General features: G+C 57.9%; 1 protein-coding gene across 3 annotated transcripts; it reads right to left on the bottom strand.

Moving 5' to 3' along the window:
• Positions 1-4,218: 4,218 nt before the first annotated feature.
• Positions 4,219-73,157, bottom strand: ELFN1 (extracellular leucine rich repeat and fibronectin type III domain containing 1). 3 transcript variants are annotated; one of them, XM_059155004.1, is made up of 3 exons: positions 72,940-73,157; positions 33,853-33,990; positions 4,219-8,106 (listed from the first exon to the last, which is right to left on the bottom strand). In XM_059155004.1, exon 3 carries the CDS (start codon positions 7,837-7,839, stop codon positions 5,365-5,367), a length of 2,475 nt encoding a protein of 824 aa, XP_059010987.1. In that variant the 5' UTR covers positions 7,840-8,106; positions 33,853-33,990; positions 72,940-73,157; the 3' UTR covers positions 4,219-5,364. The 3 variants fall into 3 exon arrangements, with proteins under 3 accessions (XP_059010987.1, XP_059010990.1, XP_059010988.1); XM_059155007.1 differs by lacking the exon at positions 72,940-73,157 and adding an exon at positions 72,497-72,787; XM_059155005.1 differs by lacking the exon at positions 72,940-73,157 and adding an exon at positions 68,829-68,937.
• Positions 73,158-121,896: the final 48,739 nt, after the last annotated feature.

Below are 121,896 nucleotides of genomic sequence, written 5' to 3'. Positions count from 1 at the left end.
CGTTTACACAAAGCCGTATACCCCGGACACATCTGCAGACCACACACACACGTGAGTGCATGTGAAGGCTGGTGAATGCTGGGTAAGATCTGTAGCTTGGTGAACACAGTTGTACCCACAGACTAAACACCTTCCTGCTTTCAGTGCTGTACTACAGTTAGATCTTCGCATCGGGGAGAGGGGGAGCTCGGAGACTATGTACTCTTTCTGATGGCCCTATGATTATTTCATATTGAAAAAACTGAAACACAAAAAACCTCCCGGAAAGAACAAAAAGGCCATGCAGTGGAGTGAGACAAGGTGCCGTGGGTGTGCGGTGACCGAAGGAGACTCCCTCGAGACCGCATGTTTACCCCTGCCCCCGCGTTAATTCCTGGTACCACCCAGTCTGCCCGGCAGGTGGGTGAGCTGTCCATGGTGCTAGTGGAGACCAGCCATTCCATGAAGCAATAAGCCTCATTCCTTCTTCCTCAACCACTAGCGGCAATCCCCCCCCCCCCCAACACACACACATCATCAGTGCCTTTACTAGATCCTGCAAACATCCTGGTGTGGCTCCCGTCTCTATGTGCCACACCCTTCACCCGCTCAAGGAGAACGGAGGCTCCAGAGGGAGGTACGCAGTACAGAAAGCAAGAACACGTTCCTTGGCACAGTCGGTGGTAGATAGTATGTAAACCCCAAGCCTGCTGCATTTGTAGAGAAGAGGAACTAGAAAGACACGCACCAAAATGTGACCCATGGCTTATCTTGGGGTGGTGAGACAGTGACTGCTCTTTTCTTCTTTATGGTTAACTCTCTTCCAAAGTTTATGTAGTAAAAGGATTACTTTTGAGATAAGAAAAAATCAATAGAGGTGGTTGTTCTAGAAATTGCCATCGTGGGGCCCCTATAGCCTGACTCTCATCTCTTTATGCTTGCAAGGCGGGCCATCCCAGCCTGGGGGTCCCAGCAGCCCTGGCCCCACACTGCCCCAGACGCTGACCTCCCACTGGGTACTACCTGCCCCTTGGGGCAGGGTGGGTCCCATGCTCGTCTCCCAGAGCCTGTTTGTCCTTTGGGGTCTTGGCCTCCCCAAGAAGTCTCCCCCAGTACGAGGCACTGACAGTCTCCTCCTCTATGTCCCGCTGGCACTCCGTCACTGCTGCTGGGCTGGCAGGTCAGCAGCTGCCTCTCCCATTCGCCCCCTCCCTTCCCTACGTCCTTCTCTGCTGCCTCCTTGACTGATAAGTATGGATCTCATCCCTGGGCTCTCTGAGTCCTGGGGTTCTGGCTGTTCAGCCAAGGGGAGCCCTGCCAGGGAAGGGAGAAGCATGGGGCGGGGACACATGGGCCCCTGCTCCCTCCTTGGAGTCAGCTCAGGCTGGTGGTCCTCTGCTGGAGGCCCCTCTCCAGGGCACTGGCGGGTCTCTGACAACGGTTCGTCCCGTGACTTCTCCCTTATCCCGATGGGCCACCATGAGCTGCCCACATGGCTGTTGCTATCCTGCATGGGTCCCCTATCCCCTCTCTCCGGAAAGCGTCCCTTTGTAGGCATCCCCCCTTGAATTACTGTGCGATGTGTTATCACCTTTTTCCTGTGGGCGCCGTGACTGAGTCACTCTCAAAGGAGCAGACGGGTGTCGTTGACGTCTCCAGCATCCCGGTACACAGTAGGCGATCAGTAATCGCAGTTTGAATGAGAGAAATGTGTGAAACCTAAGGAATACCCGTCTTGGATTTGCTGCTCCCTGTGCTCTGAGGTCTCCCCGCATTTGGCATCTGTGCGCAGATAGACCTAACTCTTCAGCCCTCCCTGCGTCTGTGTCTCCTGCGTCTGTGTCAGCTGCCTCCCAAAAATTTTCCCCACCAGCCGCCCCAAGGACACAGACAGTCTGAGTGAGAGCCAGAGCGCCGACTCTCCGGGGGTGTGAGCAATAATGCATTGGGGTTGTTTGCAATGCAGTGTTATCGTGTCTGTGGATACCTGGTGAATAACCAGTCTGGTCCCATGTGCCATTCGGCCACCACCGTGACCCCGAGTGGTGGAGGAGGGGCAGGCGTCTCAGCAGCGTCTGCCATGGTCCTGAGTGGCAGAACCTTGGTTTGGGCGTCTGCTTTTGGCCTTCGAATGCTGTCACCTGACAGACCAAGAGCTGCCCTTTGGGCACCTTGGCGAGCTGCCCACTCGGCACCTTGAGGACACAGAGTGCCGATCCCGGACAAGGGCAGGGTGTACCTTATAGGTCTTCAGCCTGCACTCAGAGCTCAGTCCTGAGCCCACAGGACGCCAACCTCTCCTGATGTTGTAGCCTCCAACCCCCTCCTCACTACGATTCCCTTATCCGGACCAAACACCACCCCTTCCAGGAAGCCTTCCAGGTTCTTCCTTTGTTGGGCTTCCCCACTTTCATTGGCCTCCTAGGTCTCGCGCCACCCTGAGCTGGGTCACCTGCTTCTGCCTTAGGTGCCCTGATGGCCGTGAGCTCCTCAAGGGTAGGGGCAGGGCCCAACAGTGCCCCTCATGGAGCTCTGCACACATTAGGTGCTTAATAAGTGTTTGTCTCTCCCATCCCATGCTGTTGCTTCTTGTTGATGTCACTACCTCTTTCAAATAAGGGCACGGTGACATACACATCTGTGTCTCAGAATGGGCCTGGCGTTGGGCATCCAGCTGCCTTTCTAGGGCCCTAGCTGTTCCCGGGAGGGTCTGTGCTTCTGGAACGGGCTTCTTGGCTGCTCCAGAGACACCACACCTGCCTCCCCCTTTCTGCATGTCCCTCCCCCAAGGCCCCTGCCCCAGGATAGTGCTCCTGGTGGTGACGTGTCCCTCTTACACACCTGGTCTGTCTGGCCAGCCGCCCTGCCTGCCCAGGGCACGCACCTCTCTTCTGTGCCCGTTGTTCTCCAAGCCCCTATAAATAGCCAATTTTATCTCCTCGGTGACAGCAAGCAGCTGGCTGAGAGGCCTGGCCCCACTTCTGTCCCCTGGCCAGGACTGTCCCACGTCACTCTATGACCTTGGGCCAGGCAGTCCTCTCTCTGGGTCTCCCCCACCCCATTCCTGCCCCTGCTTCCCTGGGCCCTCTTGCCCATCACCAGGCTCCCTGCACTGTCCTCCCAGGGCCCCATGGCAGAGACTGAGGATCCGCCCGGGGCTGGGGAGGCCTGGGCCTATCGGGGCAAGCAGGGAGCAGGAGGCGTACCTAGTCCTCGGAGATGACCCGTTCTGGAGGGGCTCTGGTCATGGGGACCAGTCAGGGTCATGTGTTCCACACAAGCCTCATACACAGGCCCTCAACGGGGTCGGCTGACATAGAGGTCAGGAGCAGGTGGGGGGCGGACTGGGCCTGTCCACAGTGCTGCGTGGCCACTAGGGCTGGGGGTGGGGTGGGAGCTGGGCCCTGTGGGAAGCCACTGGTTTCCCCTCAGTCCCAGGGAGGGACCTAAAGCTGCAAGGAGCTTACAAGAGGGGTGAGCTCCCTGTCCCTGGAGGTATACAAGCAGAGGCTGCTGATCTTAGAGCTGTTTCCAGTCCTGACTCCTTTCCTACTGACCTGCCAGATTCTGAAAACCCGCTTGCACCCCTCTGCTCCCCGCCCCAACATCTCCCAGGGTCCCTGTTGCCTCTGGGATCCAGCACCTTCTCCCGCCAATACCCAATCGGGTCTTCCTCGGTTGAGTCTGCGTTTGCCCTTGGCAGAGAGGGTGAGGCCTTAGGAAGGAACAGGGAGGGCCTGGGGTGGCCAGGCCAGCAGCGCTGGGGAGATGGGGTGAGGCTGGTGGGCCAGCCGAAGAAGGGAGGGAGTCCCCGCAGGGCCCTGGCCACCCACTCCCTGAGGGAAGGTGGCTCTGCTGGACCCAGGACTGGGGCCAGGGATGAGGGAGACTGTGGCCTCCGTAGCAAAGACCACTGGCACTGGCCATGGACGGGGGCTTTGCTTTGGAGTTTGGACGGTCTAGAGTGGTTCATACATTCCCAACTGCTTACTAACTCCAGATCTGGGGCCACATTGGGGAGGGCGAGGTGCCCGTGCAGTGAGCTGTCTGTGGGTCTGGCCAAGGGGCTTAGGCTGGCCCACCCCCGACTCTGACTCACCTACCAGTCCTCTCCAGCTCACCCCCACTCAACGGCAAAGCCGCATCAGTCACCCATCACCTCTGGCCACCCACTCACACCCACGCGTCACAGACACATAGCCCTAGCTCCTTCCTGCCCTGTCCACACTGCCTCTGCCCCCTCTCCAACCTGGCGTGGGCTCTCGTGTCTCCCCTGCTCTGGGTCTCCAGGGGTGACTCCTATTCTCCTGGGAGGAGGGCTTAGTGGTAACCCTGCTTGTAACCCCAGAGCCCCAGCCCAAGGCCTAAATCAATAAAACCCCCACTAAACAGCACATAAAACAAACCCAAATCATTCCCTAAATCCCCAGAGTAAAAACCCAGTACAAGCATTTGGGTTTTTCCCTTTGCAGATTTTTTTTTTTTTAGTAGACATAGTCTCTTTCTCGTTTTACAGCAAACATTGCAAATATAGAAATATTTTTCTGTACAACGGGAGGACGACAGCGTACAGTGGGGACGAAGACAGAGCACATACGCCCAGCCCGCGCCCCTTCCAGCCACACCCCAGGCACAGCCCTCCCCGTGCCCCTCGTGCCCCACAGGGCTCTGGGCAGGTCCTGGAGGCCACCCGGCTGCCTCGCTTGCTCTGTGCCTCTTTGGTGGCCTCTGGAGTTGGCAGCAAAGAAATGGACCGGGGAAGGGACCCACAGGGATCCACAGCAAACCTGGGCGAGGCAGTCGTGGGAGGAGCCGGGTGGCTACTCTGTGTCTAGCGTTTTATGTCTTTAAGAGAACTTGACTTTTATTTTTTGTTTAAAAAAGGAAGAAAATAAAGACAGAGAGTAAGATCAAGAAGGCAGAGAAGAATCCAAGAGGAAAGAGAATGAAAAAAGTCCCCTCCCCCACCCCCATCCCCAGACACAGTTTTCTCAAGTCCCTTGTGTGTGTGTGTGTGCGCGCACGTGTGTGTGGGTGTGTGGAGGCCACGGCTCATTCTCTGTTGGGACTGGCAGCGCCCCCTCCCTGCGCTCTCTGGGGGCCCCAGACTTCCACCCTGGCTGCGAGTGTGTCTGTGTGTGAGCGTGTCTGTGTGCACGTCTGTGTACACATGTGCACATCTGTGTGAGCGTGTCTGTGTGCACGCATGCGCGTGTCTCCCTGTGTGAGCGTGTCTGTGTGCACGTGTCTCTGTGCGTGTCTACGCGTGTGTACGTGTGTGGCGCGTTGCGTGGGAGTCTCTGGGTTACGATAGCTGCAGTGGGTCTTGTGTCCTTTTTGGTCCCGTGGGCGTCACGAGTCCCGGGGAAGGTGCGGGCCGTGGGCTCAGGACTTGTGCTGGGCCGACACGCCCTTCCAGTAGTCCAGGATGTCGTGCAGGTCCTCGTCTTTGGCGAACTGAACCTTCTTGCGCAGGGCATGGCCGGCCGCCATGAACTCCTCGTGGTCCTTGTGGCGCCGGCGGCTCAGTCTGAGGCGCTCCCAGATGCTCTGGGAGGCCCTGCAGGCATACTCGGGGCTGGAGGAGTAGCTCAGGTTGTGGTACTGCGGGGACAGCGGTGAGTAGGCCAGCTCGCGAGGCCGCGGCCGGGTCAGCGGCTCCAGGATGGACGCCTTGCGGCCGCCCAGGCTCTCATGGGGCGGGGGCGCGGGGGGCGCGGGGGGCTCGGCCGGGTGGGAGCCGGGGTATGAGTGCCGGTGCTCGCCATAGTGGCGGCCTTTCTCGGCCTCGGCCCGCAGCACGGCGGCCGCGGGTGTCACAGTGAGGATGGCGTCGGTGGCGGGGGAGCTCTTCTCAATGTACTTGGCCTCGGCAGCTGCAGCCTTGTGGGCGCTGGTGGCCTCGGCGCGGAAGGCTCGCGGGCTGCGTGCGGAGCCGCTGGACGAGGAGCTGGCACGCGGCGGGCCGGTGGCCGCCTCCACGCTGTGGTGCCGCTGCAGACCGTGGCCAAAGGCGTCCTTGTAGACGGGCGCCAGGAAGCCGTGCTTGCCGGCCAGCGGCTCCGACAGCAGCACCAGCTGTGGCTCAGCCGCGGACACGGCCCCGGTGCCGGCCTTGCCGCCCTGGAAGGAGGTGGCCTCAGACTTGAGCGCGTCGATGCAATTGTTGATGATCTGGTTGACCTTGTCCACCTCCTTGGCGATGGTGGAGATCTCGGCCACCGAGCTCTGGCTGTCGGGGCCGGGCCGGCCCAGCTCACAGTCCCTGCGCTCTGCAGGCTCGCCCGTGCGCACCTCCATGTAGCTGCCCTTGCTGGCCTTGGGTGTCTCGCCGCTCTCTGCCAGCTTGTACGGCTCCATCTCGCCGGCTGCCAGGTATGGGATGCGGGTGGTGGCCTCGGGGCCCAGCAGCGGGCCCTGGGACAGCGGGGCCAGGCCGGGGGCCTCCAGCTCGGGCCCGTACTTGAGCTCGATGATGGTCTTCTTGAGGCTGCCGGCCGCGGCCGCCTTCTTGTGCTTTTCCTCCTGGCGCCTCCGCCGGCGCAGGCAGTAGTAGACGGCGCCCAGCACCAGCACCATGCCGAAGAGGCAGCCCAGGATGGTCATGATGTAGTGCGTGGCCGTGGACGGGCTGGGCACGGGACCGGGCGGGCCGGGTGGCTTGGGCAGGCCGATGGTGAGGCAGGTGTGGTTGTGGTGCAGGCCAGAGCTGGTGGACACCACACAGTAGGTGTAGTTGGTGAGCGTGTATAGGTTGGTCAGGCGGATCTCCTCCTGCGGCTTGGTCAGCCGGGACACGGTGGATGAGCGGCTGTTGTTGAAATGCTCCAGCGTGTACATGCGCGTGAACGGGCTGGGCAGCTGCACCGTGATAGTGGCCGAGTTCTGTGTCAGCTGCTTGACCTTGAGGAGGGGCCGTGCCTCAGCCTGGGGGGCCAGCGTGGGCAGCGCCACCAGTGGCGTGGTGCCGTCACCGGAGAAGCAGTCCTCATCGGCACAGGGGGGCTCGCTGGGCTCGGGGGGCGGCGGGGGTGGGGGTGGTGGGGGCGCACGGCCCGGGGGCAGGCGTCCCGGCACAGGGGGTGGCTCAGCCACGTAGGCGCCGTCGGTGCACACGGACTGCAGCTTGGCGAGGATGCTGCGCTGGCCGTGGCGGCCCTGGCCCAGCAGGAAGTAGCCGGCGTAGAGTGGTGGCGACTCACACTGCACGCGGTCGTGGGCGTGCGTGGCGTTGGCGAAGGCAGCCAGCCAGCGCAGGAAGCCCAGGAGCTCGCAGGAGCAGTAGAAGGGGTTGCTGTAGAGCTCGCACACGGACAGCCGGGCCAGGCCGGCGAAGGTGGTGCCGTGCAGCCGCTGGATGCGGTTCATGGACAGGTCGACGTTGATGACGTTGGGGCACTCCCAGAAGGCGCCAGGCGTGACCACCTCGATGAGGTTGGCCTGCAGGTACAGGTACTCGAGCTTGGCCAGCCCGCGCAGCACGCCCTCCGTCAGGTTCCGCAGCCGGTTGTAGCCCAGCTGCAGCACCTGCAGGTTGAACTGGCCAGAGAAGGCGCCGTCCTCAATGTAGCCGATCTCGTTCTTGGTGAGGTTGAGGTACGTGAGGTTGCCGAAGCGGCTCAGCGAGGCGTAGTGCACGCTGCGGATCCGGTTCTCGTTCAGCCGTAGGTCCACGATGGTGCTGTTGATCTGCTGCGGGATGGCCTCGTAGGGCGGCTGGTTCTGGCTGCAGATGGCCAGCCACACGAAACCCTTGTCGCCCTCGATCAGCCAGCAGTCTCCGCGGGCCAGGCCGCCCGCGTGCAGCAGGATGGCGGCCGCCACGCACGCCCATAGCGCGCCCCAGAGGCACCCAGCCATGGGGACGGCCTCCGTGGGACAGCCCGCACCGCCTGCCCAGGGGGACCGGCCGGGAGACCCTGGAGGAACCAAAGGGGCCGGCGCTCGCGCTCAGGGGTGTCCTGTCCCAGGCCGCATGCTGGCGTCGTGTGGGCACTGGGAGCCGGCTGCCACCCTCAGTGCCGCAGGCCTCCGGTCATGCGCTTATGTCCTGCCGAGGCCGTGGTCGCCTCCCCCATCGGCCCGGGCGTCTGGACAGCTCCACCCTGCACCTCCAGCTCCACGGTCCTGTGGCAAGACAGAAGAGGGGAGAGCATCAGTAGGGGCTGGGGTTCTGGCAGGCCCCACCGCGGAGGAGCAAGGCCCTGTCGGGCTGCCCGGTCAAACTAGAAGGCATGTTGGGGGAGCCCATGGTCCTACGGGACGATGTTGGGTACCAGAAGGGCACAGTACAGGTTGTGCCTCGAGGGAGGGAGTGAAGGGAAGCCCCCATCCCAAGCCCTCCCCGGCCCCCAGACGCGACAAAACCCCACCTGCTGGGCTGGGCCCTGGAGATTCAAGGACTATGGGTCTGGCACAGGCAGGGCCACTTGTGGGACAGTTGGGGATCAGGGACGTCCTCTCCCAGGAGGGCCCGGCCAGACTCACAGCCACCTGCAGAGGGTGCTTGGAGCCCTGGCCTAAGGGTCCTCAGCCCCAGCACATAAATTCCTCCAGGGCCTAGGGCGCCTCTGGCTCCCCTCCAGGGAGGCACAGGGAGGCAGCCGGCCCCAGGGACGGCCAGGTTCGGGGCCTGAGCCCTCCCGCACTGGGTCAAGGCACACATCACACTCCTCTGACCCTAAGTTTCCCCAAATTAGACTACTGGATGGTCTCAGGAGAAAGGAGGCTGCCACTACCCCCTCGTGGGTGGATCCCAGTAGAAAGGCTGGGAAGAGAGGAGTGACTCTGCCAAGAAGCCCCCGTGCCCACCCACACCCCCACCCGGGGCCTAGGAAAGGCCCCATCTCTCCCAGCTCTGCCAGCCAGCTCCTGAGACAAGTGTGAGGGGATGGCCACCGGCCCCTGCACAGACCCAGGATGGGACCGTCCCTCCTGGGTCAGACTGGGGAGCCTGCGCACAGGGAGATGGGGCTGGACACAGCAGCTCCCGCCAACGGGAGGACCTCTGGTCTGGGGGACCCGCCCTCTGCCCCCCACCCCAGGTCTCCTGCGGGACAGAAGAGCAGGCATGCCTTTCCTCGTTAACATCTGGATTTATAGCCGGCCTCTGTCACCGCTCTGTGGCCTGGCCGGCAGCCAGCTGAGTGTATTTCACGGATATTGACGTTTGCAACTAGTCTGCACTGAGGCAGCTTAAATTAGGGAACAAAATATAATGATGTGAAATGGATTTTCTTCCCCTTCGGAAACTTCACAGAGCACTGTTTTGATCTGGCTCCTGGGGAGGAGAGTGACTGGCAGATGGGGGCCAGATGGGACGGGGAGGGACCCGGGGCGAGGTCCTCCTGGCCAGCCTGTGGCTGTGTGACTTCCTGCAAAGCACGGGGCCTCCCCTGGCTGGTGGGACAGGGAGGGAGTCTGTCGGGGGGACGGTGGGGTCCCTGCATGGTGTCCCTGGGGAGGACGGAGGGCATCTCAGTACCTGCCCCTGCCCCTCCACCAGGGGCCCCCCCGGCGCGGGTAAGGCAGGTGGGGGCAACAGGGTCAGGCCGGCTCCCGCTGCTGAAAGCAGGTGCGTAGAGCCTGTCTAGGAAGTGTGGCGTCTCAGCAATGCTGATTGTAATCACCTTTAATCTCTTGCTCAAAATAACCCAAAGTCAAGTTAAGGAGGATTACAGGGGCCTGAAGAAGCCTTATCACAGGCAGACTCCAGTGGAGGAGGGACGGCCTCCAGGCTACCGCCCTCTCCCTGCTCCCCACCCCCCAGCCAGGGCCGCTGGGTCCCTTGGCGGCTCTGGGAGCAGCACGCACACGTGGGTCTGTGTGCGGCGAGGGAGGTGGTGGGGGACGGGGGGCTCACCCCACAGGCAGGCTCCCACACGTGGGAGCTGGGGTCTGCATGTGCGAGGGGGAGGCTGTACCAACACACATGTTGGGACCTATGTTAGCACCCGTGCACGCAGACAGGGGTGCCTTCGGGAGAACACGGCTCCATGGAAGCCTGCCCACGTGGTGGGTGTGAGCCCCCCGCCCAGCCCCACCCTCCCCAGGGCCCACGTCCAGGAACGCAGCATCTTGGGACAGGCACATGATTCTGGGGACCCGTCTTGTCTCCCCTGTGAACCGCCCCCTCCCCCGGAGCTGCCTCCACCAGGCCAGCCATGTGATGAGGGAGGCAGGGCTGGCCCCCCTGCCCTGAGGACAGGGTACGTCCCCCCGCCTCTGGCGCTCCCTCTGGCCCGGCAGGTGTCTTGTTCTCACCTTCGTGGGCCATGCCTGCCCCCAGAGCCTGGGCTCTGGGGGGATGGGCGGCCTCAGGGGGAGGGACATGCTAGGAGTCTGGGTGTGACCCTGCTGGCTGGTCCCCTCTGCCCTCTTATAGCCCCTAAGACCTGGCCTCAGAGGGACGCCAGGATTTTCCTTCTACAGCTCACTGTGCAGATGGGAAATGGGAGACCTGTCTGAGGTCCCAGTGCGAGTGGCCCCGTCCTCCTGTTAGGACTAGGCGTCCACACCTGCAGGCACCTAGTCCCTCCAGGAGGCCCTCGGCTGCAGGGACTGGGCATCCTGAGCGGAAACGGATGCCCAGGGAAACGGCCTGATCGGCTGGGAGGGCTCTGCTCAGGTGGCGTGCTGTCCCTTGGCCTGCCCCCTCCTCCTGGACTCGCTCGCTCACCGCCATCGTCGGTAACGGGCGCCAGCGCCAGCCCCACCCCCGTCTCTCTCTCTCACTCACACACACACACACACACACACACACACACACGTCCTCCATGCCTGACTGGTCACTCATGAAACAGACGTACCCATAGATGTGGGAGGCACAGGCCTGTGTCACAGCAGCCCCCACCTGTGTCACAGCAGCCTGTGTCACAGCAGCCCCCACCTAACCCTGCCGCCTGCACCCCTGCAGGCCGGGGGTCCCTCTGCCAGCACCTCTCCCTCCACACCATCCGTGCAGACTCGTGGTGCCCCATGTGGCCGCTGGCCGCTCGAGCTGTACTGTAGTCCTGGACAGCGTAGTTCTACATTCCACAGAAGCACCTTGACCAGAACCCCCTCCAGCCCATCCAGGCAGTGTCCACCCCGAATGGTCACCAGCGACCCATCTCGCCAGCCCTGGGGGCACACTGTTTCCACAGCAGCCTCTTCCTGGAGCACCTTCTGCTCCAGGTCTGGGAGCAGCCGCTCCTCCCGACCGGTCCCCTCCACAGCCCCTGAGGCCAGACTCCGGCCTCAGCTGTCACTGCCTCTGCTCACTTCCCCGAGGGGATCTCAGCGCCCCTGAGGCTCACGGACAGCTCACCCGTGAGCTCGTGCCCCACCCCCCCATTCCTCAAACCCCACACCAGTGCGCCATCCTCGAGCACGCTCTCCCCTCTCCCCACATGCAGCCCAGAAGCAAAAGCATCCCCCCCACCTCCCTGGGTCTCTGGGGTCGTCTCCTGGCCTCTGCCACCGAGGCCGCGCTGGTCCAAGCCACGGCCCCCTCTGGCTGGGCTCCCACCTCGTCTCCTGCTGCCCACAATCCACCCTCCCCACCGCAGCCACAGGAACCGGGGGGACCTTGGAGCGCGGTCATGGGATCCTGCCACTCCGCCATCCCCGCCCACAACCCGGGATGACATCCGTTCTTCCAGGAGGGAGCAGAGGAAAACCCAGGCTCCACCGGGACCTACCAGGCCTCGCCTGCTGGGGCCCCATCCATCCGCCGCCTCCCCCCCCACCGCGTGTGCACCACCCCCATCCTTCTGGCTGCAGGGCCTGGTCCCTCCCCGCCAAGCAAGAGCTTCGGATCCTAGAGCCGACAGCTCCCCCATCAGAATAGCACCCCTTCCGAGTCCCTGCCCAGTACTTGCTTATTTACTTGGATCACTGCTGGCTCCCTCCCTGCCCCCTGGGGTCACAAGCCCCAGTGCACAGACCCCACGTCCCACCGGCTGGGACGCCCCCTGCCCAGAGTGTCAGCTGACAGGCAGGAGTTGCATGGGGTCAGGCATCAGCCGTCAGCTCTATTTTCTCATCTGTGAAATGGGAGCCAAACATGCCGCCTTCCCCAGGACCCGTGGGAGGGAGCTGTTCCCACCCCTGCCCTGCAGGGATCCAGACCACCCCTCGTCACTGTGGGCCACATCACCCCGAGCCACCTCTGACCTGCGGGTTCAGACACATCCAGCGGGATGAGAAACACACGTCGGCCTCACGTCCTCACTTGGCAAAAACACCCCAGTGCCCCCCGCAGTGTTTCTCCATGCACACCTCGCCTGATGGACAGAGAACCCTGAGCACGTTCCCTCAGCCCCAGGAATCCTGCTGGACTCCTGCCCCCTCCCTTCACGGACGCCTCACGCTGGCCCCTGCAAGGCCGTGTGACAGAGACCCCACACCTCGGAAGGACAGACGGGCCAGGTGCAGCCTGGCACGTCCCAATGGGACGGGGCATGAGTTCTGGCCCTGACCAGAATAGCCTCGGGGCCAGTCCCTGCTCACCTCGCTTCTGCCCTCAGTCAATGGGCGTAGAGCCTGGGGCCCCCTCATGTCCCAGCAGAGACCAGAAGCGCCCCAGCCCCAGGTGGTGCCCTGCACAGTGGCGGATCACGTACACACGACAGCCAGCCTTCTGTGTGTCTGCACATGTGTATAGGAACCTGTGTGCCAAACTGTATCCGCGGCCCCAGGCCTGTCTGCACATCCATGTTCACATGTGCCTGGGGGATCTGACAGTGGTCACTGAAGTGGACTGTCCTGAGGTCATCAGATACCAGTGGGGAGGGGCAGGAGAGACAGTAGGGCCTGGAAAGGGGCTCCCCTCCCGTCATCACCATGACCATCGGGACAAGTCCCAGAGCCATCACCTCATTAAGCCTCATCACTGCCCTCCACAGGGACAGGGGACAGCCACAGTGCCCTCTGTGGCCCAGGAGAAAGGACCAGCCAGGGAGCCTCAGCTAGTCAGGCAGGACTCAGGCCACCCAAGCTGCTCCACTGACCCCACAGCTCCCCGTGGAGGGTCCCCCTGGAAAGGGGGCAGATGGAGCCCCTGGCTGCCCAGGGGGTGTCTGGCCCCACCCAGGCCTGCAGGGATGGGGCGGTGCTCACGGGGCCACCCAGGGTTGGTGGGGGCGATGCAGATGGCAGGGGTGACCAGCGTTCCCCAGCCCCGGGGCGTGCAGAGCTGGGGGCTTGGACGGAACCCCAAGAATGCAGAGGGGGAGGGTGGATTCCCTATAAATGTGCTCGGCTATTGTTAGAGGGGCACTCTAGGGGACCCCAGGGTGGATGCCTGGTGCAAAGCCCTGTCTGGGAGCCACGGGCGGTGTAAGCCCCCCAGCAGGTGTATTCATCCGGGAGGGGAGCTGGCCGGCTGAGGGCAGGGGCCTGTCCTGGAGGGTGATGCAGCATCTGGCCATTGGAAGGGAAGCGGGGAGAGCACGAGCTTGGAGAGGACCCTCAGAAAGAAAGAAGTTGGACTTTCCTAAAGAAGCATCACATCTGGACGGCGCCGGGGCGGGGGGTTGGGGTTGGCAGGGAGGGACGAGTCTTCCTGCCACTCAGAGTGAGGCCCAGCCTGACTGCAGAAAATACCAGAAGTGTGACGGTCCCGCACACACACACACCCACGTCCGGTCCAGCCCCTGCCAGGAGGGCCCTGGCGTTCGTTCGCATCCTCGTCCACAGCAGGGACACGCACCAGGCAGCGGATATTTAGGAACAGGTCCCTGAGGCACGGATGGGGCACTGGGGGAACAGCAGGGAACGAGAGGGAGGCCTGCTCAGTACCAGGAAGATGCTGGAAAACTGTAGGCAATCAGGGAAGGCCTCCTCTAGGAGATGCCATGTGAAGGGTTCTAGTAGGTGAGTAGGAATTTGTTAGGCAAAGAGGGGTTACCGGGCATCCCAGGTGAGAAGGAGAAGGCAGAAGGCATGTGTGATGAGAGCACAGCCCCCACGCAGGGTGTGCAGGGTGCCCAGGAATGGGGCAGGGGTCTCGGAACCAGAGTGGAAGGGCGTGGTGGCAGGAGAGGAACCCAGACTCCCTGTTCCCGAGAGCCTGAGGCACGATGGTGGCACTGGGCTGGCAGGCGGGACCCCCTCCTCCCTCTCAATCCTGGGGTTGTGGGGAAAATTGGTGACAGTGGGGGAGGACAGGGACCTGCCCCAGCCTGGCCTGCGCCCAGCCTCAGTTTCCCCACCTATAACATTAAAGAAAGGGTTGAGCTAGGTGCCTCCAAGCGGAGGTGCCCCAAGTCCCACGTGGAGGCTCCTAACCACCCCCCACCTGGCGCTTGCACACACTGCCCCCTCCACCCGCTGCCTGGGGGGACGCCGGCGCTCAGGAGGCTGGTCCCACCTCTGTTCCCTCATGTCAACCCTGCCGACATGTTGCCGCTAATGAAATAAAGAAATATGGTGGTTCCAGGCTTTTAAACTTGTCATGGCCAGATTTGCATAATCACCTGCCTAAAAATACCATTGCTCTGCTCCATCTCAGTGCCCAGACTGGGGGCCAGCGCTGGCCCGGGGATTCTGCACAAGGCCCGACTCTCACATCCCGAGGGAAACGGGCTGAGCGCCAGGCACACGGGGAGGCGGGGAGATGGGCGGGAAGTTAGAGATCGATAACTTTTTACCACTCCAATGTTTGGCCGATAGATCATGTTTACTGCGAACGTTTGTCTGCCGCTGCAGCCGGGCTCTGCCGCAGAGGCCCCGGGGCCGCGACGGGCACAGTGGGAAGTGCCATTGTGGGGCAGATGCCAGGGCCTTGGGCCAGCAGAGCCCGGGGTGGGGTGGTGGTGGTGGTGGAAGGGGGGGCCGGGCCCGCCCACCTGAATGGGGCACACCACCGGCTGGGGCTCCAGGCCCCCAGGCCGGGCCACGAATGTTGGTTCCTCCACGCTCTGGCTGTGTGACCTTGGGCAAGTCACTGGCCTTCTCTGGGCCTGTTTCCTCCTCTGGCAGATGGAGATCACGGGGGCTTATCCCTCACAGCCTCACGGCGAGGGTAACATGACCTTACCCTCCGTACCTTCCTGCATGTACGCGCGCTCTATAAATATTCATTTCCTCCTAGGGCAGCCCCTTGGTCTCAGGAGGGCAGGGGAGGGAATGCACTGTTCCAGGCCGTGTGGGTGGACTGAGCAGGCCAGCAGGACAGGCCTTGGGGGTTTTTTGACTTCAGGAGCTACCCAGCACTGGGGCCGAGCGGGCGCCGTCCCCAGCCTCATCACCCACCTTGAGCCTGCCCTCCCTGCTCCTGCTCCGTATTCACCCACGGAGGCTGGCCCGGGCTCCTGCAGCCGGCCGGCCCGCAATGCTGACTCAGCCGGGCTCCAACCTCAGGACTTGGCCACAGGGTCGGCCTGGCAAGCCCCCGACCTCAGCTGGCCCTGCCCTCGTCCTCTGGGAGGCAGGCTGGGAGGCCCACGGTGGAGAGACCGTCCCTTGTCCCTTGCCCTCCACCCCACAAGGGTACATGCAGAGGGAGCCGGGAAAGGTGACGGGATGGGGCCCAGGGAGAACAGGGAGGACATACCTCACCCACCCGGTGACCTTGGGCGTCCCCCGGAGCCCGGAGCCTCAGCCTGCCTGGCTAGAGTCCGGGATGGGCAGCAAGCATGCAAACAGCAGTGGTCTCCGGTTTCCTATAGGACCCCACGTGCAGCGAGTGTCTCCTGTGTGGGAGCACCCCCAGGAAGACGGAGAGGAGGGAAAGCCAGCAAGCCCAGGCTTTCCCCCCGAGCAAGGGCAAGGGAACATGGCATCAGAATCCACCACTTCGCTTGGTAATACCAGCCCTACCCCGGGGTTTCCAGGGGAAACCCTGCAGCTGGAACCCAAGCTGCAGCCCAGGGCGGGGCTGGGCCAGGGTTCCTGGAGGGGCAGACACAGCAGCAAAGGCCCCAGGCAAGGCTGGGGGCTGGAGTCTGGCCCCCACAACGCCGGGCTCCCTCCGTCCCTGTCCTGCCAGGCCCCGCAGCTCCCGGCTGCTCTGAGTTAATTAGGGATCCAAACATTTAATGGTCTGTTATGCTTCCACTGGGCATCTTTTTAAATTAAAAAAACATGATGTACGGCACTGTTGGAGGGAGAAATCACTTTGCGATGGTTTCCTGCTCAGGCACTGGCAGGGACCGGGAGAGGGTGGCTGGCTGGCCTCCAGGGAGGCCGGACGGCGACACGTGACCCTCTCCAGGAACACCGCCCCCACCCCCCACCGTCGGGAAGCATGTTGCAGACTCCAGGCAAGGGTCTGGGTGTCCAAGGGATACCTGGCACTCTTCCCCATCACACCCTCCTAACCCTGGCAGCCAGGAAGTTCTATCTTTAGTCTGACCTGAATCTCTCCAGTTGTTTTGAGGGATGGCCAGCCTGAGACCGCACTTGGAGATGCGCTGGTTCTGCTCTTCCCAGTCGAACCTAAACCCCCAGGAACCCTGAACTCTGGGAGCCCTTTCTGGGCATGGGGATTCTGTCCCTCTTCGCATCTCCGGCAAAGGGCAACGCAGACCACTGGGAGGACCTCGGGGGACACTGGCCCCCGTCCCCAAGCTCCCCAGCTGGGGCCACGCACCCAGACACCGGGACTGTTGCCCACCCTGCTCACCCATCAGGTCCTGCCTCGAGTCCCCGCTGCTGTGATGATTCTCTCTGAGCACAGTTTCCGGCCACTACGAGTTGCACTAAAGATCTGGGGCATGGTTTTCAAGCAGAGGTTGTAAGACAGCAGTCAGCTCCTCAAACATCACATGAAGGAGGGAAACCAGGTCCGAAGCAAAGTCCCACCTAAAGCAGCATCGGTGACCCCACCCGGGCCAGGGACAGAGCCGAGACACACTCTGTCCCTGGGCTAACCAGGCCCCCGGCTATGTGTCGGCGTCACCGGCCATGCTGGGATGGCGTCTTCACTCTGGTGAGGGGTCCTGGGGAGAGTCCAAGATTGGGGAAGAACAGCCAGTAGGGTCCCTTGGCAAGCAGGGGGTCTCCACGTCGGAAATGGGGCTCTCTCCCCACATAACCAGACCAACATGGGGCTTCCGACCAAACAGCCTGCCCAGCGCCCCCTCGGCCACAGCCAGGACCACCCCCCCCCCCACAGGCCCTCTCCCTCCAGAAGCCACCCCTCCCTCGAGGGCCCCTCATGGACACCTGTCAGGAGGCTGCTGCAGCTCCCAGGGGCAAGGATCCTTCCCAGGCTCCTCTTTCAAGGCCACAAGACCCCCTTTCTCTGCAGCCCCTGTGCCCCAGGGACCTCAGGCTCCTGTCCCAGGAAAGAGGCTTCTGGAGGGGAATCCAGCACCATGGGCAGGCCTGGGCCCAGACTCTTGTTCTTAATTTGTCACTGAATCCAAACACACACACACATGCACGGGGTCTGCTGCCTGGCGGCCTGGGGAGCCCCGAGCCATCCTAAGAGCAGACATCACCTCTGTCTGCTCACATCTCTATGGTCCCACCTAGAAAGCATTTCACTGGGATGAAGGGGTAAAATCGGTCCCCCCAACCCCATATCAACAGGCAATGAAACGTCCAACACCATATAGTGAATCATCTGTTCCCTCGGCTGATCTGTGATGCCCCACAGGGTGAGTCAGGTCGAGCCTGCCCTCCCCCCTGTAACCCCGCATGGCTCTCCAGTGCCCTCAAGAGAGATCATGTCCCCGCCTATCTACCTCTCTCTGCCCCCACCTTGCCCTGTAAGACAATGGTCAACCTGCTTCTCTTGCATTTTCTCTAAGCTGCTGTTTCCCAGCCTGGGACACATCCCCCAGCCACCACTGTAGTCTCTGCTTGGACTCCCGAGAGGGGCTGGGGTCTCCCCTCATAAGCATGAAGTGGCCCAGCTGTGCCCCCGTGCGTCCTGCCCTGTCAGCCAGACTGGGGGCTGCAGGCACGGGTGGCTGGCTCTTCCGCGTCCCTCCCAGGCGCAGGGTAGGCAGTGGACGGGGACTGAGCCTGTGGAGGTGCTCAGTCCGTCACCTGGAAGGGAGGGTAGCTCCATGTCTTGATTCTCCCTGGACGGTCTCCACACACCTGCTGTTCGGTGGCACTATGCGTGGAGCCCCCCCACCCCAGTCACACACCCTGCCAGGTGGCTCACGGTTGCACTGGTATGGACACCTCTGCTGGGGACCGCGCCATTGTTATCAGTGGCCCCTCGCCCCTCTTGTGACGCCTAAACGGCCCTGTTTACGTCCCTGGGACATAAACTCTGTAATGAGCTTGCCCACAGAGGATGATAGACACCCTTTCATGCTTCTCCGTTTCCAGAACCTTGGCTCAGCGTCCCTCTCCCAGGTGACTGGGCACAGCTCTTCCAAACACGCAGCCAAGACGCAGGTGGGACCCCACGGAGCCTCACAAATTAACTTCGGAAGAACCTTCAGGATTGTAATATTTCGGCACGGCTTGTCCCGTGATGCCCGCTGTCTCTCTGGTCTCCCAGGAAGACTCCGCAGAGTTCCGCACGATGATCTCAAAGTTTTCTCATAACTGCATTCGTGGGAATCCCACGGGGTGTGTGTGTTGTTGCCACTGTGCGCGGGGACCGCTGATCTCATTATGTTTTCCGACCAGCTGTTGCGGGTACAGATGAGAATGACCGACTTGTGTGTGTCTGTTCAATATCCAGCCCGCTACTTTCGCCAAGTTCTCCAGTGACCACTTCAGTGGCTTCTTGGTTTCCTCAGGCCTCCGATCAGGCCGCCGGCAAATGATTACAATTCTTTCCCAGAGACAGCGCATTTAATTCTATTTCATGTCTTATTGCTATGTCCAGGATTTCTGGACAATGATAAAGGGCTCTGTTGGTGGTGGCTGTTTGTTTTTTTTTTTTTTTTAATAAAAGTTTTTGAACTCCCAGGAATTTGAAAAATCTCATCATTTAGCATGGTCCTGGCTGTGAAGTTCGGACACAGTTTCTTTACCGGGATGAGAAACCATCCCCGGTTCCATTTTTAGCAGTTCCTTTAAGATCGGAAAACCAGAGCTAGGTTTTGTCAGATGCTTCTTGTCATTTCTCAACAGGGTCCCGCGGCCAACCTATTGAGGTTGTTATGTATTATATTAACAAGTTTCCCCACTATTAAGCCATCTCTGAATTCTTCTGATAAATCCTACCTAATCACAGCGGATGACCTAACGTTCTGGGAAGCGGGATCTGTGTGTATCTCACCGAGGATTTCTGATGCCATCCTCGGGGCGAGATCTGGGTGAGGTCTCGTTTCTGTACAGTGTTCACAGTCTGGGGCCGTTCTCACCCTCTCTCACCGGGGTGACTTCCTGCAGACAGCAGCTTCCCGCTCTGGTGAGATTCCCGGGTCTCTGAGCTTGGGGCCCCTCCCCGGCGAACGTGTTCCCAAAGCCATGTGGGCAAACACCACAGACCACTCCGTCAAGGGACTGTCACCCTGCTTTCATTGTTAGTACGTTCCAGATTTTCATGATTCGGGGTTAGCTCCAGGCCAGTTACACGGCAGGGAAATGTGCTGGGAAAGTGGACACCAGCCTGGGGGAAGTCAGGACTGTGACACCACCCGCCGAGAGGACCCTGCAGGGCCTCCTGGTCTGTGTTCCTTGTCACCCACAGGCAGACGGATGGACGTCACATCGGGCATCAGGGGCACGGAAAACACAAAATGAGGGAAGGCCCGGACCCTCTCAGAATGGCCCCTCTGAGGAGAACCCCCGCAGAAGTGAGGGGCTTGGCAGGAAGGACACCCCTGAAAGATGGTACCATCTCACTGTCCGCCTGCCACGCTGGGACCCGGACCTACCCCTGCACAGGATGTCTGTCTCTGCATCCCTTGAATCCGGTGGTCCTGACCACACTGGCCACCAGCGCTGCCAGAAGTGAGACCTATCTGTCCTGGGCATGGCCCTCGGCCGCTGACACACAGACGCAGCCGCCGCCACCAAAAGCGACAAGCTTCGGCGTGGTTTGTTACATGGCAACATGACACAATGCCGCGTGTCAGAGCAGGACAGTGACAGGGAGCGGGAGAGCCCCGCGCCCCCCCCACCCCGTCCATCACAGGGAGCTCCTCACCCTCACAGTCCAGGAGGGGGCGCCTGCCAGGTCGGGCGGGTGGGGGGGTGTTGCGGGGGCGGGGCCTGCGGTGTGTGGGTCAAGGAAGGCCGGTCCATGCCCACGCCCCTGGGCAGTGGCCTGGACAACAGGGTTTTTGACCCGCGAGAGACTCAGGCCCTGTTGCTCTCCAGGCCAGCAGGTTTATGCAGATGCCTTCACTTTGGAGGCTCAGTTTACCTCCCTGACCAACGGGGCCATGGGCCCCTGCTTACAGGTAAACGCAGCCACTTCTGGGAACAGCCAGGACCCAGTGTGGCAGGTGTCCCCGGAAGCAGAGGCTCATGGGGTGCAAACCATCTGCCCCCAGACCCCTTGGACTTTCTCAGCTGCATCTTGTCTCCTCTGGGAAGTGGGAACAGTGCACGGAGCCCGCAGGTTCACCAAGGGGTCTGGGCAAGACACGCGTGTTTGTGCACCATGCCACACCCGACGGGGCCGCGTGAGGTTCTGGCTGCTGCCAGGATGTGGGGACAGGGCTGAAGAAGAGCTGATGCAAAGTCCAGGGGGCGCAGGCAGGCCTGGGCAGCTGGAGGGTTGGGTTCCCCTTTCCCAGGGGGTGGGCTGCAGTCGGCCCACAGCTGTCCCTCTGAGGGCCCGCCAGCTCTCAGAGTCCATAAAAAATCAATCTAATGACACAGCAAACATTAATTATAGCCGTGAGACCAGGAATGGGATTGATCTGGAAGGGGCCGCTCTGCTGTTAGTCATCGAGACGCTCTGCGGGGGTGGGGAGGGGCCGGGGCTCGGGGGCAGGGGCCATGGAGCCGACCAGAGCCTGCCCCCCAACATCGGGCTGACAGCAGGGGAGTGGAGGCTGCTGGGGGGCCCAGCTGGGGGTCAGGGTCCTGGGAGCTTGGTCTGGCCCTGCTTCCCACTGGTTTTCTGGCCCAAAGGGACACTGCAAAGGGGCGGGGCTCCCTCCAGAAAGCTCCCGGTGGGGAAGGACCAAGCCGGACCCCTCAGCTCTCCCTGCTGTGCGAACAGCAGAGCTTCCAAGTGCAAGGAGCTGAGCATGAACCCTCAGGGGCACGGCCAGAGCCCCCTGCCAGACGGCCCTGGGGAAGGGCCTGCAGTTAGCCAGCTGGACGAGGACATGAACGGAAGTTCCGGTGGGGACTGGGCAGCCAGCGGCACAGCCTCTGACCCACGGAGGGACACAGACATGTCTTAAGAACATACAGAACATGTCCCGTGTCTCCTGGGGAGGGGGCACCTGGCAGCCCCCCGCCCCTCCTCTAGGTGGGGAACACAGGCTCCATTCTCCCTAATGCTATCCCCCGAGCAGCACACTGGTCTGTGTTCTGGGGGGCGGGGGGCCGTTGGGAGAAGAGGTGCTCAGGGACCCTTCCCAGGTGAGTGACCGCAGACGCCCTCGGATGGCGGGCTCCCCTCTCCCACAGTCCCACCCATGTCCCTGAGGTCCAGGGGTGCTGGGGACCACCATGTGGGGCCAGGGACTGCTCCGGCCAGGCCTCCCTCTGCGTGTGTGGCTGGGGAGGGAGACCGGAGCACCGTCTGGCTGTGCCATGCCTCCCAGCATATGTCTGAGCAAGAAATCCAGCGAGGTCCATATGCCGCTGTTCTAAATAGAGCCTCTCTGGAGCCTTCAAAGGGCCAGGGTCAGTGAAACTGGAAGCCGGGAAGCATGGTGGGCAGGGGGCTGGGCTGAGATGGCGACCTGGGTCCCCCTCCCGGGGCAGCTTCGAGGTGAGGGTCGGGGAGGCCTGTATCGAGCGCCCCTGAGACCCGCAGGGAGGAAGTGTCTGTGGCGACCTCACATGTGTGTCCCCAGAGTGCGACCCGGCAGCCCTGGGCCCTCTGCCTGTCCCCGCCACACCTCACGCGCACACACCCGCACGCACACACAGGCGTCTAATTATTGTCTCGCGGCGGGCAGGAGTCCGACCGCCGGAGCAGCTGGAGGACATTCAATTCTCGGCGTAATTGACAGTGCTGGAAAGCACCCAAGTGGGGTGTGAGGACGCGCTCCCCTCCGCGACTCGATCCTTCATCGCCGAGCACATTACTGCCTCGGTTCACACTGCCTCCACCCCCTCACCGCCTGCCCTCCTGGCTCTGGGCCTCCGTCTGTCGGCCGGCCGTCTGTCCGTCTGTCGCCAGAGATACCACCGGCCACCGGCCTCACCTCTGTGCGTGGAGGGAGCTGCTTTCCCCCCTGGCCGCCCGCACCCTACCCCCCACCCCCAGTGTCAGGCCCCGGTGACGGCTATGGGGAGGGACTTCAGGGAAGGACTCTGGGACATAGCGTTGGGACTCCAGGGGTCACCACCCCAGTCCCTGGGCTGCCCGGCAGGTGCTAGGAGGCCAGGGGCACCTGCCCCCACTCGCTCCTCCCCAAAGGCTCCTAGAGGACAGTGTGACATTCTTGGGGACCGAGCCTCCCACAGGGGATAGGGCCAGTTAGCAGGCATGCACAAGACAGGGCAGTTGCCTGGGTGGCAGAGTGACCGCGCACCCAGAGTGACCGCAGAGTCGGGGGAGGTGCAGAACACATCCAGGGGCTGGGGGGCACCCACAGGGCTATCTGGGGAGGTCTCTGGGTTCTGTCCTCATCCGTGTGAGCAGCAGCCTTGATGAACTCTGAGAACCTGTAGGAAGGGGACGGAGGCTGAAGGCCAGGACCGGGAGCCAAGCACTCCCTCCAGCTCGACGAATATCTCAGGGCAAAAAGCACGCCAGAAAGGGGTCAGCATGGCTCTACATCACCCGTGGGGAAAAGAATGAAGCGAGAGCCGGTTGGACAGGTCAATGTGGCCACCTGAGAAGGTAAATGGCTGACTTAATAGAGATATAGCAGGGAGAACAGAGAAGGTGATGACCCGGCTCTAGGCAGCACGGCTCAGCCTGTGCTCAGAGCATCTGGCTCCAGACTCCAAGGAACATGACCAGAGCCCACACTCCTAGAGCACCTTCTAGGAGCTAAACTCTCGTCTATCAAACTATTCAGAACTGGGCCAGTCCTGTGAAGCAGGAAGTAGTATTACGCACCTAACTGAAGAGGCACGAAGTTGTTAATGAACTTGGCTGAGTTTCCACAGCTGCTTAGTCATGGGGCAGGATTGAAACCCAGGCACCTTGGCCCCAGAGCCCCAGTGCCTACCCACACGTGATGCAGCCAACAGACCCAGGAAGGCGCGTCTGAAAGCGACGGAGCTGGCGGAGCACAGACGCGAAGGTGGGAGGGACAGCGTGGGGGTGTCTGGCTGAGAGGCCGCCTGCAGAGCAGGACCCCAGGCCCTGGGGTGGACCTTTTCACCCTCCCAGAGAACTCCCTGAGTCTGCTCACCAAGGTTTAACACACACGGCCTCCCTGGGAAACACCTAGGTGGCATCGCACAAAGATCAAGATGCACGGAGCCCATGAGCCCAATTCTGGTGTATTTTACCACAATGGAAAGTTCAGAAAGAAAGGTGGCGGGTGGCGGTGGTCTGAGAGGGGCACACAGAGGCCCCGGCAGGGGTGGGGGGGCGGGGACTGACACTCAGCTGGACAGTGTTCGGGTTCTCAGGGTATCACTCTTCACACCTTTAGCTGTATTAAATATTTCATAATTAGTGAAATATTTGAGATTTCTTAAATCTTTGAGAAGTCTGCAATACTTTATAATACATTTTTAAATGTTTTGGAAAGGAATGGGCTGCTGTGTGCGACTGAGCTCCCCGTCGTCAGAGGTGTGCAAGGAGAGGCTGGATGTCAGAGAGGGCACTTCCCCCAGCAGGGGGGGTGCCTAGAACCAGGAAAACGGTCAGCATCACTCGTGAGCCTTTACGAAACAGAGACTTCCGGGACCCATCTCTACTCCTGATTCAACAGGTCCCAGTGTAGGGCCTGGGTGTCTGCGTTTGTGCCACGGGCCATGTGTCCTCTGTCCTGGCTGGGACACAGATTCTGGCTCATGCTTTGTTTTCTCTGGCCTTAAGGACCAGGCCCAAGCTCCTCGGCCCCCCGTCAGGCTAAACACAAGGTGGGGGTACCAGCCCCAGGAGCTGCAGGCGTGGGGCCTTCGGCGAGGTGTGCACGGCCCCCCCTTGCAGAGACAGGAGCACTGAGGACCAGAGAGGGGAAGAAAGAGCCTGAGGGTCACAGGAGAGGAGAGAGGGGAGACAGATCTCCTTTCTGTTCCAGGGCTGCCCCGGTCACGGGTGTCCCCCGTCCTGGTCGTCAGAGAACTAATGTTGACCCGTGGTGTCTGGAGACAGTCCCTCCCTCACAAGGCCCTCCTCAAACCTGACCCCCTCCTGCATCTGACCACACGCAGAGGAAAGGTTTGATGGATGGAGCTTGGCAGGTGTGTAGCTTGGCGCCCAACAAACAGGCAAGCTGACCGACGGCCTTGAGCTCTGGCCTTTACTCGTCTGATGGTGTTGAAAGCGGCTGTGTGCCTGGCCCAGGCCAGGGCTGGGCAGCGGCAGACAGGGGTGGCCACGAAGCCGGGTGCCTGAGGAACCACATCGAGAGAACCTCCCGACATTGGCCTCAGCCTTGTGAGGGTGTGCACTCAGGCCTCAAGAAGGAAAAGCATTTTCCCTGGATCACACAGAAGATTGTAGCACAACCAGGACGAAGGCTTTGCTCTCCTGAGCTCTCTCCAGCCCTCCTGCAGCTCCAGGGCGTTGGGGCTGTGCCGTAGCCCAGGGCAGGGATTGGGGGGGGGGGAGGCTGCCCCCACCTGCCTGCCGCTCCAGTACCCATGGGGGCCTTGGAGCAGCGGGGTCGAGTGCCCAGGCTGGCAGACAGAGATGCCACCTGGCTGGTGACAGCCTCGTGGGAGGCCTGCAGCGGCCCCGCAGGGCTGGGAACCTGTCACAGGAACGGCGGCTTCCCGCCACGGAGGTCTGACTTTACCAGCGCCGTCGCACATTTCTGTAAACGTTAGCACACGCGCAGCACCGCGAAGGAGCGGAGAAGCGTGCACCGTCCTCGCTCTGCTGAGGAGGAAACAGGTGGAGGCTGGGGGGAGGCCAGGCGGGGACCGGGCCCGAGAGTGGATGGGACAGTGGGACAGCCCCGGGGGCCACCGGAGAAAGCGCGGCTGAGCGCACTCGGTATTTAGCTGCGGTTGATTCCCGTAATAACGAAGCAACGTTCGCACTGTAGGATCAAGATAACCATACCAACCCATCCCACGAAGAGAGACCCAAGTACGAAGACAGGAAGGAGGCTCAGGGGAGGAGGAGCCAGTCCCCGGAAGGGAGAGGTGGTCTCAAGGGCCCGTGGGGACCTGGAGCAGGAAGGGGATTTGAGGATCTCGGGGCCAGAGCCCCGCGCTGCCATTCCTGCCACACAAAGGCTGGGACAAAGGGCCATGTGGTCTACCCCCTGCCCCCACCCCCAGGTTGGGCTGGGCTGCTGACGATGGCCCAGTACCCCTTCTGGAGGCTAGACAGGCCTCCCTCCCCACCCGGCCCCCTGCACGGACAGGGGCTTGACATAATCCACAAGGCCTCTGGGGAAATGAAAAGCAGCAGGAGGAAGCTCACGGACCAGGCTAGAGAATTCGCACCCCACCCCCTTGGTTCTGCCTTCTTCTTCTCAAAAGAGGTAATGGGTAGAGGCTTTGTCCAGACCGGGGGGGGGGGGGGGGGGGGGTTCAGGGATGCGGGCTTCCTCCTGAGGAGGACAGCAGGTGTGCTGTGGGGTTGAAAAGGAGAGGTGTCCGGCCAGGCTGGGCTCACAAGGGAAAGCATGCTGGGATGCTGTGGACTGGGCTGGGGCTGGGACAGAGGTGGGGGTGGCCAGAGCCCACCAGGGCCAGGCTGCAGGAGCCATGGGCCTCCCCAGGGATGTCCTCCTTGCTGGACCACAGTGCCCATCCCTCCACGGTCCGAGGCCAGCCCTCTGGGCCCTGCTATGTCCTTGGCTCTCAAGACAGCTCTGTATTCGTGCCAGCTGCCTTGGGAAGAACACGTCCCCACAGGCTCCGTGTCGGCGGTCCCTCGTTCTGCGGACCGGCTGGGTGACTGACCACGCCACTCTGGAGCTCCCCGATCGTGCACCCACACCATGGGGGCTGCAGCTCTGCCCTGCCCATCCAGAGTCCACACCTGGCAAGCGAGTCCCTGCCACGTGCCAGAGGCAGGGCTAATGGGCTGCAGAGGGACGCCCAAGTTTCAACCAGTACGTGGGTCAGCCGGGGACGCAGCCTGGTCTTGTGGGCCCAGGAGGGCTCCCCCAGAGAGCTGACATTTCTGCAGAGACTTGAACAGTGAAAGACCAACCCTACAAAGGCAGTGGGGGAGACAGGGCAGGGGAAGGGGCCAAGGAGGCCGGAAGAGCCAGGAGGGTGGGGGTGAAAAGACCCGAGAGGCTGCTGGGAGCCTTGATCTCACCCCGGCGCCCCTGCCAGAGACCGGATGTGATCTCAGGGGCAATAGGGAGCCACTGAAGGTTTGGCGCAGACGACGTATGACGACTCTGGCTGTTGATGGAAAAGGGACTGTTGCAGAACAACCGTGGATGTGCAGGGAATCGAGCAGAAGCATCTGCAGTCCGCGGGAGAGGGGGCAGGAGCCCGGTCAGTGAGGGGCAAGGGAGGGACGTGGGCAGAGCCGAGAGGCAGAGATACGCCCGACAGAGCGCATGGGAACCTGTGCGGAGTCCAGGGTGTACACAGCAGCCGTACTCGGATAGCCCCAAACTGGACATTACCCAAACGCTCGTCCACAGGCAGACAGACAGCTCCCAGCGGTGCAGCCATGACAGAAAGCTGTCACGCGGCCACAGAGACGCAAAAGCCGTCCCGACGCAGTGACATGGAGAAGCCCTACCCTGGAGGGTGTGCAGACCGCCCCAGGGAGCCACTGATGCCCGGCCGTTGGTCTGGGAGCTGGGGACATAAGAACTTATGAGAGAGTTATAAGAACTTCAGAGAGCCATGCTGGTCTGGGGTTCCTCTGTCCCCATGGCCCGCACTGGGCAGAGAACCAGCGCGGTCTGCATGAGGACGTAGCTGACCCCAGACCCCAGGGCAGGACAACGGATGCAGCAAGAGAAGGGGCAGGCACTTTGGGGGCACCAACTTCTAAGGGGGCACATGAGAGGAAGCATGTCAAGGCAGGAGAAGTGCGGATGCCAGGAGCAGAGAAGGGGCTGTTGCGAGGTAGAAGGTGTGGTCTGTGACCCTGAACCGTGAGTCTGCAGAGACCCTGCGGAATAACCGGGAGCTGTCAGGGCTGTGGCCCATCCCACATGTGGGCCGGCATCATGATGCATTCTCATGGATAGCAGGTGCCTGTCCATTGTGCTGACACCAGCCACCAACATACAGTCCGACTATGAAGGGCTCCAACAGCACGCACACGGGACAGGTGCAGGGGGACCTGTCCTGGCCACACACGGAGGGGGGACTGTGGACAGGACCAGGGCAGGCGGGACTGGGGAAGGGAGCTATCTCTGAGCCACAGACATCCGCCAGGACACGTGTGTCCACACCAGACCCTGGATGCGGAAAGGGGCACTAGAGGGGGTCAGGGCAACCTGACAGGATACTACTGGTGGGGAGCTCACCTCCAGGGCGTGGTGAGGAGGGACGGGTGGCACTCAGCTCGCTGACATTGTGCAGGTGGTCAGGACCCTGGACACCTCAGGCCTGCCTAGATGCTCCCGGAGGCAAAAATGGGGAAGGCCAACCCTGCCGGCCTCAGAAGACCTCAAACCCAGACTCAGAAAGGCAGAGATGCTCAGGAGAAGACATGACAGACTTCCCGAGGCCCTGCTGTCAGGGGGTGGGGGCTGTGTCTCAGGCCCCACCTGGAACAGTGGAGATACGGGAAGCATCTCTTGTCCCAAGCCCAGTGTGCATTCATGGTCCTGTCTTGGGGCGGGAGGGTCGGCACCCCCCTGAGCCGTATCCCCAGCCAGAACTAGGCTTGTGGGAGCACACAGTAGGACAGCAGCACAGGCCCTGCCCCCACCTGCCTTCCCCAGGAGACTCAGAGCAGCTGCTGGCAAGCCCAGAAGAGCCACCGGCTGATGTACACACCGCATTTCAGGGCCCAGTGCCAAGCGGCCAGGCTGGGGACGTCCGTGTGCCAGGGCGAGGGCCAGCCTGGAGTAGAGTCCCTGCAGGCAGCCCTGTGTACCCTCCTCCCCATCAGAGAGCCCAGATACTTCCACAAGGTGGGCGCATGTCAGACCCCCCAGGCACATGCCTTGGGCAGGACTCACGACCTCCCTCTACCTGCAGACCTTGGGGCAGTTGTTCAGGGCCCCTGGACCGGAAGGCCCAGTACTGGAGGTGGTGCAGAGTCTTCTGGACTAGGATGGAAAGCCTGTGCAGAGTAGGTGCTCAGGAAGGGAGACCTCCCCCAGCCCGCTGCGCCCTCCCCCTCATCCTGGCAGAGAAGCCTTGCCAGAGCTCTGGGCCACGTCCCTCCGTATCAGATCATGACTGTGAGAAACAGCCCTGTCTGCTGGTTTCCTCTGGGCTGCTCCAAGCCTCTCTCCCCCCACCAGCTCCCCTCCTCTCCCATCAACCCCATGGCCGCACCAGGCCTCCCTGCCAGACCCTCCCCCTCTCCGCAGACCCCCTGACCCACTTCCAATGCCGGATTCAGGGTCCACAGGCTGGGGCGCCAGGCCGCTGTGAGTCCCTGGCGTTGACCACGTGGAGCCGGGGGACAGGGCAGGATGGCTACAGGCACCGCAGCCCCCAGCCCCCCAGGGCCATGGGGACACCTACGCAGAGATGCTTACACATGTGTGCAGCGTGTGGACATCCACAAAGCCGGAGTTGGTGGGAGAGGACAGGAGAGGCACAGGCGGGGCGCCTCTCGTTCACTTTATCAGAGATCTGAGGAAAATCTGCTGTGGTCCCCGTCACACAAAGAACACAGAGAGGCTAAGTGGCTTGCCCCTGACTGCACAGCTGGTTAGCAATGGGGTCTGCAGTGGGATCCCCTGCACTGGTGGCAAAAATAGGAGTCAAAGGCCAGAGGCAGGAATAAAATCTATGACGGGAGGAGGCGAGAAGCAGCTCAGGCCGAAAAGCAAAGCTTGTGGCAAGGAGGGGCCGAGCCAGGAGCCCTGCGCCGATAGAGAAGGGGTCCCCAGGGCCTGCAAGCCAGAGAGAGGCCAGAGGCGGGAGGCACCCCGAGGCCCGCCCACTCCTCCTGCTCATTAGAGCCAGGAACCCAGGATACGCATTCCACAGGGAAATGAGAAAACAAATTAAGACCTATAGCAGCAGAAATGCAGCCCTGCGGCCTGCTGGGCTGCCAGCTGAGAGACCAAATTCTCTGAAGGGGCTTCAGGGAGGCTGGAGAGGGAGAACGGGGAACCAGGACCCCGAGAGAGCTCTGGGGGAGGGGGAGGGGGAGGGAGGGGCTGCTCCTTTCCCAGGGCAGCCCAGAGGTGGGCAGCTTGAGCCCGGACCCTCTCCAGCAACACCCCCCACCTCGCCCCACAGGTGGTGAGGACAGGGAAGGGTAGTGGGGACAGCACAGGGTCCAGCCTGAGCTGGGCCCACTGTGGGCAGCAGAAGCCAGGTGTGGGGGAAGGGGAGGCCTCAGGAGGGTGTCCTGGGATGGGTCGTGACTCTTTCCACAGATGCCAGCATGTGACCTCACGGCCGGGGTCTACTGCCTGGAAAATGACAGACAGCACATCAATATAGAGCCAACAGGCAAACTCTTCAGTGAGAATGTCCGTGAGGCAACAGTGGACCATGGTGGGTGAGAGCACAGGCTCCAGTGCCCACCATGATCTTCCTGATAACAAGGAACCGACTCAGCCAGCACACTCCTTTCTCTTCACCACTGCTTTTCCTGCCTGGAATGCAGACATGATGGCTGGAGAAGCCGCCGCCATCTCGAGACCATGAGGACAAATGCTAAGAATGTCTAAAAAGAAGTCTATGTGGGGTGATGACTGACAGCTTCCTTGGGCTGTGGACCAACACTACAGCCATCCTATATTTCCATGAGAAAGGAAAACCCCTATGCAGGGCTCAATCATAAGACAGGGTCTCCGTTTCATGCAGCCAAACCAAATCCCTGGCTGATGCAACAGAAAATAATGCTGAATTCTTTTATGAAGAAAGTTACCTTCAATGTAATTCTTTTCAGGGCTTCTAACTACATCAAAAAGAAAGTCTCGGTTTGGGGCTGGTAAGTGTTGAACACCTCTGCACACTTCCTGTTCTCCCTTTTTAATAAAGCAACAGCAGGCCTTGGGCTCCAAGCCTCCCCTGGGCTACAGCATCCAACTAGAATTTAATAACGTTGTTTTGTTTCCACTGAATTTATTTTTATGATTATGAATTCTATTTATGGCAAAGGAGGCTTGTTTTCCATTTGTAGTAGTGCTATAAAACTTCCCTTTTAAATAAATGTATTTATTTAAGTTTTTTAAAAGTGAATTTACTTAAAGAAAAACAGTCAGAACACAGAGGGAATGTGGGGGCACATGGGCGGCTACTGCCCAGCCCCACACTTCCACCGCTGGGGACAGTCTGCCCCTGGGCTCTGTGGGGGAGGCCCACGCTCCAACATGGGTTGGGGACACAGTGTCTGTGGACTGTCCAGCCTGGGGCAGGGGGCAGACGGCTGGACCCCTGGTGCTGGGAATCTCTAGGCGAACGAAGCCTAGAGTCGTGGGCTGGGCAGTCAGGCGATGAGCCGTGGCCAGGGGTTTGAAGCTGTCCTGGTAACCAAGCCACTAACTCAAAGTCCCAGGTTCCTTCCAGCCCGACTTGTGAGGCCTGACTTCAGAAGCGGGGCTCGAGCAGCTGGAGTGACCTTTTGCTAATTAGCTCGGGCTGTTTGCTCTGCAACCGCCAGCTGATCTCCGACAGCAGCTCTAACTCCAGCCACTGCCTCCTGTCACCGTCAGGCAGATAAATAACTCTGCTCTGGGAAGGGGGGAGGGAAGAGGGGCTGTCGGAAGGCTGGGGGAGGGGCAGGACGTGCAACGGAGAAGGTGGGTGGCCTTGGGCAAGTCCCCCGTGTGTCATGCCAGCCTATGCTAGGGAAAGCATCACCCCCACTTCCCAGAGAAGAAGACTGAGGGCTGGGGGCAGGGGTCTTAACAGTGGAGGCTGGGCTCTGCCTCTGCTGACCCCCAGCCCCCAGACTCCATTTCCCAGCATGCCTTCTACGGCACCCAGGGGCCCAGGGTGGGGCTGGCCGTGGCTCTGTCCCTGGTGCTGAACACAGGGCCAGGGCCAGGGCTGGGTTGGGGCCAGCAGGTCACCTGGGGTCATCAGAACACACAGAAGCCTCCTTCTGGCCTCTTAGTCATTGCTTCAGTAAAGCAACTTCCAGGGACGAGGCCTCAGGACCAGGAGGGAGGGAGGCAGGAATAGAACTGAGAAAGTGCAACTCGCCGCATGATAAAACGTTGTGTCTGTGCAGGATCTCGGGAACAGTGCGCCCCGCACCCACCTTCCTGAACCGCCGTGTGGTGTCCGTATGCCTCTGCCGGACCCTGCAGGAGCCTCAGGCCATCTGGTCTCTCACCTGCCTCCTAGGTGGGCCAGGCTGGGAAACACCCTTCCATTCATTCGGCGCGCACTCGCTCAGCAACTGCCACCTGCCAGGCTCAGGAGGGGCAGAACACGAGGCCCTGAGGTGAGGGAGAGGACAGAGACGCAAGGGTCTGGGGCTGATGGGGGGATTGAGCCCCGCCGGGCTCCCCCTGGGCTCCAGGGACCTGGGACCAACTCAGGGAAGCCTGAGCGTGGGCTTCGAAGAAGGCAGAGAATAAACATTGCTCGGACATGACGTCCTGAGACTCTGCTGTCTTGTGCTCAGAAAGGGGGGCATAACCACCAGAATTTCTTAACTGCCTACTGTATACCGAGCAACTTGCACGTCCTGCTGAATGCTCACCTTCTGGGAGAGGTTATTACTCCACTTTACAGATAAGAAACAGGAGGTCAGAAGTAGTAGGTGACTTTCAAAACTCTACATGCAAAAGTCATCAGAATAGGGTCTATGGGACACCCATACCACCCCAAGGACAGGCAGAGTGGGGAGACAGGGTGCTCTATGCAAATGCACAGAGGTGGGAAAGCACAGGGCTATCGTCAGGAGTCTTGGCCAAAATCCTGCTCTGGCTGGCCCATGCCCGGGGGTCAGCACCGTCAAGTCCGCCCAGCCTAGACCCAACTGCCCCAGCACCTCTGAGGGGTGCTGTCAGCCTGTGGTGGCCTGCCTGCCCCACTGCTGCATGAGTCTCTGTGTCCTGGCATGGTCAGAGCTGACCCTGACCCCAGACCACACACACTGCCCTCTCAGCATCTCTTAGCCTCAGGGGACATCCTTCAGGATGGTCCTTGGGGATACCATCATGTTTCAGACAGAGAAACTGAGGCCTGTGGAGGGGTAGGTGCTGTTCACTGTCCCATGAAATGAGAGGCAGGGATGGGGTCAGACCCCAGCCCCTCACCCCAGGCTTTCCTGATGTCCGCTGAAGGGTCGCAGCCGTCACATGGAATGAACCATATGACCTCACACCCCTTCCCTCGTTCTAGACTCGGCGCTCCTAGAGGGATGTGTGTCTCTAGCTCCACAGTGTCTGGCAGATGGCAGGCACTCCGTGGACATCTGGAGGAACCTGACCAGGCAGCTTCACCCGCCCTGTGACCTAGCCCCTGTCCGCCCTGCAACCCCGTGGCTCCCACACCCACAGGTTCCAGCGAGCCTGGTCTCCCTGTGAACCTTACACATACTAAGCTTGTCCCGCCTCAGCTCTGTTTCCCCAGCCAGTCCCTCTGCCCAAAACGCCCCGCTTTTCTTCTCATGGGGGGCTCTCCTCCCCACTCGGCACTCCCCTCCTGGAAATCTCCTGCTAAAGCCACGGAGAAGGCTGGGGAGCCTGCTAAAGACACCAACAGAAGAAGGCATGCCCTTGGAAGTTCTAGGAGTCTCTGCTCCTCCCTGCTACCAAGGACAGAGCCCTGTATTCCCAAATGCTCCCTCTCTTCTCTTGGTGCATCAGAATTAGAAGAGCCTGAGTATCACGATTGCAGTGGCCGGATGCAGCAGGCAAGCAACATGTCGCAAAACTCCAAACCCTAAAACACACATTTCAAGGTATTGAGTCACTCACCCCCTTCTGGTCACGCGAGCCAGGACAACCCAGCTCCAACAGACGGGCCACCTCCCGGGTAGGAGCACCTGCGCCAGAACTGGGTTTGCAAACAAAAGTCAGTCCCAGCCCTGCAGGAAGGGCCCCCAACGGCGGAGTCCAATGCACAGGGGGCAAGAGGGGTTCTGTGACCTGGGACAGTGCTGAGGAAGCTAACTCCGGGCATGCCCAGCACCCCAGGCCGCGAGGACACCCACTGTGTCACCTGAAGGCTGCCCGATTCCCCTTCCTGAGGCGCTCAAGTTGGCATTCTGGGTCACTTTTTCCATAGGAGACCCTGTTTTTCAAATACACGGGCTGAGTCCCTATTAATACACGGCGCGTCGTACACTTGGCCTTCAACATGTAACGGAAGCACACAGCACGGCGCCCAGCACCGTGAGGTGGTAGAGGATGAAACCCACACGGCACCCCAACTCACCAGGGGGGACGGTGGAGCCCCAACCCCACTGTGCACACATTGAAGTGGCCCGTTCCTCGGCCCGAATGCCCCGTCGGCTGGGCAGCAGCTCAATGTGGGGACCTCTGTTTCCGTGGACCAGCTGAGCCTGACCCTGAGCCTGGCTCCCCCAACGCCTGCACGGTGACCCCAGCACACAGGTCTTCAAGACCGGCCTCCCCCCAACCCCCAACACGCTGAGCGCATCGGATGGGCCAGAGCGCCCCTTACCTTCCGGTTAGGGCCCGGCGGCGACACGGCACACCGGGGCAGTATAGGCTGGCGGGCTCCTCCCTGCGGGGGTCATGCACGTCTTCTCCACCTTCCAGGACCCAGAGGAACAACACATGGACACCCAGGCAGCTGCCACTGCAGGGAGACAGAATAGGACGCTGGTGAGAAGGGTACTGGGAGCCATCGCAGCTTGAGCAAGATCCCATCTGCAGGAGCCACGGGGGCATCCATCCTGTTGGCCCCATGCAAGGAGAGTCGGCCTCCACGTGCACACCAACACCACGGAGGCCCACGGCCCAAGGGCAGAGGGCAGGGAGAGGAACACGGCCTGAGGCAAGATTTTGGCAGGTCAGACGGGTTGGGAGGGAGGCGGGGGGGGGGGGAGTGGGTGGAGGGGCCTTGGTCACAGCTGCTGTTTCCCACTTGATGGGTCCCCCAACTGCTGCAGCCCAGGTGTGTGTGGGGGACCAGCTCTGATTCCCTGACCCCCTCACCCCCCAAGGAGGTGGGCTACACAAAGACCCAGGGCAAGGCCTCTCCCTGCAGGCCCCACCTCCACGCCACAAGCGAGTGCTTGCTGGGAGCAGAGGGCAAGGACTCCAGACCAGGTCCCCGACGACATGGGAGGGCACCAGCCAGGAAGCCGAGGCTCGCGCTGGCCCAGTGAGTCCGCCCACCACTGGTTCCCCCACCTGCCCATGAGGCTGCATCCCTCCCTGCTCCCTTCCTTCCCTGGAGCAGGCCTGGCAGCCGCGCACAGGCTCACTGTGGACCTGGATACATGCCCCGCTCAGCCACACTCCTGCACACTGGGTCCCCATTCTGCAGACAGGGAAGCGGAGGCTGGGAATGGTGTCCACGCCCCAGGCCACAGCACAAAAGTGCAGTGTCAGACCAAACCCGGAGGCACAATGCCGACGACTCGCGTGGCAGCATGGGATGAGGGGGCAGGTGGCACCTTCGGGACAAGGGGACTCCCTTGAGGCCCTGCAGGCCAGGTGGTGACCCTCAGGAGGGCCTGGACAGGAGCCAGAGGGGCCCCTTGCCCCAGCTGTGCAAACCACCCCTGCCAAGAACCCCCAGGCTCCTGGGCCAGGAGCAGGAATTGGAAGGCAAGAAAGAACCCATGGTGTGAGGAAGAGCTGGTGGGTGCGTGCGTGTGTGTGTGTGTGTGTGTGTGTGTGTGCGCACGCGCAAACGTCTGAGTGAGTGGCACGTAATTACCTGAAATTGTGGTTTAGAAGCAGATGTAAATAACCAAAAAATATGTGGGGAGGTGGGGGAATGCTCATCAATTAGAGCTAATTACCTAACAGCTAATTGAAATAATAATGGACTGCGTTTGAATATGCTAATAAGGGCAAACCTGTCTTGGAAAAGGTGCTTGGGACAGAATGAGCGTGCTCTCCGCATGCAGGGCCCCAGAGGAGGCCCCCAGGCTGAGGCCCAGGGCCCAGGCATCTGGACGCCTCTTCCTTCCTGCCCCCCGGGCCTTTGCCCGCATGGGTCACCTGCCGGGATGGCCCTCTCCCTGCTGCCCACCCGGCCAGGGCCTGCTCTCCTCTCCTGGGCCTGGGAGCCTGAAAATGGCCTCCCCGGCCGCTCCATGAGTGAAGCAGGCGGGGAACAGGGATGCAAGCTTCTGGAGTGCTCACGGGATGCCCAGCCCCACTCTGCCAAGAATCCCAGGTTTTACACAAGGAAACTGCTTTGGAACCACAAGGCGTGGCTGCAGCCTGGGCGGGCCATGGGAAGGGCTGGGATGCGGGCTCCTGGCCACCCTCAGACCTCAGGGCAAAGCTGGGAAGGTGGAACATGAGCCGGGGCACCGCGCGTGTGAGTGGAAACCAGTTGAGCGCGGAGGTGCCTTGTGGCCTGCAAGTGGGCTGTGTTCTCAGAACCGAGGACTAGGTGCCTGGGCTAGAGAACTCACTGTCCACGAGCACCCCCTGGGATCCCACGTGCTTGTTCACACATGTGTACGCACGCCTGTGCACGCACACACACCCTCCACTTTCCTCACGGGCACATTGGACCCCAGGCCTCCCACATGCCGGCTCTAGGCTGGATCCAGGTGGTAGCCCACCACCCACGCCCCGCCACCACCGGCACGCGGCCTGGAGGGGCTGAGTCCAGAGAGTGTGGCCGGGCTGGCAGGTCGCGCGTGGGCCGCCCCGACCCACCGGCCCCTGGATCACACCCACTCTCACCTTCATCGGCCCAACCCAGGGCATCTCTCGGTGCCATCCCTGGCACAAGCCCTGAGCCCCGGCGACCCGCAGGGCCTGGCAGGAAGCCTCGCTCCTCTCTGGGGCTGAGCTCCTCCTGGAACCGAGTCGGTCCGAGAGCTTTTAAGACCTCACTCGGCAATGCAGCTGGAAACGTAGGGGTCCCAGCACCTTGTCGATAATGTGGGATCTGCGGCGGGTGGGGTTCGGGTGAAGCTGGTGATCTGACACAGGGGGCCTCCCTGGCCCTGGGCTGCGAGGTGCAGGCAGATCGAGGAGAGGGTTTCCAGGGGGAGCGGCTTGCTGAGGCCACAAAGGAGGAGCCGGCCCTCAGGCCTCATGGTGCAGGGAGCCGCCAGAAAGGAACCACGCACTAGACAGAGCTGGCATCCGACCATGCTCATGAGGGAGACCACCACAAACCCCGGCAGGCCATGCCTCAGATTTTCCTGTTGAATGGGGATGATGGTGGGTACCTCCCACTGGGTCACACAAGCCCAGGCTTGTCAGAACCCACTGGCCTGGAAGCCCTGAAACCTCAGGGAGCACCCGGGCTGGAGGAGCCACAGGCAGGGACCCACCCTGGAAAACACACACACACATCTTTTGCATGCTATCTGGGGGTGCACCCGTCCAGGAGCCCTATGTCTCCACGTGACAGCTGGGAACACATCCGTGCAGGATTTTACAGATGGGAAACTGAGGCCCAAACCCATCGATAGAATTACTCCTGAGCCAGAGAGCACGGCGATCAGACACACCTCAGTGGGAGGCTGGGGGGGGCCCATTACACAGACAGGTAAACCGAGGTTCCCAGAGGCCAAGTATAACTGGCCCCTGATCACACAGCAAGGAGGGGAGGGGAGGGGAATGGGAGGTCTCCCTTCTAAGGCCTCCCCCAACCCCTACACACCACTGAGTGGGATGCCTGGGTGTCCCTCAGGCTGCAGAGGGAGCTGCTGTCGCTGTCGGGGGAGCAGTCGCCTCCGAGGAGAAGGAGGAAGAGGCAGGAGGGGGGGCCCCAAATCCTGCTTCCAGGGCTGAACAGTAGACTTGCAAACGTCAGGGTGAGGGGTGGGGAAAATGAATGCGCCCAAACTTGACATTTGCATTTCAAACACTTATATCAGCAAAACAAATAACAGTAATTATACCATTTGCATATTTTGTGCAATGATTGTTTGGCGAGGTAAGGAGGAGGGGCTCCTGCTGATGCCAGCAGCTTGGGCTCCCCACAGCTGTGCCTGCCCCACCCACGGGGTCCCCTGAGTCTCCAGCCCGCCCCCCACCACCCACCAAGGCTGGGCAAGGGAGGAACCCCAGCGAGCAGAAAGATGCCCATCCCAGGTCGGGTCGGACTCTCCCCACTACCTGGCTCGGCCTCCCCTCTGAGGAGCCAGGCCCCCACCTGGGAAATGAGGGTGCTGCTGGGTGCCCTGGGGCTCTCCTAGGGGCCCCACCCCACCTACCAACCTCAGGTTGTACCATTCACTCCTCTAGGCTCTGTCCTTCCGCCACTCCTCTGCCTTTCTGTTTCTCCAACACATCCCTCCTCCTCCCCCAGCATGTGGCCACCTCAGGACCTTTGCATAGGTACCCCCTAGCCTGGAAGGCTTCCTCCCAGATCTACCCACAGCTGGATCCCTATCATTTGGGGCCCAAGTCCAATGTTCCCTCCCCAACGCCCTGATGGGACAGGTAGGGCTGCCCTCACTGGGGCCAAGAACTCCAGCAGGCCTAAGGGGACCTGGAGCCTTGGAGGGCCAGCAGAGCCCACAGCCTGGGACACACAGGCCCTCAGCAATCGTGATACACCCACTCAAGTCCCCTGCCTGCCATTCAGAAGCATTAGTGAGGCCCCTACTGTGCGCTGGGGACTTGCACTGATACCTGGAGGTGGAATGCTGGGGGGAGAGGGCGGGGGGGGGGGATCCTCCCACTTAGAGGGGAGCCATGGAGCAAGTGGGAAGGCTGGGCAGGCAAGCCTAGCTGTCTAGGGTCTTCTTGGGTCTTCCTCAGAATTCCAAGCAGACCCCTATGGTGCTGCTATGGTGAAAGAGCCAGTCCTGAGCTCACTTCTGCCCCCCAGTGACCTTGCTCCATCCCAAGGGGTCTTGAGGGAGGCTAACGGGCCCTTCCTCCACCCACCCCTGCAAGGCTCCAGGTGGCAGGTCAGGCACAGGGAGCAGGTCCCATGCCGGTCCCAGATCTTCATGATAATCGTGAGCATGTGCAGACCCCTACGGAGGGAGCTGGATGGGCTCTCGCGGCCCCTGGGTGCAGAAGGTTCGGTGGCCTTTCCTGCCCCAGGTCCCACCCCTGCCGTGTCTCCTACAAAGTGAATGCCAGGAGGGAGGAGAGGTAAGAAGAGAAGGGGGGACGGGGGGGGGGGCAAGGAGAAGAGAGAAGGCCATCCGCATCACCTCAAAAACTGAAGTGCCAGAGAGGACAAGCCAGGCTCCTGACTGTGCGGGGCAGGGGGGCAGGTGAGGGCTGACAGGAGTGGGAGCTGCCCAGGGAGGGCCTGGTCTGCAAGGGCGAGGCAGAGGCATGATGGGAGCAGGAGAGCTGAAAACCAGCTGTGGCCCGGAGCACAGCTCTGCCAGTCATATGCCTACGTCGTGTGTATGTGTGTGTGTACTTCTGTGCATGCATGCATGTGTGCACGTGTGTGTGCGTGTGTGCGTATACATGCCTGGTGTGTGCAATGTGTGTGCATACATGTGTGCACGTGTGTGCACATGCCTGGTGTGTGCAATGTGTACACATACATGTGTCTTGGGTGTGTGCATGCACTGCATGTGCATGTGTGCATGCGTGCCTAGTGTGACTGTGTGTGCACGTGTGTGTCCGGGGTGTGCGTGCATGCATATGCATGTGTGCCTGGTGTGTTTGTGTACACATGTGTTCATGTGTTGTGTGTGTGTGTGTGTGTGCCTGGTGTGTGTGCCCACGTGCACACATGCATCTGGGATGGTGCACACATGTGTGTATATGTGTGCCTGGTATGTGTGCATGTGCCTGTGTTGTGTGCATGGCTGTATGCATGCCTGGTGTGTGCATGGCCTGTGTGCACGTGCACACACATGTGTGCTGGGCGCACTGTCTCTGCACCTCTGTGTATTAGAGCACATGTGTTTCTGACCCGTGAGTCTACATAGGTGGTGGGTCTATCCGTGCATGTGTTTCCATGTCTGTGCGTGTGTGTCCAGGCTTGCGTGTGTCTGTGATATGTGTGCATGGCTATCCGGGCATGTGTGGCTGTGGAGGGCGGGCACTGTGTGTGCCACCGTGTTCTACTTCTGCCCAGATCAGGAAGAAGAGACTGGGCTCTGCGTGCCCATCCCCCCATAGCTGGGGGAGTAAGGAGGGGAAGTGGGGGGGGCATGCCCCACCCCCTTAGAGCTGCAAGAGGAGGGGCCTTCTGTGCCATGCCACTTCTCCCCACCCCCACTCTCCTTTCCCCATTACAGCTGGGCCAGGGCCCTACCCAGAGACCACACTGGAAACCCCCTCCCCACAGAGACGCTCCTCACCCTCTCCCAAAGGTGAGCAGCAGTAACAACCCCGCAATGCCTAGTTGCTGGAGAACTCAGAACCAGACACATGGCCCAGGGCCCCACGAGGAGTAACTACAGTACTGTCACTCTGGAGAAACTGAGGCCCAGAGAGAAGTGTCATCACATGCCCAAGGTCACACAGATGAGCCAGGATTTGGACAGGGCTGCCTGACCTCTTGCTTTCTGCAGGACGCACCCGACACATATACTCCCAGCGGACGGGCGTCATTAGTATGCCCACTTCACAGATAAGGAAACTGAGTCCCAATTACGTTAAGAGATTTGCCCTAGGATGTTGCTGAACTGGGCTCACAGCTCTCTGCTTTCTCGACTTAAAAAGAGGCAGAGGCAGCTGACGGGACTGTCCCGAAGGTAATTACAGCACCACAGTCCCAGGGCTGGCTGCATGCGGGGGCTGACTCCCTCCTCCCTTTAATCTCCTCCCGCTCAGCCTAGATGTGGGGAAGCCAGAGCCCTGAGACTTGGAAGTGCAAATGAGGCCCCTTCCCCTGGTAAAGAGCAGAAGCAATTAACTCCCAGCTTCACACCCCACAGCCCCACGAACTCCAGACGGAGTAAACAGTTAAATATGAAATATTAAGCCATAAAAAAAAGCTAGAGGAAAACAGAATTCAATACTTCTCAGATCTCAGGAGGGAGACAAGCCTTCCACGCTCAGGAGGAATAGAATAAATTGTAAAAGAAAAGAGGCAGATTTGACCATATAAAAGTAAGGAAAGGGAGCATAAGAAAAATAACAAAAATTAAAAGAGATACAACATACACTGGGAACACATTTGTAGCAAATGTGACAGGGAAATGACACCTATCTTCATTCTGTAAAGAACGCACTCAGATTTGTTAGGGAAACACCAACAATGTATCAACAAATGGAGGGAGGAAGCGAAGCCCAGGACAAAACACAGGTGGCTGATGAATATGTAGGACAATGTTCCACCTCTTGCATAATCAGGAAAATGCAAATTTAAAAGAGATACAGTAAGACACCATTTAGGCTCATCAGAGAAACAATGATCGAAAAACAAAAACCAACCAACCCTCCAGGAAAAAAAAACCCAAAAAAACAAAACAAAAAACTCTAAAGATAATACCCAGTGCTGGTAAGCTTATGTTGAAAACGGCACAATTCTTTGGGAGTCATTCAGTGATACCAATTGAATGCTTATAAAAGGAGCACAGCCTACAGCAGACAACTCGCCAAATGGTGAACTAGGCCTTTCCCTTTGAGATCAAGAATGACGCAAGGATGCCCACTACCACCACTTCTCTCCAACACTCTGCTAGTGGTCTCAGCCACTACAGTAAGACAAGAAAAAGAAACACAAATGATACACCTTCAAAAGGAAGAAAGAAAACTGTAGCTCTTCCCAGGTGCTACAATTGTGTACATTAAAAAAAAAAAAAATCCCAAAGAATGTCTAAATACAGTCATGGATAAGAGGGCTTACTTAGAGCGCTGGGTATAAAACCCATACACAAACAGGGACTGGATGTGTATACATCTGCAGTAAGTAGAAAATAAACATTTATTAAAAAGTCAACACTGCAAATTGATCCATAGACTCACAGCAACTGCAATCAAAATCCCAGCAGATTTTTTTTTTCTTTGCATGGAACTTGACAAGCTGATTCTCCGAGTTCTAGCCGTAAATAACTATGTTGAGCGGGGGCTTCACTCTATCAGATAATTATGATTTATTATGCAGCTGCAGTGATAGAATGTGGTCTTCATAGGAGATTGGGCAAATGAACCCAGGGATCAAAACAGAAAACTCAGAAACTGACCTAGGAATTAACCCTTGATGTGACAAAGGAGGCCCCGCGAGGAAAGGACAGTCCAATCATTAGGTTGTGTGTGGGTGGGGGGAGGGAAATGAACTTGAACCCCTACCTCACACCACACGCAGAATCAATCCCAGGTCGATTGCAGACCCAAAAGAACTATGTATTTTAGAGACACAGAAACATACACTGATGACTTGGAGGCAAGGAAGGACTTCTTCCCACCCACGCGCACAAGAATATATGGATAAACTTTACTGTGCACAAATGAAGAATTTCTGCTCTTAAAAATACACTATAAAAAGAATAAAACCGCAGGCCACAAACGTTACAAGGTGGATGTCTTCCTTCCATGCGGAGAGAATGTTTGCTTTCTCACTCGGAATCTGTGAACTCCTACACGTGAATGAATAAAATACAGACACCCCAGTAACAAGATGAGGAGAGGTCTTGAAATGGCACTTCATAAGCGAGGACTTCCAAACAGCCAAAAAACCCAAACCCCAAAAGATGCTCAACTTCATGAGCCGGGAAGACGGAGAAGCTTCCACAGCCTGGCGACACGGTGCGTCAGGGAAGGTGAGAGCCCCGTGCCCTGTGCTGGGAAACAGGGTGGTGCGAAGCCGCGAAGCCGCGCAGCCGGACGGTGGCAATCCCCTTCCCTGGTGTAAACCTGCCTCGGTGGCCCACGCACAGAAGAGACACAGAGAGGCTCATCCTGGCCCCAGAGTGGGGACGACGATCCTGGGCTAGTCCTGGAACAGAACATTCCAGAGCAATGAGGAGGGACAGACAGCACCTCGGGATGGGTTAGGATTCGTCCCCAGATGATGTCGACCAAAAGGTGGTGGTCAGGTAAGACTGTGTACGCTGCGGACACATTTATGTAAATGTCAAAAACGGGCCGAGCCAGGATAAACTGTTTGGGGATGCCGGCTGCCTTGCTCGGGATGCAAATAGGGCTGCGATCGGGGAGGAGTGCTAGGCGGGCTCTCTCTGCTTTCCCCTTGACACTGATGTCCTCTCAATAATCATTCCTTATCTTCCTGGAGGTTTTTCTGTTTTCTCCTGTACGTACTGTAAAAGCCATGGGGTGTAGGAGAAAAGCTCATATCCTCAAGCCAACAGTCTTCCTCCTAAGAAACTCTCATAAGGAAATAACTCCATAGAGGAAAAAAAAAATGTATGGCCGAAGACTTCCACGGCCACTTATTATAGAAAAGGAGAAAAGGTGAGAAGCAGCCTAAGTGAGCAGAAGAATGACTAAATCAATTGCAGCACAGCCTTACTGAACGCAGCCCGGCCATTTCGGTAATGCTGATGGATATTCTGCAACTGGGAAATCGTTCAGGGTCAGTAAACAACCGGACACACCAAGTCCGCTCCCAGGTGGACACACAAACATATACCCACATGCACACATGGTCAAGGAAGGAGGTTCTTAGCAAGGCTATCCGGGGCAGCCCAGTCTCAGACAGCCTCAGTGTCCAGCCGTGGGAGACGGGCTGTTCCTTCCCAGAGTGGGTATCTCGGTGCCTGGGAGGACCACGCCACAGTGAAGACGGGAAACCCACAAGGCCGAGTGAATGTCACCAGCAAAGCCAGACAGAGCGCATAGCGTCCGACTCCACACAGAGATGGACAGAAGGTGGCTGGTGAGCCGACACCATGGCTGCCCAGGGAGGGGCCTGGCCCGGGAAGGCACGAGAACGAGAAGCTTCCACGGGGGCCGGGCCGTTCTGCCTCCGGACCGGGATGCTGGTCAGACCTTGCAAAGATGTGCTCAGCGGTAACCTGCGGTTCGGGAACTTATCTGTGCACTTCGATTTCTTACAAGGGTTTTGTTTTGTTTTTAAAGATTTTATTTATTTATTTGACAGAGATCACAAGGAGGCAGAGAGGCAGGCAGAGAGAGAGAGGGGGAAGCAGGCTCCCCGTGGAGCAGAGAGCCCGATGCGGGGCTCAATCCCAAGACCCCAAGATCATGAGCTGCGCCGAAGGCAGAGGCTTTAACCCACTGAGCCACCCAGGCGCCCCTTGTTTTGTTTTTTAAAGGAGAGATGGATACTGACACTGTAACAAACTCTCGTATCGAAAGAAAGAAAAGACCAGAAGGACATTCTCCAAAGCGTAGACGTGCTCAGCGCCCGGCGGCAGACCGGGACTCCTGCCTCCACCCTGCAGCAGCATCTCCAAACCTCCTTCAGGGAAGAAATACAGGGACCCCTTCTGAAATAAAAAAATAAGTAACAGACTATTTATCATGTATATTTACACGCCTGGCCCAAATCACCCGCGTTTGTGCTGACCGGCACACTGTGGACCCGGACAGCCGCCGGACCCTTCCTCCGACGCGACCCACGTGCCGACCTGCCGAGCAAAGTCAGAGGGAGCTCGGGGCGCAAGCAGGGAAAAGAGGCGGGAATTCTCAGCAGGCACTCGCCTCACCGGTGGTATGTAAAGGCCGTAAATTCGATACGTGCTTATTAGAGACGCGAAAATGAGGCTGAGAATTTTCTTGTTTGCTGAAATGAGGCTGAGGTCCCCTTGGACTGTAATTGGGTAAAACTTTGGTGAGATACTACACTGTAGGCACACAGGACATGAAACCCGCAGCAGAGCCCACAGCAGGCACCCTGGAAAAGCCCCTAGGAAGCAGGTCTGAGAGTCTGCCATGACCCCTCACCCCCTCCTGTCCCCTCCTAAAGGCCGTCCAGGCCAGCACTGAAGCCTCGACCCCAGCCCACATCCAGCCAGCCTGGGTACCTGTCTCTCTGCCCACCGCCTCCAAGCTGACCTCCAGGCTAGCGCTGATGGTGATGAGGGTGGCAGCGACCATGTGCTCAGGGACCTTGACTACCGCCCAAGTCTCATCTCTCATCTACCACCAGCCCGACCCCAGGGGGGTGAGGCCTCTCTTGAGACCCATTCTACAGGTGGGGAAACTGAGGAGCAGGAACAAGTCGCTGCCTTCCCAATTCTCACCCTGCTCAGAAGCCCTCACTAGACCGGCTGCCTCCTTGTTGGACATGGTGCCCCGTGGGAAGGCCCACAGGCTCCTCACGGTGCCCTTGCTCCCAGATCCACAAGTGGTTCACTGGAGATGACAAATGCCTTACGTAGTCCCAGAAGAACGGGTAGGGCTGGGGGGGGGGGTCACCCCTGAAAAGGGCCTGAAATCATAGGGAAAATATTGCATATCTGGCAGATGCTGGTTTTCACAGATGTGTCCCCGGGCCAACTGTCTTCTCACTGTGGATCCTTTCGATGGATAAGGTAATAGCGTCAGAGGCCCCAAGGCCAGTGGGAGGGCAGCTGGGATAGGAACCCCGACCAGATACTCCCTGCACCCCTGGGGCCACCCATTCCAGCTTGTGGAAGGAGCGGGAGCTCAGAGAGGCCTGTGGTTGGTGTCCATCCGTGTGCCCCAATAACAGCCCGGATAACCTCCAGCGGGGGAGGTAGGGGGAGGTAGAGACAGCTGTCCTAGGACTGTCCAAAGCCTCGTCTGCGTTCCGCGGGTGGCAATGCAGGCGTGAGACGCAGTCCCTACCCCTTCTGGAACCTGACTCTCAGCATCTCTCTCGCCAAGAATGGTGGCAGTGTCTCTGTTCTATACCTCAGGAGGAAGGCCACCTTGTCCCCTTCTCCCTAGCTTGGAGCACACTCTCCCTACCCCTGCCGGCGAGCCCAGGTCACGAAGGGCAATGGCTTCTCCAGGGTCTCAAACTGAGTGTCAGGGGGTACAATGCCACCTCCTCCAAGATGTCTTCCCAGGCTGCCCCACCTCAAGGAGCCTCACAATGGCCGCTGGTAGACTGCCCAACCAGGGGACCTCTGCAGAGCCCGATCACTCTAGCATCTGTCTCCCTTCCTCCCTCACTCACATCACCCCCACCGGCTGCAGTGCCCTCTCCTCCATGGCTGTGCCCCGGGGTCTACACTAGCTCAGGGCTTAGCACACAGTAGGAGCTCAATAAACGCATACCTCATAAGAATACGGACTTTGTCTTGCAGCCCCTAGGCCTGGGGCTATTGCTGGGGAATATGTTTGTGGGTGAGTGAATGGGGACCAGTTAAGCCAATACCAGCCAGGCTTTAAAAGCAGGGGCCATGGTGGGGGGCAGGAGGGTGGTGGTGGGGAGAGCCATATCCCTTTCTCTGCCTCCGGGCAGCGTCTGCCCTAGACGTGTATCAACGAGCTCATTCCTGCCCTGCACTTGGATCCATGACCCTTGAAAGTACAACCCAAAGGGAGAGGATGAGGGCTGGCATTGGGAGGGGGCTGGATGGAGCCAGTGGGACCCCCCTCCAGGTGGACTAGCTCTGCCCGGGGTCACAAGCATGGAGGGAACAGAGGCTGCCGGCACCCATGTCAGCAGGAGCATCTGCGTGGACCCACTGAGCGACAGCAACACGTCACAGGCCCGGCCCGGCTGGAAGGTGAGCACTGGTGTCACAGGGCCGGTCCCTCCCTGCGCGTACCCAGAGCATGCAAGGGACGCAGATGGCCTTCACAGTAACCTGTACCTGCAATGTCTCAGAATGCTGATGGAGAAGGAAGGGGCACAGACCCAATGCTGGCTTCTAGGGTCCTTTATGTCCCCGTGCAGAGCTGAGGGCCCCAGCATGGCAAGTGTGGTCAGCAGCCACACCCTGGCTTGTGGCAGACGTCAGGGAGGCAAGAGTCTGTTGAAAAGGGTTTTTTTTTTTTTTTTCAGGAACAAATCTTATGTCGGTTCCAATGAGACCAAGAAACTCAAGGGCAGGTTCCAAGGCCTCCAGCCCTGCAGGGTCTGCCGCTGGGGTGGTCATGGGACCCCTGTAGATCAGGTGTGTTGGCCAGCTGCCCTCAAAGCCAGGTGAAGCTTGCCAAAGAGCAGCTGGGCCGGCCAAGTGTGGTGGCCGGCCTTGATCCTGTGAGGGTCTCTGCAGGTGGACAGGTGGGGGCATCCTTGGTTGGGGCGGGGGGGGGGACAGTGTCCTGTCTCTGGGCAGCAGGCGAATGCTCGGGACCCACTTCCAGGGTCACACAGCTCATGCCTGCAGAGGAGGGACCGGAGGACGGAGAAGCCAGGAATCCCCTCCTCCGTCCTGGCCCTTTGTGACGCACCACGGTTGCCATGGGAACCCTGCCAGCTGAGCCCGGACTTCAGGGCAGAAAGGGAGGAGCGCGGCTGGGCCCGCCTGGTCTTGCAGTAAAGGTCCTGGACAATTAGCCAAACGGCAGAGGCAAAACTTGGCCCTATGGGGAGGGAGTTCCAAGACTGGGAGCCCGCGGTGGGTGTGGGCAGAGTCTGGGCTCTTTCCAGAGGGAGGTGGGTGGGGCCCACAGCTGCAGGGCTAGGCAGGGCCCCCCACCCCAAGCTGGCTCTATCCTCAGTTTCCCTTTCCCCAAAGCAGAATGAGACTACAAACAGGGCTCCTGGCTGTGTCTGTGAGCAGCATTGACTGGGAACAGGAAAGCACCTTCACATCTTCCTAAAGCCCCGGCCCAGGGCCCCTGATTGGCTCGGCCCACCTCCGGGGAACCTGTCACGTGGGCCCCACCTGTCAGCACCAATTCGGGTCTCCCAGACACCTGCTCTGCGCAGGGGGTTGCCATGGGGACGGGTCACGGGGAGTGTGTGGACACACCTGTCTGTGTTCATACGGAGCTGCGGCCACCGCGGAGATGTCCACACGGGAGTGCGCAGGCTGGGCACACGCCCACAGCCTTGACCATGGTCCCCTCTGGTTGCTGGGAAAGGGAGAAGGCCTGTTTTTCTTCTCCTTCATCCCCACAGCTCCGGGAGAGGGATTCAGGAAGCTTCTCCCCATTTCCAATTAAAGAAACAGAGGCTCAGAGAAAGTGCTCACTTTATGCAAGGTCGCTGAGCCCCCAGAAAGTTCCAGAGCCGTGAGGGTTGGGGTTGGAGGAGGGGCCAAGAGGGCCCCAAGAGTCCGGTGGAACGCGGCCCCTCCAGCAGCAGACCGGCACGCGGGTCCCTGGCCCCGGGCGCCTCCTGCATCCCGCTCTGCGTCTGACACAATGAGCAGCTCATGCAACACGACTTCCCTTGGCTGGGCTCGCAGCCGTGGCCACCACTGACCGGCTCTAGTGCTGCTTCGCTGCCTCAGCCCCACTCAGACACCCCACAACCCACTCCCCTTCCCTGCCTCCAGGCCACAGGGCCCTCTGGCCCAGCTGGGGAGAGAGAAGCCACTGCCCCAGGGTGGACAGTGAGTGGCCATGAGGACAGAGGGAGGGACCTCGGGCCCGATCGGCACAGCCTCGCTTGTCCCCGCAACCAGCAAGAGTGCTATGAGGGGGCCTCTGAGAACCCAGCTGTGGCTGGGCAGGCTGCCGGGTCCAGTGAGCAGGGCTGAGAGCTGGAATATGGCTGCAGCCTAGGGGAGGAGGGTGCGCCCAGCCCCCTTGCCTCCAGGAGAAAGGCTCCTTCGGCCTCAGGAGGCTACAAAGCCCCCTGCCCACCCCTCACGGGCAGTGTCCATTTCCTGTCCTCCGCTTGGCACACAAGTCACAGTGCAGGTGGCAGGTGGAGAAACTGAGGCTTGGAGTCATACATGGCTTATCCAAGGTCACAGAGCCAGGAAACGGCAGACGCTAGGAGGGTCTGACCTGGGACTGGGTCACCACCTGCAGGGACAGATGATAGGAGTCCCTGGTCCCAGTACCATCCCTGCCAGCCACCCCAGCTGTCCCAGCTTCCCAGGGCACCCATGCACCAGCCCATCCTGGGGCCCAGGACGGCCGGGCTCAGCAAGCCGACGCTGCTGCTCAGGAATGCAGAATTGGCCTTTAAATACTTCAGTGATTTCATGCCGTGGCATCTCCCTCTTCCCCAGCCGCCCGAGGCACCGGGCCGCGCCGCTGAGGCCTAATGAGCTGTGAAGGTCCATTTTTCAAAGTTAAACATTTCCCGGGCTCCCTGGCCCCAGCCTTCAGATGCAGCCCCAGTGCGGGGCCAAGACAGCCACCGGGGGAGGCTGTCGTCCACGTGGATTCCCATCACACGGTCAGCTCCCATGGCCCGCTGATATCCACAGAAAACCTGCCCCAGTAGCCAGCGCGTGGATGCAGAGCCAAGGTAGACGAGGTCTGGCGAGCTGGGGATCCCAGCTCAGTGTAACCTTCAGCTGCCTACGCCCCAAACCTTCCCCTTTACAGATAAGAAACCCGAGCGGGCAGTGATAAACCCCCTCGTGTCCAGGATCACAGCGTCTTACCCACTCTGCTTCCCTTGGGGTCTAATATGGGGCCAGGCACACAGCAGGGGCTGAATGAAAATCTGCTGCCAGGAGGCGCTCACTGGACGTGCGGAGAACATAGTGGTAGTCATGGATGGGGCTCCGGAGCCCAGAACCTTGCCCCTGGATCTGCAGATTGGTCTGTGGGGGGCTCGACCTGCCCTGTGTGCCGGGACCCCTGCCAGCTTTCACATGCGGTGACCTGACCCCTGGTCTCCACCCCGCCTCTCCAGGGGGGTTGCTGGTGGAAAGAAACCTGAGTGTGGACTCGGGCAGAGTGGGGGCGTCAAGCCCCCGATCTGCTCCCACTGGGCTCTGTGAGCTTGGGCAAGCCACTTCTAGGGGGCCCAGGGTCTCTATCTGCCGTTTGACAACATTAATCTTTTCAGCCAAGTCTTCTTGCTCCCATTTCTTCCAGCCCCTGGACGTCCGTACGGACGCTGTCCCTCCTGATCCCCACAGGAGCATCTGTTATCTATACCGTCCACATAGGTGCATCCAGCTTTCAGCCATGCACCCGTCTAGTCATTCACCCATCCACTCATTCATCCTTCCACAGTCCACCACCCCCCCATCATCCAATTCATCTACCTGTCTCTATACTCACCACCTCGCCGAGCCACGTGTCCAATCACAGATATACAAAGAATGCGGCAAGCATACAGTCTGCCAGCTGTGGGTCAGGGCTAGAGCCCAGTCTCCAAACCCTGACCCTGACCTTTCCACGATGCCAGGAACTTCAAGAGCTCTGCCTCCAAGCCCTGCCTGCTTGGGGAAGAGCTCCTCTCCCCAACTCGAGATCCCTTGGAGAAAACCGGAAGTTAAGGCACCAGCAAAGCCCCACAGCCCCCACCAGCCCTGCTTCAGGACCACGTGAACCAGGTTGAGAACCTCAGACTTGCCGCCTACAATGGGCACGCGATGGCACAGGCTTTGAATTGGGCCCCACCAGGAAAACGGGCGGGCTCGGAGAACCACGAATAGACAATATGGTTAGGAGATCCAACAGAGTGACTACAAATAGAGGAACAAGATACATTTTCCCCCTTGCCACCAGTTCCACACTTCTCGAGAGTCTGTGGCACCCCGGGTTCCAGCCACCAGCAAAGGTGGGACTAGGCCTCCCCGGGTGAGCCCTCTACAGATCCCAGGGCAACTGGTTCGGCTGGCAAATCCCAATTATACCAAACACCCAGAAATACATGCAGGGTTCCTTAGCAACCATAGCTGTAGGGACTGAGCTGGGAATCTGTGTTTTTCCCTGTGTGGCCCTCCATGCTTTGGTCTCCTCACTTGTTCATCTGTACTCTCAGCCCTCGGACACATTATACGCTGGGGATAGTGACTGAAATTGTGCTTACTCCAAAGCGCACACACCTGCATACCTACCATATACCGTGTGCTACAAGGAGAGGCTAAGGTCAAAAAGCATTACTACTGGGCACCTGGGTGGCTCAGTGGGTTAAAGCCTCTGCCTTCGGCTCGGGTCATGATCTCAGGGTCCTGGAATCGAGCCCCACAACGGGCTCTCTGCTCAGCAGGGAGCCTGCTTTCCCTCCTCTCTCTGCCTGCCTCTCTGCCTACTTGTGATCTCTCTGTCAAATAAATAAATAAAATCTTAAAAAAAAAAAAAGCATTACTACTGAGTCAGAAATTACTACTCAGTCAGAAAAGGAGTGGACTGGGGTGCTTGGTTGGCTCAGTGGGTTAAAGCCTCTGCCTTCAGTTCAGGTCATGATCTCAGGGTCCTGGGATCGAGCCCTGCATCGGGCTCTCTGCTCAGTGGGCAGCCTGCTCCCCACCCCCTGCCCACTCTCTGCCTGCCTCTCTGCCTACTTGTGATCTCTGTCTGTCAAATAAATAAATAACATCTTTTAAAAAAGAAAAGAAAAGAAAAGGAGTGGACTATTGATAAAAACAACAACTTGGGTGAATCTCTGGGGACTTTGGCTGAAAACAAATCCAATCCCCAGTTTACATAGAATATGATTCCACTTTTAGAGCATACTTGGAAAGACCTCATTACAGAAAGAACATGGTAGTGGTTACCAGGATCAGAGACGGGGCTGGGGGCAGGGAGCTAAACGTAGCCATAAAGGGCAATGAGATGGAACTTTGTGCCAGTGGAGATGTTCTGCATCTCGACAGTGTCACTGTCCCTATCCTAGTCGTCACACTGTACTACAGTCCTGCAAGACGGCATCCCTGTCGGGAACTGCCAAAGGGCATGCGGGATCTCTCTGAATTATTTCTCATGACTTCATGGGACTCTACAGTAACCCCAACATAAAACAAGATTAAGTTCCTATAAATGATGTCATAAAAAATGGATGGTATTTTTAATAAAAGATGTAAGATCAACTGGATTAATACATGGAAAGACCTGAAACTTGATCCCTACCTCCAGCTGTAGTTAAAAAATTAATGCCGGTTGGGCCACAAATCTAGCTGTCAAATGTAAAACAATAAAGCTTTTAGAAGATGGCATGGAAGAGCATCTCTGAGAACCTGAAATGAGAAAACATTTTGTTATAAGCCAATGAAAAACACTAACCATGAAGGATGAGTTGGACCACAATAAAATCAAGAACTTCTTCTCTTCTCTTTTCTTAAGATTTTATTTATTTGACAGAGAGAGAGAAAGAGGCCACAAGAGAGGGAACTCAAGCACAGGGAATGGGAGAGGGAGAAGCAGGCTTCCCGCAGAGTAGGGAGCCTGATACGGGGCTAGAACCCAGGACCCCAGGACCACGACCTGAGCTAAAGGCAGATGCTTAACGACTGAGCAACCCAGGCATCCCAAGAACTTCTTCTCTTTAGAAGATAGAACCAGGAAAATAAACAGCCAAGACGTTGGATAGAAGAAGATATTTATAACCTACATAATCAAGAATAGACATGTTTATAGACATACAAAGAATTTCTACACATGTGGAATCAAGACAAACCGCTCGGTAGGGGGAAAAATGGGTAAAGATTTTGAACAGATGCACTACAAAAGAGAATATCCAAGTGGCCAATCTACTTATGAAAAGGTACTCACCAGGAGGGCTCATGTTAAAAGGACAGGCAAATATCAAGTGTTGGCAAGGACCTAGGATAACCAGCAGGTGAGGCGCACTCCTGTAAAAATCAGCACAACCACTTCTGAAATCTGTTTGGTGGTAGCTACTGAAATCCAACATCGGAACAAACCCACAACCCCACTGCTGGGTATCTGTCCCACAAATGGCGAGTACAAGAGTGTTGACAACAGTATTGTCCGTAAGCACCAGAGACCGGAAACAACCCAAATGTATGTCCATGGTAGACGAGATGAACGTGATACAATACAGCGTTGCGCCGGCGTTTAGGGACCACGCAAATATATCTTGTTGAACAAAAGAAACCAGCCTCAAGAGCACACATATGGTGTGGTTCTGTTCCTATAAAGCACAGAAACAGGAAAAACTAATCTATGGTGTGAAAAATCAGGGAAGTGTTTCCCTTTGAGGAGGAAAGGGGAGTGGTGATAACAGAAGAAGCAGAAGCACTATGAGACGTGGGTGATGTCTCACTTCTTGATCTAGAAGCTCCTTCTATGAATTCCATCATATGATTTTACGGAGCTGCATAGGCTAAGTTTTTCAGAGTTTTGTTTTCCAAAGACAATACCACAGGGTGGGACTCGTAGCATGCTAGAGTGAAAAGGTCACTAAATCCTGTCACCAAAACAACTATAAACAGAGTCAAAACGATTAAAAATAACATTTTCAACATCCTAGAAACTGACCAAAGGCATTTCAGCATGAAAAACAGCTGAACTTTGAATAAGACAGGGTAAAGGGGAAGGGGACATTCTTGCCTGAAACTGTTCCCATCTCCCCACTCCCAACTCAGCTGGTGCACCATCATAATAGGGCAGCAAAGGGCATGGAAGGCCAACAAAACTAGAAGCTTCACTGCCAGAGGCTCATTTGATTCAGAGCAGAAGACACAAAACTCATGAACAGCAGCAGTGGTGTCCGTGATAAGTGGCACTCTCAGTGCAAGGGAATGGGGAAAGCCTGAAATTCTACCAGGCAGAGCCTGTGATCCTGACTTGGGCAGCAACACCCCAGTGGATTAGCCGGAACTCTGACAGAGAGAGACATGAAATGTGACAGTCGTAGCAATGCTCTATAAGCTCTCCATGTGCACCCAGCTGATGGGCTGTGCACATGAACAGGAGAGAGCAGAGAGGGCCCATGAAATTCACATATCCCTGGCTTACTGAGAGCCTGCAGACATAACACAGAGGAGACACAAGAGGTTCTGGAAGAAAGTAAGCACCAGGTAGGCTTGAAAACTGCCTGGTCTTTAAATGTGCTCTTAGACCCACAGGCAGATTCATTGGCAGAGAGTGGAAGACTGACCGGCTCCAGGTGTTTGCACACAACCTTGGACCAATCACCAACTGACCGCTAGGCTAAAGCAGACACAGAGACGATCCTTGGGAAGCCAGAATTCAATACAATAGCAGGACTTAAAATGGGGAGGGGGACAAAACAGAAATATCCACAGTTATACGACGGGGAAATGGATTTCAACGTTTTAGTCCAGAAGAGTTATTCAAAACCCAGCAAAAATACCAACTTTGGGGTCAAGGATGGGGGAGATCGGAATCTAGAGCTGCTGCAAAATATTATCTACAATGCCCCTGTTCAACCCCAAATTGCAAGACAGGCAGGGAAACAGAAAAGGGTAAAACATACTCAGAATAAGAAACTGTCAATAAAAATTGTCCATGAATGTCACAAGATGTTGCATATAACAGACAGAGACTTCAAGACAGTGATCACAAAACTTTTTTTAAGAAAGACAATTATGTTTGAAGAATGAAAGTATGTGGGTGCCTGGGTGGCTCAGCCATTGAATGTCGGCTTTCTGCCTTTGGCTCAGGTCATGTTCCCAGGGTCCTGGGATGGAGCTCCCTACTCAGCGGGGAGCCTGCTTCTCCCTCTCCCACTCCCCTTGCTTGTGTTCCCTCTCTCACTATGTCTCTGTCAAATAAATAAATAAAATCTTAAAAAAAAAAAGAAAGAAAGAAAGAACCAAAGTATGACAATGACTCAAAAATAGAGAACCCCCAAGAGAGAGATTATTCAAAAAATGAGAATTCTGAAATTCCAAAGTATGCTAACTGAAGTGGGAACTTCACAAGAGATGGCAGAAGAAAGAATGAGTAAACCTGAAGCAGATCAAATGGAATTACCCAACCTAAGACAGAAAAAGTAGGGAAAGAAAACAAACCAAGCCTTGCACCCAAGTGGGACATCAGGGACACCAACACCCATGTGATGGAAGTCCCAGGATGGGGTGGCGGGGAGAATCAGGAAAAATATCTGAAGAAATAATGGCTGAAAACTTCCCAAATTTGATGAAAAACATGACCCTGACAAATGCAACATCAACAAATCTCAAGGAGGATGAAAACAAAACCTGCACATTAGACACACCATCATCAAACAGCTAAAAGAGAAAGAGAAAATGGAGGAAAGTGGTCCATCCTGTGCAGGGTGAAGACAGTATGACTGATGGCTGACTTCTCATCCAAAATTATGGAGGGGAGGAGACAGTGGAGTAGCATTTTCAAAGTGCTAGAAGAAGAAATGTCAGCCAAGAATTCCATATCCCATGAAACTACCCTTCAGACATGGAGACAAACTAAAGACCATCACAGACAGAGACTGAGAGAAGACAGTGCTGCAGTCCTGCTTCAGGAGAAATGCTAAAGGGAGTCCTGTAGGCTCTAAGGAGACAATGGCTGTAATTCACATCCATGGAGAGAAAGGAAGAGCATCAGAAATGGCAAATGTGGGGTGCCTGGGTGGCTCAGTGGGTTAAGCCTCTGCCTTCGGCTCAGGTCATGATCTCGGGTCATGGGATCGAGCCCCACATCGGGCTTTCTGCTCAGCAGGGAGCCTGCTTCCTCCTCTTTCTCTGCCTGCCTCTCTGCCTACTTGTGATCTCTGTCAAATAAATAAATAAAATCATTAAAAAAAAAAAAAGAAATGGCAAATGTGTGGGCAGCCACCAGAGTTCATAAAGGGTGCCTGGCTTGCTCAGTTGGAAGAGAGTGCAGATCTTGATATCGGGGTTGTGAGTTCGAGCTCCATGTTTGGCACATGGATAATTTTAAATTTAATAAAGTTTAAATAATTTTTTAAAAGCGTATATAAATGTCTTTCTTTCCCTTTCCTTAACTTCTTTTAAAAACATAAGATTAGGGGCACCTGGGTGGCTCAGTTGGTTAAGCATCCAACTCTTGGTTTCAGCTCAGGTCATGATCTCAGCGCTGAGATCTGAGCCCCACATTTGGCTCCACACTCAGCATGGAGTCTGCTTGAGATTCTCTCTCTCTCCCTCTGCCTCTCCCCCAGCTTATGCTCTCTCTTTCTAAAATAAACAACTTTTTAAAAAATTATATATTAGAATTAAAACAAGATTACATAAAGCAATAATCATAACATTATGTTGTTGGGACCTTAGCAGATATTAATGTAGTATATATGACAATAACAGAACAAGGATAAAAGAGATAATAGGACTACACTGAAGCAGAGTTTCCATATTTCACCATAATTAAATTAGTGTTAATCTGAAATCACGTGCAATGAGTTAAGATGCACATTCTAATCCCCAGGGCAGCCACTAAGAAAACAACTTAAAGTTAATGTAGTTTTAAAAATTAACAAAGGAATACAGCTCACTAAAATTATTTACCTAAACACAAAAGAAGACAACAAAGGAGAAAGAGAAGAGGAAAAGGAGGAGACATGTAGAAAATAAGAAAAGTGTAACCATATCAAATACAAAATATGTTAAATGTAAAGGGACTAAACAGCCTGATCAAGAGGCAGAGACTGTTGGACTAGATTAAAAGAACAAGATCCAAGTACAGATTATCTAAAAGTGTTGCACTTTAGGTTCAAACATACAACCATGTTAAAAGCAAAACGATGGGAAAATATGTGCAAACAGTTCACGTAACAGAGCGGGACTGAACACATGAGTATCAGACAAAATAGACTAAGAAATATTACCAAAGGCTTGGGCACCTGGGTGGCTCATTCAGTTAAGCATCCAACATTTTTTTTTAGATTTTATTTTTATTTATTTGACAGACAGAGATCAAAAGTAGGCAGAGAGGCAGGCAGAAAGAGAGAGGAGGAAGCAGGTTCCCCACAGAGCAGAGAGCCCAATGCAGGGCTCGATCGATCCCAGAACCCTGAGATCATGACCTGAGCTGAAGGCAGAGGCCCCAACCCACTGAGCCACCCAGGATCCCCATCAGTTAAGCAACCAACTCTTGATTTGAGCTCAGGTCATGATCTCAGGGTCATGAGATCAAGCTTTGTGTCGGGCTCCATGCTGGGCTTGGAGCCTCTAGATTCTCTCCCCCCACTACACCCCTTCTCTCTCTCCCCACACTCTCCTGCTAAGAAAGAAAGAAAGAAAGAAAACCAAAGGCAAAGAGTGACATTTCATAATGCTAAACAGGTCCATATCTCAGGAGGACATAATTCTATGTGACTATGCCCATAATGAAAGAGCCCCAGAATACATTAAGCAAAAATCAACAAAATTAAAAGGAGAAACAGACAATTCAACAATAGTTGGAGATTTCAATTCTCCACTCTCAATAACTGACAAGAACAATAGTCAGAAAACAAGCAAAGTTGTAGAAAACAAACAGTACCATCATCAAGTTGACCAAACTGACATTTATAGAATATTCCATCCAGCAGAACACACATTCTTTGCAAATACACATGGTACATTCTCCAGGGCAGACATGTGCCAGGCTGTAAGATGAACCTCAATAAATTTAAAATGAATGAAATTGTAGAAAGTATTGTCTCCAGCCACAATGGAACTGAAATGAAATCAACAAAAGAAATAAATCATGAGAAATCTCCTCAAATATCTGGAAAGTAAACTAGAGTTTTAAATAGCCCATGAGTCAAAAAAAAAAAAAAAAACAAACAAAAAAAAACAAACCACCAAGGAAATTAGAAAATGTCTTTAATTCAATGAAAATAAAACCAAAATGTACCAAAATCTATGAGAGGAAGTTAAAAGTAGGTCTTCTCTTGAAATGTATAGATTTTAATGCATATCAGAAAAGATAAAAAATCAATAACCTAAGTTCTCACCTGAAGAAACTAGAAAACCAGAGGAGGGGTGCCTGGGTGGCTCAGTGGGTTAAAGCCTCTGCCTTCAGCTCAGGTCATGATTCCAGGGTCCTGGGATCCAGCCCTACATTGGGCTCTCTGCTCAGCAAGGAGTCTGCTTCCTCCTCTCTCTCTCTCTGCCTGCCTCTCTGCCTACTTGTGATCTCTCTCTGTCAAATAAATAAAATTTAAAAATCTTTAAAGAAAGAAAGAAAGAAAGAAAGAAAGAAAGAAAGAAAGAAAGAAAACCAGAGAAACCTGAATGCAAAGCAAATAAAATAAAGAAACAGAGAGCCTGGGTGACTCAATGGCTAAGTGTCTGACTTCGGCTCAGGTCAAGATCCCAGGGTCCTGGGACCAGGTCCCGTGTTGGGCTCCCCGCTTGGCAGGAGTCTGCCTCTCCCTCTCCTCCCTGGTCATGCTCTCTCGTTATCTCTCTCTCTCAAATAAATAAAATCTTTAAAAAAAAAAAAAAGAAAGAAAAAATAAAGATAACGCTGAGATTGATGGAATAAAAAACAGAAGAAAATAGAGAAAAATCAATGAACCCAAAATTCAGTTAATTTAGAAGATCAACAGAAATGGGAAACCTTTAGCTAGACTGCCCAAGAATGGAGAGCGGGAGAAGACCCAAGTTATAAAAGCAGTTAGTAAAGAGGAAACATCACTACCAGTCCTACAGAAATTAAAGAGAGGTTCAAGAAATATTATGAACAACCTGATGCCAACAAGTTAGACAACTTAGATGAAGTACAATATTCCTAAAAGACAAAAATTTTCAAAACGGATGCAAGAAAACCTGGATAGATTTAAACCATTTTTAAATGAATGATTTAAAATACCCCCACGAGAAAAGTCCAAGCATAGGCGACTTTAGTGGTAAATTCTGTCAAATATTTAAAGAAATAATATTGAACTTTAACAAACTCTTTCAGAAAAGAACAGGGAAGAAAACCCATACTCATTCTCTGAGACTGGCATTTTTTTCCCTTGATACCAAAACCAGTCAAAGACATCATAAGAAAAGAACAGACTGATATCCCTGACGGACATAGGTGCAAAAATCCTTCACGATTAGGAAACCAAATCCATCAACATATAAAGAGGATTATATAGGTGGCACTTATCCCAGGAAGGCAAGTTAGGCTAGGTTTAGGGCTGGTGTCTGAAAATCAACCAGTCCCATATCACACGACTATAGACAAAAGGACAAGAACCCCATGACCATGTCGCAGAAGCAAAAACCAAAACAAAACAAAATCACCTGACCAAACCCAGCACCCATGTGATAAAACCGCACAACCAGGAGTACAAGGCACCTCTTCAGCCCAAAAAGACCATCTATGAAAACCATGACCAACATCTTACTTAACAGTGGAAAACCAAACGCTTTCCCTGTAGAGCCAGGGCCAATAGCAAAGCACATCTGCCTTTCAGCATGATTCTGTAGGTTCTACCAACTACAGTAAGACGAGAAAAATAATAATAGGAATCTAGTTTGAAAGGGAAGATGTTAAACTCTCCTATTTGCAGATGGCATGATCTTGTATGAAAAAAATCGAAGGAGTCCACAAAAAGTCCACTGGAACTAGCTCATAACTAGATTTAGCAAGACCGTTGGGTAACAGATCAATATATCAAACTCAATTTTATTCCTAGGTAGTAGTAACAAACAATCTGAAAATAAAATTAAGAAAATTATTCCACTCACAATAGTATCAAAAAATATTGAGGAATAAATTTAACAAAAGAGATTTAATTAGCAAGACTTGCACATGGAAAACAAAAAATTGCTAAGAGAAATTAAAGGTCTAAATTCATGGAGAGACATTCTATGTTCATGGATTGGGATACTTAATATACCCAAATTGACAGATAAATTAAACATGGGCCCATCAAAATCCTAGCAGCCTTTTTTTTTCCCTAAATTGTTCTCAATTTCTAAATCATCTAAATTATCTAAGAAATTGACCAACTCAGAGGCCTGGGTGGCTCAGTAGGTTAAGCATCCAACCCTAGGTTTCGGCTCAGGTCATGATCTCATCATCATGAGACAGAGCCCCACATTGGGTTCCCTACTGGGTGGGGAGTCTGCTTGAGGATTTCTCCTCCTCTGCTACTCCCTGCTCCCCCTTCCCCCACTCTCACTCTCTAAAAATGAAGAAGAAAAAAAAAATTGACCATCTGATCCTTAAGTCTACATGGAAATGCAAAGGACTTAGAATAACCAGAACAGTTTTTCAGGAAGAAAAACAAACGTGGAAGATTTACATTACACACTTGAAAAACTTGACCACGATGCTGTCAAGCCTGTTCAGACATCAGAACAGACAGGAGCATCAGTGGAATAGAAGCAAGACCCCACAAACAAACCTTTACCCTCATGCTACCCAGGGCCCTTCATGCAGAGAAGTTAGTCCTCAATAAAAATGGTGTGGGGACAATCAGGTCTCCATATACCGAAAACTAAACTCAGACCTTTACACACTGTGCCCAAATAGTCACTTCAAAAAGGACAACAGTGGGACGCCTGGGTGGCTCAGTGGGTTAAGCCGCCGCCCGGCTCGGGTCATGATCCCAGAGTCCTGGGATCAAGTCCCACATGGGCTCCTTGCTCGGCAGGAGCTTCTCTCTCTGCCTCTGCCAGCCTCTCTGCCTGCCTGCTTGTGTGCTCTTGCTCTCTCTCGCTCTAAAAAAAAAAAAAAAAAAAAAAAAAAAGGACAACAGCAGGGCTCCTGGGTGGCTCAGTCGATGAAACATAGGTCATGATCCTAGAATTCTGGGATCAAGTCCCACATTGGGCTCCCTGCTCAGCGGGAAGCCTGCCTGTCCCTCTCCTGCTCCCCTCCCTCTGCTTGGGCTCTATCTCTCTTGACAAATAAATAAATAAATAAAATCTTTAGGAAAAAAAAATAGACAACAGACTCAAATGCAAGAACTAAGACTCTAAAACTCATAGAACAACAACAAAAAATGTAGAGGAAAATCTTGGTGACCTTGGGTTAAGCAAAGAATTCTCAAGTACCAAAAATGAGAACGGAACACAGTAAAGGGGAAAAAAATGGACAAAAGCAGAGTCTACTATAAATAAAAACTTCTAAAAGCCACCTTTAAAACACTGAAAGATGAGCTACAGACTGGGAATAAGGTATTTGCAAGTCATACTTCTGATAAAGGACTTGTATCCGAAATGTAGAAAGAATTCACTCAATGCTTTTGAATGGTTTCGAAACTCAGTAAGACAAATTAACGTGGGCAAAAGATTTCAACAGAAATTGTATCCAAAAAGTAAGAAGAATATCTCATGAGTGCATGAAAAACATTCAACTGTGTTGATGGGAAAATCATTTGACCGCATGTTAACAATTTAAACACGAACTTACCATACAATGGGACAGTCCCACCACAGGGACCCTGCCCGAGAAATGAAGACACACGTCCACGCCAAGCCTCTACACCAAAGGAAGCAGCATCATTCATGCCTGTCCCAAACTCTACACCATCCCAACGCCGGAGATCTGCGCATAGATAGATGAAACCCGGTACAGCAAAAAATGGAATCCTGTTCAGCCCCAAAAGTAAACAAGCTATTACCCTGGGTTACGGATTTGGGAACCTGGAAAATGGGAAGGAAGCCACATGCTATAGGATTCAACTGATGGGAAATGTCCAGAAAAGGGGAGACTATAGAGAGAGCGTGGGTCCCTGCCAGGGGGGCAGAGTGCTCAAGGACAAGGACCTCTGGGAGGACCTCTGCTAGTGTGCGGAAACCAGGAGGAGCACCCCCCAGGAGGCTCGCGCACCTCCAATGTCACAGTAGGTGAATGATCCCTCCGACAAGCGGCTGAAGGCCATGTTGCACGCACACCACGCAGCCTCTGCTCGACCCGGCCTTCCTGACCACCAGAGTCCCTCCAGAACACCGTACGAGTCACCAAAGGCCATCGGCCTCTGCTGCCCTGTCCCCCTTAGGATTTCACTCCAAACATGACCTCGGGGTCATTTCCCTACAATCTTGGCTGCTTCCCCACCATTGAAATCCAAGGCTGCCTCGGTCCCGGACTCCTGCTGACCATGTCCGACAAAGAACTCTAGGCGGGGTGGAGAGGGGGTGGCCTGGACCCCACCAGCACCTCCTGCGGCCCCTCGCCCAGGGCCCTGGTTCCTCCACATCGAGGGCCAGAGCCAGCTCCAGGCTGTCAACAACCAGTGACTCTTCCCCCTCCTCAGGGAGGCTCAGCTTATGCATCTGTAAAATGGGCAGAGGGCCAGCTGCAGTGGGCTGGGGTGGGAGGTGTCTGTGATGGGCAGATCTGGGCTCTGGTGAGCAGCAAGCCTGGCCCAAGTCACCGGCTCATTCCTTAGTCTGTTCGTCTGTGAAATGGGCACACAGCCCCTCCCTCCCTGTCCCTGTGAAGATGACCGGGGTGCGTGGCCTGTGAGTGAGCTAAGCACACGGGGTGCAAGGTCCTGTGGCTGCAGGAGCCCCCCTGAGATGGAGGTTAGGGTCAGCAGGTGGGACAGGAGGGAAGGGTCCTGAGCTGCTGGGAGATGACAGGGGGTTGGTGGCTGAGGAAGCCAGACAGCTGCGGCCGAGCACCAGGGGTTGAGTCCCTGCCCCTCCCAGCCCAGGTCCCCAGCTGGAACAGCCCCAAAGCTCTGATTCTGAAGCATGGCCCAGCTTCTCCCCTTTCCCATCAAGTACCTCCCATCTCCTGTCCCCCCCCAAATGGGGACTGTCCCCCGAATTCAGAATTTGCAGACATTTCCCCTCACAAGACGGTGGGAGCTGTAAGTGCTGTGTGGTTGGTTCTGTCCCCTCCCGGCTGTGTAAGTGGGGAGGCACCGGCGCCACGAGAGTCTGGGCTTCCCCACAGCCCCGGACCCAGCGGCACACTGGAGCCCTCCTCCCAGCCCTGCCAGAGAGAAATGCACCCCTGTGTGTGCATCGGCACACACGGCGTGAGCACACCTGGCGTGTGTGCCTGCTGGAGCACGCTGGGGGGGTTGCACGAAGATGTGTGGAAACTTCAGCACCACGTCCAACAGCACAGGGGTGTGACAGAGGACGCGGCTGGGCACGGCAGTGCGTGTGCTCAAGAACCCCAGAGCCGGTGCCGATGGCTTCAGACTCGTCCAGGGCCTGGGCGTGAGTGTGCATGTGTCCCCACACCTGTGTCCGAGTGAGAGCCGGCTGGCAGGTTTGCACGTGCACCGGAGAGATGAGAGCATGTGGTGTGCTTGCACACGAGCGTGGGAGAGGTGCCCTGTGTAAGTGCATGCGTGTGTGCACGCGTGTGCGCTGTGCCTGGCAGAGCGTGGGTGTCCTGGCCTTCCGGGCACAGCTGCCCACTTCAGCCCCGACGAGTATGGATTAAGGCCGGTGGCAACACTGGGTTTCTGGTGAGTTGTTTTTCTAAAAAGCTGTCTCTGGCGAATCACGTTCCTTTAGACCTAGCATGTTCTTTCTCTGTGAGGACAGCATAATGAGGACACCAAAATAAGCCTGTGTCTGTCAGACGGCAGACGCCTCCAAGGCCCGCGTCTGGCCTGCCCTCCTCCCCCAGGCCCACAGGCGCGGGCAGTCCGAGCGGGGGGCCTCCAGGAGCCCGACAGGCACCCTTCATTTTAAACCCTCGGTCTGCTCTACTGAATTTGCAAAAAATAAAAAGAGCAGACAACAAATTCATGTCCCAGCATCTAAGCCCTGAGCCCGAGGACTTGGCCGGGAAGGTGCCCTTCGTCGGGCGACAGCCGCTTCCTGCTCCTGTCTTTGGGAGGTAGAGGGGGCAGCTCCCCTAGGTGGCTGTGGTGCAGATGCGTGTGTGAGCGCATATACACACACGTGCACACAGAATGCACGCCCCGGCACACAGGCGATCGCTCACAAACCCAGACCTGAGGAGCGTGTCTCCAAGGGGAAGCTCACCTGCCCGTGGCCACGAACATTCTGGCACTTCACCTGCACCCGGCCCCCTGAGGGCTGGGCACCACGTCCACCCTGGGGGGCCTCCTACCCATCTGTGTCGGCGGGGGGCGGGGGGCGTTCAGCTCCCATGGAAAGATCTCTCTGAAATGCTAATGGATGTCAAAGGGCCAAGAAGATTTGCTTTACACAATCCGGTTCCCTGCACAATGCATGCCTCATTTCATAACGGACACTCATAGGCAACGGTTCGCTTTACAGGATATCCTTCTCTATAGGAACGCAGCTCTGATTTTTTAGGTGACGCCAAAACACAGGCAGCCTATGCCTCTGTCTCTCCATCGCCAGTGCCATCAGCCTGATTCGGGCCACCCCATTTCTCCCAGACATCAGAGACTCCCAGCTGGGTGCCCCATTCCCACTCGCACCCCTAAAAACCCTGCCTTTGCCCCCAGAGGGATCCCTTAAACAGAGAAGCTATCCTCGTTGCTTACTGCTCGAACTCCCCTAAAAGCTCCCCAAGGCAAACAGAAAGGGACCCAGCTCTTCCCAGAGCTCTGCCACCATCCCAGACGTGGGGGGCCCCCTGACCCCGCCTACCGGCCTCTTGCTCCTGGTGGCTGGCCCGCTGGTCTTGCCCCTCCTCCAACACCAGGCACCTTGCTCCCCAGGGCTTTCGCACTTCCTGGCCCTTTCCCCGGCACCCTCTGTCCCTGCCTCTGCACGGCAGGGCACAGAGGGACACTAGAGCCGAGCCAAGGCCTCCCCGAGGAAGCTAGGATTGTGGGGCTGAGGCCCCAACGGGAGAAAACAGGCTCTGGGGGCCCCGTGAGTGGCAGCAACTTTGTCCTCCACGGAGCTCACATCCCTTCACACTCAGCTGGACGCTGAGCCCAGCTGCCCTCCCACTACAGAGAACACCAGGCTCCAGGAGAGGAGGAAAGCCACCGCACAACCTGGGCCTCCTGCCCAGGGCCTGTGACACCCCAGCCCCAGCATCCGAAGACCGGGCTGTGCTTCAGACCCATTTGACAGATGAAAGCACCAGGCTCAGCCACCCCCCAACCCCTGACCAGCAGCCGGGTCCTTCCAGAAGCTTCTGAGGGTGCTCAGAGGCAGGGTATACCGTTCAGTGCAGATGGCGGGGAGGCCCAGGACAGGCTCATGACACACATCTGGGGGGTCCCCTGCCCTTTGGGCTTCCGGGATGGGCGTGGGGGAACGGGTTGGTAGATGTGGCCTTTAGGGAGGGGCCAGGAGCCGACATCTGCCTGTCTGCAGCCTCTCCCCATGGCTCAGACAGTGTGCTGTCAGGGCCCCCAAGAGCCCGCTGCCTAATTGCTGTTCTCCCCCTAGCACCCCCCCCCAGCCAGTTGCACGGTCCTCATGCCTGAGCGGGGGGCAGTGCATGATGCCCTGCCCTTGTGTCTCCGTGGTTTTTAAACTAAAGGGATCTAATGACAGGGAGGTGCCTTGGCTGGATCCTGCTGGAAACAAAATCAGATTCTGTCGGTGAACACAGGGGAGCCTCCAGGCTGCCCTCCCCCCGCACGTCTCCAGGAACGGCCCAGGGCTCCTGCCTCACGGTGCCCATCTGCAGACACAGACGGCTCTCAGGGCCCCGGGCTTCCTAAACGCCGACCTGCAGAAGTAGCCACTGGAGGGGCAGACAGTAGAGAGCTGACCTAAAGGGGGGCTGCGGCCCACAGGCCAGTATGCATGTGCACACCCTGACCCTCACCCCACAGAGCAGCAGGCAGGGCCTCCGCAGCCCCATCTGGGAGGCAGGGAAGCCGTGCAAAGACCCCGTGCTCACTGCAAGGGAGAGCGAAGGCAAGATGCAGGGCTGAGCCCGGACACCCCCATCTGCTCTGACACCGGCCTGCTGTGCTATCTGGGCCTCAGTCTCCCCATCTGTTATACGGAAGGGCCAAATCAGAGGCACCGTGGAGTGCCACAGACCCACACTGAGGGCTGCTGATGGGGGGCGCCAAGCCCCATGGCCGTGGGAGCCCATCCTGGCGGAGGGAGGTGCCCTGAACGGCATCCTCAGGCCTTGGTGTGGGGTCCGCCCCCTCCCCCAGCTCCGCTCACTGCTCCCCCAAAGGCCTCTGAGCCCAGATGTCTGCTCCTTTCTTCTAGGTCATCCAAATCCTGCCCGCCATTTAGGGGGCTGGCCCAACCCCTCTTCTGGGAGCCCCCAGACCTAGGGCAGGGCAGTCCCCCAAGGAGGAGCTGGAGGCCAGCTCACAGAGGAGGGAAACCCTGAAGGCTGGCCATTAATTCTGAGGAACTAAGGCTCATTGTCAGGCAGGAAGGGAGGCTGAGTCACAGACAGTGCCATGGAACAGCCCCAGGGTCTGGGCAGGGAGGGGTGGAGGCTGCCACTGAAAGGCCTCAGTGTGGCCTTGGCCCCAGTACTCAGACGCTGGGCCAGCCTCTGTGACTCAGTCTCCCCACTGCTCCCCCAGAGCAGGGAGCCAAATTTTGCCCATTGTTGACCCTAAGAAAGTGGTCAACCCTAGCCCCTGCTGCCCTGGGTTCTCTGTTCTTGCTTAGTCTCTAAGCCTGAGGCCAGCCTGGAGGAGGCAAGCACCTACCTGGTCCTGCTTCCCTCACAGGAGGATTCCAGCCCTGCTCCACCCCCCTGTAGCTGTGTGACCTCTAGCTGATGCTAGACCCTTCTGGAAGATAGGCCTGCGTGTGTACGTTTGTATGGTTGTGTCTACGATATGGGTCCCCACCCTGGACACAAGCCCCACCAACAGCAGAGCTCTGTCGCAGTCTCGTCCCAAGGCTCCAGGCAGAGAGCACAGTAGGTCCTCAATATATTTGCTGAGCAAACCTTCAGGGACTTTTCCAGCTCGAAGGGCTGCCCCCATACGGTCACCAGGTCCCAGGATAGTCCCTATAACCTCTCCTCTTCCCCAGGAGAGCTTGACGAAGCCAGGTCTCAGCCTGCCGGACTTGGGCAGGTGGGGTGGAGGGCGAGGGACAGGCAGGCCCAGAGAAAGGAACCGAGCAGCCACAGCTCCACCCCATTCCTGCTCCCCTCCAGGGCCAGCAGCTGGCACAGGGGGTTTGGGAGGTCAGGGGTGCACAGGGAACAGGAGCTGTCCCTAGCCGTGAAGGCTATCCATGCCCGCCCAGTAAGCCCAGAACCACTACACAGAGACGGGACCCCTTTACCGCCCTCTCTGCCCCCACTCACTCTGCAACCTCAGACAACAGCCTGCCCTCCGTCTCCCCACATGTTCAGCAGGTGCTGGGATGGATGGCGGCAAGGTCCCTTCCACGTCAGAGCTCCAGTCCCCCCAGCCTCGTGGGCGGCACCGTCGGCCACACACCCAAGGCCAGCGGACACCCAAGCCCAGCGGACACCCGAGCCTGTGTTGGAAGAAATCAGAATCCACGACAAACAAAAAGGGAAGGGCGCTGTTGGGGGGCACGGCAGGGACCGCGGAGATGATAAACGGATCCAGCGTCCGCGGCAATACCACAGCCGCTCCAGGTTCATGCCCAGAAATTTATGGCCCTGTCACCCGGCCCCAGAGATCTATCTCCTGCCTGTCACTCATGGGCATTTTTTATCCTGTGTCCTCCCTCCGTATGTTTTCTCCGCCACCCACTCGGTGGGCATCCACAGGGTCGGTCTGCCTGTTTCCTACGGAGATATACGAACACCCCAAATCCAAGCAGCTTTGCTCAATTTCCCTGCTGCTTCGACATCCTTGGGAACAGGGTCCTTTGCTGACTGGCCCTGGGCCCCTAAGGGGGAAGAAACAGGAGGTGGGGCAGGGGCCCCGGCTCCTGGGTGTTTAGAAAACCCCTCTGAAACCTACAATGGGGTGTGTGTGCATGTGTGCACACGTGTGCGTGCTAGAGACACACAGATGTGGGACCCAGGCTGACAGTTCCATTTCACTCCGTTGACCTGAGTCACGGCCACAGTTTTGGCCTAATGCTTCTTCCCTGAAACAGGTGATGCTGACGAGGAGACATTTAGGGTCCAAAGAGTCAAATCCCGGAGTCTAAGAGAAGGTCCAGGCTCTGGCCCTAGGCTCTTCTAGGGACTACGACCACCTGTTCCGTGGGGGGGCTGGGAGCAGAAGTCTCTCCCCAGGCCAGGTGTGAGGCACCTGCTTCCAAAGGCATTTGGAAGAATTTCTGAGCTTTCCAGAGAGTTCCATGGGGCTGATGAGGAAAGGGACATTGTTCTTCCTCCCCTCCTCTGGCCACAGGTGAAGGCATACACCACCACCCCCGCAACCCCGTTTGCCAGGCCTTCAGATAAGGTGCCTATCCCGGCTTTTCTGAGAGTCGAGAATTGCTTGCTTTCGGCAATCCCACATAGGCGACCAGCCTATCACCATCAGGAGGGCTGCACAGTTGTCCCCAGGAGAGGGTCCAGCCAATGCCAGGAACTCATGGCTCCCAACCTTTCTGATTCCGACATCGTCTGTCCACTGGAAGGTGTTCAGAGCCCCCCACCCCCAATCCGGGGGCATGTGCCCAGGAATACGAGGGACCAAAGTGCTGGCTTGGGTCCTGGCCTGTTTCCAACACCCTAAACCCAGAGTAAAGACAGGCATTCCCTTCTAACAAGCCCCACTGTCTGAAGTTTGTCTCTCTAGTTCTGGGGTTTTCTCCTCTTCAGACAAAGTGGAGCACAAACCTGGCATGGGGTAATGATTCTGCGCCCCCCACCCCCACGCCGCAAGGCTGTTCAGTTAAAAGCTGAAAGCTGCAAGGACAGGGCAGGGGAGGCCAGGGGACTGCCTAGGTGGGAAAGATCAGAGTCTCTGTGGTTTAAAACAATAGAGCCCCAATTTCTCCTTCCCTTTTGGGGCTGGGCAGAGGCTGGGGGTCTCTTTGGAGATGGCCCCTGTGAAAGACAGAGTGGAGAGGTTTGCTCTCCTAACTCCGTGCACTCCGCACACTTCAAAGGCTTCTGTCCCCAAGGCTTGTAGGATCTGAGACCCAGGGAATGCTCTCTGCACAGCCCTCAGCCCAATATAGCAGGGAAAAGGCAGCTACAGCTGCATCCAAGCAAGGACTCCATGATGCACCGGCCCAAAGAGAAGCAGTTCACACCTGAGGCTTTGCTGGGCAGTGCAAACCTGGGTTGGTCTCCCAAGCCTGGAGGAAAGGACTCCGGGGGCCCTCCCAGTGTTAAGCCTCCATCGTGGTGTTTCCTCCATAAATTACACATTATCATCCTACCCCCATTTTCCAGATGTGATAACTGAGGCTCCAAAGTCATGTGCCTCCAAAGTCACGCAGGTGATGCTTGGAAGTCTGATTTTGATGCCAGAGGCCCTCAAGCAGGTGATTCGATGATTTTAAAGGATGAAAAGCAGATGCCTGTCTTTAGAAGCAGACTGGGGCAAGAAGGCTCAGCTGCACTCCCCCAAAAGCCATGACAATGAGAACGGGTACAAGGTCGGGGGAGGGGTGGAGAGGATTCACCAAGTTCAGAGGCAAAGGCCCCGACCCCCACACCGGGGCTTCAACTCCCCCGGGGGGTACCACGGAACGCGGCCCCTCCCCCGAGTGCTCCCGGACCGTCCCGCCGCCGGGTGGCGAGAAGCAAGACGCCTGGAAGGCAGACCGGGCGGGGATGGTGCCGCGGACACCCACCGGGGTCGCGGACCCAAGGCCGCAGAGGGTGGGCCGCTGGGAGCAGCAGCAGCTCTGGGGCACACGACCTGCCGCGGACGGCGAAGGGTGCAGCCAAGAGAAGACCGAAGAAGGAGCAAGACCACGCGAGCAAGCAGTGGTGCGACGGGAAGCAGCGACAGGGGCGGGGGTGGGGGGAGCAAGACCCCAACCCGGACCCCGCTTCGCCGGCTGAGCCGCGCGCCCGCCCCAAGTTCCTCCAACTTTGCCCGCCACGCTGCGAGGGCGCACGGGGCCCGGGGCGAGGGGGAGCGCGCGGGCTCCGGCTGGGTCCCGCGTCCCGGGCTGGGCGCCCGCCGCGCTCGCCTCGGGCTCCCGGCGCCGCGCTTACCTGCCGCCGGGCCGCGCTCCGCGGCTGCGCCTGCCGCCGCCGCCGCCGTCCTCCAGGCTCTAACTTCGCTCAGGGGATTGAGATTCCTCCCCAGCTTCGCCCATCGATCCGCGCGCGGCCCCGCCCCGCCCCGCGCCTCCCCCCGCCCCTCCCGCGCCCGCCCGCCCGCTAGCTCCCCGCGCAAGTCCGGCTCCGAGCCTGCGCCCGCCCGGTTCCCCTCCCTCCCGGCCGCCGGGCGGGGGGGCAGGGTGCAGGGGGGTGGGGCAGGCCAGGGAAGGGGGTACTAGAAAGCGAAGGAGGGCTGGTTTCCTCGCGATCCCTCCTGCCCTTCCTCCCCCATCCAGGTGGGGGCGGAGGGCGGCGCGCGGGTAGGGGAGCGCGCGACTGCTGGTGCTGACCTGAGCCACCCACGACCCCCACCACATGAAGCCAAGCCAGGACGTTCGCAGGCCCCGCGTGGGCCCGTGGGTCCGGCCCTCGTAGGAAAAGACGAAGACCTGGGCGCAGAGAACGCGGTAGGAGGGGGGACAGGTAGGGCCGCCCCCCTCCCCAGCCCTAGCTCCCCTTCCTTCTCTCACTCACCCCCACCTCTGGGATGACTCCGGGGGTTCTCCCACACTCTTCCCGTTCAGTTTGACCCTCACAACCTGCGTGTGGAAGCCCCTCTTCCCGCATATTACAGGCGAGGAAACGGAGTCAAGAGGGACCCCGACGTTTGCCCCACGCCACACAGCCCATCCAAAGCAGAGGCCGAGGGGCAGCCTCGGCCCCCAGGACAGAGCCTCCCGACCCCTCCGGACTCCTGGCTCCAGCCGGGCAGGCCTGAGCATGCCCCTCGGCCAGCCAGGTTCCCAGCTCAAGGCCTGCTAGCTCACTAGAGTCCCCGCCAGGGCAGCGCCCCCTCCCCGCTTCCTGTCCCCGCCCGCCTATGATTCCCGGCCTCAGTACCCCCGGCACGCTCTCCGCTCCCCGCCAGCAGCTGGGCAATTCACCGAGCATACAAAAGAGTTGACTCAATTCAAAGGCAGCAAATCAAGATAAATCCTATAGTGTGTGGGGACAGAAAAGGGAATATGAATGAACGTCCACAGCACAAGCAAGTCCTATATGGACTGGCGAGTCACCCCCCAGCCCTGCCCAGGCACAGAAGGCTGACCAGGAAAGGGGGGAGCAGGTTCTGAGCTGGCCACCCCCTGCCAGGCCAGAATTTGTGCTTTGTAGCCCCCTCCTGCCTGTCTGCTGGAGCTCTGTTGAGGGTAGATGCATAAAGGGGGTGTTAGCTGGTGCCCCTCATGGGGGGGGGGGTCAGTGTACCCCACTCACATATGGCTCCAGGGTCAGGGCTGAAGCATGGGGAAGAAGGCGAAGAGGCCATTTAGGACATCTGAGCTGTGTGTAGCCTTTCTCCTTGGGCTGCCCCCTACCCACACTCCTGTCCCAGCAGGTGGAGGCCAAGGCCCCCCATTTATCACCAAATAGGTGCTGGAAGCCTCAGATATACCAGTCCTGAGCACAGGGGACAGAGAGCGTGGTGACAAGTCTCCCCTCTCCTCCCTGCTGTTCACAAGGTCTATCCAGCTGCCACTTGGAATGGGGGCAAAACTCATCCTCCCCCAGAGACAACCCTGGTCCCTCCCTCTTAGTAGGTCTCAGAAAGCAACCTTCTAGCCTCTGGCCTCACTCTACACAGAAAACGCACAGCAATGACCGGAGATCCCCATGCAGCCTTTCCGAGGCAAACCCCTGCCAGTGGTGACCGACCGCTCCCTTTCTGACTGATTCCCCCAGACCCACACTGGCCAAGCGGCGCTGGTTCCAGAAGGATAGGCAGGCTTTTTGATGCACGTCTCCAGCGTGCCAGGGACTGTACTAGGCTCCTGCCCAGACTTGACATCAGGACCTTCTCACTACTCCGCTGTAGCAAGGGCTATGAGCCCATTTCTGCAGCCTGCAAGCAGAGGCCAGAGGCCTCAGCCCGCCCTTGACCCACACTGGCCATCCCCAAAGCAAGTATATGTGTGCCCAGTGTCAGGGCTCCACGGAGGGACTCAGAGGTCAATGGGGGGCAAAAAGGGGGACGGGACTGAAGTCCTCGCTGGAAGGTCCCTCAACCTCAGGATGGGAGGATTGAGGATCGGTGGGCAGGTGCAGAGAGCAAAGCCCAGAATGGGGGGCGCAGAGGTAGGAGGTGGGGCCCAATGGTTAGGGTCAGGGTCCTTACCACTGCGTCCCCCACCCTGAGCAGAGGTTGCGCCTCTGGCTGTCACCTCGTCCCCTGAGTCTCATCTGGGTCGCCCCTCCCCCGTGTCCGCGCCGATTGGCGGTCTGCGTGTAAGTCATTAAATCTGTTACAGAGACGCAGGCGCCGCGGCGAGGACATCTGTCAGGGACCCAGGACTGCGATCCACGCCCCCTACCCCACCCCCAGACCCAGAGAAGGAGAAAGGATGCGACACCTCGCCCACCAAAGCTGAGATTGCCGAGAGCCGCACGGGAGCGCTAGAAGGCGTTTGGGGGTCCCCCAGTTAATGGAGGGGGCGGGGCCGGGCCCGGGGGACAAAGACCCCCAAGCCGCTTGGGAGCTGAGCTCTGCAGATACGCAGACGGGAAGAAGTATTCCATATCCCCCCCCCCCCCAAATCCTCAAATCCACTCAAGCTCGGATCTAAGTGTTGGGATGGGATGGCGGCAGGAGACGGAAACCTCCTGGGCCTTCGGGGGTGCGGAAGAGACGCTGAAAGAGAAGCCCCCAGGACACTGCCTCCGCCCCTGCACAGGCAGTTGTAGCTACACCCCCAAACCCTCTCCCGAGCTTCGCGAGTCCCTATGCCCTCCACATTGCCCTAAGGCTGCCTGGGGCGACCACCCCACTCCCCACTGCCCCTCAAATGGGGCAGCAACCGGCCTGCAGGGTGGCGGGGCGTTCGAAGGTGTCGCGGCTCACTGTGTAGGCTGGAAGAAGAGGCGCTGATGGGAGGAAATCCCCGCTCATCCCTGGCAATCTGGCCCCAGGAACCCCACACCCATCCGGCGGAGGACTCTGTTGGGGACTGTGCTCAGATCGCGCCAATCTGGCTCGGGCCCCCGACTGACTGGGCGGCCACAGGCCACACCGTGCAGTTTGGGAAGAGAAAAAGTTGGGGGGGACACCCCAAGACCGGGATGGAAAGGCCGGGAGTAGAGCAGGGATGGGGGGGGGGGGGCGTGGAGGGAAGAGCGACAGGACAGAGACGATGAGAGCCGGGAAGGGAGCCAGTTCCGGGCCTGGGGTCCCGCCCCACCCCGCAGCCAAGCCCAGCTTCGCAGCTTTCAGGGCCTGGAAAGGTTTGGGTCACAGGCTCCTATTAATAGCTGCGAACCCGGTCCTTTCCGCGGGCTCGGCAGCTGCGGGCAGAGCCGGGCGAACGGGGCGGGGGGAGGGGGGCGGGTGTCCTGCAACACCCCTTCCAGGGCTCCAGAAGCGCGGGGAGGAGCGCTGCTTCCCCCATCCTGGCTGCGCGAATGCTAGGCGCCTTTAGTCCGCTCCCTCTCCGCCCTCCGCTACGAGATGGGGTTCTAGGTTGGGGGAGCAGTCCCGGGGCCAACTTGGGGCACCGCGGCTACCAGTACGCACTCACAGGCAAGACCACCCTGTCCCCCTCCCTGCCCAGCCCGTCCTTCGCTCTCACAGCGGTCAGGAAAGTTTTGGGGTCCCCGAGGCGCCTCCTGGCTCGAGGGGTCCGGCGTCCCGGGCCTTCGGGCCGCGGCGTCGGGGAGGGAAGTTTGACCGGCCGGCGCTCGGCGACCGCTAACTTCGGGTGCGCCCGCCTCGGAACCCAGGGTGTGTGTGTTGGGGGGTGCCCCGAAATCGCGGACCCAAAGCGCCGCAACCGAAGCCACACGAGCGGGGGAACTCGGCCCCGGCGCGGACGCCCAGGACAGGGCGCGGGGGCTGGAGCGGCCCGGGCCGCAAGAGCCGCGGGAGACCCCGCGCCCGCCCCCACAGACGCCCGGGAGAGCATCTTCCCCGCCTCCCCCAGGGGCGGGGACCCACCAGCCCCGCTGCTGCGGCAGAGGGGACCCCCGCCCCTGCAGCCCCGCGTAACCCCTTCCCCCACCGTCCCCCTCATACCTGGGCCCGGGTGCGGGCCGGGGGCTGGCGCCACCGTCGCCGGCGAGCGGAGCGCGCGCGCCCAGATCCCCGGAGCGCGGCGGCGGCGGCGGCGGCGGCGGCTTCCCCTCCTTCCTCCTCCTCTTCCTCCGCCGGGCTCGCTGGCTCCAGACAGATCTCCTCCCCCTCGCGCCCTGCCCGCCCCTCCCGGAGCCCGCCGGGCTGGGCTCGGCCTGCGACCGGGAGCGGAGCGGAGCCGGCGGGAGCCGGGCTGCGGCGCTCACTGCGTCAAGCGCGGGGCGAGCGCGGGGCGGCGGCGGCGGCGGGGACCGCGCGCTGCGAGCCCGGGGCCGGCCGGGCAGGCGGGGCGGCGGCGGCTCCGGCTTCGGCTCCGGCTTCGGCTTCGGCTCCGGCGCGGGCGCGGGCGCGGTATCGGCCGCGGCAGCGCCGAGATTGTAGCACATTCTTTCTGAGCGTGATCGAAGGTTTCCTGTAGGAGCCGAAGCGGGGAGGGCTGGAGGAGGGGCGGGGGACGCGGGCGGGGGCGGCCGGAGGGCGGGCGGCTGTGTGGCTCCCGCACGTCGGCGAACTGGGGGTGTCCCGAGGGGGCCTCGGGAGGGGAAGTTGGATCGCGCTGTGGGGGCGGCGTGCGGAGCCCAGAGGCTGCCTCGCCCCCTGCTCCTGGCCCGCCCCGCGCGCCCCCGTCCCCCGCCCCAGGCCACCGTTTGGAGCTGAAGCCCCCAAGGTCTCGGAGTCGAGACTTTGGGAGGCGACGGGAGGAGGGCACCGGGGACGGAGGGTGTGCACGCGCGTGCGGACCCGGCCGTGTGCACACACACCCGGGAGCCGCGTGAAAGTTGACCTGAAGTCAGACCCTGTGTGGGCGCGCGCGTCCGCGAGTGCAAATGCACAGCCCGCAGGGGCGCGCGTATCCGGGGACGAGGAGGGCTAGGCACGTGGGGGGCGGGGGCGAAAGGGTGGTCGGGCTCTCAGGGACGTGCCCTCCCCCAAATAGTTGATCTCCCCCCCAGCCCTCCCATTGCTCACCCCCACCTTCAGCTGAGGAGAAGGTGGGGGCGCAGGATCACCCAGGCCCCTTCCGATTCCCGGAAGGTTCCGTTTGGCAGACTTCCCTCCCACCGATCCCCCCTTCCCTTTCATTCGCCTCCGGAATACCCGGGGATCCGAAATCACTCGGCTGGCCTCTAAACTGGGTTCTAAACCCACAGCCCCCTAGAAGCCCCGAGCCCACACCCAGCGACCACACCGCCCACTGCCCACCACCCCTGCCCTAGCTTGCCGCTTGCGCGGTGGGTAAAAATTCCAAACCAGGCTCAAGAGCGCCCCCGCCCGGCACGGCCTGCGCGCCGCTTCCCGAGCCGCGGCGTTGGAGCTGCGGAGTGGGTACCCCAGCGGGCGCGCGGCACGACCCCCGGACCCCGGCCCCGGCGCTGCGCACCTGCTGCGCGTTCCTGCCCGGGGTGGTGAAGGGAGGGAGGCGCCTGGGCCAGACTGCGTGCCTGGGAGAGCGCGCGCGGCAAAGGGGAGGGGTCTGTTGGAGGGCGAGGGGGTTTTCCCTGGGGTGCCCTTCCCCCCCACCCCAAGAGGAGGCCGGGGGCGGGGTGGGAGCTACGCGTGAGGCTTCGAGCAGCTGGGCCCAAGGCTGTCCTGCCGAGGATCGGCGCGGGGCTCTGGTCCGGGTTCGGTCCAGCGGCCTCTCCGCAGCCCATAAACTCCATCTAGCCTGCTGCGCCGGCCGCCCACCCTCCGTGCTCCTCCTATCCCACCCCTGGCCTCGTCAAGTCCCTGCAGGTGATACCCTAAAAGGGGATAGTTGGGAGCGTGGGGGAGAAGCCACCACCTTTCGCTTGGACTCTTGGACCAGAGGCTGATGGTCAAGGACGAAGCCACTGTCTGGAGCTGTGCTGTCCTTGAGTCTAGGCGCAGGGGCGCTCAGACCTCCTGGGAACAGGCGTGGAGACAGAGGCTGGCCTCGGGGTCTCTTTTACCTAGGTCCCTAATGGAGGTGCACTGCTCCTTTGTAGCCCTGGCCGGCATGCAGCCCCTTTCCCCTAGTCCTTTGTGCCCAGTGAGCCAGGGCCTTGAAAGTCCTGACCTGGTTCCCCAGGAACTGTCCTCCCGCCAGGCATTCGGCCCTTTCCTGCGTTCACCCCCTGACTCCCTCTCCAGCTCCTTGAGGTCTTGAAATATGCCCTTGTTTTCTCGGGGAGGGCAGACTTGGGTTGCTGCCCCCCAAAAGGCAAGACAGCCCTCAAGCTGGGAAGAGGGGTCCCAGGGGGTAGATTGGAGAGAGTCCTTCTCTGGGCTAAATAAAGCTGGAGCCCCCCCACCACCCACAGCCCTCCCCACCCTCTGTGTGTCTGTTGTGAGGCAAGATCTCAGTCTTCTCTCTCAGACACTCCTCCTGAATGCCCCCCACACAGCCTCTGTTGTAGACACACACTGCATACCCACACACTGCATGTCTCAACACAGCCCGAATCTCACCCTGCCAGGACCCCCCCCACCCCATCCCCTTGGAGCTAGGAGGACCGCCCAGGTGGGAAACACCCCAGCGCCCCCTCCCACCTCACAGCCCGGCTTCCACCCGCCGCTGCTGTTGCCACTCGTAGGGGTACCCAGCTCTGTGTACCCCCAAACACTTCGCCCTCACACGGGCTAGCAGGCCCATGAGGAATTGTAAGTTTCAGGCCCATCCATGTGTCAGGCACATGCGTGCTGCTCCCTTCAACTCAGTTCCACCCCACAGCCACCCTACAAGTGAGCCCCTTTATCAGGTCCCATTTGCCAGGGAGACCAACCCTCAGAAGGAACTAGCACGGCAAGATTCTTGCTTGTATTCAAACCAACCCACCCTGCCCATGCCATTTAGGGAGAGGCGAGCTGAGCAAGGGAGGCCCTGGAGCTCTGGGGCTGCCACCTTCCATCTGTGCCGGTGCCCCCAGTTGCCCTGGCACTCCCTAGCCAAGGACCGGCCACCCAGGACTTCTCACCAGACTGTGAGTTAGTTCGGGGAGCCGGAGAGTCTGACTCACCTAGGGCTTGCTGTACCACAGACTGCACCAGCACAGAGGGGGTGATCAAGCATGCTTTCAGAATAAAAGAGGACTTGCCAAGGTCTCCGCCCCCCTATAGTCAACTCTTCTCTCCTCTAAAGATGGCCTGGCTGCAAGTAACTGGTCCAGGTGGTCGATCAGTCACCCAAGGGTGTGCTTGGACATGGGGCAGGAACACAAGGGTCTGGGACTCATATGGACCAGAACCCCTGCCACACCTATCCTAAAAAAATGGTACTCAGAGAAAAATAGTGACAATTTTTTCCCTGTGCTCAGAGTTTTACAGTCACAACAAACATCCGTAGAACCTACAAAAGAAACAATACGGCCACTTATGTCCCAAGCAAAGAGCCCATGTCCCCATATATAAAGAGCTTTTACAAATCAATAAGAAAAATACCCAAGGGGGAAAAACTGGTCAGAGGTTATGAACAGAAAAAGAAATGAAGAGCATGCTGAAATGTACCAAAAAGGGCCCAGTCTCACACTTGCCAGCAGAAATGCAAATTAAAATTACTCTGAGAGATTTTCTGCTTGTCACATGGGCAGACTAAAAAGTTTAATAACTCACCCCGTTGCCATAGTGCAGGGAAGCAGACACTCTTGGAACCTCCGAAACGACGTCAAAATTCCAAATGCACATACCCTCTGGCCCAGCATTTCCTTCTAGGAATCTATCCTCCAGATACTGCTCACAATTGTGAAAAATGACAGAATCCTATCCGCAAGGTTACTCACTGAAACACTCTTCATAATAACAGCAGATTGGAAAGATCCAAAACATCCGCTGACCACAGAGGCACTTAGCCGTATCCCAGCACAGCCATACGGGTACCTCAGCAGCACTGTGAGCCTCTCTCCCCTCCCCCTCCCAACCCAGTGTTTGAGTTTATCTCCGGGTATGTTTTTACGGGGAAAAAACAAGGGTAGATCTGTGTATGTAGTGCTTTTTTTTTTTTACATTGTGTACCAAAGGGATATAAAAAATTTTTCTCTTCTTGTGTGTGCAAAGAAACAACTGTGCATCCTGTGGGAAATTGGAAAGTGGGGGTGGGGTGCTGGGAGACACAGAGCAGAGAGAGGGAAGAGGTTTACTTAAAAATATGTTTTAATGTGTTATTTATTGACAGTGAAATTCACAGTTCTTATGGGCTCAGTTCTATGAGTCTTGGCAAATGTTCACATCTGGGTAACCACCACCCCTATCGAGATATTGAACATTTCCATCACCCCAGAAAACGAAGCTGACTTTCCACCATGTCCCCATTTGAATCTTGTATAATGCGTGTACATTTCCGTTCGCAATAAATGTAAATACAAAATGAAATCTTCAAATGAAACATTAAACTGAGAAATGGGTTCCTATCTGTCACCTGATCTGGTCCCCACAGTAACAAGGCAGGCAGATCATCCTGCCCCATTTTACAGAGAAGACTGAACATCAAGAGGCGGCCAAGACTTGCCTAAGGGGTCCCCAAGCACCAGGTCAGACTCCTCTGTCCCACACCGTTATTGGGGTGTAACTTACGCATCATACAGTTCACCCATTTAAGTGTACAATTCTGTGGGTTTGAGTCTACCAGAGTTGTAAAACCATCACTACCATCCAGCTTCAGAACATTTCAGCCCAAAAGGAACCCCCGCCCCATGCCCATTAGCAGTTACTCCCTACTTCAACCACCTGCCCCCAACGCTAGGCAACCACTGATTTCTTGTCTGTCTCTGTAGATTTCAATACTCTGGAAATTTCACATCGGTGGAATCATATGATGTGCGACCCTCTGTGACTGGCTGATCTCACTTAACATTATAGTTTTCATGAGTCCTAAATGTCATGCATTTCACAATTTCACTCCTTGAAATGGTGCCATAAGATCCCTTTGCATAGAGAGACCACACCATCCATTTATCAGCAAATGAGCGTTCGGGTTGCCCCCGCCTTTGTGTCACGACCAGCAACACTGCTGTGAATGTTCAAAAGCAGGGTTTTGCACGAGCTTGGGTTGTCCTGTCTCTTGGGAACACACCTATGGGTATATTTGCGCGGTCAGGTGGTATCTCTGTTTAGCCTCTTGGAGAACTCTCAGACTGTCTTCCAGAGCCCAAGCAACATGGTGCATCCCCACCAACACTTGCTATTATCTGTCTTTTCGATTCTAGCCATCCTGGTGCCTCTCCCTGGTTTTGACTCGCGTTTCCTCAATGGCTAATAATGTTGAGCACTTTCCATGTGCTTCTTTGGAGAAATGCCTACTCAGGTCCTTTGCCCATTTTAGAAACTGGGTTATTCATCTTTTTATTGTTGAGTTATATGCGTTCTCTATATACTCTAGGCTCAAATCCATCATTAGACGTATAATTTGCAAATATTGTCTCCCTTCGTATGAGTTGCTTTTTCACTTTCTTGCTGGGATTGTCTGCAGACAAAAGTGTTTAATTCCGATGAAGACCGATTTTTCCTTTTCTTGCTTCTGCTTTCAGTGTCACATCCAAAAAGACTTATCCGAAGACCGGGATTTACTCCTATATTTTCTTCTAAGAGTTTTATAGTTTTAGCTCTTTTGTTTAGGTCTTTGATCCATTGAGTTCATTTTTTTCATATGGTGTGAGGTAGGGGTCCAGCTTCATTCTTTTCCTGTGGACGTCCAGTGGTTCCAGCATCGTCTGTCAAAAAGACCTTTCTTGCCCCCCACTGGACTGTCTTGGTGTCCTTGTTGGAAAAAAAAGTGACTGTAAATAAATGATTCTTCCCCTGGAACCCTCAGTTCTACCCCACTGATGTATACGTTTCTCCTGCCACTCTCTCCAGCCAGTACCACTCTGTCCTGATTACCATAGGAAATTCTGACAGTGGGAGTCAAATGCCCTGACTTTGTTCTTTTTCAGTATGGCTTTGGCTCCTGTGGCATAGCAAGTCTAATTCTGAGTTTGTAAGAAGAAAAAGGATCTAGGCACATGGGGGCAGTCTTGGCAGAATGATGTGTGCTTGTGGTTCTCTTTCTACCCCTGCCACGCTATTTCTCCAAATTGTCTGGCTTTGCTATCAAGAATGTGTGTCACGTGGGGTGCTGCAGCCATGGGGAAGGACATGGGCGCCCCGCCCCGCAGACACCCTGAATTCTCAAATGTGTGGCTCTCTCGGAGCAACGGGACCCAGCACAGGGCCAATGACCAGCCAACACTCATAGGCTAGATGGCAGCAGGAAGGACAGATGGTCAGAGGCACGGGGCCTCACACCCCAGGAGCTGCAGAGGTGTGGTGGGCCGGGTGGGCTGGGAAGGCTGCTTCCTCTCTGTCCTGAAGGGCCTCACACCCCTTGTGTGTTGAAGGGCCAGGACCCAAGCTCCCAGCCCCGCCCCCTTGCCCCTCTGCCACTCATCCTACTAAGACAGGCCTTCATCAGAAGGTAACAGAACAGGCATTTGCACGAGATGTACTTTGTTTCTTAAAAATAGTTTCAACCACCAGGTTTTCTCTTCTGGGGGAGGTGGATTAAGGATGTGGGGGGGGGAGTGAACAGCCCCACAAGGGTCCCCAGTGCATTCTGGAGGCTCCCTGCTGGCGGCAGCAACCAGGGGCCACATGGGAGCCCACAGCACATGGGGTCCTTTCCCTAAGCTCTCACGGAAGCTCCCCAGGGGTCTGGACTCCCACGCAGTTCTCGGCGTGCCATGGCCTGTGCCTACCTCACTGCAGTCCCATGGCATCTCCTCCTCTGAGCATGCCTGTTTCCATGACCAAATTCTGTCCCCCACTTTCTTTAAGGACACCAGTCCTATTGGATGAGGACCTGCCGTAATCACCCCATCTTCACCTGATCGTCTGCAAAGACCCTATTTCCAAATAAGGCCACACTTGGAGAGGCTGAGGGTTAGGGCTCCAGCATGTCTTTTGGGAGGGAACACAATTCAACCACAACAATCCCCATCTGGGTTACTTCAGTCACCCAGAAAGTCCATGCGTTAGTCCCATTTTATAAAGGAAGTTCAGAGACCTCCAGCCCTTTGCCCAAGGTCACACAGCCTGGGCACTAATATTCCCTAATATTCTCACCAGCAGGTGCTGCAAATGCCGAGAGGATATTAATTCTGTCCCAGGCAACCGGGGTGGCTTCCTGGAGGAGGTGGCAAAATGACTGGAGAAAAGGCTCAAGTTACAGGGGAAAGGCCTGCTCTTGACTTTGGGGCACCTCCTACGGCCTTCCTTCCACATTCTCTTGAGCAGGGCCTCCCACAGTCCCCAGGGCCAAGGCAGCACAGTTGCCCAGGGACTCCTGCCCCCAAGAACTCAGACATCCCGTGCCTGATGTTCAGGAAGCATCTGGTACTTTAGCCATGGAGCATGAGTCTCTGCCCCAATCCACACCCCCGAGAATACCTCTCCCACCCCTGCCCTGTGACCCCTCCTCAAGAGGTTGGTCACTACCCGAAACAACGGGAGTTGCGAGGAGGGGCCTGTGGGTCTGTGGGCTGGCCCTGTGCAGCCTGGAGACATGAGACACATAGATCCAACTGTGCCTGAAGCAGGTTCTAGAGACCCAGTGGGGAAGAGTGGAGGTGGGGGCAGCCAGTGTGCCCAGGATATCAGCCGGCCTAGACCCAGGGGAGATTCTCTAGCTCATGCCGCGGCTGGAGCGAGCCTTCCCCCAATCCCTCCCTACCCTCAGAAGCAGCCTGGATCCTTGGAGGGCCTCGGCCCCCACTGATCATCCCCCTCATAGAGGCAATCCCCTGTGCACTGCCACACTTTGCTGCTGGTGGTGCCTCTGTCTAGCTAGTGTGCCCACGTCTGGTCTGGCTCGTCCTACCTCTTTGTCCTCAGGATAAGCATAGGTGTCCTGGGCTGGGCAGGGTGCCAGGCATGGCCTGTCACCTGGGCTGTGGTTGTGGGGTCAGAGAGTACCTTGCAGGGAGGGGCTCATCAGGTCCCACTCTGAAGCCCCAGTCTGAGGAAGGATGGGCTGGGAGTCTGGGGCAGGGATGAGCGGGGGAATCCAGAGAGCAGGGGCTTTCCCAGAGAAGGGCCAACCGCCCACCACCCACGAGCAGACCGTCCCAACTCCTCATAGGAAGGCCACTTACTTGGGGCCCCCACGGTGCTGGGAAGCCAGGCACAAGCAGGAAATCCTAGCCAGCCCTCCCTCTACTGCAGGGAGCAAGGGAGCAGGTTCCTCGGGAAGGAGGCCAGCACCTCCCTGCTCCCTGGTTGAGCCCCTCCTCTGGCCTGATCGCAGGTCAGAGACACGTAGGAACAAGAGTCCGGAGCCATGGCCCCCAGTCACAGCCATCGCTACCTGCCTCGGCTGCTCGGGGTCACACAGGCCCTGGGAGCCACCCCCCGTGGCGGGCCTGTCATCTACAGCTACAAGGCTCTGATCCCACCTGGAACCGCTCTGTGGAGATCACTGCCTGCCGTGGACCAGAGCCCATGGCCTCCATTAAACTACCAATTCATGTGAGAGGCAGGAGAGCGACAGGGGCCCCTCCCCTCGCCCCAGAGGTCATCCCCTCCACTGTTTGCTTCCAGGACATTCTACCCACCCCATAATTACTTTGGTAAAAATCCTCCCCTTGTGACCCTGGCCTTTCTATTTCTCCCACTTGAACCTCCTCAGCCAAGGGGCATCCGGGCCTGCTTGATTTCCTCCAGTGTCAGGGAGCTCAGCACTGCCCCACCCTGGAGGCAGCTGGCTTTATGCACCGCCCATGTCCTACCAGGCTCTGTCTCGGACAGGGCTGAACACCCACTCCCACCCCCATAGGGTGGCTCCTCAGGCCAGCCCCTCCCGGCCCTCAGCCTAGCTCAGACAGGCAGGTCTCCCTCGGAGGCCTCCCAGGGCATGTCCCACGTGCCCCTCCCCCCACCTCATCGCCTCCCCTGGATCTCTGCAACGTTCCCCCACTCCTCTGGTCACGGGACCACCAGCATTGCTCCTAGAACCCATTTCTTGCGGTGTGCCCGCTCCCTGGGCTCTGCCGGCAGCAGCCCAGGACAGACAGGCGGTGACAGACTCCAGCAGGGCAAGGACCCAGCTTTATGACAGACCATCAGGTGGGCAGCACATAAAACGCCTACCCAGCGTGACACCAGCAGGATATAAAAAGCCTCCAAGGCGCCTTTTTATTGACTAGAAATCTTGGGCTTCATGTCCCATTATCTCCCGGCCTAACAGGCTGGACACAGAGCCGGAGGAACTCGGTGCCCTGGCTGGCAGCGAGCCCCCAACCGTGGGTCCCAACATGGCCTGGGGGGATCCTGGTTCTCCCCAGCCCCAAAGGAGGGGCGGTCCCTGTCCCTTTCTATTCCCTCTCGCGGGGGTTCCAGCAGGACACGAGGACCCCTCACAGAGGCCGTGGGCAGAGAGGGACTTGCCAGAAGTCGAATGAGACACTGGAGCGCTGGCCCGGAGCAGGCCAGGTTCTGCCAGTGCCAGGAGGGACTCCAACGGGAGCACAAGCCTGCCACAGCTTCAGGGGTCCGCAGGGCCCCGTGGCAAGATGGAGAGGACGATCCCCTTGTTCCCAGAGGCCAGCAGACGGAAGGTATCAGGAGGGCTTCCGGGCAGCCCCAGCCCTGAGCTAGGTCCCCAGGGGCCCCCCAGCGCCTGGCTGTACCCCCCACACCGCGGGCTGTCCTTGCACCGGGCCCTCTGCAGCCTCCTCCCGGGCAGGTGGCAGCTGCATGCCTGCTTCTCCTCGGCCGGCCTCGTACCCCGGGGACCATTCGGAGCCAGAAACGTCTGGTCTCAAAGGAAGCCGGGAGGAAACGCACGTTGAGCTAAATGCAGGGCTGGTTCTACTTCCAGAATAGCTGGGACTCGCACGGCCGGCAAGCCTGGGGCTCGGGAGCCAGTCGAGGCACGTGGAGCCAGTAATTAATAAAAATGGGTAATGATAGACCATCTGTCCCAGCCTGTGCTCCATGGTGGGGCCACGCCGAGTCCTCATTAGGCATTCCTCTGCTGCGTCCCCACAGATGTCGGTGGTGGCCATGTGGGTCCCGTGGGAAGACGAGGTTGAACAAATTTAGGCAAACAGCACGGAGCAGGCTGGGCCCCAGCCACGGAGCTCACACAGGGTCAGCCTGAGCAAGAGCCACAGGCAAGGAACCTCCATCTGTCCTCCACCCGGGAAGGGGCACAAAGTACAGGCTGCAGTGAAGGGGGCCTGGTTCCCACTGCTCCCTGTGTGACCTTGGACAAGCACCAAGACACTTCAAGGCTCCTTCAGGACGGCGCAATGAGGTCAGGGCAGAGTCCCAAGGACAGAGGTCCGAGTGTGCACCCGGAAACACAGGGATGAGGGTTCGGGTCTCCCGGAGCCTTGAATCTGCTTGTGTGCAAGGACTCGGGCACTGCACAGAAGCTGCCGCTCACAGATGATTTTAGGCGAAGCTCCCAGGACAAAGTCAGCGCTCAGCCAGATGCACAGGCCATGGAGCCCCAGTGTCTGGGAACTTTCCAGAAGGTGCTGGGTGGATCTCATCCTCTCTGACAATTCCAGGCAACCTATCTGCTCCTGCCGGAGCTCCTCTAGGCAAGTCCGGCAGGCCCAGCACCACCCACCCCCGAGGAGGAGCCATCCAGTGGGAGACGGGGCCATACCTCCAGGAAGCGTTGGGGACCCCAAACGCTCATGGCTGACAGCCCAGGGAGAGCCAGGTAAGCGAAGAAGGAGACTCAGGGAAATGGCGTTCAGCCTGGGCAGAGGAAATGGGCTTGTTCTTGAGCACCTGGGGGCACAGACAGGGGGACCGACAGGGCACAGCCAGCAGCAGGGCCAGGCTGGCCCCTGTCTGAAAGCTTTGGGCCCTGCTCCCTAAGCTGGGTCCTCTCTGGACGAATGGCCAAGTGCCCACAGAGTGACCCTCCGGTTCTCAGGGCAGGGTGGCTTGGCCCGGAGCACAGTGGGTGGAAGGCATTCACAGAGAGGGACACTGAGGCATAGAGCTGAGTGGTCTGCTCAAGGTCATGCGGCCTGAGCAGTGAGCCCAGCTCCCTCTAAGCAGGGCCAGCCCCATAGATGGTCCAGTCCTGACTCAGCCTGAACCCTCCTCCCTCGAGTTCCCTGGGTCCAAGCATTTCCCTGCTGCCCATACAGCCTTGCCGGTGAGGGCCCTTGGCACCCCCCACCCCCATCTTGCCAGTCCCAAGGGACAGCCAGCTGAGCAGAGCCTGGCTGCAGGTGTGGAGGGCCACAGGGACACCTGACCCCAGTTCTCTCCGGTTACAGGTAACCGAAGTCAGGTCCTGGTGGGTCCTTGGGAACCTGAGCCTCCTGGCTTTGTCTCAGCACAATGGAGTGCTCGGAACGGGGAATCAGAGAGGACTTGTTTGCTCCTGGGACAGTGAGCCTGGCTGAACCCTCTCGGGGCCAGAAGGGCCCTAGAGGTCAGAAGGGAACTGAGGCCTGGATAGTGGGGCCAGAGTGGAGATGGGAGCCCCACCCTCCAAAGGAACCTTTCCACATGGGGGTCTCCTTGGAGCAAGGGCTCCCCGAGGCAGCCCCTGGGAGCCGAGGTAAAGCTACCTGCAGGCAGGGGTCAGTGCGGGGGAAGAAGGTGTGGAGCACCCCGGAAAGCAAGGGAGGTGCCCAAGGTCAAGGGAATAGAGAGGAGGTGCCTCATTATCACCGTGAATATTCATATGAGTTTGTGAATATTCATGAAACCTCTCCCACTGGTTTGGGAGAAGCTGGACTGTGAGGCAGAGCCCATCTCTGTCTCGCCCCTCAGGCCAACCTCAGAATCGGGGACAGTGGCCCTGGGCTTTGGATCCAGCCAGGTCCCCTCTCCAAGGACCGCCAGGGAGCAGACAAGCCTGAGAGGCACATGTCCTCTCTCCCGGCCATGAACACGGGCTCTAGAGCCCAGCCAGTCACGGAACCCGAACACGGGGCAGGTAGCCATGAAGGCGGTGGGGGGAGGCCTGAAACAGGACCCTCTGGGGCCCAATGGGGAAGGGATCATATCGGGTCCACGGTGGAGGAAGTCCAGAGAAGGAAATGCAGGAAGTTTCAGAGAGCCAAGGAGTAGCCCAAGCCACACAGCAAAATCAGAGGGAAGCCCGGGGCTCTGGTCTGCAGGGAGGGGGGACATCTGAGCTGGTTCCTACCCTAAGACAGGCACGGAGCTCATCCTGGCACACATTCGATCCTCAGTGGGTGTTTGTTGAATGAATGAATGATCTACAACCCTATCTATGTGTGTCTCTATGTAAAGATGGGGAAACTGAGTCTCAGAAATGAAGAGACCCGCCCTGGTGGTGGGCCAGAAACTTCTGCTTTATTGGATAGCATCCGCAGGGTGGACAGACCATCCTCAGGGCCCACGAGGAGCCCAGCAGGCTCCAGAGAGCCGCCTGCCTCCTCATGAGCTCAGTGCCTCTAGGAAGGGGAGCTGAGAAAGGCGGGCAGGTGACACTTACTTGAAGGAGGGAAGGCGCAATCCCAGGAGCGGGGCCTGCAGAGCAGAGGGACAGGGGAGCTACGGTGCTGTGCGCGGCTCTTGGCAGGGGAGCCTTTCCTCCAGCCCAGGCACACAGGCACCCACACCCCAGTCCGTAGGGCGGGGGGGGGGGGGGAGTGGTGCAAAGCAGGTGGGCAGCTGCGCTGCTGAGAAATGAAACAAGACGGCCGACCATCAGTGGAAGAGAAGAAAAATCATAAATGATGGTTTTTATTAAATATATATATATATATCTCACCGGGAAAACATATGCTCATTGCAGGAGCCCGGAAAGAGCCTGAAATGTAATAAGGGGGAAGCAAGAGGAAGGGGAACAGAAAATTAAAATCTCGAAAGTGGCCTGAGAAATCTCCTGCTTTCTGCTAGGAGTTCACCGCACAGAGGGAGGAAGCAGGAGCAGGGGAAGGACAGAGGGAGGAGGCAGGATGCCACTGTTGTGTGAAGCGATAAACATTATTCTGCAACTAAAATAGCAAGAGCCGCGGCAGGATAAGGAACAGATCATCTATCACGGCTGTGATGGATGTTCCTGCGAAAGCCCGAGGGGCCAGCCGGGCCTGGGGTCCGGGGGGTGGAGGAGGGGGGTGCTCTGCCCGGAGGCAGGGGGCTGCCCGGGGGAGTTACCCATGTCTGGGCCAGAGGGGCCCTTGAGACCTGGAATTTGATCGGTCGGGAGGAGAGAAGAGAAACTGAGGCCCAGAGGGAAGAAGGCATGTGCCCAAGGTCACACGGCAAGCTGATGTCAGCACGAGGCAGGAGGGGGCCTCCCCTGGAGAGGCCTGGGTCCCTGCAGCCCCCCGCATCCTCCCAGCAAGCCCACATGGGGAAGCTGAGCCCCAATCCCTCAGGGTTTGCCGTCTGAGTTCGGTCCCCAGGCTGCCCTCGGCAGCTGCGTGACTCCAGAAACTCCAGTCTGGGAGGGGAAGGGGTGACATGTGTAGAGGGCCTGACCCAGAGCAGGGTGTCCCATGAGGTGTCAGGTCCTGACCTCTATAAAGACGGGAGAAGAGGACCCAAGGGGCTTGTGGCCCTTCCAGCCCCAGCATCTGTCTCTGGCCAGGAAGAAACATCCGGGGTCGAGCTGACCTTGTAGGGGAAGGGCCAGAGTGGCTGGGGCTCAGGGGCTCTGGGCCTCTCTTCACCTGCCCATGACCTTGGGAAGCGGGCGGCTGACAGGCACTGTGGGGGTGGCACCTGGACAACCAGCACCCTCGGGCAGGTGGCTGGGGCAACCTGTAGCCTGAAACACCATGAGCTCCCTACAGCCCCCCTCTACCCACAGGGCCCTAGGCTGCCCTGCTCAGCCGCATACCCAAGGCCCCGTGGGGCAGGCCAAGAGCCTGACAAGTGAGGAGACAGACTCAAAAGGCCAAAACCATACCAGACAACAGAAAAAATGAGACAGAGACCCCCCCCGGGGCCCCCAGCTGCCCAGGTCCCCCCTTCTGGGCCTCTTTCCTCTTGCCTTCTACTCACTTACATGGGACCCCAAGCTCCCAAGATTTTTCAACCCTAGGAAACCCACGCTTTGCCTCCCCGGGACCCATGTTTTTTGGGATCCCCTTCCCCAAACTCCCCAAGACACCCCCTCTCCCAGGACCCTACCCCTCGGGGACCTTCCCCTTGTCAGGACTCCTGTCCCCCCCACCTCCCTGGGACCCCTGCTCTCTCTGGGGCTCCCGCACTCAGTACCCACTCCCGCCATCTCCCTGCCCCCAACCCACCTACAAGGGCTGGACCTGTGGGAACATCTTCCCTGCACAGCCCCAACCCTCTCCCTTCCCTCTGCTCCGAAATTAAAGGCCATCCCAACCCCTTTCAGGAAAGTCTGGTGAAAACCCCAATTGGCTTTCGTGTCACTATGACCAGAGCAGGGACACTTGCTTTCCAACCCCGAGGGGCAGCCTGCGGTGGGCTCTGGGACCCAGGCATGGCCCCACCCCTGGGCCCCTGCTGTCTGCCGCAGAAGGATCTGGGGTCGTGGTCCCAGCACAGGCCGGGCTGAAGAAGTGGGCACAGAAGGGCTTCCACCTGGAAATGGGGAGCAGAACCGGCCTCTCTTGGGAAGTTGGGAGGCCCACACCTGCCTGCTGTGGGGGGAGTCCTGACCATCTGGCATCCCAGGGAGAGAGATGTCTGAGACACCCCACTTCTGCGCCCCCTGGGTGGATGTGGGCCCCGAGAGAAGGCTGCAGAACAGCACCTCAACTCCCCAGCCAGCCTGGGGGGACCTCAAGTCCAGGCTCCTTCGGGGACTCAGGGGTTCAAGAGGCATTTTACCTCCTCGGGCCCACAAGGCTGTTCCCACAGGGTTGCTTGTGACGGCGCCTGGCTTGTATCCAAGGGCTGCTGGGCACAAAGAACCGGGAGGGGCCCATCTGTCCTGAACAGCGGGCCTCCTGGGCCTCTCCTAGGAGCTTTGAGGGAAAGGGGCGGGGAAGGGGAGCAGGAGGAGGGGGCAAGGGACGCAGGGTGAAAGCTTGGGTTTCTCGAAGGCATTCTGGTCAGAGGCTCTCTTGGTGAGGGCAGGAGAGAGGGGACGGGAGAGTGGCCTGGCCAGCAGGGGAGGCTTAGAGGGGTGGGCACCTGGCCCAGAGGGGCTGAGGGATGTCTCTGGCCCAGCCAGCAGGGCTCCTGGAGCGCCCACTGCACCCAGGACCCAGGGAGAGAACCATGATCAAGCCCACAGCTTGGAGGGCCTCTGAGCCCAGGCTCCTGAACAGCGCTCTGTTCCACGGAGGAATTTTTCATCAGATGCAAATGATTTCCCTCCACGGTGGGGGGAGCAGAGCCTCCTTACCCCTGAAGGCACCACTGAGACTCCCTGCCCAGGATCCCGAAGGGCCCCCTGGGCCTGTCACGTGTCAGCCCGACACTGGGGACACCCCAAGGCCCCCTCCCTCTGAGAAACTCCACAGGAGGGGACAGTCCTTCACCCTGAGCGGAGGCAGGGCCGCCCCCCCTCCCAGACCAGGGTGGCCCCAGACCCAGGACCCCGCCCCCCCACCCCGGCCCCCCGGGCTGCGCTGGTGTGACACCAGTCCCTCCCCAGCCCTAGCGTTTCCCGAGGGTCGATTAAGATGTCTGGAGTTGATTAGATTCTGACGCTGATGAAGCCCAGAGGTAATTAGCAAACGAAAAAAAAGTTTTGATTAGTCCTCAGCATAATTCGCGGCAATTATTCAAAGTTCATGCCTGCAGGGGGTGGAGTGTCTCCAGGAATATTTATTTATATCGGGATTTTTTTTTTCATCAACTTTGTGAATCTATGTAATCACCAAGGCCCGACGGAACTTGTTAACTTGGAGACTTGGCAGGGCAGTGGCGCTGGGCCGAGGGATGCGGGGCTCCTGTCAACCCTGAAAGGGAGCCTGGGGTAACCCCCTCGGCCCTGGCAGCGTGTAGGCTGTGTGGTGTCCTCGTCTTACTCACATGGAACACAGCTGAGCAAGGTCGTGGCCACCACGTCCGGGAGCCCGATACACGGGTAGATTCACCACCGGCCTGTGTCCGGGCTGCGTGCCCCCCCAGATGGTCAAGGAGACCCTGACCTGTGGCCTCAGGGGCCCTGGTCTTAGCATGGGAGAGCACGAGGCAGGGGCACGGGAAGGCCTGCCTCTGCCCTGCCCTAGAAGGCCTTGCTGTTTTGGGAAAACCCCAGGGCAGGTTTGGGGACACCCTTCGGGGCTCGGGCTCACCAGCTCAGGGTGACACTTAGCAACTCTGAGCTCAGAGTGACTGTGTGGCTGCTGGCCCACGTGACGGCTTCCCGCATCACCCAGCCCAGGCCTCGCAAGGACAATCCCAGGAGAGGGGTGGGCAGCGGGAGTCTGGGGATGAGAGGGGAAGCCCAACACGGAAGGAGAAGGGTTTTTACTGCCCGAAACGTGCTTCAACCTCCAAGGAAGGGGGACGAAGCTGTGGGACCATAGGCCGTGCCCCCCTCACCCGCTCCCAGGCCCAGCCCCTCCGAGTCTTAGCCCTCCTCACCCACTCGCAGCCCCGCCGTGTCCATTCGCCTCGGGACCTGCAGCCCCAGGAAAGCTCACCCAGGCTTCCCCACTGCCTGCAGAGCTCTGGGCAGGGCCGGCCTTCTGGGGGAGCTCTGAGCCAGGTGACCCTGGGGACCTTTCTGCTGCTCGGCCTGAGGTCCCTGCAGGGGACCTCCAAATGGCCATAACGTCACTCTCCCATGCAGCCAGCCCTTTCCAGAACCTTAGCACTCCCAGGCCCGGAGGTGGCGTCTTGGTCCCAGCCCGTGCACAGTGGTGTCTGAGACCTGGCACGTCTGAGACGTGTGATGCTCTGACCTCGAGGCTGGCTCATGAGGGCCGTTACACCTGCCACCTGCTCTCTTGCGGACCCCTGTCCTGAGACCCCCGACACCTGCCCTGGGGAAGCCCGGGCCTCATGGAGACACCCGTGGGCAGCCCCAGCTTGAGTGCTCCTGGTCAGGCTGCCACATCCGATGTCTGCAAGCTCACGCTCAGCCCTGCCCATGTGGCCGACTTGCCAGCCCAGTAAATGAGTTTGGGGTGCTTTGTATGTGGCAATGGGTAATGAGAACATGGGAATAGTAGGGAGAGGGTAGGCTTGGCTCTCACATGCCTGGCCCCCACTGCCCTCCCCTCCGGCCCTGGCCTGAGCAGCTCCTGGAGCAGGAGAGGCCGGGATTGCCTAGGGATGGGCGGCAGAGATTTCTGTCCGCCCTGAGAACTGAGAACGGAAGGCTCCAGTTTTCAGAGAGGATGCTGGGAGCCCGCCCTCCCTCTGTCTTTTCTGCCCCTGTCAAGGCTGCCCAGAAGAGATGGGCCTCGGCATCAGATGACTCTCTTTCTGGATTAATTTAGCCCAAACCAGCAAGAGCTCTCAGGAGGGTGCTGCAAGTTCCGTTGTAATGGCGAACTTATTAGCTGGGTGGTTGGGGGAGGGCTGCATGCTCCCAGTCCGTCCAGTTAATGCTGCCCTAATCCAGCCAAGACAGGAGCCTGGAAACTCCCCTCCTTCCCCTGCAGGAAGAAGTTCAGCAGAAGGCTGTGGGCTTTTCCAAGAGGGGAGAGGACCTCGGGACTGGGCCCCCACATGTTGGGCAAAGAGAGGCCTCGCTGCTGGGGCCAGCTTGGACACCAGCCCCACCGCCCCAGGGGGCTTCTCAGGCCTGGCCCCGCCTGGACCTCAGTGCCTCGGGGGGTTGGCCTCCCTGCCTCTGGGCCTCCCCAACACAGGAGGGCCATAGAGCAGCCTAAGAGGTCAGCAGACTTAGCCCACGTCTGTCTCCCACTCCCCAACCGGGCATGGCCCCAAATTGCACAGAAGCTCTGAGGGCCAAGTCCTGGACTGGGAGCTGGTACACAGAGGAGGAGACACTTGGAGACATGACATCTGCAGGCAGATGTCGCAGCCCTGCCTCCCAAGCCCTCCATAATGGGCTCTGCTGCACGCTCTGCTCCTGGCTGACCCAGAACTGACCCCTTTCATTCTTGGCTCTGGCCTTATTCTTTGGGGCTGGGGCTAGACACCTCCTCCAGGATGCCCTCCAGGGCTGCACTAATCCCAGAGGCCCAGCTCAGGGCATAGCAGTGCCCACAGTGACTCACAGAGCCCCCACCTCAGCCCCTTCACAGGTAAAACAGGAACATGTCGGGGAACAACAAGCTAATGCGTGAACTCTGCTTCGGACGGTAGTTCTTTGCAAACCGCAAAGTGCTTTGAGATCACAAAAGCCCACCACTAACTGTGGCTGCCGTCGCCTGCAGCAGCCTCCAATGACCCTCCCTGCTGGAGTTTATGGCCTCGTACAGCCTTCCCCCAGCACCGAGCGAACTGGCCTTGGTGTGACCTTCCCCCTAGCGCACAAAAAACAGCCCTTCCTTGTTGCCCCCGAGGGCCCCTCGTCTTGGGAAAGTCAGCATGCTGCAGCTGTGGCCCCAGCCAGCAGCGGAAGATATGGACACATGTGCTACCTTGGAGGAGATGAGTGTGTGGTAGGGGTCCTTCCTTGGCTCCAGGCGAGCCTTCAGATGCTGGACCCCCCAGGGGAACCCCAGCGGCAGCCACACAGCTAACCCATACCCAAATCCCTCGCCCCAGACATTGTGTGAGGTAACCCGTTGTACATTATTGAACCGGGGGCTGATTTGTTACGCGGCAGGAGCTAGCCGGTGCACAAACCACGTGAACCAAACATCACGATAATCACAATGCTAAAATCTCATAGGCACGTGGCTAGGGGCTCCTCCCATGGAGACCACCATGATGGTGGCAGGTGCAGGCTTTCCTAGGCACACATGGGGCGAGCATGGGTCCCGTGCACTGACAGCCCCCAGCTTCCATGGATTTCCCATTAGCTGCCTCCATGCAGCTTCTCGTGGGCAGGGATAAGATGCAGGGCTCAGAGGCCCCATCTCTGCCTCCCCCCAAGTCCAAGTACTGCCCCTGTCTGGGCAGGAGAAAGGCCCTCGCTGGCTTCCCCCACTCGGCAGCTTGTGCCAGCGATGTCTGCTTTCTCACTCAGAAACCCTTTCTTTCTCAAAAAGCCCTGCTCTTACAAAAGAAATCCTCTCTGCTTTCAGATTATGGCCTCTGCTGTGAGTTTTTAAAAATTCATCCAGAAAGTCAATTGATTTCTTTGTTCTAGCTGTGTCTGCCTCCCCCGCGAGGCAGCTGGGGCCCAGATTCAATGGGCAGAGGCCACAGAGCAACAAGAAAACTGTGAACAGAGAAAAACGTCTGTTATTAACTCCAAACTGTACGGTGCCACCACGGGGCCCAGGCTGCTCAGGAGGTCCGGGCAAACCCTGGGAATCCTGGTGGCGGTGCAGCTGGGGCAGATGGGAAGGGGGTCTACTGCCCCCCACAGCCCCTCTGCCCCCCCATGCCCTTCAACTTGGAGGCCAGCCCCTGGGATGTCAGCTGTGCCCACCCACATGCTGTGCACAGCCCAGCCTGGGCCATGGTGGCGGGGGGTGGGGGGCTGCAAACAGTGCTGGGTACACAGAGGTGTGGCGGGAGGTACAGGCAGAGATGCGGTGGGAGTGGCTAGAGCAGGGCATCACGTCTGATGATGATGTCAGCTCAAAGGCTGTCCACATGGTGGGCCTGTGCCCTGCCCCGAGAAAGATTAGCCTGAGGCTTCCTGAGGCCCCCTACTCTGCCCCCAGGCCCTGAGTGGCCCCCACTGCTGGTGTCTCCATCCTCCATGCTCACCCCCCTGCTTCCTCGGGGTCCTGTTGCTGCAGACGTCAGCAGGATGTAACACACAAGCAACACATGGACAGAGAAGGAAACCCTCTGGGTGTCCAGTCAGTGCTGCCTATAGCCACTAGAGGCCATCTCTGGAATGTCCCCTGTGATGGGGATCTCAGTTCCCAGGATCTTGGCTTAAACAGGGGCAAGGAGCAATCTGTGTCCGTCCAGGAATCAATGGGCATGAGACTGTATCTCTGACTTGGCCCAGCTCCTTGTCCTTGTGGGAAGAGGGTAACCCCCTCAGCCTGAGCTTCAGGTTGTCTTCGCACAGCAGTCAAAGAAAACCAGAGTGTGAAGGACCCTGGGAGAGCAGTTCATTCAAGCGTCTCCATTAAAGACAGGCAACTGAGGTCCTGGGAGGCATTCTGTGCCTTGGTGTCCAGCATGGTGTGTGATCAGGACAGGATGGGTGGGCAATGGGAAGATGGACAGGAGTTGGAAGGGGGCCAGTAGAGGACGGACAGATAGGTGGGAACTCGTAGCATTAGATATCCCCACTAGTAACCTGATTTTAGTCCAAAATATAAAGGAAAGGACTTGTATGGAAATATAATCAAAGCCTGGAAACCTCTTCTGGGCACCTGAGCCTCCGGGGCTCGTGCTGGACTGCAGAGAAAGAGTGGCGGTCCCCAGCTCCAGGACATGCAGGGGGTGATGCAAGGTGCCTGGGGTCTCTGTATGGGGAGGAGACACAAGTGAGGGAATAGGGTCAGAGAGTGGGGGACCACATCGGGGAGAAGCAGGAGACACTCCTGGAAAGATCAACCCACCAGAGAGAAAGGAATCAAGAGCAAATGATTGACGATCATAGCAAGCGTGCTTTAGCTTTGGTCTGGTTGCGTCTTTGGAAACTGACAACAATTTGTAAAATTCACATGGGCTGCCAAGGACCCAGAAGAGCCAAAATGTTTGAAAAATAACAGAGGTGGAGCATGAACAGGATTTGACTTCAAGACAGATCATAAAACTGTAAGAATATAGACAGTATGGTATTGGTGTACATAGAGACAAACAGATCAGTGAGACAGAATATGTACAGAAATAAACTCCCACAAGAGTGGACAACTAATTTTTGACAAGATGCAAAGGCAATTTAATAGATGGTATTTTTATCAAATGAGTTAGGAACAGGTAGAAATTCATACCTCACATATATACAAAATTTAATTCAAAATGGCTCATGAATCTAAGTGTAGAATCCAAGATTTAAAAAGTTGTAGTAGAGAGGAGCAGCTGGGTGGCTCAGTGGGTTAAGCCTCTGCCTTTGACTCAGGTCATGATCCCAGGGTCCTGAGATTGAGCCCTGCATCGCACTCCCTGCTCAGCGGGGAGCCTGCTTTTCCCTCTCTCTCTGCCTGCCTCTCTGCCTACTTGTGATCTCTGTCAAATAAATAAATAAAATCTTAAAAAAAAAAAAAGTAACAGAGAACATAGGAAAAAATCTTTTTCTTTGCGTAGATAAGAATTGTTTAGCTATGACATGAAAAGCATACTCTATAAAATAAAAATTAATAAGCTGCACACCACCAAAATGAAAAAAACCTCCTGCTCTCTAAAAGTCACTGAGAGAGAAGAAAAGGACAACTCACAGACAGGAAGAAAACATTTCCAAACCACGTATCTGATAAAGGATTCATGCACATTCATACAAGGAACGCTCAATATTCGAAGATGAGAAAACCAGCAACTCAACTTAGAAATGGACAAAAGATATGAACAGAAACTTTGGAACAGAAGATACCGGAATGGGAAATAAGGACCTAAAAGGATGCTCAAGGTCAACATTCATTAGGGAAATACAAATTAAAACCACAATGAGATACTCCTCGGTGCTTATTCAAATGGCTAAAATTTGAAAGACCAACCATCTCAAGTATTGGTGAGGATTTGGAGCAACCAGAAGCTTTCACATGCTGCTGCCAGGAATACAAAATTGTTTAACCACTTCAGAAAATAAAAGCTAGAAGTTAAATACATACAGCCACAGGATCCGGTCATTCCACTCCTGGGTATTTACCCAAGAGGAATACAAGCATATGTCCATTCAGAGACTTGTGTAATGACCAAAGCAGCTTTATTTGAAATGGCCTAAATGAAAAGTGTCCAATGTCCACTAACCAGTGAATGGATAAATAACAGTGACCTATCCATTCAATGGAATACTGCTCAGAGGTAAAAAGGAACAAACTATTGATATATGCAACACCACAAGTGCATTTCAAGGTTCCAAGATGCTAAGTAAAATTATCTCTAGTCATGAAAGACATGATCCTATGTAGAGAAATCCTAAAGAACTGAAAAAACATGTAAGAGCCAACAAACAAGTTCAGCCAAGTTGCAGGATACAGGATCAACACACAAACATCTGCTGACCGTGAGCCATCCAAAAAGGAAATTAAGAAAACAATTCTGAATAAGAAATCAAGAATAAAATACATAAGAATACGTTTAACCAGCGAGGTACAAACAGGTACAGTGATATCAGCAACATTACTAAAAGGAATGAAAGAAACCTAAGCAGATGGAAATACATCCCATGTTCATGGATTGGAGCACTTACTAATATTGAGATGATAATCATCTCCAAATTGATGTATAGATTCAACATAATTCCTTCCAAAATTTCAACCGCCTTTTTTGCAGAAATGGACCAGCGAATCCTCAGATCCATACGGAATTGTAAAGGGACCCTAAAGGGCCAAAATAATCTTTAAAAAGAGTAAAGGGTGAGGATTCAACTCACAGTTTTCAATTTCAAAACTTACAACAAAGCCACAGTCATCAAACAGCATGGCACCAATACAGATACTGATACCAATACTGATAACAATCAGTGAGAGGCCAGGGGAAAACTGTATGTCCACAGCCAACTGATTTCCAAGAAGCAAGCTGGGATACTCAGTGGGGGATAAATATTCTCTTCAACAAAGAGTGCTGGGACAATAGGTCATCCACATGCACAAAAATGAAGTTGGACCCCTACCTCACACCATAGAAACAAAATTAACTCAAAATAAATTTTATTATTTATTTATTTATTTGTCCAAGGGATAGAGAGAAACCATAAACAGAGGTGAAAGCAGGCAGAGGGAGAAGCAGGCTCCCCACTGAACAGGGAGCACAATGTGGGACTGGATCTCAGAACCCTGGAATCATGACCTGAGCTGAAGGTGGATGCTTAACTAATGGAGCTACCCAGGTGTCCCTCAAAATAAAATGTAAAAACCTAAATATAACAGCTATAAAACTCTTAGAAGAAAACACAGAGGTGAATTTTTATGACCTTGGATTTAGCAATGGTTTCTTCAATACGACACCAAAAACGCAAGCAACAAAGGGGAAAAAAGATACATTGGACTTCATCACATTGTAGAGCTTTTGTGCGTCAAAGGACACGACCAAGAAAGGGAAAAGACAATGCACAGAATGGGAGAAAACATTTGCAAAACATGTGTCTGGTAAGGGTCTAGGACCCAGAACACATAAAGAACTCTCACAGCTCAAGAACAAAATGACAACTCAATTTTTTAAACAAATGATCTGAGTAAATGTTCTTTCACTAGAGGACTTACAGATGGCCGAGATGACACAAGATGCTCGTCATTCGTCGTTAGGAAAATGCAATCAAAACTGCAACGAGTTACCATGTCACACCCACTAATTTGGCCTTAATGAAAGAAGAAGAAAGAAAATGCCAAGTGTCGGCAAGGATGCCGAGAACCCGAACCTTTTTATAAGCTAACGTGGAGGCAAGATGGCACAGCCAATGCGGAAAACACCGTGGCAGTTCCAGAATGTTCCATGTAGACTCACCACACAGCCCAGCAAGTCCATTCCTGGGAAAATGAAGGAACTGAAACTTGTTCTTAGAACAGAGACCTGTGAGCAAACGTCTGTGGTGTCATATTCCCCAGGCAAAGGGTAGAGACAACCTAACTTTCCATCAGCTGTGATGTGTCCAGAAAGGGATACTATTCGGCCGAGCAGAGGGATGATGTGTGGACACCTGCTCTAACATGGACGGCCCTTGACAGCACATGCTAAGTGCAAGAAGCCACACACAGAAGGCTACACAGCATACAACTCCATTAAAATGCAGCAACATAAATTTGCTACAGATCCTACAAAGGCTCCAAAGGCCACATCACATATGATTCCATTTACAGGATGTCCTACAAAAACTAAAACCATGAATACAGGCACAGATTATAAGGGCTGGAGCTCAGGAGGAAGGAGGCTGCAGGATGCAACTCTTGGGTGCGTTGGAAATGGCCAAACGCGGCTGCATTTTTCAAATTTACAGGACTGGACGCCGAAGGGTGAATTCCATAGTCTTTCAAAAAGCCTCTGAGGTTCAAGTCATAAGGTGAGGTCTGAATCCCAGGACCTGGCATAGAGAGAGCTCCCTGCCAAGGAGCAAGAAAGGGACAAAGGTTCTCAAACAGTGGGTACAAGAGCTCAGACGCCCAGCAGGTCACAGGAAGGAAGGTCACAGCCGGCAGGTGGCCAGCTGTCCACGTGCCAGCAGCTCCTTGAGCACTGCGGATTCCAAGACGATTTTCTGAAGTGGCCCCGGTAATATTGCTGGTCTCACATGGTCTTTAGGACCAGGGCTTCTCCCCCAAAAAGCATGTCCTGTTGCCTCCTGTCCCATCTGGGTGAGGAGTTGGGTCTCTTCCAGCCAGCCCAATGCAGGGCAGACAAGCATAGGAAGGGAGCAGGAGCAGGAAAGAGAGACATGGAAAGTGGGATCCAGGCTGCTCAGGGCCGGCCTCTGGGGGAGCAGGACAGGAAGTGATGATCTGAATGGAACCAGGCGTGAGGCTAGGGACAGGCAGCGGCAGGGCCCTGGCCCAGGAAGCAAGGGGCAGGTGCGAGCTGTGAGCGGGAGGGAGGGGCAGGAGACAGAGAAGTGGGGCCAGATGGGGGCACAGGGGGGCTTCAAAGGGCTCTTCCCAGGTGAGTAGCTGGAGGGTCTGAGCAGAATCCAAACATGACCCCAGGGTTCCCAGGCCTTGGGTTTCTGTTTCCTCCAAGAAGCTAGAAGTAAGATTTTAGTATAAAATCTCTCCATTTCTAATCTTGGCAGGTCATTCTAGTTTCTTTTTTTTATTATTATTTTTTAATTAATATTATACTTTGCAAACAATGGGAGTGTCTGGGCCACCGCTGGGGATCTCTGGTGAACTCTCCAGCCTCCAGCCTAGGAGCCCACATCAAATCCTGTCAAGGTCAGAAGGAGATGCCTAATTCCCAGGGGCTCCGCAGGGGGTGGGGGGGGCCTCTCTGCTAATCTCTGCAGAGGCTGGGAGAGCTGTGTCAGGCCCATGCCAAGCTGGAGGAGCCCCAAGCAGGCCCAGGAGGGGCCCTTCTGCACTCTGTGCCCTCCTGGGTTCCGGGGAAGGGGCTGCTGTCTACCTCTCCTCACTGGGGTCTAAACCCACCCAGCCACCCTGGGAACCCAGCCCACCCCACCCCTACCCCCAAGCTAAAGCTCCCGGGGCTCAGACCCACTTACAGGCCCAGGATGGAGCAGGCGGGGAGATGGCCCCCCCGGGATTCCTCCCTTCCCAGGCACCACATGCTGGACCCTTCTGTCCTGGCTTGTCTGACTGGCCTTTCTCGGTGGCTGAAGTCCAAGCTCTGGGCCAAACACAAAGACCCAGGAGAAGCAATAAGACAGACCGTGAGCAGGGCTGCCTCCGGCCCCGAACTGGGAACAATTAGGATTCTCTGTGACTCCGCCAAAGGGCGGCCTTGAGGCTCCTCTCTTCCCGGGCGGGGGGGTGGGGGGGGTGGGGGGGGGCAGGCCCATGGCCTCAGTTCATCTGGGCCCCCTCCCTTCTCTTGCCGAAATTGGGTCTGAGTTCCTAAATGTGTGTGTGAGAGAGACCGGCTCTCTGCGCCACCTGCTGCCGGGGCCTTGCACTGCCCTGCTCCTCAAAGGCCCCCAAGGCATCCTCATCCTCATGGCCACATGGCCTCCAGGGCTCTCTCTGCTCCTTCTGCTCCGCTTTGCAGCCGGGGGACAGCAGGCCATCTCTCCCCGGCGTTACCTGCCACCCCCATCACACCCCAGACCCCCCTCACCCACACAGTCTGCCGCACCTTGCACGTGCACCCCCAGCCCCAGAACCTCGACCAGGGTTCAGAGCAGATAACAAGGGCCAAGTCCCACCACCCTCACACTCCTCCCTCCCGGTGCACCCCACCTTCAAGGCTGAACGGTATCTTCCCCAAGTTCACACGTCACTGTCCTAGCCCCCAGCACAACATAGAGGCAATTCAGGTAAAACACGTCCCAAGTATGGGTCCCCATCCAGTGGGCCTGGGGTCCTATAAGAGGAGGACACAAGGACACAGACTGCACAGGGGGACGACCACATGAGGACACGGGGAGACGATAGCATCTACACGCTGCAGAGAGAGGCCACAGGAGAAACCTGCCCAGCCCACACCTGGACCTCTGGCTTCCAGCCCCCAGGATGTAAGCAAACACACTTCTGTGGTTTCAGCCACCCCTTTTACAGTGCTCTGTCCCTGCACACCCAGGGCTGACACCCCCATCCCAGGGCTCCAGGGCTCTTGTCCTAGTAACCTGCTGGGGCAACCCCCTGATGGCTGGGGGACAGGCCAGCACTCTGGACCCCTGCAGTGTGAGGCCACAGTGCTCAGGAAGGAGGGGGCCCCACCGGGGGTCTCCCAGTGTCCCCTCCCCACCGGTTGGGGCAGCTGTCCTGCACGGGTGGGCTGGGGAGCCCCACCAGGGGCCCAGGCTCCTGGGGCTGGTCCTCACCCTGCTAACTTGAGTGAGCCCGGGCCTCACACCGTTGTGTGCAAAGTAGACTCATCAGAGCTTTCTGGCAGGGTGGGGGGAGGGGGCAAGGAAGCTTGTATCCAAGAACATGGACAATGAACCCCAGTGTTGCCTATCCCTTCTAATAGTCTGTTTCCATTTCATGCTGTTTAGCGATGCCCATACCCATCCCTGCTGGACTTCTCTTCCCTGCCACAGTGCCACCAACAGCCCACGTGGACTCCTCACCTCCCTCTGCTTCCAGCTTCCCAGGCTCCTCTCCTGCGGCTGTCAGAAATGCAAATCACCCCATTCATCACGGGGAGGCACCCAGCAGAGGGAGACCCAGAAGGAGGGCCACATGGAGAGGCGCGCACAGGGTCTCCCAGGGACGGCCACACCATCAGGAAGGGGAAGCTGGATTACGCTATAACTGGATCTGGGGAAATTGGCTAAGCCGCGGGGAGATGATAAATGAGATCCCTACCTCACACCATTACAGGTGGGCCAGAGAAGTCAGTGGGCAGGCAAACCTATTTACGACCTCCAGTGGGACAAGATCTCTTAAACAAACACAGAACACACAAGCCATGCAGGGAAAGATGGTTAAATCCAATGAAACTGAAATTAGAAAAGTCTGTATGACAAAGCCTGGCCCACATGAGGCAGGAAGACAGCCCTGGACCCAGAGCCGGCTTTGGAACTCCCATCAGCCACAGAGGGTTCACGCCCAGCATGCACGGGACCCCTCCTCATCACCCTTATACAGTCCAGCAGGGAGGGAACCGGGCGGGGTGGGTGGTCCAGAGCGGCCCCGTGGGCACTGGGCTCGGACAGGGGATGCGGACCAGAGCCTCAGTGAGACATCTCTTCACGATCATTAGGTGTGAAACCATGAGAGGTGGCCAGGGGCTGACCGGGTGCCCTCATTTGGGGAGGCTGCTCCGTACCGTTGCACACACACAACCCCCAGGACCCAGTGGCCCCACTCTGCCCCTCCAGACCCCCGCACACGCGTCCAGGAAGAACACCAGGCAGTCCACCGCAGCCGTGTCCGTCATGCCTCGTGCATGGACCCTGCAAAAAGGCACGAGCACACAGTGTCGTGGACACGAAGCGGAAAGCCCGTGCCCAGGGGCAGGACCATGAGACCCAGTTCCGTGAAGCTCCATGGGCCGCGGGGATATAAGCCCATGCTGTCCATGCATGGGAGCCGTGGGGGGTGGGATTTGTGGAGCACTATTCCTGTTACTCCCCATTCCCTCTGGGCGGTGGGACCACAGGGATCTGCCACCTCCTTGAGCTTCCCAGCCGGACTGAGGGTGCTCTGAGTTCTTCCAAGGGCGGCTGCCCCTCTGCTCCACTCAGCCCCACTCCCTCCTTCAAGCCAGAGCCCCAGAGTCAACGGTCCACACCTTAGGTCTGCTCAGACGGAAGGTGCCCGAAGCCGCTGGACATTCTCTCCATCTGGGCCAGGGCACCAGCATCCCCCGCAGCTCAGCGGCTGCCCCTGTCTGACCTCCCCTCCAACCCAGAAGCAAACCCCAAAAGTCTCCAGCTTGAAAGCAGCCCCCAAACCCCAGGGCTCCAGCTAGGGGCCAGGGCCCTGGATCACCCCAGATCACTCTGGCGGCTGCTCCCTCCTTCCCTGCCTCTCCATACCTTCCATTCCCCAGTGAGATGTCAGCTCAGTCTTTCCTAACACAGATCGCGTGCCTGCCCTGCTCAAACCTCCAGCAGCTTCTCACGTCACTACCCACCCTGGCCTATGGACAAGGCGCTAATGACTCTGTCCGGCTTCCTGTTTCCATCTGCCTGCCCTGTGTTTGCCACATTCCCGGGACCACACAGGCCACCTCTGGCACCCACTCCAAATCTGTTTCCACCCCAGAGCCTTTGCACGGGCTGTTTCTTCTGCCTCGAATGCAATGGACAAGGCCAACCTGACAGCCTCATTTCAACGTAAGGGCCCTATTTCCAAATACGGTCACATGTAGGACTTTGACACCGACTTGGGAGGGGACAGGATTTAGGCTCTAACGACAGCCCAGCGGCAGCCTCAGGCAGAGCACCTGGCTGAGCCAGACTAACGGTGGTTCTTCCCGGGGAAACCAGCTAGAGGAGTGCACGCTGACCGGATCTGGGGGCGGAGCCTGCCTGGGGCAGACCTCGAGGAGTGTGAGGTTCTGGGTACCGTGGGCCCGGGGCCATGTCGCCTCCCGCGCACCAGGCCAGGCGAAGACGCTTCTCTACAGGAGACTACGTGTTGACAGAGCCTTCCTTTGTGTATAAAACCCCAGAATCCTGCCTTCCAGTAAATCCTTTCCTTGTCTCAGCAAATTCAAGCTGGGTGTGTTCTTGTTTGCGGGTAAGCATGGACACGGCAGAATGAACTGGGTAGTAAGTGGGCTCCGTCCTAAAGGGTCTGAGCTGCACGGTCACTTGGTTGGGATGATAGAGAGGGACCAGGCCCACCTTTCCGCCTCCCCCATCTTGAGGACCTCTGTCTCTCCCACTGTAAACCGCAGGGTCAACCCGACGGCCCCTCAGGGCCACGTCCAGTGGAACTGTAACCTTTGGGACTGGTTCCTGGTGGACCTCCAAGCAGCCCAGCTCATCACCCCACCCATCATCCCCCCTTGCTGGGCAGAAAAGACACTCGTGCTGAGACCCAGGCTGACTGGCCAGTCATCCACCAGGGCCCCCACCCATGCTGGCTGTGCCCCTGGGTTCCTGACGGAATGCAGCCTCCCACCCGGCAAAGCCCCATTACAGCTGGTCGGGTTGCAGCAGGTGCCCCAGCGCAGCCCCCGTGGCTTGAACAACCGGCAGAGCAGCCTGACCCGTTCTCAGACTCCCCTAACGGGGTTCCTGACGACTCGGAAGCTGGTAACACGCTCAGCTCTCCCAAGCCCGGCGGGAACCCGGCACAAGGGGCCCATGAGGAACCCCTTGAGGAACAGGGCTGCCTGTTGGGATCAGGCCCTCCAGAACAGGCCTGCAGGCCATGCTGCAACCCCCCCCCACACACACAGAAGGCAACCAGCACCATCTGCTAGACTCCAGCCTGGGACCCTCGAGCCCACGAACTTTTGTTGCTGCTGCGAGTCCCCCCAAGATGTCCCAAGAAGGAGTGAGTGGGCATAGGGTCCCCAGCCCACGCGTGGACGCTGCTGGGCAATGAGACAGCTGGTTGACCACCTTCTCCCCCGAATCTCCCCCTTTGTCTCCGCCCGCACTTCTCCTGTCCCTTCCTGCCTTCCTTCCCTCCCTCCCTGGCCCCTGAGGACCTCCTCCACACACACTATGACCCACCTCCACCCCAATGATGGTCTCCCACGTGACTCTCTGCCCTGGAACTCTCTTTGGACAGCAGCCCCCCAGATGTCTGCAGGCCCCTCAAATTCAACATGCGTGCCATCGCCCCCATCGGTAGACAGCCCCACCACCTAATTAGCTGATCAAACCAGCACCCTAGAAATCATTTCCAGCTCCCACCCTCTTCCCACATCTGCCAATCCTTCCGAATCCACCAAACAGACCTTCTAAGTGTCCCTGGAAGCTGTTCCTTGCCCTGCTCCCTGGGGCCGGCCCAGGCCTCTCCCACCTGCCGCCCTGACCTCAGCGAGTTGGGCATCGGTGTGCCTTCGGGGCTCCTGGGGCCAAGGGGTCTAGCTGGGGCTGTCAGCCACGGGCTCAACCCCGCCTTGCTGGTGACCAACCTGACCCTTGAAGAATCCATTCTCTGGGCGTAGCAACCGGCTCAGGGATGTCACATGCCTCCATCTTTTCCAAGATTTCTCTTCCAGAGACAAGGATTCCCAGGAGGATGGGAGGTGGGGACTTCTGGTGGTCACTGTCCCCCCTTAGGTGACCCACTAGGTCCCCCTTTCTACACACTCTCATTGGAGGTGATCTCCCCTGGTTTGCAAGTCCTCAGGGATAGCTTCTGTGGCCGCCCCCAGCCCATCTCTCCGCCTCCGAATGAAGCCCTCAGTCTGCTCTTTGGAATCTTTCTAAAGTGCACATGTGAGCCTCTTGCCCTGCTTGTTGAACAGCACCCCCAAGTTTCCCCAGGGTCCAAGACGTGACCCACACTCCCGCCCTGGCATGGTTTCCAAGCCGTATCTGTCCCCACTGTCCCCTCCATGCCAGAGGCCTGCATCAGGAGCAATGATGTGCTCCTGATGTCCCTCCCAGGACACCTGGCCTTCAAACTGACCTGCTCAGAGGGGTTCTGCCATGACCCACGCCCAAGACCTGGCTAACTCCTGGCCATTCTGCTCAGCAGCCTCCCTTGACTCACAGGCCAGGGTGAGTTATGAGGCCTTCCCGCGCTCCCCCAAAGCCACCAGGTTTAGCCAGCAGAAGACCCATCACACCATAGCATGACCCTCTGCTGGTTTCTCTGTCTCCCTTTCCGCCACACCCCTGGGGCGGGAGCCCCACTCAGCCCGGTGCCTGCCCCACCCCCCGCCCCTGTGCATAACATGCACTCGACTCAGCTGTCAAACAGTCAGAAGAATTACAGGCTCCAGAATCCAGCCACTCTGGGCCCACACCTTGGTTCTACCACTTCCTGGCCGTGTGACCTCAGGCAAGTGGGCAAACTTCTCTGAGCCTGGCTGTTCATCCGTAACTTAGGAGTGGGCACCCCTGGCATAGAGAACTATTCAAGTCATCTGACATCCTGCCTCCAAGGAGCCCCACCCATAATGTGTGCTGGACAATGTAGGACAAAGCGCTCCAGCCCCTGCCTGTGCACAGTAGGTCCTTGTACCTCTGAAGACCGTGCTGGGGCACACGCCACATGGGGCCTGCTTCTCTGTCTGGACCTCTGGTCCCTTGGGCTTCGAGGCCCTGGCCGGCTCGCCCAGGGCTCTGCACATCCCGGCGGACCTGGAGGGTTCCTTACGATGCTTAACATGCCATTTCTCATCAGAGACGACCTCCTGGTTCTTCCCTGTGTTTCCATCATTTCCAATTTCTTCTTTTTTCTATTTCTGATTCTTTCTCTTTTTGTTGGATTGCTCTGGCTCTCCCCTTAATAAATCTCATTTATTCTTGTAATTTACACAGACGAAGCTGGGTAGTTTTAATATCATCTGAATTATTAGCCATTCTGCCAGTTTAATGATATCTGCAAGTGTTCACACGTGGATTTGCCAGCCTGTCCTCCGGGTCAGAAATCCACACGCTTCACGGAGGCAGCCCCCGGCCTGTGCTCGGCTGCTGGCCTCCCCTGGACTGGAAGGGCACGGGCAGCGGGGGTGGGGGTAGGGTGTGGGGGGAGGCCCCTCTGGGATGGCTGCGGAGCCTATAGACAGAGATGCCGCAAAAAATGAGAGGGGGGGAGTGGCCCCAGATGGGAGGCAGGGAGGAAGCCCCTGCCTGTGCAGGCCTGGCGGGCTTCTTGGAGGAGGCAGAGCTGCAGAGGCTCGTAAGACATTTGTCATTTTTTAATAGCTACCATTTATGGAGCATTAAGCATGTGCCAGGCACCGTTTTATATATTTTACAAAAGCAAGCACACTCAAGAACGCTGTGAAGGTGGGTGCTGGTCTATTTTGGCTGCGATACTGAGGTCTGCCTCCCCCGCTCAGAGGTCCGGGACCCTCTGCTCCCACTGGCCCCTGGACACCCACCTCGTCTCCCACATTGGGGCTGCGCTCTGCCCTGGGGACTGGAGCCCAGACCCCTGCCTGTGTCTCCAGTAAGGCCTCCCACACAGCATTGTCTGCACTGCGGACCGTGGTTATGACCCGGCGCCCGGAGGGCCTTCACAGGAGACCCCAGTCCCGGGGAACATGTCCAAGCCAGGAGAGCGGTGTCCCCCTCCAAGGACTGGCCCCCGGGAACCCCAGGGCACTGTGACCTGGGGGCCGAGAGGGTGGAGAGCTTCTCCTCTCTCCCAAGATGCACGTTTCTCATTTACAGAGATTAGAACTGTGCTCTCAAGTGTCCCCAGCCACAGCCCCAAGGCCCACAACACACGGGGTGACAGTCGCCACAGCAGGCCATGTTCCATGGACACCTTGGCCTGGCCCAGGGGGTTCTGAGCTCCCCTCTGGTCTCACGCGTCCCTTCCCGCTGCGTCTGGGCCACTGACCTTCTCCTGACACCACCTGCCTGAACCCCCCACCCTGGGAGCGCACCCCTCTCTCGGACTCGCTGGGGAGCTGCCGCAGGACCAACCATGTCCCCACAAACGCTGTGCCCCTGCGATAGGCTCCTCTAGGGCCTTCCCCGGCAGGAGTCAGGGTCTGCTGTGCGCCCCCCATCAACCTGGACAGGCCTTTGTCATCCCCTCGATGGACAGAGCAGCTGTGGAGAGACACTCCGCCAGTCAGCTTGGGCAGCTCAGACCACAGATGTGGACCAAGAGTTCCAGAAGCCAGGAGATCAGGGTACCGGCAAGGCCTCTCTCCTCCGCACGTCCCCATGTGGTTGTCCTTCTGGGCACCCCTGTGTCCTGTTCTTCTTTTCTCCAGAGGGCACCAGTCCCATCACGTTAGGGCCACTGAACGATCTCATCAAAGCTCAGCCACCTCAGGAGGAGACCCCATTCAGCCTGTGACAGATGCCATCTGACCCAGGACACCGGGGTCACAGAACCTGGTCCACTGGCCTTGGGAGTGCAGGCCATACAGGAAGGCCACCTGGAGAGGAGCCAGAGGCCTCTGACCCTCCACCCCATCTGGCCAAACTCCCTGCCAACAGCCAAGGACAACTTACCAGTCCCATGAATCGCCATCTTGGAAGGTACACTCCTATGGTTGTCAGTGCTGGGCACTCTACCCATGCTGATTCCCAAACTGTCCCAGGAGGTCTGTGGGGCGGGGGCACTCTGGTCCCCATTCTACAGAGGAGGCTCGGAGAGGGCACAGATGGGACTGAGCAGTCTTGGCTACGCTGGGAATCCCACTGCTTTGGCCTCGCCACCCTGCCTGGCTGGCCCCACACCTGGGCAGGTCCATGGCCAGCAGCCAGTCAATGGCCTCAGGGAGTGGCTGGGCACAAACTACAAAAGGCACAGACAACACAGCCAGGAGGAGCCCCAGGTGACGGGCTGCTGGTCTCTCGTGGGCGCTGACTTGTATCACCCTGGGCAGCATGGAGGGCTGGACCCTGTGAGGCTGGGGGCTGTTGTCATGGCTCAGATCTTGCCACAGGGCTGAGCCGGCTCTCAAGGATGCTGGGGAATCCTGGCACCGAGGAGGACTGGGACAGGGGCTGGAGCCGGACCTCAGGGCCAGCTCCTCAGCACCCTCATCCTCACTGTGGGTTGTCCTGGTTCTCGGCACCCGGGAGAGCAGGTGTCACAGGCGGGCTCTGGGCATGTGCCCACCGCCCCTCTCTGTGCATTTGTGCACCTGCTTTAGCCTTCTCTGCCTCCTATGTCCCCGCCCCCCAACTCTCTTCTTCCTTTGCAGACTTCAGATGCCCCATGGCCACCTGCAAACACAGACCCATTGTCCCCAACTCCTGAGGGGAATGGTCTAGCTTGAGTCACGTGACCAGCTCTGCTCCAAGCAGCAGGGCCCAGGGTGGTTGCCCAGGAATGTGTGTTAGCTGGGCTAGCACGGGCTGGGGGGTTCGTCCAGACACCGACAGCTGACACCGGACTAGACTCAGCCTCCTGCAGGCCGCCTCCCTTGCTCTGGCCCCCAGTGGTGACAGGCACAGGACTAGGCACGCGGCAGTTTCTCTAAGGATACCAACCATATGGCCAAGCAGTCTTGCAATGGAGGTGACCTCTGGCTGGAGGTATGGTGTCCGGAAGTAGGAACGTGATGGGAATCTTGGCCAGTCATTCGGAAAAAAGAAACAGGATGTCTGGTCCTGAGCACCTCATTTTAGGGACACTGGCAAACCAAGACATCCCCAAGGACAGGATGGTAGGCCCGGACATCAGCTCGGGGACACACGGGTAAGGAATCAGAGGTAGTCGGCAGGAGAGGAAGACCAGCTGGCTGTGGAGCCCACGCAGACGCTGGAAAGGCTGCCGTAAGGAGGAAGGGGGTGATGTCGTGCATCTTCAGGTGACAGAACAGAATCAACAAAAGCAGATTGTACCTAACATTGAAAAGACTTTCTCACAGCCAAAGCTGACCAGCATTAGATGTGGCTGCTCCTGAGGTAGTGAGCTCTCCATTGGTGGGGGTATGCAAGCAGAGGTGGGACAGCTGTGGGTCAGGGACATCACACAAGGTGAGTGGCTGGCCCTAACACTCCCTCAGGTCCTTCCCGTCTGATTGCTCCATCCTGGGTGAGCTCCAGGGAGAAAGCGTATGCGTCTTCCTGTCTAAAAATGAATTCTTGCCTCTCATCATTTCTGTCATGTTGAGTCCTACAGTAACAGCTGTTAAGAAATCACATTCGTACCTTCTCAGGAGCTCTCTTGAACTGGAGTGCAAATTAACTTCATGTGATCTGAAATATAAAAGGTCGCTTCTCCCACAAATTAAAAGCTGGGAGACGCTTGCCAAGTTCATGAGCACAGCAAGTTCTGCAGGGACATCCGGGGGTGGGGGCACTGCCGTCCGCCCCGCAGCCACATTCACGAGGATGGCCTGCATCGCCCTCTCTCAAGGCCAATTGCTCTGGTCACGACGTCCTCCCGGGCCACGGACTCTGCACCCTGACACCCCCGCTTCTGCCAACCTGCCGACCTCTCGGGAACTCAGGATGCGCTTAACGCCCACGCAGGGCACACAGAACCAGGACCCCACTGGTCCCACTGTCCTGGCTTCCTCCCACAGACCCTCCTTGCCCTGTCATGTTGGAAGGGGCCTCGGGTGTCCCAGAGCTACAGCTGGGACAGACCCCACCTTCTCCATGTTTCCATGGTCCCCACACCCAGCTGGAGGCTTCTAAGAGCCCTTGGATCCCAGGTTTGAAAGCGGGGCAAGATCCTGACTTCTCTGCCCCTCCTTCCTCCTCACGTCCCCACCTCCCCCGCCACCAGGACCTCCTCTGTGCAGCCACATCCACGTTGGAGCTAGCTCACCCTGCACTCTCAACAGGACTCTAGGTGATGAGCTCCGCCCTCCTTCCCCAGCCTGGGGGCTTGGAGGTGTGGGGCTCAGCACCAGAGATGGAGACGTCGAGGGGACACAAGAACATGACCGTCTCAGCAGTGCCAGCATTTCTTCCATCACTTGCAGTGGGAGCAAGGTGAGCTGGAACATGAGTGATGTTGTGGCTCAGCATCTGGGGTTGGAGTGTAACAGGTCTGCCCCTGCGGCCTCAGTTTTCTCGTCATAAGAAGGCAAGCGTGTGCGCTTGGCCCCAAGGGCGTCCTGTAAAAAAGATGCTGTCTGGTGCCCGCTGGGTCCCTGACACAGCACGTGATGGGTGGGTGCAGAATGGGGTCCAGACACCCCAAGGGGGTCCCAAGAAAATGAGTAACAGTGGGCAGAATGACCGAGGCACCCATCCTGGGCAGGGGACCATGCCTTGTATTCTCAGCCAGCTCACATCACAGGGGGAAGGACCATGGCCTCCCCGGCAAGGCCCCACGTGGGCACACATGGCCCATGAGAGGCAGAAGCTCAAAGTCTCCTTCCCTGTGGAAACTGTGCCATGGCCACAGGCGTTAACCAGAGGGCTTGTAGCAACCCCAGAAGGATCATATTTCCAAATTCCCATACCTCCTCTTCATCACCACCATCATGATCACCATCATGACCACCATTATGATCATCATCATCACCACCGTCATGATCACCATCATCACCACTATTATGATCATCATCATCACCACCGTCATGATCACCATCATCACCACCACCACCATCATTGTCATCGTCACCATCATCCCCATCATCACCACCATCACCACCATCATCACCATAACCATCATCACCGTCACCATAACTATCATCACCATCACCACCATCATGACCACCATCACCATCATCACCACCACCGTCATCACCACCATCATCTCCATAACCATCATCACCATCACAATAACTATCATCACCATCACCACCATCATGATCACCATCACCATCATCACCACCACCGTCACCACCACCATCCTCTCCATAACTATCATCACCATCACCATAACTATCATCACCATCACCACCATCATGATCACCATCACCATCATCACCACTATCATCTCCATAACCATCATCACCATCACCATAACTATCATCACCATCACTACCATCATGATCACCATCACCACCATCACCATCACCATCATCACCACCACCGTCATCACCACCATCACCACCATCATCATCATGATCACCATCATCGTCACCACTGCCATCATCACCTCATGCTCTAAGCAGACCCTCTCCTACCTCCAGGCCAAGGCCTATGCTGTCTCCATTTCCAGAACTCTTAGAATACCTTCGCCTGAAGATCTACTCAATAGTCAGGTCTACGCTAGCAGAGCTCCTCACAGAACTTTCCCCCAAGAACCCCCACCCCTGTCCTCAATGAGGCTGAGCCCCGTTCCCCATCACAGCACTGAGGACACTAGATTCAAGCTGCTTGTTGGAGTGTCTGTCCTCCAACTAGGAGGTAAGCTCTGTGAAGGTGACCCTGCCCAGGCTTGTGTACCCCAGCCCCAGAGAAGGCCCACCCACGGTCCATGCACAAACATGCACCGATGACAGGACCTGCGCACCCACAGGATTTCTAACTCTTAGAGCATACGGCCTGTGCCAACAAGGAAACTGCTGTGCAGGGACAGTGAGTGACTTACCCAGGCGGCACAGCTCCAAGAGGCCATGCCAGGACCAGAGGCCACGCCAGGTCCAAAGGCCACTCTTCCCCCACCCCAGACTTGGCACAGCAGCTCATCACTGTGGCTCTGGTTCCTGGCTCCCCACACTGGGGTCTGGTTTCCTACAGCTATTTCTACATCACTCTGGGGCCTCCCTTCCTGGCCGTTGATCCCCAGAATCACCCCCACTCCTGACTTGCACACAGACATCACTGGTCACTCCCAGGGGTGGTGGCACCATCATCAGAGGGGTTCTGAGTCACCCTGGCCTCACACCAGCCTCCCAGGGGAGACCCTTGGCCTTGGACTTCCTTCCGGTCACCAGAAGCGCGATCCAGTCTTGCCAGCTGCCCAGAGGTCAGAGCAGCCTGAAACCTACCAAATGTTCCATGACCCATCCCGTAGCCCCACCTGCTATACTTTGCCGGGAGGGTTCTCTCCAACCTGGTGCATACAGGAATGGTGCCCTGTGTGTGTTCTTCTGATAGTCCCGGGTCCTGCTCCCTCTCCTTGTATGTTAACAAGGAGTCCCTCTGCTTAGACCCTGCATGTGGGCGTGTGGTCTGTGGAGGACGGTCCCCGTGCACCCGCCAGGCCCTGGAGGCCTCGGCGACATGGGCTGAGTCTTGGGTCAAGGAGCCCATGCACACACACGCCCGCACACCATGTGTGCGGTCCCCTGCACACACCTTCTCGTGTCTTCTGACACCCACTGAGCCTGCCCTGGCCAGCCCTCTACTTTCCAAAGGCTGCATTTGACACTCATGGTCTCACCAGAGAGAGAAACCTGGAGAGCAGATGGAATCCAGAGAAACTTCATGACTAGTTCAACCTTTCCGTGGACACAGACTTTACACGAGAGCGCAAACCCAACCAGGCAGCGGTATGCCAGAAGCTTCCCTCGCATGTAGGGGGGGATGGGGTCTGAGTGTGGGGGAGGGAGCAGACCCCAGCAGACTGGGGTCACAGAGCGCATCTGCCTCCCCGCCAGCCTCTGCTCCTCGAGTATCCCCCAGAGTAGAGCAGAAGCAGAGTGATATGGCCCCTCAGGGTCGGGAGTGGTTTTGTTCCTTAGCAAATGTATTAAAATCATGCAACGTCCCATCCAGCCCTGGGGCCTCGAGCCAGCCTCCTCTGGGTCTCGCCTCCACAAACGGGGGGCCGGGTGTCTGCGTGTCCGCATGTCCCACGGGGCTTCTGCTTTCCCAAAAGCCACAGGGAGAGGCCCCAGCTCCCCACACCCACTCCCCCAGCAAATCCCCCAGTTCTCCCTCCAAACCGAGTCTGGAATCCAGCCCCGGCTCTGGTCTCATGCCGCGGCCCCAGTCACCCCGCTGTTACTGTCCCGTCCCTACAGCCGCTCTGCCCCCTCCAGCCAGGCCAGTCTGTGTTGGGAGATCAGATAGGATCCAACCCTCGCAAACCCTGCAACGACCACCAGCCGCTTGGGAACTATGGGAAGCCCTTCCCTGGGCCACAGCCAGATGTCATCTGGGCTTGCCCCCGCACTCATGCCTCCTATCAAGATGACCCTCTTCTTATCCCTACAACACGCTGACTGCACACGGCTGGCAGGGTTTCCAATGGTGTCCCTGAAGATGTATGTCCAACCCTACAAGTGCAGAACCCAGAAAGGACCTTATTTGGAAAAAGGGATTTTGCAAACATCATCGAGTGAAGGGTCTCAAGGTGAGGCCACCCTGGGTTTTGGGAGAACCCAACAAGGGAGGGGCAGAGGGAGGCCTGAGACATAAGCACACAAGGTGACCGCAGCTGTGGGGTTTGGGCAGTGCACGCTCGGACAGCCCAGGATGGCCAGTAGCACCAGAAGCTGGGAGAGGGACCCAGAGCCAACTGTCCCCCAAGTCCCCCAAGGGGAACTACCGGGCCCACACGCTGGTCAGACTCTGGATCTCTCTGGATTTCTCTGGATCTCCAGGACTGGGAGGGAGTGGATTCCTGTCGCATTAGCTGCCTGGTTTGCACTCATTTATTCCAGCAGCCCCAGGGAACGAAGACACAGAGGCCTCAGGGCCTTTGCACATGCTGTTCCCTCTGCCCAGAAGGTTTTTCTGACCTGCACCCAGCTGACTTCTGCTCGGCCTCTAGGTCTCAGCTGAAATGCCACCCATCTCTCCCACCACCCCCGACACCCTCGCCTGCCTCCTGGGTAGCCCCTTTGTGGGGGGATCCCCATGTCCAACAGGTTTGCTTACCACCCTGCCTGCGTGTGCCCCACAGCATGTGCACTCAGGGACCAGTGTGGGTCAGGGGGCCCCGCGGAAGGCCCTCACTCGCGGGGAGCAGGTTTCAGGCTTCACAGGAGGAATGGCGTCTGCATGTGGGAACCATCTGCTCTGCCTGGAGCGTCGCTGCCTTCCTCCTCGACCCCCCGCCTTGGAGATGGCGCAGAGTGACAGCTGGGTCCTAAGTCCCCAGGAAGCCCAGTGATGCCCATAGCCCCCAGGCCTTACGGCCGGACACACCCCCACTCTTGGCCACCTGAGCCCCGGGGACAAAGCACAAGCCTGGAGCACACGGGCTCCACCACTTCTCCCCAAACTCCTGCCACCTGCCGTGCCGTGCTGTGAACAGTCCCCATGCAGAGCACAAACTATGACGGCAGGCTGGGCGCATCCCCCCACCACCATCGCTGGCAAACATGGCTGTTGTTCTCCTGGCGGGTGGACGGATGCGGGAAGGGAACAGTGCAGCCTGGAGGCATCTGGAGATGAAAATGCTTTAATTAACTTTCCTTGATGGATGGTTGCAAGGCCTTCTAGAGATGAAAGCCCTCAGTTCCCACTGTGACTTCCCGAGCAAAATAATCTGCATAATGGGCTGAAGACACCCTGGGAGAGCCTGACCCCCCAAGGTCAGCCTGAGAAACCAGAGAGATGCTTCCGGCCCGGGGGGGGGGGGGGTTTATCTTCATCGTCACACCCCCTCCCCTCCCCAGGATTGGCTCTTCCCTCCCTGAACCATCTACCAGGCCAGGACTCCCGAATATCTGCGTGCTCGTTCACTAGCAGCTCTGGGAGGGGCCGGGTCTCCGTCCTATGTGGTCACCCCCACTCCAGCCCCACCTCCCTACACGGCCTGCGTCCCACCACCTCCGGGGCCCCCAGGGAAGCAGCCCCATTGGGCTCAGCAACCGTCATGCTCCTGCTCTCTCTCCCACCGCCCAGAGGCTCTCCCAAGGCATGACCTCTGTGGTTTCTCCCCGCCACTGTGTCTCCAGCGCCTGGCCCCTCCTGGTCCTGATAGAGGGGAATGGAAGGAAGCTGGCCGGCCGGCAGAAGGGAGGAGCACTGCCCTAGTCCTGGGCTCTGACCCTCTTGTGGCTGGGCCTTGGGACCATCTCAGAAAGGCGGGGAGCTAGGGGGCTATGAGCACAAGTGCTTCTGGGCCTGGGGTCTGCGTCAGTCAGGACTTTTCTCCTGTGGGGTTTCCTGCCAGCCCTGCCCAGGGGACAGCTTCTCGAGGTCCAAGATGCCCGGTCTGGGCTGGGCTCCAGCTTCAATCCAACCTCCTGAGGATTCCTGCCTCAGCCTCACAGCAGCTGGCTTGGCACAGCAGCCCCCATCTGCGGCCCAACCCCCTCTCTGCAGTCGATCTGGTGCCCCAGGCAGGCCCCTCTACCCCCCAGGGAGGCCATCCCAATGCCACGATCCCCGGAGTCTGCCAGCTCCCTGCTGGTATGTCTTCTCCTCCAGACAAAACTGAAATTCCAGAGACCTAGGCTCTGGCCCCGCCCTGGGCTCATCCCTGTCCGGGTGACCTGGGCTATCACAGGCCCTCCTGAGCCATGGTTACCTGGGGACAAAATGGGGTCCCCAGGGGCGAGGGTGAACCTTCAGGATTCCATGCAATAAGTCCACTGATGCTCGTGGAGAGCGCCTGGCCTGCCAATGGCCTCTCTACTTCCCAGAGGAAGGGCTGCTTCGGCCTGATCGAGCCCAGTGCCTGGACAATGCAGACAGAGGGATGGACAGCTCAGTCCCACCATCACCAGCAAACAGCCCTGCAGGTTCCCTTGGAAACCCGCAATCCTCCACCCCACACGGGGTCAGGGAAAGTGTTCCCAGGCTGCCCTGGCCTGGCCCAGCCCTGTCCACCGCCCCTCTCAAGCCTTCCTCACCCAGAACTGAAGCATGGGGGAGAAGCGAGCAGACTTGGGAGAAGCCCAGGTGCATCTTGCCCTGTGAATAAGGCCATCAGGGGAACCAGGCTTGGCTGACGGGCCAGGAAGACCCAGCCCAGGAGGGGTAAGGGGGTGGGCCATATGGAGGGGGCGACCTGTGCCATGGGCACCACGGGGCAGGGAAGGACACTGGCTGGTGGCTGCTGTCCCTGGAACAACAGCCAGCAGGAGCTCCGGGCCACACCTGCCTGGGGTCCAGCCTGGCCGGTCCCCCATCTCTGGTTCCCCGGGTGGCCAGTATAGCCCAAGTGTCCCCTGAATGCTCACATTGGCCCGTGTGGATCCCAGGCCATGGCTCTAGCTCTCAGGCACTTGTCTGCATTTCTGCCCCTGCCCACCCTCCTCCAAGTGGGCACTCCTGCCCATGTCCCACTCCCATGGCAACATGGTCCCATGACCCTGTCACTGCACACTGGCCAGCCATGACCCCAGGGGCAGACTTCCCTCAGAGATGGACACAGGAGTTGCTCCCCACCAAGAGGGTAGTAAGTGTCTTTCTCTCCTCCCTCGAGGTCTCCCTCGAGGCTCCCCGTGTCCATGGCTTGACCTCAAGAAGGCCTGTGATTTTGGTCTGGGCCCCTGGAAGTCCACTCCAAGACAGCCCCACGAGGGAGCTGGTCTGGTTTCCTGCAGGCAGAGGCCCCACAGAGGAGCGCAGGCCCAGCAGCAACCCCAGCCCACGCGGGCCGCCCCTAGACACTGCCGCTCAGCACGAGGGCGGCCACATAACCACTTGCAGAACCCCAGCTCCCCCAGCACATCTGGAAACACCCTCCCAATGTACCCCAACTTTGCTTGCACGGGCACGAGAAAGCAAGGCCAGGCCGGCCCCTCTCATCACCTCCCCCTCAACCGAGAGACTCAAGTTCACCCCCTATAGAGTTTCCCTGGAAGCCACAGCCCTATTCCTTCCAGAAGGCAGGCCCCAGCCCTATGCAGAAGCCTCCGGGCCTGCTTTCCCTCCTGGGGCATCCCTGCCCGGTGCCTGGCCTCCAGCCTAGCCTTGCAGACCCAGCCTGGTCTCTCCTGCCTCCCCAGACCCTGGGGGCCCCATCTCCCCTACCCCCCATCATGCGACTGTCTCTGCAGCAGCCTCCTCTCTCTCTCTCTCTCTCTCTCTGCAAAACATGATGTTGGCAGTGGAAGGCAGCTGCAAACTCTTGTCAGCCTCCCATGGGCAGGGAGCTCTGTGTTTACCACAATGAGAACAGCCAGAGGGTAAGGAATGGGCACTGTGGCCCTGGCCTCAGGGGGACCAGCAGCTTCCAGCTCCCGCCTCTTGCAACACGGGCTCCGGGAACCCTGAGTGGCCACGTCGGAAGTCTGGCCAAGCCTGAGAGGCCCCAGGCAGGAACCGCAGGGGACAGCTCCGGCTGAGCCCAGCCCCCAGCAGGCCCCACCAAGGTGCCAGGCATGGGAGGGGCCCTCCAGACCTGCCCACCCTTGGCCTCAATACCACCTGGTGTTCTCTGGTCAATGACCCATGGGGCAGAAGAACCGCCCAGCCAAGCCCAGCCCAAATCCCAGACCTGCAAAACCGTGAGCTTTAACAGAATGGTTGGGGTGGGGACAGAGGTGTGTTATGCTGCAGGGGTGCCCGGAACACAGGGTAGACAGAGTGTGAAGGCACAGACCCAGACGAAGGCCCTCTCCCTGTTAGCACAGCATGCGGGGAAGCGGGGGCATTTGGGAGCATCAGCAACATCCCCTGCCATAGGGGGACACATGCAGGTTACCAGGCAGTGTCACTGGGGCAGTCATGAAGAAAACACCACGCAGCACCGGGGTCCAGAGAGGGATCCCACCCCAGGTGGAAGGAACCCCAAGAAGAGACCCTCAATGGCCCTCACCTGTTACCCCTGCTTCGCTGCACCCACACTAGGGGGGTCTCTGCCTTCGGGGTCTATGTCTGGGGACCCCCAGGTCTTCTCGAGGACAGCCTGACACCTGTCCAGCACAGGCAGGGAGAGGACTCCGGGAAAAGCAGACAGGGCCCCAGCCAACTCTAGAGTGGGGCAACTGTGTGACCTCGACCAGAACCCCAACCTCTCTGAACCTCTCTGTCCTCCCCCGACCACAGGGGCAGTAATCACTACCCCTCACAGGGCTGTCGTGAAGTGGGGACAAGCAGACATCTGCACATGGAGGGCTGGGCTCCTGGGTCACTGCCAGCATCTTCCTGTCTGACTGTTGTCATGGGTCCCCCTCAACTCCTGGGGCACATGTCACTTTCCCTCCCTGGGCCTCAGCTTCCTCCACTATTCAGCTAAGGGACTGGCCTCTATCCCGAGACATCCCCCCCGCCCCGAGCTCTTAGGACACAGGGAGTTTGCTCAGGAAGAAGGCCCCGAGGACCACCTCCACCCTAAATCTGGTTTGTCTTTGGAAAGGACAGAAGGACAAGCCCCCAGGTCTGTGTGGGGAGCCCTGGGACAGAGGCACATGAATGTGGATCTTTGTTCTAGCGCTTTCCCCACCTTTCCCTGCTCTGGGCACCTAATCCAAGATGGTGTATGTCCTGGCTGGCCACACTCAACCCAGTTGGTGACCCCCGGGAGGTGCGGGGCCCTCCTTGGGGACCCCTGCCACCCTTCGCTCAAGCTCAGCTCCTTCGACTTCAGTTGCTACACCCTGTGACCTGAGCCCTCCAGCTGCACCCAGAACCCCTTATCTTTCCATGACACATGTGCACACTGCCAAAGAGCCCAAGGATGGGATGTGTCCCAGGAACAGGCCCTGGTGCCCGCACCGTCAGCGCCACAGGACTGACCAGCTAGAAGGTCATGGTACTGGGAAGAGCAACTGACCGGGGCCTCTGATCCCAGCACAGGAAACAGCAAACCGCCAGGCCCCACTCCCCCCCAGGGTGGGTACCACAGCCCCATCCATCACTCACAGCCGCCCAGAAAGAGATCCCAGCTCTGGGCAGGGACCCAGCCTGCCCTTGCCGTGACCCTGGTGTCCATGTGCACAAGTCGTGGGTGTGGAAGGTGCACTCACTGAGCCAGCTCAGCCCGCCAAGCCCACCCCGGGAGCAGCAGCGAGACAGCAGACAGCGGTGGTCCCCAGCTTGTGGCTCAGGCCCTGGCTGCCTCTAGAGTCTGCCTGGGGGATGAGGCCAGGAAAGCAGGTCACCCAAAGCCACAGAGGACAGCTCGGTGTCCACAGGAGGGCCGCCACCAGAGCAGAGGCTATATCAGGTCTCCTCCAGACGCTGTGCACGGCACCCCTCCCCCAGTGTCCCCAGCCCCCATGGCCACCACCCCCTCCCCAGGCAGGAAGGGGCCCAGATGCTCAGAGAAGAGCAAAGGGGGCCCGGCAGGCATGGCCCACCCCCTTATGAAGCCATCCTACCACCATAATGAAGACCTCATGTACCTCCAGTGACACTTAGCAAATCCAGGCACAAATAAATAACCCAAGTCCAATTGAATTAACCTTCAACTGATCAGCACGGCTAAACAAATTATCCTGAGGCCCGAACGAGATTAAAAGGCCTGGCGCAGACTGGGATCATTTGGCGGGAGGGTTCATTGGCTTTAACAAGTTTAAGCCAAATCTCCGGTGTTCTCTTTTCTGGTTTCAGGGTGCTCTGCTCCCCGAGTGCAGCCTTTGGGGGGCCGTGGCCCCTGGGGGTGCTGCAGAGGGAAACCAGAAGCACGGCGGCACAGAGAGAAAGCGGGACACCCCCCTCGTGCACAAGAGGCTGTTGCAGGACTGGTTCCCGGGGACGATGACAGAGCCCAGCCTGATTTCCCAGGAGACCAGCAGGTGCTGGCAGCAGACACCGAACTGTCCTTGTGGCCCAGACCCCCTGCAGCGCCACCGTGAGTCAAGCCCACCTTCCTTTGGCCCTAGGCGCCCCCCAAGTCCAAGGCCTAGAGTGGGGGGTTCTCCCTCCCCAGAGCAGCCCCTGCCCACAGCACCATGCACGGGGACCCCACGCACACAAGGACCTGGAGTCATGAGACTCACAGACACAGAGAGCAGATGGTGGGGCCGGGGCTGGGGGAGCGTGCGTCACGGGGACAGGGTCTCCATGGGGGGGATGGAACATTCTGGAGCTGGACATGAGGACGGTGTCCCTGAACTGAACACTAAGAAATGGCTAAAGGGTTAAGTCTTATATTGATTTTACCACAGTTAAAATTTATCCCAGGGGCGCCTGGGTGGCTCAGTGGGTTAAGCCGCTGCCTTCAGCTCAGGTCATGATCTCAGGGTCCTGGGATCGAGCCCCACATCGGGCTCTCTGCTCAGCAGGGAGCCTGCTTCTCTCTCTCTCTGCCTGCCTCTCTGTCTACTTGTGATCTCTCTGTCAAATAAATAAATAAATAAATAAATCTAAAAAAAAAATTATCCTCCAAAAGAAAAAGCATGTGGCTTGTGATCCAACAGACAGGTCAGGAAGAATGAGGCAGGGTGGGCGGGAGTCCCCAAGGGGTTATCCACAGGGGAAGGAAGGCAGTGAAGGGGCTCTGGGGAGGGGGCCGGCAGCTACCGAGGGCGCACGGGGTAGGGAACGGGAGGCTGGACTGAATCCTGACCCCACGCAGCCCTGGGTCCCCGTGCCACCACCCACACACCGGGGACCTGGTCCTGTCTCCCTTTTCTCTGTGGCTCCCAGGAAGGTCAGAGCTACACCTGAGGCCCCATAATAGCAAGTCTGGGGTGGGAGCAAAGACCAGCGTGCACCCCTCTGTGTTTGCATCGTGGCCTTGACTGTCTAGTCCAGCTTACAATTCCTGCTCCTGATTTCAGATGCCCCCATCTGAGGACTTACGTCCCTCCTGCCGCACGCACCTGACAGTCCTCCCGGGGAACTTCTTGCCCCTCTTACAGCGCAGCGGCACCGGGTCCGGCCCTGGGGACGGACTCAGTGGGTGCCGGGGACAACAGCTTCAAGGTCTTTGTGGTTAGGTGACCGTGCCGCTGGGGGGAAGGAGACACCCAGATACGACAGAGGCAGAGGCAGACAGAGACGGGGAGGGAAGGGGGAGCGAGAAGTTGAGACCTGAAGGACGGAGGGAGTGAGAGAGCAGATGGGCTCCTCGGGGATCTGCCCCCCCCCCCCAGAGAAGAGACAGGCTGGAGGACCAGGGGGCAGGAATCGCCGGGGGAAGCAGAAGCCCCTCTTCCCCAGGGCGAGTGAGGACCACAGCACAGACACCAGGGTCCCTCCACCCACACAAGGCTCTGCAGGCCTCAAGCGTTCTGTGGCCTCTGCTGCCCCCCAGAGGTGTTCGCTGGTAACACAGGCTCTCTCCTCCCAGCCTTCCCTGGAGGGGGCCTGCAGCCCTCCTGCACCTCCTTCTGGGCCAAGACCCAACCCAAACCGCCTGGGTTCTCCATGGGACTGTGGGCACATCCTCGGGGCACAAGGCTCCCAGGCCACGGAGGTCACAAGCATGCTTCCTGCCCCAAGTCCTTTCCTGACTATGAGAACAAAATACAACCGGGTCCACGTGTGCCGATGGACACGGGAAATGCCGGCACATGTACGCCCGCTGCCGCCCGCCCCGGGACCAGCTCCTGACAGTGTCACAACCGGCCTTTCCCACCAGGCCGCAGACCCTGTGTGCCCAGGGCCCCCCACTGCGGCCTCCCTCGGGCACCTTCCTCCTCCTTCAGCCCCGATCCGCCAGCGCTGTTCCAGTGCCGACCTCTCTGCCGGGACCTGCGGCCACAGGCTCGCCACCGGCCCTCTCTTGGCAGCCCGGAACCCTCGCGCCAGCTCCCGGCTGCAAATGCTCAGCCCGTGGCAGCCTGAGAAACCTCTCTCTCCTGGACTGACGGACGACTGCAGCCCCTTCAGGGCATGAGGCAGGGCAGGCCCCAGCGGCGGCAGGAATCAGACCCGTGTGCCCCGAGGGGCTGTGAGTGACGTGGTCCGGGCAGGGCCCTGCTGGCGTCAGTGGCAGGCCACGTTCTCCACGTGGGACCCGAGGCAGGGTGAGACCTCCCGTCGCTTCTGCCGGTCAGGGGCCATGTCTGTTTGCTCCTACATGGTGTTCACTCTTCCTTTCTGCGCAGACCCTGAGGCTGGTTGGCGAGGTATGGTTTCACGGGTGCAGACGAACCCTCAGAGTCATGTCAGCACAGCCACGGCCAAGGTGCCGATGGTCCCCTCTGGAGTCTGTTGTCAAAGCCATCCCTGAATCCCAACCAGCCCCGGGAACCCACTTTCGGTTCTAATAAGTGGGCCCTCGCAGAGCCCCAGAGGCGTGGTCGGGCCTCACAGACTCTGTACTCGGCTCCTTGCTCTCAGCACAGGCTTTGGGGGTCCCCCCGTGCTGTTGCAGGCACCACTAAGTCCTTCACCTCTTGCGAATACACAGCAGCCTCCCATCACATGGACGCACCCCTCTGTGTCGGCACGCCCCTGCCGAGGGCGCGTGGGGTGTATGGGGGTCTTTTGCTGGCTGTAGACCGAGGAATGGCCCTGCCGGGACACATGGGAGGTGGTGGTCACCTCTCCAGGGAACCGCTAACCCGCTCTCCAGAGTGCCCGTGACATCCCATGTTCCCGCCGGCCCTGCACGCCGCCGGTTCTTACTTGGCTCAGGTCTGCGTCTTGTTGCATCTGGAACCTTCCAGCAGGACTAAGTGTCTCCCTGTGTTATCAGTTCTGCACGCACAGAACTACAGGCAATTTGGACTCAAAATCCCCCCAAACACTTTGCGTCCAGCCCCCCAAATGCAGATATCCCCCCCATACCCCAGCCGACCGATCACCTGGTCTCCATCCCCTTGAAAGGGAGCATACTCGCTACCTCCCAGGCGCGGTCCTGGAGTTTCTGGTCGGCAGGTCCTCAAGCTGAGGTCGGCCCTCCTCGAGCCTCCACCTGGAGCAGTGGAGCAGTCCACAGACGTGGAACAGGCTTCAGAGCCATGAGGCCGCCTCCCGCCTCCCCGGCCAGCTCCATCCGGTCCCTGCCGGGTCCCTTCTGCCACAGTCTCTGGGCTGCCTCTTCCTCCAGGGCCCCTTTTGTGCTGCGCAGCCGTTAAGACTGGATGAGAGGCACCTGGGGGCCACATGGCCCATGTGCCCATTTTACAGTTGAGGGTTTATAGCTGGAGGCCCAGGGAGGGGAAGGGAATGGTCCAAGGCCGCAAGTGAGCCCACCCTGGAGACCCGGGTTCCCTCAACCTCGTCCTCCTGGCTCCTGAGCCCCAGCCCCTCGAGCCGAGGCTTGGCAGCCCCTCAACCCCCCCCCCCAAATGCGGTCCAGTCCAACAAGCGTGTTTTGAGGCCCCGTGACACTCAGCACTGGCTTCCCTCTTCTGGTTGGAAACAGAGCGGAAGCCGGGCCTCCATGCGGACAGGCGAGCTTTGCAACAGGTTCCACGCCGGGGGAAATAACTGCTTAAATTATTGAAAGAAAGGCTTCCCGAAATTGGGCATGGATTAAGGTTTCATTTATTAAGGAGCTAAACAAA

This window comes from Mustela lutreola, chromosome 17 (assembly GCF_030435805.1).
Source record: "Mustela lutreola isolate mMusLut2 chromosome 17, mMusLut2.pri, whole genome shotgun sequence".
Classification (NCBI taxonomy): Eukaryota; Metazoa; Chordata; class Mammalia; order Carnivora; family Mustelidae; genus Mustela; species Mustela lutreola.
This window is presented reverse-complemented; position numbering and strand designations above follow the sequence as displayed.

Bases quoted from the DNA above. Each gene is read 5' to 3' on its own strand.
- ELFN1 (XM_059155004.1), bottom strand. From the start codon at position 7,839: ATGGCTGGGTGCCTCTGGGGCGCGCTATGGGCGTGCGTGGCGGCCGCC.